Below are 144,179 nucleotides of genomic sequence, written 5' to 3'. Positions count from 1 at the left end.
ACCGAACCAGCTCCACCTACAACCAGAAGGTGTATTTGTCATTACTATAGACAGGAAGGAGAGGGAAGAATCATCCCTGCAAAATCACACACACACGCGCGCGCGCGCGCACATCAAGAATGAGATCATAAAACATAATTTCTGAACTATTAAGATATCTTTTCTTTTAAGAGCTCTCCAGAAGCCAGACACTCGATTCAAGGTAGAATACAGCATTTTCCTCTGCTTTTATCAGGGAGGAAGAGGGAGCCATAGAGGAGAACTAAGAAGTTTAAAGATTGTCCCAAAGGGATCTATTTAGACATCAAATAGCTTTTACAAAACCACACATTTTGATGAGTTAACTGTAAGTTCATCAGAAACACATGGGTTTATTTTCCTATAAAATTCACATGGACATAAAATATCTCCCCAGCCTCCCTCTTTCAGTGAAGGGTGGGCAGCGGGGAGTGGGAGGGGCACTAAAAGAAGACATGACATTTAGTCCTCCTTTACCATTTATCAGGCTTGGACATAAAAAGTCTGTGAACATGGACTTGAAAATTCAACCAAAATACCTTTTAATTTAAAAAAACAATCTCTCAAAATTAATTTATAAAACAAAAAAATCTGTGTACTTGCCAAAATGAAACATCCCCCTTAGGACCAGCTACGCTTATGGGAGTTCATGAAAGAGAAGCCATCAAGGCCATCTTCGTAGTGACACAAATGATATGATTTCCAGAAACTGAATACTGTCTATTGAAAATAACAGGCAGTTAACAGAATTTCCATCAATATTTGCCACTTCTGATTACCTATAATTCTTTCCATTAATGACAAAATGGAAGAAAATGGAAACATACATATGTTAATAATAAAATTATAGAAAACAAGCATGATGGAGTTTGTGAATTTACATTTGGGGAGTTTTTAAGATGTGGCCAGCAGCTCCTCAGGAGTTTATTCTGACAAGTTTAATTTGCATGTTTTAAAATGAGCATTGTCAAGGTTGGCAGAGCTAAATTATACCCAACTTACCCTTTCCCTAGCCCCAGGCTGTTTGTTCTCCTATATCCTAAAAATACCAAGGAAATAGTTATTAAATTTTTCTGTACATACAGAAGATTCTTCAAGAGATCCATTAAATTTGAATTGTAAATGTCTTTGTAAACTGCCTACTGGACACTTTCATCTGGATGTTCAGGGTACCAGACCTAAATTGACCTTCAAACTGTCAGCAACTCATGAGACTGCTTTCTAGAAACTATAACTTTTCTGCCATTGAGATGAAAAACCTTTGATGCTTTTTTTTTTCCTCCACATCTGATTAGCTATCAGCCTTGTTAGCTTTTCCTTCTACATTTTTCTCAGATCTGCCCTCTGTTTCCTTTTACTTGGCGACCTTCCTAATCCAGGTCTCATTACCTCACTTTAAATTAATGAAACAGCCTTTCATTTTTGTCTCCTAGCTGCAGGAAGCATCTGACACCTCACTTCCTGATCAAACTTGTTCAACAGCCAATTTAATCATATTTTATTCTTCTCTCCAATAAAAATAACACTTTAGATTTGTGGAGTGCTTCATAATCCACAAAGCATTTTCACATTAATTAATTTGTTTGATCTTCATACCAAGGCTGGAGGTTGGCAGAAAAGGTATTCACATTTCCATTTTGTAAACCAGGAAACTAAAACTTGGAGAGGGAGTGACTTGCCTGAAACTATGTGCATAGCTACTACCTGAGGCCAAGAATCTAAATCAAATCTTTTGATTCCTAGCCTGGAGCAATTTCCATTACCTTCTGTGTAGGATCAGTGCAAGTTGCCTCAATGTTGAAATTTCTGAAGTGCACTCAAGACCTTTTATAATCTAGTCTAAATTTACATTTATTACTTCATCTTTCATGACTATCCCATAGAAATCTTCTGATCCAACCACATTTATTTACCTATTGTCCGCGAACTTGCTGGGTACTTTTGACTAATACTGTGACCTTCTAATGAGAGTTTCCAGTCATTCAAAGTCTAGCATAATTTAGTTGACTTTATCCATGAATCTTTCTACAACCAACCCATTAATAACTTTTCACGTTTAAGCTGTGTCATTTTTAAATACTTAACTATATATAACCATGTCCCTTCTTAAACTGTTGCTTTTTTGTACTCTCATTTAACTTCACACATCTTTGTGTGATCTACCCATATAGATTACAATCTTCTTGATAGCAGAAGCTATGTCTACCTTTGTATCTCCTTAAGAACTTAATAAATGCAATATTAAAATGTTCAAATATTTTTAACTGAATTCATTTTGATTGAGTTTTGTTAGTAGATGGTTTTTAAATTTGGAATTTCCATTCTGGCATTAAAATAGGTCTCCATATTCAGATATCCTAACAACCCTCTCTTAAATGCTGTCAACTTGACATATTCTTTTACATTTTATTTTAAATACTATATATATTATTAATCATCATTAAATGAGGAGTTTAAAATAAAGTAACTTATTTCTTGGTCTCTTTTAGAAGCCAAATTTTCTTGTGACATTATGTTCTAATTAGGTTTAACACAGAGATAGTGTTCACTGACTCCTGTTAGAAAACCACTTGAAACAACTTCTATAGGGAAATGTGTCACTAATCAATAGTAATTATTAAATATATTATAAAGTTTTGATGGTACACCAAATGAAGAGGACATAAGCCTACATTTTTGTCTCTTTGCATATTTTTAATCATTTTAGGATAATTTTTAACACAAGCATAAAGTTCAGCATTTCAATTTACTATTCAGGATAATTTTCTTCTCCTATTGTTTAGAAATACAAATAACAAAATTTTCAAGGCTTTCTCTACTTATTAAAATGCATCTTCTGAAAAGTTAATCATATTTATCCTGCTTATTTGCACCGACTCAGTCCTTAGCACGACTCAGTCCTTAGCACCTTTTCAAAGCTCTGCCATCAATTGTCAACCTAAAATAACACTTATTTTACATAACATTCTCTCATCTACCTTCTTGTATATAGGGAGTATAGAGATATGTTTATAATAACTATAACATCCTTGTGCACTAATACTGTCATGTGTGTCATTTCTGGGTCTATTTCTACTGACTAATATTTCTCACGTTTCTTTGCATGCCTGGTAATTTTTTTTTTTCTTGCATGCCAGACATTGTGAATTTTACATTATTGGGTGGTAGAGATATTTATGTTCCTTTAATATTTTAAGGTTTTGTTCTGGGATGCAGTTATTTGAAATTCAGTTCTTTTGAGGCTTGTTTTGAAGTTATATTAGGCAGGTCCACACAGCTTGGTCTGACCTTTCCACCCTGATCTGGTGGGAACACAAACTCTTCCTAATCCTCCAGGTGCTTCGAAGATTGCTCCGCTTGTTCTTTTCCACGTTCCCCCAACCCCAGCCCGGAGTCTTGGTAGTTTCTTCATATGCATGTGGTGATCAACACTCAATTGGACACGAGAAGTGGAACCATCTCCAGCTCTCTAGAGTTCTCTTTCTGCAGTTGGCTTATCTCCAGCACTCTACTTTTGAATTCTAGCTACCTTGGCCTTCCTGAACTCTTAGCTCTTATCTTCTCAGTTCTGCTTGGCTCTGTTTGGATTCCTCTTTCCTTCATTGCAGCATGGAGATGTTTTCTAGGCAGAAACTGAGGCAACTGAGGGTCTCACCTGTGTTTCCCTTCATGCAAGGCTCACTGTCCTAAACTATGTTTCATGTCTGAAAGCCATTGTTTCACCTATTTTGTCTGCTTTCTTTAGTTGTTTAAGTTAGGAGAATAAACCCAATCTCTCATTATGACTAGAAGCAGTAGCTCGTTGGTGGCATTAATGAAAGTTAAAGATTGCTCTAGAAGTCAGAGTCCAAGTGAGTCTTTCTTCTTTGGAATATATTTTTTAAAAAAAGAAACCTAACCAATAGAGATGAAAATTTACTCTTTCTAAAATAAGCCCTTCAGAAATGGTATTTAGTTCAAAGTAGAAAAAGTAAAATATGTCATCTTCTACATATAAATTAAAAACCTTTAATTTATACATGTATGAGGAGATAATTCAACATTTAAAATGTAATTTACCTAACCTCTTTCAAAGTCACTTTAATTTCTTAAAGGTCACAAAAAACACTGCTGATGTACTATTCAAATATAAAGTATTTGTCCATTTGTGTTATTTGGTAGCAAAAATAAACAAAAAATAATGTGATTGGCTACGGAAGTCTGTTCATAGAAAAAAGAGAGAGAGAGAATGGGGAAAGAACAAGAAAGGAATGAAATAAACAGACAAACTGGCCTGAGCAAGCTGGTATATTTTTTTCTTACATGCCCCACTTTGTATTGGTAAGACCAGATAATGAGTAGCGCTTTTTCTTTGTAACAATTCATTAATCAGAGAAATGATCCTTGCTAGTGTTTAGATGTTTTACTTAATTTGGTACCTCTGGCCTGCTGCCCCACTAGTGCCAAAATTATTATTTCTCACCCAGCAGGTGATAAATAACAACTTCAGTGGTGATTAATACCATGAATCCTTCAACCTGACTAATGCAAAAAACTTGAGACCTACAGAACAAGTGGGTGATAATTGTTGTGAGAACTGTTGAAGCTCTGCTCAGCTTGTGAGGAAAGAAATCCATAGGAAATGATGCGTTTGCTAGCAGTCCAGCTGATCCTAAGAGGCTTCATTAAGCCCATCTCAGCGACATTCGCCATTTGAATACCAGGGCTGGATTTTCTCCCAAACGACACTAAGTTTTAAGTATCTTCAGAGAAAAGAAGCCACTAACTCATTTTTGCATACATTTAAATATTTATTGAATAAATGGATAAATGAATAATAAATGAGAAAATAGAATTCTTGCCCAAGTACTCAACATAGTAATATGAGTCATTTGAGAGCTGCATATGGTTATCTCTGCTTTTCAAGATGCTATCTATGGTTATCTCTTATCATTTCTCTAATAATGCAATTGTGCCCAATGTAGTTTTCCTAAAACCCATAGCAAAATTAACATTCTCTGCTGGCAAAAGGAAAACTGTTAGTAATGGCCAGTAACTAAAGCCACGTGGGGCCATCAACTTGATTATTATCATTTAGCACTGAATACCAAGGTAGTCTACTAGTCACCCTCAATTAAGCAGAGAGTAAGGGGAATATGTATTGTTTGAAAAGCTTTCCAGGATATTCCTTATCTCCAAATTGAGAAACTTCTTTAAATGAAACCATATATTTGGGCTTCCCTGGTAGCTCAGATGGTAAAGTGTCTGCCTGCAGTGCAGGAGACCTGGGTTCAATCCCCAGGTCGGGAAGATCCCCTGGAGAGGGAAATGGCAACCGACTCTAGTACTTTTGCCTGGAAAACTCCATGGATGGAGGAGCTTGGTAGGCTACAGTCCATGGGATTGCAAAGAGTCGGACACAACTGAGCAACTTCACTGGTTCACTGATATATCTTAAGTCACAAGTCGATGGATTCATAATGGTGTCGATCTGTTGAACATGGTCTAAAAATATATTTGTTTGGCGGGCATGTTGTTTTAATTTTTTTTATATTATTTAAAGGCCTTAAGTAGAAGGATACATTCTTCAGTTTGGCACAGCCCCCACTATTCCCTATTGCCTTAATATCCTGTCTCTCTTCATTCTAACTTTTGAATTGAGTTTGTGATCCCTAGCTAAATGGAGAGATATAAATAATAACCAAGAAAAAAAAAAAAAACTAAGAAAATGACTTGGATGAAAATATGTGGCTAAATATATCCATAGAGTTTTCAAGAATCACAAATTATCTAAGCATCAATTTCTTCAGTTAAGAAATATTCTATCTCTGTTGTATCTAAATAAGCAATGCCTGGCATGGTATCAAGATCTCTTGAAAACTGCACAGTATTATAAGTGATATGGAAACACAGAAGAGGGGAATGTAACCCACCCTAGATCTCAGGATAACTCTTAAGAACAGTTTTAGCCAAGATTTGAAATAAATGGAGAAAAACAGAATGAAACAAGAACGCTCTTCACTCAGTAACCAAATATCTTACAATTTTTAATAAAAAGTGAAGAAAAGTACCTGAAATTGAAATTCTAGACTATTGATTTACCACTGATTTGCTCTTTGAGAGAAAAATCTAAATAAATTAATGACAAAAAATATAAATTGAATTGGTAGTCAAAAATCTACTCCACTCCCAAGTCTAATAAACTTTAAGAATAACAATCACTATATCATGTAAGTTGCAGAGAACAGAGTGTTATCTAATTCACCGTTGTTGTTTAGTTGTTGTTGTTTAGTCACTAAGTCATGTCAAACTCTTATGACTCCATGGACTGTAGCCCACCAGGCTCCTCTGTCCATGGGACTTTCCCAGCAAGAATACTGGAGTGGGTTGTCATTTTCTTCTCCAGAGGATCCTCCTGACCCAGGGATTGAATCTGTGTCTCTTACATTGGCAGGCTGATTCTTTACCACTGAGCCACCAGGGAAGCCCCCATCTAATTCATTACTTTATATCAACTTTATCCAGGTATAATTTGCATAGGAAAAAAATAGTTTGGTGAGGTTTGACAAATGCATACAATTTACAAACAACATCATAATACAGAATTTTTTCATCCCTCCCAGAAGTTCGCTTGTGCCCCTCTGTATTCAATCAAAAAGAAAAACAAATACCCCTCAAAACCAAATTATCTCACCCCAGGTAACCATTGATCTGTTGTCACTATAAGTTAACTTCTCGTGTTCTAGAATTTCATTTATCCATACATAGAGTATATATTTTCACTTCTGGCCTCTTACCTTCAGCATAGGTAATGATACTGAGATTCATCAAGAGTGCTGCAAGTTATAGTACTTTGTCTCTTTTATTCCAAGTTGTATTCCATTGTTTGAATAAACCATAATTTTTATCTATTCATCTGTGGAGGGAATTTTGAGATTTTTTTTCAAATTCCATGCTATTATGAATTAAACTGCTGTGAACATTCACGTACAAATCTTTAAATGGACATGGTTTCATTCCTCTAGGGCATACACTTAGAAGTGGATTTGCTTAGTCATATAGTAAATGTATATTTAAGAAACTTAGTTTTCCAAAATGCTTGCACCAATTTATATTCTCATGGCAACGCACTTCAGTATTCTTGCCTGGAGAATCCCCACGAATATAGGAGCCTGGAAGGCTACACCCCATGGGTTGCAAAGAGTTGGACACGACTGAGCAACTAAGCAAAGCACGTCAGTGTATGAGAATTCCAATTATTCCACATCTATTTATTTATTTACTTATTTTTAGCCACACTGTGCAGCAAGTGGAACCCTAGTTCCCTGGCCAGGAATCAAACCCATGCCCTCCACACTGGGAGGGCAGAGTCCCAACCACCGGACCACCAGCAAAGTGCCCTATTCCACATCTTTGTCAACACTTGATAATGTAAAACTTTCCAATTTTAGCCATTTTAATAGGTGTATAGTGGTATCTCATGGATTAATTTACTTTCACCTGATAACTAATGACATTAAGCTTGTTTTATGTATTTATTAGCCGTTTATATCCTCTCTTTTGTATAATGTCTGTGTATGTATTTTGTTCACTTTTTAATCTGGGTTGTCTTTTTATTAAATTCTAAGAGTTCTCTATCTGTTTTGGATGCAAGACTTTTAATAGATACATTATTACAAAAGGTTTTCTCCATCTGTTGCAAGCCTTTTCATTTTACAAAGTCTCTTTAGAAGAGCAGAATTTTAAATGAAGTTCAATTTTTCAATATTTTCTTTTTTCATAAGTGCTTTCTCTGTCCTATCTATAAAACTGTTGCCTACCCAAGGACACAAAGACTCCTTCCTTCTAGAAGTGTTTTCTTCTAGTTTTAAACTTTTACATTTAGCTCTATAATACATTTTGGGTTAATTTTTGTGAATGATCAAAGTAATACTGGGTTGGTTTTTTTTCCATATGATATTGAGTTATTCCAGAATCATCTGTCTAAAACATCCATTCTCCCCTTTGGAAATGTCTAGGGTTTTGATTTTCTCCATTTCATCTGTTTTCTGGACTTACCTGGTAGCTCAGCTGGTAAAGAATCCACCTGCAATATAGGAGATCCTGGTTTGATTCCTGGGTCAGGAAGATCCCCTGGAGAAGGGATAGGCTACCCACTGCAGTGTTCTTGGGTTTCCCCAGTGGCTTAGATGGTAAAGAAACTGCCTTATATGTGGGAGAACTGGGTTTGACCCCTGTGTTGGGAAGATCTCCTGGAGGAGGGCATGACAGCCCATTCTAGTATTTGAACTGTCTATAGAGTTCTTTGATTTTCTGTATTTTGTCTCTGCTTTCTATGTCATTTTGGGTTTATTTTCTCTATTGTTTGCCCACTTCCTATATTATTGATTTTCACTGTTATTTCCTTCATTGTATTTATTGGGTGGGGGTTAATTGTTCTTCTTTTTTTCTGGATTCTAAAGGTAGAAGCTTAGATAACCGACTGAAAACTTTTTTCCTTTTCTAATATGAGAATGTAAACCCATAGTTTTCCCTCTACGCACTGCTTAAATTAAATGCCACAAGCGTGGGTATATTTTCATTATTCCTAAATTCAAAATATTTTCTAACATTCTTTGGATTTCTTCTTTGGCATGGATTATTTCTAAGTGCTCTGTTTAATTTCCAAGCATCAGGAGATCATCCGTGACCTAGATTTACTCAGTTACTATTTGATGAGCACCTGCCATATATGCTCAACAAGTAATTAAGTGTCTGGAGGCAACAGGACAGGAAAACAGCAGATCTCTATCCAGACTACTTAACCTAGCACAGTACCTGGCAAATTAAAGGTGTTTACTGAATGAATGAATATAGCACTTTGGGGGATACGAAAATGAAATTTAATTAGAACTTAACTCTCAAGGGTATTCAGTTCAGTTCAGTTCAGTTCAGTCGCTCAGCTGTGTCCGACTGTTTGCGACCCCATGAATTGCAGCACGCCAACTCCCGGAGTTCACTCAAACTCACGTCCATCGAGTCGGTGATGCCATCCAGCCATCTCATCCTCTGTCGTCCCCTTCTCCTCCTGCCCCCAATCCCTCCCAGCATCAAGGTCTTTTAGAATGAGTCAACTCTTCACATGAGGTGGCCAAAGTATTAGAGTTTCAGCTTCAACATCAGTCCTTCCAATGAACACTCAGGACTGATCTCCTTTAGGATGGACTGGTTGGATCTCCTTGCAGTCCACGGGACTCTCAAGTCTTCTCCAGCACCACAGGTCAAAAGCATCAATTCTTTGGCACTCAGCTTTCTTCACAGTCCAACTCGCACACTCATACATGACCACTGGAAAAACCATAGCCTTGACTGGACGGACCTTTGTTAGCAAAGTAGTATCTCTGCTTTTGAATATACTATCTAGGCTGGTCATAACTTTCCTTCCAAGGAGTAAGCGCCTTTTAATTTCATGGCTGCAATCACCATCTGCAGTGATTTTGGAGCCCAGAAAAATAAAGTCTGACACTGTTTCCACATCTATTTCCCATGAAGAGATGGGACCAGATGCCATGATCTTAGTTTTCTGAATGTTGAGCTTTAAGCAAACTTTTTCACTCTCCTCTTTCACTTTCATCAAGAGGCTTTTTAGTTCCTCTTCACTTTCTGCCATAAGGGTGGTGTCATCTGCATATCTGAGGTTATTGATATTTCTCCTGGCAATCTTGATTCCAGCTTGTGCTTCTTCCAGCCCAGCGTTTCTCATGATGTACTCTGCATAGAAGTTAAATAAGCAGGGTGACAATATACAGCCTTGACGTACTCCTTTTCCTATTTGGAACCAGTCTGTTGTTCCATGTCCAGTTCTAACTGTTGCTTCCTGATCTGCATAGAGGTTTCTCAAGAGGCAGGTCAGGTGGTCTGGTATTCCCATCTCTTTCAGAATTTTTCACAGTTTATTGTGGTCCACACAAAGGCTTTGGCAGTCAATAAAACAGAAGTAAATGTTTTTCTGGAACTCTCTTGCTTTTTCCATGATCCAGCGGATGTTGGCAATTTGATCTCTGGTTCCTCTGCCTTTTCTAAAACCAGCTTGAACATGTGGAAATTCACGGTTCACATACTGCTGAAGCCTGGCTTGTAGAATTTTGAGCATTACTTTACTAGCGTGTGAAACGAGTGCAATTGTGTGGCAGTTTGAGCATTCTTTAGTCTAGTGATAAACAATATGATTGATAACAAGGCATAAAGACTACTTGGGTATTTAAGAACTTGCCAAAATAATGCTTCCTATGCTAATGAGAAATTCAGCACTTCTAAATTCTCCAAAAGAGAACAGATAAAGGATGCCTAATCTGTTATTTTCATCCTGCTTATTTAACTTATATGCAGAGTACGTCATGAGAAACGCTGGACTAGATGAAGCACAAGCTGGAATCAAGATTGCCAGGAGAAATATCAATAACCTCAGACATGCAGATGATACTACCCTTATGGGAGAAAGTGAAGAAAAACTAAAGAGCCTCTTGATGAAAGTGAAAGAGGAGAGTGAAAAAGTTGGCTTAAAGCTCAACATTCAGAAAACTAAGATCATGGCATCCGGCCCCATCACTTCATGGCAAATAGGTGAGGAAACAGTGAAACAGTGTCAGACTTTATTTTTTTGGGCTCCAAAATCACTGCAGATGGTGACTGCAGCCATGAAATTAAAAGATGCTTACTCCTTGGAAGGAAAGTTATGACCAACCTAGACAGCATATTAAAAAGCAGAGACATTACTTTGCCAACAAAGGTCTGTCTAGTCAAGGCTATGGTTTTTCCAGTAGTCATGTATGGATGTAAGAGTTGGACTATAAAGAAAGCTGAGTGCAGAAGAATTGATGCTTCTGAACTGTGGTGTTGGAGAAGACTCTTGAGAGTCCCGTGGACTGCAAGGAGATCCAACCAGTCCATTCTAAAGGAGATCAGTCCTGGGGGTTCATTGGAAGGACTTATGTTGAAGCTGAAACTCCAATACTTTGGCCACCTGACGCGAAGAGCTGACTCATTTGAAAAGACCCTGATGCTGGGAAAAATTGAGGGCAGGAGGAGAAGGGGACAAGAGAAGGTAAGATGGTTGGATGGTATCACTGACTCAATGGATATGAGTTTGGGTAAACTCCGGGAGTTGGTGATGAACAGGGAGGCCTGGCGTGCTGCAGTTCATGGGGTTGCAAAGAGTTGGACGTGACTGAGCGACTGAACTGAACTGAATCTTACTGCTTTTAGTTAGAAAAAGCTTGTAACATCACATAGTCAAATGACTGTCAATAAATAATACCATGGATCTACCCAATATCGCTAGTGGGTTAAATTACTGTTTACACAATTTCAGGTTTATTTGCAAGAACATATCATAGATTGTTAACTAATTTTCCAGTCTATTTAAAAAATCAACTATGATAATAAACAACTAGCTAGAGAATTATCTTTCCTACTTTTTAAATAGACATTTTAAAAATTCATTAATTTACTTAATTTCATTCATTAGCTTTGTCTTTTCAAAAAGACAAAAGAGTGTCTTTCGAAACTCCATACATGATCAGTAATGAGAGTGTCATATGTTTTTCCTCATGGTACATTCTACTTCTCTTTCAGTTTCCCTGTTTGTGATAAAAATTCTCAATAATATCCTTAAGTACATATCTTATTTAGTCCAACAGAAAAAAAGTCAATTCAACTGGGAATTCAAACTAAATATGTACAACAAAAAGCTAAAAATAGCAACATCTTGTTTTTTCATTTCTTTCTGATTTTATAGGAATGAAACATTACATTGATGAAGTATATTATATTAAACTCAGTGAGCCAATGTTTCTGATTTAAAGGAAAAAAAATCACCATAAAATTAATCATTTTCCTGATCTAAGCTACACTGTAGTCTTTCATATATTAGCTTTAAAATAACTTTAGTTTTAAAACCTAGGCAATGAAAAACATGGAGCTAAACCCAAGAAACAACTTTGTACCTATGAATGGTACCTCTTTATGTATGATTAAACCAAAATGAAATAATTACATGTTCAAAATGAACAAAATGCACATGTTATGTGGAGGCAGAGAGATTTAAATATGCTCTCTCCTCCAGAGTACAATTTCAACCCAGCAGTTACTGAAAGTGCATACATTACATATTTGCATATGAAACCCACATACTGAATAATATTTAACACATCAAACTTAAGACATTGATCTGATAGTCAGCATAGATCAACATCACCTAAGATATTAGGTAATATGTTAATTTGACATACTTTGTAAAAATTTTCAAAATACCTAGTAAATAAAAGGGTTTGTTTTTTAACATAAAGCCTTTTCTATCACTCATTAATGGAGGAAATTAGGAATCAGGAAGGATAAACACTGTTTTTCAAATTAGAATCAATATTTTATCCTCTAATATAATCTCATCAAGTAGGCAGGTGAGGATAAAATGAATACTATATACCTTTTGAGTTTAAATAGAATGTGAGCAAATCAAATAAGCTGTGTTTCAGAACTTCATAAAGATTAGTAATTATGATATAAACAAATATATCTATCATTCAAGCAATAAATGTTATCAATTGGCACTAAACTTCTTCATCCTAACTAATCTTAACAAAAACCATCTGAAGCATTACAATATCTTAAAATACTTTCTAATTCATTCTGAGTAATTAAAGTTATACCTGATGCTATTTCACTATTAATTACAATCTACTGCATTTTAATTATTTGAAAGCTGAAAACATATTAAAATAATTTTAACTTACTTCTGGAAAAAAAGAAAGCGAAAGTTGCTCAGCCATGTCCAACTCTTTGCGAACCCATGGACTGTAGCCTGTCAGGCTCCTCTGTCCATGGGAGTTTCCAGGCAAGAATACTGGAGTGGGTAGCTTATCCCTCCTCCAGGGGGTCTTCCCAACTCAGGGATCGAACCTGAGGGTCTCTTGCATTGCAGGAAAAATGAAGTCAAAAGTGAATGGCAAGCTGAGGACAAAGATCCACAGTCCCTATGAACACAGTGGGTTAATTTATGCATGATACAAAGATCACATGTAAATCAATAAAGAAAAGAAACAATCCAATTGGCTACAGATAAAATCCAAGATTACAAATAACTAATAAAGATATGAAAATGTTTAATCTCACTTATATAAAGACACAAAGTCAAAAAGTTAATGAAATGTTACTTTTCACTTAGATTGGCAAATATTTAAGTGTTTCATGGTGAAACACAGTTTTGTGGGATGTAAACTGACTTAATTTAGCTATATAACCTTGAACAAATTTCTTTTCTTTTTTTTTTTTTTGTTTTTCTGGTGGAGTCTTTAGGGTTTTCTATGTAGAGGATCATGTCATCTGCAAATAGTGAGAGTTTTACTTCTTCTTTTCCAATTTGGATTCCTTTTATTTCTTTTTCTGCTCTGATTGCTGTGGCCAAAACTTCCAAAACTATGTTGAATAGTAGTGGTGAGAGTGGGCACCCTTGTCTTGTTCCTGACTTTAGAGGAAATGCTTTCAATTTTTCACCATTGAGGATAATGTTTGCTGTGGGTTTGTCATATATAGCTTTTATTATGTTGAGGTATGTTCCTTCTATTCCTGCTTTCTGGAGAGTTTTTATCATAAATGGGTGTTGAATTTTGTCAAAGGCTTTCTCTGCATCTATTGAGATAATCATATGGTTTTTGTTTTTCAATTTGTTAATGTGGTGTATTACATTGATTGATTTGCGGATATTGAAGAATCCTTGCATCCCTGGGATAAAGCCCACTTGGTCATGGTGTATGATCTTTTTAATGTGTTGTTGGATTCTGATTGCTAGAATTTTGTTTAGGATTTTTGCATCTATATTCATCAGTGATATTGGCCTGTAGTTTTTTTTTTTGTGGCATCTTTGTCAGGTTTTGGTATTAGGGTGATGGTGGCCTCATAGAATGAGTTTGGAAGTTTACCTTCCTCTGCAATTTTCTGGAAGAGTTTGAGCAGGATAGGTGTTAGCTCTTCTCTAAATTTTTGGTAGAATTCAGCTGTGAAGCCGTCTGGACCTGGGCTTTTGTTTGCTGGAAGATTTTTGATTACAGTTTCAATTTCCGTGCTTGTGATGGGTCTGTTAAGGTTTTCTATTTCTTCCTGGTCGAGTTTTGGAAAGTTGTACTTTTCTAAGAATTTGTCCATTTCTTCCTCGTTGTCCATTTTATTGGCATATAATTGTTGATAATAGTCTCTTATGATCCTTTGTATTTCTGTGTTGTCTGTTGTGATCTCTCCATTTTCGTTTCTAATTTTATTGATTTGATTTTTTTCCCTTTGTTTCTTGATGAGTCTGGCTAATGGTTTATCAATTTTATTTATCCTTTCAAAGAACCAGCTTTTGGCTTTGTTGATTTTTGCTATGGTCTCTTTTGTTTCTTTTGCATTTATTTCTGCTCTAATTTTAAAGATTTCTTTCCTTCTACTAACCCTGGGGTTCTTCATTTCTTCCTTTTCTAGTTGCTTTAGGTATAGAGTTAGGTTATTTATTTGACTTTTTCTTGTTTCTTGAGGTGTGCCTGTATTGCTATGAACTTTCCCCTTAGGACTGCTTTTACTGTGTCCCACAGGTTTTGGGTTGTTGTGTTTTCATTTTCATTCGTTTCTATGCAAATTTTGATTTCTTTTTGATTTCTTCTGTGATTTGTTGGTTATTCAGCAGGGTGTTGTTCATCCTCCATATGTTGGAATTTTTAATAGTTTTTCTCCTGTAATTGAGATCTAATCTTACTGCATTGTGGTCAGAAAAGATGCTTGGAATGATTTCTATTTTTTTGAATTTACCAAGGCTAGCTTTATGGCCCAGGATGTGATCTATCCTGGAGAAGGTTCCATGTGCGCTTGAGAAAAAGGTGAAATTCATTGTTTTGGGATGAAATGTCCTATAGATATCAATTAGGTCTAACTGGTCTATTGTATCGTTTAAAGTTTGTGTTTCCTTGTTAATTTTCTGTTTAGTTGATCTATCCATAGGTGTGAGTGGGGTATTAAAGTCTCCCACTATTATTGTGTTATTGTTAATTTCTCCTTTCATACTTGTTAGCATTTGTCTTACATACTGCGCGCTCCGTGTTGGGTGCATATATATTTATAATTGTTATATCTTCTTCTTGGATTGATCCTTTGATCATTATGTAGTGACCTTCTTTGTCTCTTTTCACAGCCTTTGTTTTAAAGTCTATTTTATCTGATATGAGTATTGCTACTCCTGCTTTCTTTTGGTCCCTATTTGCATGGAAAATCTTTTTCCAGCCCTTCACTTTCAGTCTGTATGTGTCCCCTGTTTTGAGGTGGGTCTCCTGTAGACAACATATGTAGGGGTCTTGTTTTTGTATCCATTCAGCCAGTCTTTGTCTTTTGGTTGGGGCATTCAACCCATTTACCTTTAAGGTAATTACTGATAAGTATGATCCCGTTGCCATTTACTTTATTGTTTGGGGTTCGAATTTATACACCATTTTTGTGTTTCCTGTCTAGAGAATATCCTTTAGTATTTGTTGGAGAGCTGGTTTGGTGGTGCAGAATTCTCTCAGCTTTTGCTTGTCTGAGAAGCTTTTGATTTCTCCTTCATACTTGAATGAAATCCTTGCTGGGTACAATAATCTGGGCTGTAGGTTATTTTCTTTCATCATTTTAAGTATGTCTTGCCATTCCCTCCTGGCTTGAAGAGTTTCTATTGAAAGATCAGCTGTTATCCTTATGGGAATTCCCTTGTGTGTTATTTGTTGTTTTTCCCTTGCTGCTTTTAATATTTGTTCTTTGTGTTTGATCTTTGTTAATTTGATTAATATGTGTCTTGGGGTGTTTTCGCCTTGGGTTTATCCTGTTTGGGATTCTCTGGGTTTCTTGGACTTGGGTGATTATTTCCTTCCCCAGTTTAGGAAGTTTTCAACTATTATCTCCTCAATTATTTTCTCATGGTCTTTCTTTTTGTCTTCTTCTTCTGGAACCCCTATGATTGAATGTTTGTAGCGTTTAATATTGTCCTGGAGGTCTCTGAGATTGTCCTCATTTCTTTTAATTCGTTTTTCTTTTATTCTCTCTGATTCATTTATTTCTACCATTCTATCTTCTAATTCACTAATCCTATCTTCTGCCTCTGTTATTCTACTATTTGTTGCCTCCAGAGTGTTTTTAATTTCATTTATTGCATTATTCATTATATATTGACTCTTTTTTTATTTCTTCTAGGTCCTTGTTAAACCTTTCTTGCATCTTCTCAATCCTTGTCTCCAAGCTATTTATCTGTGATTCCATTTTAATTTCAAGATTTTGGATCAATTTCACTATCATTATTCGAATTCTTTATCAGGTAGATTCCTATCTCTTCCTCTTTTGTTTGGTTTGGTGGGCATTTATCCTGTTCCTTTATCTGCTGGCTATTCCTCTGTCTCTTCATCTTGTTTAAATTGCTGAGTTTGGGGTGTCCTTTCTGTATTCTGGCAGTTTGTGGAGTTCTCTTTATTGTGGCTTTTCCTCGCTGTGTGTGGGTTTGTACAGGTGGCTTGTCAAGGTTTCCTGGTTAGGGAAGCTTGTGTCGGTGTTCTGATGGGTGGAGCTGTATTTCTTCTCTTTGTTCAGTCGCGCTGTGGGGAGGGAGGGAGGGATGCTGCAAACAAATAACACTGGCGTGCGCTCGCAGTGCCTCAGCCACACTGGGTCCGCCCCCGCTCACGGTGCGTTAGCCTCCCTGCCCACACTGCTCGGGCTCTAGGTTGTTCCGCCGGGAACAATCCGAGGCTGGCCCTGGGCTGCATGCACCTCCCAGGTCCAAGCCGCTCAGGTTCAGGCACTCGGGTAGTCCTCAGAGGCGCAGACTCACTTGGGCCTGAGTTTTGTGCTCTTCCCAGGTCCGAGTAGCTCAAGTGATGAGGTGTTTGGCGAGCGCCAATGCTGCGACTTATCGCCTCCCCGCCACTTGGTTATCTGGGTGTAAAAGTGTAAAACCGGCACACCTTCTCAGGCAGATGTTAACCGTCCAGACCCCCAAAAAGTTTTAGTTAGCAAAGAAGCCTGCTTACAGTTTTATAGATAATGTCTCTCTGGGGCTGCGATTGCCCCCTTCTGGCTCTGGCTGCCTGTCACCGGAGGGGGAAGGTCTGCAGCCGGCTTTCTCTGTTCAATTCTTTGTTCCATGCGCGGGCCTGGCGGTCTTAGGTTAGGGCTGGCTTTTCGCGTGGTAGATATCCCACAGTCTGGTTTGCTGGCCCAAATTATTTCGCTCAGATAGTGCTCAGGGTATTCAGGCCAGATTCTTATTCTAAGCCGTGCAGCCCGCGCTGCGCCTCCCTGCCCAGCCCCCGCTTGTTAATGGCACGTGCAGGCGTCTGCGCTGCTTCTCCGCTGGGGGAGTTACCGTAGGACTCGCAATCTTCGAGTTTTAATTGTTTATTTATTTTTTCTTCCTGTTATGTTGCCCTCTGTGCTTCCAAAGCTCGGCACAGATTCGGCAGTGAGAAGGTTTCCTGGTGTTTGGAAACTCCTCTCTTTTTAAGACTCCCTTCCCGGGACGGAACTCCGTCCCTCCCTCTTTTGTCTCTTTTTTTGTCTTTTATATTTTTTCCTACCTCCTTTCGAAGAGTTGGATTGCTTTTCTGGGTGCCTGATGTCCTCTGCCGGCATTCAGAAATTGTTTTGTGGAATTTACTCGACGTTTAAATGCTCTTTTGATGAATTTGTGGGGGAGAAAGTGTTCTCCCCGTCCTACTCCTCCGCCATCTTGGCTCCTCCTCCCAAATTTCTTAATTTCTCTGTAAGCCTTTAGTTTTCTCATCTCTAATATGGGGATAATATTACATCAGAGAGTTACTGTGATGAACATATTTTTAATGTCAGTAAAGAACTTAGAATAATGCCTCAAAACTGCAAGTACTGTAAGTCTTTACTCAATAAATACACTATTAAAAAATCAAAATAATTTTTTAGAGCAGTTTTAGGTTCACAGCAAAACTGAAGAGAAAGTACAAAGACTTCCCTTATACTCCCTGCCCCCACATATGCGTAGCTTCTCCCCCATTATCAACATCCCTCAACACAGTGGGGTACGATTGTTACAACTAATGAACCCACAATGACACACCGTAGTCACTCAGAGTCCACTGTTTGCAGTTCATTCTTGGTATTATATATTCTATGGGTTTGGACAAGTATACATTTTTTTAGGATAATTTGACAATGTAAACTCTTAAAACTTACCAAAAGCAAGAACAACAAATTTCCACCATTAAAAATTAACACTTCAGAAATATTTACATATTTAAAGATATATGTTCAAGAATGTTTATTACACTATAACATATACAGTAAACCAAGTCCCTTATTAATGAGGGTGATAAACACTTACTATATGCCTTGATATAATGAACATGTAACTGCTAGCCATATGTCCATAATATTCTACCCAAAAGCCCACAAACTGTCAGAATATCAGATCAGATCAGTCGCTCAGTTGTGTCTGACTCTTTGCGACCCCATGAATCGCAGCACGCCAGGCCTCCCTGTCCATCACCAGCTCCCGGAGTTCACTCAGTCTCATGTCCATAGAGTCAGTGATGCCATCCAGCCATCTCATCCTCTGTCGTCCCCTTCTCCTCCTGCCCCCAATCCCTGCCAGCATCAGAGTCTTTTCCAATGAGTCAACTCTTCGCATGAGGTGGCCAAAGTACTGGAGTTTCAGCTTTAGCATCATTCCTTCCAAAGAAATCCCAGGGCTGATCTCCTTCAGAATGGACTGGTTGGATCTCCTTGCAGTCCAAGGGACTCCCAAGAGTCTTCTCCAACACCACAGTTCAAAAGCATCAATTCTTCGGCGCTCAGCCTTCTTCACAGTCCAGCTCTTACATCCATACATGACCACAGGAAAAACCATAGCCTTGACTAGATGAACCTTGTATTTTAAAAGAATATATCTATAGCAACAGCGGAAAACAAACACACACAAAAGGGCTACTAAGGAGCACAAATTCTGAAGAATTTCTGATTAAAAAAATGATGCAGATGGCATAAAATTTATACAGAAATAATGTTTGGAGGAAACCAAAGCTCCAAGTTGAAGCAGAAAGTTATCTCAGAAAAATGGCAGGAGTCTAAGGAAACTCCAGGCATCTTAAACTCCTGGCAGGTGGCACCTTAAACAAAGTGCAGGAAGGATTTTAGGGATTCAAGAGGTTAATTAGGAAAATGAATTCAGAGCAGTTGGGCTAGTGGGGCTCTCCTTCAACTTTGGCTAAGGAGCAAGTACTCAACAGCAGTTGAGTATTTGCTCTCAGAATGATGTAGCGAGCACAGATCTGAGGTTAGAGACAGTGAGGCACACAAACAACTAATCCCAAGGAGGAGAAACAACACACTCACACTGCCACCACACTCTATTTAGAAGCACACTGTGAAAATGAAAAGAACCAGATAAAGTAAGGTAACGAGCATCCACAAAGAAATGCATAGCAATACTCAAAGACAGATAAGCAGACAACCAAGAACTGGCAAACATAGAAAGAAAACAAATTCCATGGGAGAAAGACTCCAAAATTCAACAGAAAACCATCCCAGAACAGTGCTCACAAATATTCATAGAAATAAATAATCCAGGCCCTCAAAAGACAAAATTAACATTATCCAACATCAAAAAGTTACCAGATATGCAAAGAAGCAGGGAAATACAACCTGTAATAAGGGGGAAAATCAGTTTATATGCAGCAAGATATAAAACTTTCAAGAAGTACTTAAAAGAAAATTATAAATGAATGGAGATGTTTACCATGTTTTAAGAGCAGAAATAATATGTTTAAGCTTGTCAACTCCCATCTAATTTATCTACAAAAAAGGATATTCCATTTTTATTTAACATTAATGTAAGGTGCAAGTTACCACAATCTGACAAGTAAAAAACAAAAGTTTGAAAGAAATACAACTTCCATTATCTAGGAATTATATTATCTACAGAAAACCAAAAAGGATCCTTAGAAAGACCATTAGAATAAAAACATTCAACAAGATGACTGGATAGCTTACATACAAAAATCATGAAGATTTTTTATATCAACAATTTGCATTTGGAATTATTTATAATGGCTAAAAACAGAAAGAGGGAGAGAGAACATAGAAACAAAATCAACAAAAGATTTTCAAAACCTCTATGAAGAAAACCTTACTGAAGGACATTAAAGAGATATGTGGCAGCATGACACATTCATGAATATAAAAATTGAATTTCGTGATCCTTCCCAAAATAATTCAGAGATTCAATGTAAATGCAATCAAAATTTCACTTTTTGTTTTTGATGGAATTTTAAAAATTGATTCTAAAACTTACACTGACGTGCAAAGGTCCAACTTCAATTTATGAAGGTGAAGAAGAAAATGGGGGACTTGCCTTATCACATATCAAAATTTGACATAAAATATAGTAACTAAGAGAATTTGATTTTGTTGCCAAATAGGATAGCCATACATGGACTAGACCATGTACCAAAACAACCAAGAAACAATCCTATGTGCAAACTGATAATACAGTTGGGATTGTGGACCAGTAGGAAAAAGTCAAACCAGATAATAAAATCAGTAAATGATGCTGAGAAAATTAGTTATCCATTTGAGACAAGAAAGAAATTAAACAGCCACCTCAATTAAAAAAGAATATTCCAGATACATTAAGAAATTTAGTATGAGAGGCAAAACTTGTATAGGAATATGATGGGGAGTAGTTTTATAAACTCCAGGGTGATGAATACAGTGTGGATTGGTGTTCAACATTCACGATATCACCCTTTCCTACAGAAGCTAGAAAGTTAAAACCTACATCTTCCAGACGCTTTACAAATAGGATTTTGGATATTATTTTAGAGTAAGCCAATCAGATGCATTTGTGAAAAATCTGAAAGGCAAAAGTGAGGTGAGAGGTACGATTCTACTCTTTCTCTGGTAGCATTATCATATAGGCTCTGTTTCTTTTGTAGTAGCATCAGTAGGGACTTCCCTTGTGGCTCAGCTGGTAAAGAATCCACCTGCAATTCAGGAGACCTGGGTTCGATCCCTGGGTTAGGAAGATCCCCTGGAGATGGGAATGGCTACCGACTCGAGTATTCTGGCTTGGAGAATTCCATGGACTGTATAGTCCGTGGGGTCGCAAAGAGTCTGACACGACGGAGCATCAGTAGAGGCTCTGGTATCTAGCCACTAGCTTTGTGAAGTTAAGAGGAAGGGTGTTAAGAAGCACCTGTTTTTGCTAACGCTTACTACAGCAAGCATTATCTGATTCTTGCTCAGAATGCTGCAGCAGTGACCAAAGCATTCCAATCATGGTAGCTTCTTGATCACAACAGTGAGAAATGGCTGTGGAGCCCGTGGCTTCCTGACCATAGAAGAGGCAAGAGCTTCACTGATGACCCACTTCTGTGGAGTCGTTACTGCAAGTACAGCCTAGTGTTTCTTCAGTACTCTCAGTGATCCTGTAAGCCATTTAATACCTTACAATAAATGCTCTCCCACTTGAACACTCTAAAGTGAATTCTGTTGGGATTTTTGTTTTTTAATGTTTTAGATTAATGGAGTCATCATAAATTATGCCAAAAAAGTCTACAGAACACAGAAGCCAGGTAGGCAGAGTTTAGCTGGGCTTTTGTAGAAGTTCTTCAAGCTAACCAATCCCTGAGGAACTTAACTTTTTCTTTCTTTCAGGTTGAATATAGGAGTGCTGTGCAGGTGAGATTATACTTTTCTCAACATGTCTGCTGTCAGTTTCACATTGTCTTTCTCTACAAATTTTTACAAAAAGTAAACTGAATGTGCCTAGGAATTTCACAAAGTGTTCTTTTGGTGTTACTTTGACATCTTGTTTTTAAGGTCTCCCCCTCTGTTGATGTAAGTAGGCAAGAACTTACAAGGGGAACACCAAAATAAGTTCACAGAAGTATTTTGTTTAACATCATACAATGGGTGGGTCTAGTTTTCAGTTACCTGCTCCGTGACACTGAGATATACCATAACCATACTGGTTCCCAAGACTGTGTCCACTGGATTGATTAAAATACAGAAAATAAGCCCAGCACATGGACTCAGGAGTCACTTCCCATGGAAAGGAAATAAGGCAGTATTTTGGAGTCCCATGAATGACAGGACTGTAACACTGAAGCCTGACTCATATATAATGATTGGGAAGGATGTTCTGCATAAACACAGGACAAAAAGCTCAAATCATGAAGGTAAAGATTGATCATCACTGACTATACAAAAATTAAGAACTTCTGTACATTAGAATACATCATAAAGGGAGTGAAAAGACAACAAACTAGGAGATATCTATAACATTTATAATCAAGTAGACATTAATATCAATGATACAAATAGGATTCTGATAAGTCGTAAGAGTAGCAAACAACCCAATAGAAAAAGTCTCCAAAACTCTGGCCCCCTGATGCGAAGAGCCAACTCACTGGAAAAGACCTTGATGCTGGGAACGATGGAGAGCAGAAGGGGATGACAGAGGATGAGCTAGTTGGATGGCATCACTGACTCGATGGACATGAATTTGAGCAACCTCAGAGAGATGGTGAAGGCCAGGGAAGCCTGGCATGCTGCAGTCCATGGGGTCACAAAGAGTCAGACATGACTGAGTGACTGAACAGCAAGTAATCACTTCAAAAAAAAAAGAAAATGCCCAATAAACACAGATGTAGGGGCTTCACTGCTGGCTCAGGGGCAAAGAATCCACCTGCCAATGCAGGAGACACAGTTCGTTCCCTGATCCAGGAAGATTCCACATGCCTCGGAACAACTAAGCCTGTGCACCACAACCACTGAGCCTGTGCTCTAAAGCCTGGGAGCGGCAACTACTCAGCCCACGTGCCAAAACTACTGACGTCCGTGAGCCCTAGAGCCTGCGCTCCACAAGAGAAGCCACAGAAACAAGAAGCCCACACACTGCAACTAGAGAGTAGCCTTCCCAGCCAGGAAGACCCAGAACAGCTAAGAATAGATAAACAAACATAACTGTATCAACTCATTGATGTCACCTGGAAAACACTAATTAAAAACCAATTAGCAAAAAAAACTAATAATTCCAAATGTTTGCAAAGTAGCTAAGTGTAAGAGTGTAAACTGGCACAAATATTTAGGAAGACGATTTGGAATTACCTAGAGAAGTTAAACAGACACATACCTGACAACCCAGCGATTATATGCCTAAGTATATACCCTGGAAAACTTCATACATATTTATACCAGGACATATGTACAGAATTGTTCATAAGTAGCATTTTTTATAACAGCAAATTTCTGTAACAACCAAAATGTGCACTGACAAGAGAACACAGAAAAGAAGTGCTATGTTTGCATATAAAAGAATACTATGTAAAAAAGTTGTCTTAAAGCTCAACATTCAGAAAACTAAGATCATGGCATCTGGCCCCATCACTTCATGGCAAATAGGTGGGGAAACAGTGGAAACAGTGGCTGACTTTATTTTTGGGGGCTCCAAAATCACTGCAGATTGTGACTTCAGCCAAGAAATTAAAAGATGCTTACTCCTTGGAAGGAAAGTTATGACCAACCTAGACAGCATATTCAAAAGCAGAGATATTGCTTTGTCAAAGGTCCGTCTAGTCAAGGCTATGGTTTTTCCAGTAGTCATGTATGGATGTGAGAGTTGGGACTATAAAGAAAGCTGAGTGCAGAAGAATTGATGCTTTCTAACTGTGGTGTTGGAGAAGACTCTTGAGAGTCCCTTGGACTGCAAGGAGATCCAACCAGTCTATCCTAAAGGAGATCAGTCCTGGGGGTTCATTAGAAGGACTGATGTTGAAGCTGAAACTTCAATACTTTGGCCACCTGATGCAAAGAGCTGAATCATTTGAAAAGACCCTGATGCTGGGAAAGATTGAGGGCAGGAGGAGAAGGGGACAACAGAGGATGAGATGGTTGGATGGCATCACCGACTCAATGGACATGGATTTGGGTAGACTCCAGCAGTTGGTGATGGACAGGGAGGCCTGGCGTGCTATGCTTCATGAGGTCGCAAAGAGTCGGACATGACTGAGCGACTGAACTGAACTGAACTGAACCACTGCTAGGTACAACAAAATGAGTGAAAATTTTAAATGTAATATTGTGTGAAAGAAACAAAACAGAAGATGCATAGATTGTGATTCCATTTATATAAACATCAAAAGCAAAAAATTAAATCATGGGAATGGTTAACACAAAATTCACTATAATGGCAACTTCCAGTGGTAGAAAGGGACTGGGATTAGATGAACACAGTGTGAAATAACAAAGAAATATTTTTAAGAATATGTTTCTATATTACATCTTCAAAAGCAGACTTATATGAACTTTTGTGCAACATATATTATAAAGCATATAAAAAAAAGCAGGGAGGGACAGACCTCCCTGAGTTGCTAACTGTTGAAGTGAGGTAGGTTCATAGGTACATGGGAATTCTTTTTATTTTCTCTTCATGTTTGAAATTTTTCATAATAAAGCCACTTTAAAAATTCAGCACTTTTAATTCTTAATGAGCATTTCTTACCTCAAGAATAAAAAGCAACCCAGATTCCCAGATTTCCCATTTCAGAATGTAAAGAAAAGCATTGCTCCCTATCTTGTAATAATGATAAACACCATATAAAAATTCATTCTGGTTCTTGAACCCAGCCGAAAGCTGAGGTTGCAGGGCCAACTAACCCAAATCTAAGGAGAGAAGGGACATGAGCACCAGTTTACCTGAAAAAGATACTACTGGACAATAGTAACTTAGCTAATACTTTAATGACTAAAGGCGGAGTGTGAGCTAACAAAAGACCATCAAAACCTTGGAGGCCACAAACCAAGACGAATTCACATTTATTCACAGGATTTTCTTGAAGGACCTCACAGGAAGTTCACCAAAAAAAAAAGGAAAAAGAAAACAAAAAATGGGGGACATGGCAGGAAACTTAGAAACTGTCCCTTATGGTTCCTTGGAGAGAACAGCAGCATTTATAAGAATGTATTAATTTCCTTTAATAATGCTATTATTAAAAGAAAAGAATCTTATCCAGTATAAAAAAAAACAAAGAAAAATACAGAGCCAAAAAACCTGTCATAAGAATTATACAAAAGCACACGTAAATTGGAATATTTTTAAATAATAATACAAATTACAAAATTAGTTCAGGAAAGCTATAATAAATAGTACTACAGTCAAAAGGGAGAACCCAATGTTTACGTGGGACTTGGGTTAAGGAGAACCTAGTACATTCCTTAAAAGGTATAAATCTATCATCTTAAAAAAAATTACAGTGTTCTTTAAAAAAGCCAAACAGATGCCAAGACCGCCTGGGTTTGAATTCCAATTCTACCACTTACTAACTCCATGACTTTCTTATTCTTTTTGTGTCTCCATTTCCTCTTGTGTGAACTGGGAATAACAACCTTCATGGTTTTTGTAAGGATTAAATGAGTTAAAATGTCTGGTACATAAACATAAGAGTACTACTATTCTAGACTACTTTAAGAAATGATTTTTACATCTGACTCTTATAGCATCCCTGATTTTACATAAAATATTCAAAAAACTGAAAGAAATACAGCATATAATCCTAGTGTCTAGGTATAAATAAATACTTCTGTGAAAACTATCCTCAGAAAACAAAAGTATAAAGAAAGTGTTAGTCTCTCAGTTGTGTCGGACTCTTTCTGACCACCTGGAATGTAGCCAGCAGGCCCCTCTGTTCATGGAATTCTCCAGACAAGAATACTGACGTGGGTTGCCACTTCCGACTGCAGGGGATCTTCCCAACCCAGGGATCAAATCTGGGTCTCCTGCATTGCAGGCAGACTCTTTACCATCTAAGCCTACAGGGAAGCCTCAACTTCACCACAAAAGGAATAAAACAGCAATATTAAAATATTCTATTCCAAAAGAAGTTTAAAAAAAACTTCTTAAACTTAAAAAAAGTTAAGTTCTTAAAACTATCTTTTTATCAAATGTAAATTATAGCTGCTCTGATAAAATGTTTTTAAGTTCAATAAAGTTGAGGTAAGAAAAATGCTCTTAAATCTGTTGCAGGATTTAAATGCTTTGTAATCATTTGCATTTTCTAAGTACACTGTTAAGAACGTATTTCCCATGACCAGGTTCATCATGTATCTAGTAATCTTGGGAGTATGGAACACAAATTACTGCCTTAGAAAAGACACTGCTTATTACACGTATAAAGCTCAAAGAGCAGCTTTTAGAAAGATGGAAAGTATTAATAAATACACCAGCCATATAGTTGTTTGAGCTTTATTTTTATATGCATACATGTGCCAAAAACACAAAAATTTCAAAGATATGGGGTACAACATATCAAATGAAATCATTTAAAATTATTTTAATGTACACACAAGGAACAGTATAAAGTACAGGTATATGATACATTATATAATTTGTTCTGAGGTTTTGAAAAGCAGTATTTGGGGCTTTGAATTCTGATACTATTATCTATTACATCATTCAAGAAACACATATTTCAAAAGTTTAAATTTTTTAATAATAACTAAATTAACAAATAACTCTAAGACAATCTGATAGATGAGCTGCCTTTGCCAAAATAGTGTTGTTCAATTCTTCTACAGAAAGCAAGGAGGTTGCTGTAGTTTTTCACCTTCTCAGAAAGTTCATCATTGGTCATTTGTGTAGTAAGAATGGTATACAGATGGCCGAACACCAGCGCGTCTAGTTCAGTAGGCCTAAGACAAAAGCAGAAATGAGAGCAACATGAACAGCGTTTAACTTACAAGGCAGAATATACACTATTTTTTTAAAAAACACTTTATTATATTTAAAAGAAAAAACTAACTTAAGAAATAAATCCTACCCCAACCTGATAGAATTTATTCTATTTTACTAGAGTTTCTGTTAAAAATTATGAAAACTTTTGAACCATGATTTGCTAGTTATGTGACTTGCTTTCTTAAATACTGTGTGTGTGCGTGTGTTAGTCACTCAGTTGTGTCCAACTCTTTGCGATCCCATGCACTGTAGCCCACCAGACTCCTCTGTCCATGAAATTCTCCAGGCAAGAACACTGGAGTGGGTTGCCATTCCCTTCTCCAGGAGATCTTCCCAACCCATCGATTTAACCCAGGTCTCCCATATTGTGGGAAGATTCTTTACCATCTGAGCCACCAGAGAAGTCCAAAGTCGCTCAGTCATGTTCAACTCTTTACAACTCCATAGACTACACAATCCATGGAATTCTCTAGGCCAGAATACTGGAGTGGGTGGCCTTTTCCTTCTTGAGGGGATCTTCCCAACCCAGGGATCAAATCCAGGTCTCCCACACTGCAGGGGGTCCCACAGCTGAGCCACAGGGAAACCCAAAGAATAATGGAGTGGGTAGCCTATCCCTTCTCCAGTGGATCTTCCTGACCCAGGAATCAAACTGGGGTCTCCCGCACTGCAGGCAGATTCTTTACCAACTGAGCTATCAGGGAAGCCCTTCTTAAATAGTAGTATCATTTAAATGTGTTAAAATAATACTAGTGTAAATAATCACATTCATTTTATTAAGTTATTTACTAAACATACAACAGTTCTCCAATGAGCTAGTAACTGTGACAGATGCTAAAGATATAAAAAAGTAAGAAAGCAAGTTTACTTACCCTTTTTAAAATAAATTTAGCTTTCTGAAGGATATACAAGAATGGCTTCAACAAAAATTTTTCTAGGGTTCCCCCCCCCTTTAATTAAATATTCCTAACAAAAAGATGAAATTTATCTACCTTGCTACCAATGGTCTATATATGGGATATCACAAATTTACATTATATGAAAACAATTACAGTAGACCTGTGAACAACACTGGCTGGAATTGTTGTTAAGGCCCACTTATATGCCAAGTTTTTTTTTTTCAATAAATAGATACTACATTACTACACAATCCATGGTTGGTTGAATCAGTTTGTGGATGTGGAGCCACAGACACAAAGGCCTGACTCTAAAGTTATACATGGACTTTCAACTGTAGCAGAGGGTCAGCACCTCGAACCCTCTCATTATACTGCATTAGCACAATACTGGGCTTCCCTGGTGGCTCAGACGGTAAAGAATCTGCCTGCAATGGGGAAGACATGGGTTCAATCCCTGGGTCAGGAAGATTCCCTGGAGGAGGGCGTGGCAACCCACTCCAGTATCCTTGCCTGGAGAATCCCCATGGACAGAGGAGCCTGGAGGGCTACAGTCCATGGGGTTGCACAGAGTCGAACACGACTGAGTGACTAAGCACAGCACAATATTACTAAAAGGAGAAAATACATCATTATATGCCATCAGTAATTATTGCTGTCAATCCTACAGTGGTAGTCCTAAATTATAGAGAAAACATGTTAATCCACCTGAAATGTAAAAATATGTTGCAGTAACCTGGTTTGGCAAAACAGAGCTTTTTAGTTCAGTTCAGTCGCTCAGTCATGTCTGACTTCTTTGCGACCCAATGGACTGCAACCAGGGCCAGTGGACTGCAACCCACTGGCCCTCCCTGTCCATCACCAACTCCCGGAGTTTACTCAAACTCATGTCCATTGAGTTGGTGATCCCAACCAACCATCTCATCCTCTGTCGTCTCATTCTCCTCCCACCTTTGGTCTTTTCCATCTTTCCCAGCATTAGGATCTTTTCAAATGAGTCAATTCTTCACATCAGGTGGCCAAAGTATTGGAGTTTCAGCTTCAGCATCAGTCTTCCAGTGAATATTCAGGACTGATCTTCTTTAGGATGGACTGGTTGGATCTCCTTGCAGTCCAAGGGACTCTCAAGAGTCTTCTCCAACACCACAGTTCAAAAGCATCAATTTTTCAGTGCTCAGCTTTCTTTCTAGTCTAACTCTCACATCCATACATGACTACTGAAAAAACCGTAGCTTTGACTAGACGGACCTTTGCTGGCAAAGTAACATCTCTGCTTTTTAATATGCTGTCTAGGTTGGTCATAACTTTTCTTCCAAGGAGCAAGTGTCTTTTAATATCATGGCTGCAGTTCACCATCTGCAGTGATTTTGGAGCCCCCCAAAATAAAGTCTGTCACTGTCTCCACTGTTTTCCCATCTATTTACCATGAAATGATGGGACCAGATGCCATGATCTTAGTTTTCTGAATGCTGAGTTTTAAGCCAATTTCTTCACTCTCCTCTTTCACTTTCATCAAAAGGCTCTTTAGTTCTTCGTTTTCTGCCATAAGGGTTATGTCATCTGCATATCTGAGGTTACTGATATTTCTCCCAGCAATGGGGTTCTGTCAAATCCTAATTCTGCCACTAACTTACTAGCTATGTAGCCTTGATCGCCACTCATGAACGACCTCTTGTAGTTGCATGGCTTTATATGTCTTCATGTCACTAATTCCTAAATATTTATCTCCAGCCTGAGTCTGTCCCCTGAAGTCCAGAATAATACGTTCAAATATCTCCACATGAATGTTCAATAAGGACCTCAAATCAGCTTGTCTCCTCATCTTCTCAAAATAAAAGTCTATATGCACCTATATGCACCACCTGTTCAAGCCAAAAATGTGAGCTCTGCTTGAGTTTTCTCTTATCCTCTCACATCTATTAGCAAGCCGGGTGAGACATAACCACCAAAATACATCCTGAATACCACCACTTATCTATTATTATCTCCTCCTCTGAGCCACCATCATCTCACCAAGACCACTGAACTACCTTCCTACTGTATCTCCCTGCTTCTACTTAACTGCTCTGCTACTTTTTAAAAAATATCACCAGCTCATACCACGCCAAGCATAAAACATTCCAATGAATTTCCACTCTACTTACACTAACATGCAAACTCTTTACCCAAAGCATACAAGTCTCAGATGATCTGGCTCTGGCTTACCTCTTCAGCCATACCTCCTACCATTTTCAACACACAACCATAAATGGCTCTGCTTCTTCCATCTGAACATAAACTAGCCAATTTTAGGGACTTGACCCAACTGGCTCCTCCTTGTTTTTCAGAATACAGCTTAAATGTCACATCTGAAAGTCTCCCCTGACCATGCAAACTAAAGTGGGCATATAGTCACTTACTGTGATGTGATCCGATTTTAATTCTCTATATGGCACTTAAAACTTTCTCATATTTGTTTTTAATCATCTGTCTCCTTCCAGCAGGACACTGTCTACTTGTTTCCTGTTATGTCCCCATTATCTAGAACAACGCCTGGCCCAAAGTAAGTTCTCAATAAGTATGTGTTTAATGAATCAATAAAAAGGTGAAGTACTTTTCATACCACATTATAACTATTTACTTAATGTTTCCCTCTTATACTCTAAGTTCTCTAAAAGTAACAAAGCATATATCTTTATAACCCCAGTTTTTAGTAAGGAAATCTAAGGAACTGAATGGTTATATGCTGAATCAATAACGAAACAAAAAAGAAAGCATCCAAAGCTGTATAGGATGTTTAATTTTTCAATAGTAGTTATTCACATTCTTCCAAAGCCTTCCCTCTTTTGACACATTCATGAACTATTAATCAAAGTCAAATGTGCAATTTATGGCCATGTTTAAGAAAGTAGTCAACAGGATAGTTTTAAAAAAATCACAAGTGTGCTGGGACTTGATAGCACTATGATCTAACATCACAGATTAAGAATTAATAACAAATGAACACCTGAAAAAAACCAAAGATGCAGAAGGTAGATAAATGTAGAGCTGAGGCACTCTATGAGAAGTAATACAAACACCAATCCTTCCAGATGCCTAAACATATTTCTTAAAATGTGTATCTTACCAATTTAGGATTTAGTTTTCTAATCTTAGGATTAACTACCCTCTGTTTCTTGTACTAGAGCCTAAAAGAGATGAATATATTCTGTGATGCAACTTCTAGTAGTAGGGCATCTTTTATCAATAAATGAAGGCTCTGAATGAGCTTGGGTATGAAGTATGTTTAAACCAGAGTGGTCTAGTAGTATCCCTGAAGTGGTCAAAATGTCATCTGTTGCAAATGTAATCTATATAACTCAAAAGGTGCTGAATTATATACAGGTAACAAGCATATAAAAATTGATCTGATGTTTCCTAAAGACAGCAACTTCATGACCAATCACTTTTAGAACATCTAACAGGAAGTAGGATACACTACCCTAAATCAAAACACACACATAACTTCCAATGCATATTTTTTGCAATCCTTCAGCAACTACTTACATTAGCTGACTTGACATATATAAGTTATCAATTCCCACAATACTCTTTTTAAAGAGTACACTGTGTATGTGCTGTTACTCTTCTCTATTGTTTCTATTTCTCTTTCCTTTTTATGACTATTGAAATATTGATATTGTTAAAAAAATAAACAGAGTACACTGTGGTAGTGGGACACAACTATAGAGCACTGCTATAACTCACAAAACTATATACACATAAAAGTGCCAATTCTACTTTTTGTAAATTATACCGCAAACTTGACTTTTAAAAAAAAGCAATAAACTCAGAAAAATGTTTGCAACTCCTATGAGAGATCCAGTATTTCTATTGAATTATGTAATCAAGCCAAGATTTCATGTACCTCCAGCTTTAATTACCTTTTCTATATAATATGGAGAGAAAACATAACATTACTACCCTTCTGCCCACTAAGTAGTTTGTGGATTATAATTTGGATATAAATAGCAACCCCCCTCCTAAGACCTTTAACATCTTTCATAATGTTGCCTTCTCATCTTGCATTATTATTCTTTCTACTTTTCTGTTGGTTATCCACTATTCTTTTTTTTTCCAGTTTTACTGAAAAATAATTAACATACATCACTGTATAAGTTTAAAGTTTACAGCATGATAGCTTGATTTACATATATTATAAAATTGCTATCAATAGGTTCCACTAATGAGCATCAGTTACCTACTAGTCTGTCATTTGCATATCAAAATAAAAACAGTAGCATAAAATATGAATATTTTCCTAACCTTTCCCATTAAAAAATTTTGCACTCATCCTTTTCATTTTCTTCAATTGTTATGGTTCCACATTTCTTTCTTTCTGATACCTTTCATAGTCTAGTTTCAAAAACATTAATTTTGTCTGGGTATTTCCTTATTTTTCTTTCCTGTTATACTATTACTTTGTCATTTCTTCATACTAACAGAAATAATTTACATATCCTTTCTTTATATCAATCACTGATCTTTAGGACTATCACTCAAATTTGTAAATCAAGCTTCTTGCCATTAACTTTGCTATATTTTGCCTTTGGGTATTTTGCCTGTGGGTATTTTTGAGCAATTTCTCCTTAATTTTCTTAGCTGGTGATTTCTTAATTTAAAAAACCTCAATGAAATCCTACTTCCCCCTGAAATTTTTCTTAAGGTTCCCAAGTATAATTTTTGCATTTCCAATCTGTATATGAAGGTATAATTTTCAAATTTTACCATTTACTTAATGGTTAACAGAAGTATTTTTTTCTTTTTCAAATCTAACTCTTTTTCAATTTATCATTCAATTTAATCTAGTTTTAACCAACATCTACTGAGCTTCCTCTAACATTTTATTTGGAAAACACTTAGACCTGCAAGGAGCTCCTAAATGCTTTACAGCAGTGTAACTCTTACTATCCTGATTACATTTCTAAAAACTACTTTTTTTCTACTTCTTCTTCCTCTTTATTAAAAAGGAAAAGGAAAATATCACTTTAAGAAAACTTTTAGGTTTTTATTTCAAATCCACTCACCAGGTGAAAGGGAACAAATGACTCAGTCTTTGTATAAGTGTCTTAACAGGTATCACATCAGCAAGGTTGTGTGGATACAACAGATAGCACAGATTTTGACTTTCATTTTAGAAATATGAATTTCCCTGGTGGCTCAGATGGTAAAGAATCTGCCTGCAATGCAGGAGACCCCTGCATTGCAGGGTTCAATCTCTGGGTTGGGAAGATCTCCTGGAGAAGGGCATGGCAACCCATTCCAGTTTTCTTGCCTGGAGAATCGCCATGGACAAAGGGGCCTGCCGGGCTACAGTCCATGGGGTCCAAAGAGTCGGACACGACTGAGAGACTAAGCACACAGCAACACTATGTATCATGAAGGATAAAAAGGCCAACAATCATGAGTATCTACTTTGTATTATTTCTAATTTGTTTTCAAATTCACTTTCCTTTTTCCTTTCCACCATTGAGCTTCTTTGTCTCCTTTTCCCAATTACTATTCTTGCTGCAGGGCTTCCCTGGTAGCTCCATGGTAAAGAATCCGTCTGCAATGCATGAGACGCAGGTTCAATCCCTGGGTCAGGAAGATCCCCTGGAGAAGGAAATGGCAACCCACTCCAGTATTCCTGCCTGGAGAATCCCATGAACCAGAGGAGCCTGATGGGCTACAGTCCATGGGGTCGCAAAAGAGTCAGATACAATCTAGCACTAAACAGCAACACCAAATTCTCGCAAGATCTCCCTCAACTCTCTTTCTCTTTCTTCTCAAGAGTGACTGAGTTTCTTTCATGAGGCCTCTCAACATGTCCAGTACGTAAGCTAGAAGAAAAGCTGATTCTAATTTTAGAGGGTAAGCAGAGGATTCACAGGGAAATAAATTTTAATATTATTAAACAATTGTGTAAAATTAAATTAAACCTATTCTATACTTCAAAAATAAAAATGTTTAAGTCTCATATAAGATAAAATTATTTCAAAAACCTAAATCTTAATACCAGTTACACAGTTTCTCAGTTACAAATCTTATTTTTACACCTATTCTAAACTTTGAATTTTCAATTACAAGTTTAAAAATAATTACACCCTAGTAAAGTAACGCTCAAAATTCTCCAGGCCAGGATTCAACACTACACAAACTGTGAACTTCCAGATGTTCAAGCTGGATTAATAAAATACACCCTTTTTGAGCTTTTCAGCTCCTATGAATTCCTGTATCAGAGAGAAAAGGAACTACATAATAGTAACATTTTGATACATTTCTTTTGTATTAGAGACTAAACAACTAGAATCAGTATAGCAAACATCACTAGAAATAAGAACATATAGAAGCTTCACCTACCAGGATTTCACGGTTTGAACACTATGACATTTTCTGCTTCAAAGATCAACAGACTCCAATTTTATTTGAATATCAATTGTATAGCATATACATTAATATAACTTAAATATTTCCAAGCTATCATCATTGTCATTTTTGCTACAAATATTAATATCTCTACCAAAAGATGTTTGATATAGCTACAGATGAATGCCTATAAAGATATAATAAATAATAGCAAATAAATCTTTTTAAAAATTATCAATCTAAAAGTCAAGGGATTTTTATTAAAGCTAAAAAAAGATTCGATTCCAAGCAAACCACTGAGGTTAAAATGCTTATTGAAACCCATCTTAAACTAGATCACAGGATAACTGATTCTGATATAGTAAAATAGTAACTTTAAAAAAAAAAGGAAAAATTCATTCTTTGCCAACATTAGATATTTTCCAAATTACAAAAAATTCTATCTTAATGAAACATGAAATACTCAATTCACATATATACATACATATTTTAAATCTATATCCTTCACAATCATTTCTATGCTTTACAAATATTTTCATTAAATTTTAAAAAGAGAAGTTTCTAATAATGTTTATCCATCCAACAATATTTTTTACTGTTTAGTTTTATTCACTTTTCTAGTCCTCAGGGAATTATCCTATACAGACAATGGCTACACTTCATGTTTTAATAGTACTTTGCAAGCTCAGAATTTTAAGATATCATAGTTCCATACAAAGCACCTTGATGTGTTTCTAGTAGAACCTCTATATCATTCTATAATGACAGGTTTACACGTCTGCTTTCAGGAGAAAATTCTTAATGGCTAGCACCACATTTTAGAAATCTTAGTCTCCCAGAAGCTAGTTCTGTGCCTGATACTCAAGAAATTAAATGTTTAATGAATGTAAAAATAAATTTTAATGTAACTGTTTTCATAAATATTTCTTGATAAAATAATTCCTCTATGACAAAATGATATTACATATATGATAAAATAACAATATAGAAAAGAAACTAACTAAAAAGAATAAAATCCTTACTGTTTATTGAAGAAATATGGCTGTGTTCCCAGTCTTTGAGAAAGAGCTTGACAGCACTGGTCTACATCTTCTAAGACCTAACACAAGCAACAGACCCCAAAGAAAAATATTTAAATTAGCAAGCAATAAAATGTGTCTAAAACTTCATTTGTAACATAGTTTATAATAAATTTAGGTAAAGAGACCACATAGAGAGCATAAGTAATACTTTCTATATAAGAAATAGGAAAATTTGAGAACAAATTTCCTTTCATAAGGATTATGATCAAGAAAGTTTTTATCTCAATACTCTACTCCCTATAAAAGTTTTCCTGAATCCATATAATCAAATGATTTCACATATATTAAAAAATCTGCTTCATAAAGATGACACTACTGATCTACCATGAATAAGAAGCATTTGAGTTGTTTTCCACTAGTGAAAACGTTTTATTTCCTCTGTTCCTTTCAATTACCCAATCCTCCTCATGGCCAGCGGCACAAATCAATGGTTGGCTTGCTAGGACTAGGGGGATCCTTGAAAGAGAGACATTAATAAGCTTAATGATACTCAAACTCATATTTTTATAATTTTTCTACTTCAGTAAATTTAAGACCAAAGAAAAGTGGGCATTTTAAGCACTGCATTTAACAGGGTTTTGTTTTTTTTAAAGCCCTGATGCTGCAGATCTATATTTACTGGCATAAAAAATGCCCACAGTGTTGTTGAATGGAAAAAAAATTAGGTTACAGAGTGGCAAGTATAATATGATTCCACTTTTTAAAAATGTTATTAAGAGACATCTAGAAGAATGTTCTTCACATAGTTAACAGTGGCAATTTTTACTCCCTTTTTGAAGTCTTCTGTATTACATAATTTGTCTTACAATAAGCATGTGTGATTTTTACAAAACAATACACTACTTCCTGTCAGAGAAAATAAGAACAAATGTTTTGTTAATTTTATTATGTCGGGATTTTTTTTAAGGATTATGAACTTAAAAAATTCTTTTTCTTTATGCATTAAAGTTGAGGGTTTTATCAGCTTCAACCTGAACTGACCTGGTCCAGAGTCTTGTTACCCCATCCAATAGCTTTCATCTTACGTTTGACTTCCCACTGTTTCTGATAGGCCAAAATATGATTCAGAGGCCAAGGGTAAGGAGATCCATACCTAGCATGAGTGATCTAAAGCAAAAAGATTATGTTAAAATTGCAGTCCTAAAAATATTTTCACAAATAGATGTCTAAAGGAAATATATTTTCAGAGAAACAAAAACATAGCTTGCAATCTTAAAATTAAAATTTTAAACAATTCCCTTTAAAAATATATAAACTTTTATGTACTTTGCAACCAGTTATATCAAACAACACATAGCTTCCCTAAAATGTATGTGCAAGCAAAATTAAAGTTGAGTGAAAAACTATATCACTAATGGTACAAACCACAATGTTTCATTTATGAGCAGGGACTTATGATTCTGAGCAAAAGTGTTTTTTCATTAAATTTTAATTAAGATAAATGCTGCAGAACCACTCACCTCTCCTACAGTAGCATCATCACACCACTGAAGATACAGCTAGGGAAAAAAAAACAGTCACCAAAACTTTAGAATATCAAAGAGAAAATGGATAAAGTAAGTTATTTCTTGCCAGAGTAATTTTTATAAGCCAATATCATAGAAGTCACATATGTGAGCATTTTTTCCCCCCTTGGCTAATGTTCTACACAGAATTATTAAGCTTAATGATAGTACCTAAAAAATATTTTTTATTCATAAAATATATCTCTAAATGCCATTAGAGTATTTTACGGATATTATTTAAGAAAACTTCACAAGACCAAAATAAAATGATCACTCCTGTTTACAAAAAGAAAAAACTAGAAATGAAAAAACAGGCAACTTATTCAAACATAATGACCAAATAATCTGGGTAACCATACTAGCCCTAGAGTTTACTTGACTATTTTCCTTTATTTCAGTAACTTTAAAATAAGCCATAAGAAAGATAGTCTTTTATGAGAGAAAAAGCATATTTTCAAGGTCTATTATCTTGTTATACCTCTGCAGTCAACAGCATATTGTTGACTAATTCCATGTAGGCTTTCATTTCTGCTTTCTGGACTTCATCCAGCCCATCACTAAGAGAATGGCCCTAAAGGGAATTTTAAAAATTTTAAAGAGCATCATATTAAACATACAAAAACTTCCAGTTATCTTACTACCAAGTAATAAACATCAATGTTTTACTGCAGATGCCCAAAGGATTAGTTTTCAAAATGCCCCTAAAAGATAATTATTTTATGTGAAAATTATGAAAAAATAATACTTTGCTATGACTACAAAATATTAATAAGAAGTATTTACTTGTCATTATAAAAATGTATCATTCAAGAGATAAAATTTATTATTTCACCAAAGAAGAAAACAAGGATGGTCAGTAAACTGTTTTTTTAAGACACTAAACCTTAGTAATAAAATAAATTCTAAAAGATTGACATGTGTTACTTATAAAGTAGTCAAAGATTTTTTTTAAGTGTTATTAGTAAAGGATAGGGAAATAGACACTAATTTTTAAATTCTAATACACTACAGTAATGAGTAGACTTATAAAATAGTATAAACTTTAGTTCAATCTGATGATCTGTTGTAAAATTTTTAAAATGTATACCCTGTAACACTGTAATATCACTCTTAGGAATTTATGCTAAGGAGATAATTTAACAAGTGTACAAAGGTGTATGTAAAAGAATACTTATCTTGGCACTCAATAACAGCAAAAAGTTGCCAGCAACTTAAACTGAAAACTGACGTCGCTCAGTCGTGTCTGACTCTTTGCGATGCCATGGACTGTAGCCTACCAGGCTCCTCAGTCCATGGAATTGTCCAGGCAGGAGTACTGGAGTGGGTTGCCATTGCCTTCTCCAGGGGATCTTCCCAACCCAGGGATCAAACCCTGGTCTCCTGCACTGCAGGCAGACACTTTACTGTCTGAGCCACCAACAATTTAAGTGTCCATCAATAAAGAATTAAGTAAAAAAATTCTAATACAAAAGATGCTTTTGAATTGTGGTTTGGAGAAGACTCTTGAGAGTTCCTTGGACTGGAAGGAGATCCAACCAGTCCATCCTAAAGGAAATCAGTCCTAAATAGTCACTGGAAGGACTGATGCTGAAGCTGAAACTCCAATACTTTGGCCACCTGATGCAAAGAACTGACTCACTGGAAAAGAACCTGATGTTGGGAAAGATTGAAGGCGGAAGAAAAAGGGGACGACAGAGGATGAGATGGTTGGATGGCATCACCGACTCAATGGACATAGGTTTGAGTAGACTCTGGGAGTTGGTGATGGACAGGGAAGCCTGGCGTGCTACAGTCCATGGGGTCGCAAAGAGTCAGACACGACCGAGGGACTGGACTGAACTGAATACAAAAGAACACTATACAACAATTTAAAAGGATAATACATATCTATAGTCATTAACATGGAAGAATTTCTAAACATATTGATGATCTTAAAAGGCAGGTTTCAAAATAATACTAATAGTATTACCTATATTTTTCTACATATGCAAAAAAATTCTAGATGGATGTCCCCCAAAATGTTAATAGAGGTTGTTCTTTGATAACTATTAAAATCTACACTGAATAACGGGTAAAGGAGTACATTCAACTTGTAAACATTCTATAACTCCCTTCTCAAAAGTTAACCTGATATTTTACAACAACCTAATTGTTTTCATTTGTGACCAAAATTTCTCATAAACATGAGTGAGAAAATTATCTCTCATTTTGTAAAGATCAAACGGCCTCTTTTGCCATTGATTTACATTATGAAGAAAAAAAAAAAACCTTACACTTTAGAAATATTTCTCCAGTAGTTTATTATCAGCATTTTATAAAACTAGGTTAAAATCAATGTAAATGCTACAACACTCTAAAGATGATGAATGACCTATTTAAGAGTAACTGGGATCAAATCCATTTAATATCTTTTTTATTACCTTGGCTTTAACGAATTGGACTATTGGACCAAGTTCTGATACTACTTGATTTCCTACATGAATAAAAGGTACTTTACCTGTGGAAGGGGAAAAACAATGTGAGAACAAGACCAGTAAATTAAAGTTTGTGCTAAAAAGGAAATCAACACAAAACTTGTTATGTCTTATTAATACAGTTTTGTAACATTATGACTTTTTAAAATTACAGTTAAGCATGTATATTAAATTCTAAAAATTTTCTAACATTAATTACTAATTTTAAAATGAAAGAAACAAGATTCATTTCTAGAGCTCTCACTTGCATATAATAACATAATACTCCCTTTTCAGAGCTAACACTAACAAATCACTATGCAGCAGTAAATACTAATTATTCAAATTATATGAACTAAGCCTGGACATTGTTTCATGACTGATAGATTTTTAAAACTTTAACTAGGCCTTCCCTTCAGATTACAATAAATCAACCTATATGTAAACAATATTTATAAAGACTTTTTTTTTTTACATCTACTACTTTCATATCTCAGACAACCACTGAGGTCAATTGTTTAAGCACATAATGGTGCATTAATGAATGTATCTGACTCAAAAAATATCAGGAATTAAGTGAATAACAATCTTTGAAGGTATGCTAACTTATGAATTATAACACAAAGTTTGCTCCCAACACATGTGGGAAAAAAAGAATAAATAGTATGCTTATAAAGACTGGCTTCTCCACTGTTTACAATAGCCAGGACATGGAAGCAACCTAGATGTCCATTGGCAGACGAATGGATAAGAAAGCTGTGGTACATATACACAACGGAATATTACTCAGCTATTAAAAAGAATGCATTTGAATCAGTTCTAATGAGGTGGATGAAACTGGAGCCTATTATACAGAGTGAAGTAAGTCAGAAAGAAAAACACCAATACAGTATATTAACGCATATAGGTAGAATTTAGAAAGATGGTAACGATGACCCTATATGCGAGACAGCAAGAGAGACAGAGATGTAAAGAATAGTATTTTGGACTCTGTGGGAGAAGGCAAGGGTAGGATGATTTGAGAGAATAGCATTGAAACATGTATATTACCATATGTGAAACAGATCACCAGTCCAGGTTTGATGCTTGAGACAGGATGCTCAGGGCTGGTGCACTGGGATGACCCAGAGGGATGGGATGGGGAGGGAGGTGGGAGGGGGGTTCAGGATGGGGAACACATGTATACCCATGGCTGATTCATGTTAATGTATGGCAAAAACCACTATAATATTGTAAAGTAATTAGCCTCCAATTAAAATAAATAATTTAATTTAAAGAAAAACTGACTTCTCTAAGTAAATATCACATTAAAAAGTAATATTTTAATTTTATAAATACTAATAACTGGTGAAATTATCAGAGATGACAATCTCCAAATAGTAATAAAGTCTACCTCAAATGCTAGAGGATGAAACTCTGTCAGACCTAGTTCAAATAGAGTTCACACTAACAGCGAGCTTCTTCATGGTCCTTTTCAATTGATTCACTCCTCTCAGGCTCAGACAGACTGAGGGTAATGGATGTGGTGCACTGCACCAACAAAAGCTTCATCTGCATCCATAGGATAACATTACAAAGGAAACACAGGCCTTTTGGAATACAACTCAGCAAATGAATTTAGAAGACATTTCCATTTACCAATATAAAAACACTGAATTCTGCATTCTTGTTTCCTACTGCTTTATAAATCTTGCAAAAGAGGAAAAAAAAATTTTATCTGCACAAGCATTAGATCACACTCTTTTTAACTTGGGATAAAATCTTTACAACTACTATACTGCTAGAAATAGTGCAGGTCCTCTGGGATAATATGATTACAGAATGAAAAATACTTGTGAATGAATGTCCAGACTGAAGAGTATTTTGGGGGGGTACATTTTGAGAGCAAAGTGTATTTCGCATTTCCAATATCCAGTCTGGAGTTCTTGGAAGAGTTTCTATGTACCTCATCTTACTGCACTTTTATTGCGCTTTGCAAATACTGAGCAGTTTTACAGCAGCAACCCTGCACTAAGTACACTGGTGCCATTTTCCCAACAGCATTTGCTTACTTTATGTCTCTGTATCACATTTTAGTAATTTTCACAATAATTCAAACATTTTTATTATTGTTCTATTATAAAACTTTAAAGGATGAAGAGCTGCTGCTTATAGATGAGCAAAGAAAGCAGTTTCTTGAAATGGAATATACTCTTTAGTGAAGATGTTGTGAAGACCGTTGAAATGACAATAAAGGAGTGAGAATACTACATAAACTTAGTTTATAAAGGAGCACCAGGATTTGAGAAGACTGACTCCAGCTCTGAAAGAAGCTCCACTGTGGGGTAAAATGCTATCAAACAGCACTACATGCTACAGAGAAATGGTTTGTCAAAGGAAGTCAATCAATGAGGCAAACTTCAGTGTTGCCTTACTTTGAGAAATGGACACAGCCACCCCAGCCTTTAGCAACCACCACCCTGATCAGTTAGCAGCCATCAACACGGAGGAAAGATCCTCCACCAGCAAAAAGGTTTTGACTCATGAAAGGCTCAGACAATGGTTAGCACTTTTTTTTAGCAATAAAGTATTTCTAATTGAAATATGTATATTGTTTTTCTTAGCCACAATGCTATTATACACTTAACAAACTACAGGATAATGTAGGCATTTTTAAAAAAATCTAGGTACAAATTGGACTATCACTGCAATTTTATCAATGCAGAGTATTAACAGAGGAGGAAAAAAAAAAAAAACTTACCAGATGGAGACATATATTCTGCATTTGCCCTGCAGACCACTTTGATAGGCAGATTACACATTTGCAAAAAGGCCTGTCAATCAAAAGAAATCCAATGAAAGTCTAATGAAAGTATATGCATATTAGAACACAACGTTTTATTTCTTTTCTAAACTTAAGTAAAGCTCAGGAAAAGGAAAAGAATAAATCAATTTAAAGTGAAAGATTTGTACTCTAAAACAAAAATAAAATGTCATTTCAATACTAAAAGATCAATACATATGACTCAGACTCAAATAAATGTATGAAGCTTAACGCATTTATATACTCAAATGTAAGTTATCCACATTTTACTGCATTAGTTTAGGTAAGTCAGCAATACTGTGTATTTCTTTAATTTTCTACAACAGATGACTAAAAGTCCAAACTTTGTAAGTTATTACTTAATTCCACTACTCTCTTAGGATTCTTATCTTCGTCTTAGGCAGAAACTCTCAAACTGATTTTTTTACTACTTCAAAGTTCTCTCCAATAATACTCAATATCTTAACATGTAGCTTTTATGCTCACTAATTGACTTTTTAAAGACAGAGAATTGTTTATTTTTACTTTGTTTATAGCAACAAAAATTTTATAAGGGACTTTATTTTCTTGGGCTCCAAAATCCCTGTGGATGGTGACTGCAGCCATGAATTTAAAAGATGCTTGCTCCTTGGAAGAAAAGTTATGACAAACCTAGACAGTGTATTAAAAAGCAGAGACGTGACTTTGCAGACAAAGCTCCATAGAGTCAAAGCTATGGTTTTTCCAGTAGTCACATACGGATATGAGAGCTGGATCATAAAGAAGGCTGAGCACCAAAGAATTGATGCCTTTGAACTGTGGTTCTGGAGAAGACTCTTGAGAGTCCCTTAGACTGCAAGGAGATCAAACTAGTCAATCCTAAGGGCAATCAACCCTGAATACTCATTGGAAGGACTGATGCTGAAACTGAAGCTCCAATACTTTCGTCACCTAATGCGAAGAGCCAACTCACTGGAAAAGACCCTGATGTTGGGAAAGATTGAGGGCAGGAGGAAAAGGGAGCAGCAGAGGATGAGATGGTTGGATGGCATCATCGACTCAATGGACATGAGTCTGAGCAAACTCCAGGAGACAGTGAAGGACAGGAAAGCCTGGCGTGCTGCAGTACATGAGGTCGCAAGGAGTAGGACATGATGGAGCAACTGAACAACAAAAATAGCAACAAAAATTTTATAAGCAACTTAACTGTCTAACAACAGGGAATTGGTAAATCATTTATGGTAAATGCAAACCACATAATGCTATACAATTTTTTAAATCATTAATTATATTTTCACACAAGGCTGCCTGAAATAACAACTTTATTTCCAAAGCTTCCTTACAACTGGGTGTGACCAGTGTCTAAATTCTGGCTTATGGAGCTTAAAGTCTGGGCAACTGCCTGTAAAGTGTCTTTAAAAAGAAGAGATATGACCACTCCTCTTTTTCCTTCATGCTGACTAGAATGTGAAAAGGCTGATCAGCCACAGTAGCCAAACTGAATCACACCAGAAGCTGTGTTGAAGGTGGTAGAGCAACAATAAGAGTAAAGAAGCTTAAGTCTTTGAAAATCATGCAGTCACCAAACCTGGATTACTTGTATTAAAAAAGAAAGAGAGAAAGAGAAAGAAAGAAAGAATCCTCTTTTTTAAGCCACTGCTATTTTGGGCTTTCCAAAACTAACAGCCAAACTTAATCCTACCTAATTGACCAACAATTAACTGCTTCCAGGTTTAAAGAACAACTCATCCAACCATAGACTCTCTCTGTCTATATAAGTATACATTAACAGTCCTCTAAAAACTATAACCTACGCTCCCAATTTATAACAATAATAGTGAGTTTCTTGGTTAATCCACAAGTATGGACTGCAGGCAGTGGTTCTCACGCTTCAGTGTGCATCACAATCATGCGGAAGGCTTGTTAAAACACAGACTGCTAAGGAAAGAATTAAAATAAGTATAAAGAGATCTTTCGAGAAGACTGAGAAAAAAAGGGAGAAAGGAATTAAGAAGGATCAACTCTCTTCATTACATATGTATCTGTACCCAATGATACAAAAAAGTTGAGCTCATTAAACCATATATAGCAGGAAAAAACAGTGGAAATAGGCTGAAATGACAAGAACCAGGTAATAACTGATATACAAGTAACAGAAGATAAAACGTAATGAATTAAGAGCATAGGTGGAAACATCTTTTTTGCGCCTCCAGGAAACAGGACACTTTTTCACTGTACTTGCAAGGGGTGGTCAGAATCAGCGATGATGACTATAAGCTGATAAGTGAGGATGGGAAAATGAGGGAGTGCCACATTCTGTGAAATGGGAGGAGAATCTGTCTGAGAATGAAGGACCTGGAGGAGTTTTAGGCTTCAGAAGAACAAAAAGAACTGGAAAGAACTGCTTGAAGTATCTTCTTGAAGATTATAATAAATATTCAGTTGTTACTTAGGTCATGAAAGTGAGAGTCGCTCAGTCGTGTACGACTTCTTGCAACCCCATGGACTATACAGCCCATGGAGTTCTCCAGGCCAGAATACTGGAGTGGGTAGCCTTTCCCTTCTCCAAGGGATCTCCCCAACCCAGGTATCGAACCCAGGTCTCCTGCATTGCAGGCAAATTCTTTACCAGCTGATCCACAAGGGAAGCCACAGTCATAATACTATATAAAATAGCAAATACAGTATATTTTGCTAACCTCCATGTATTATATTGGTAACTATACTAATCATTATTCCAAAAAGTTCTGTTTCACCAGAAAAAGGTTAAGCAAAACTGTAATGCTCTACAATCAAAGCCATGTTTTCAGTCTTATGAAATTTTTACTGCTTTACTAAAAAATAACTGACTTAATTTTGACCAATTTAACAATATTAACTTACCACAGACCTCAACTGATGCCAAAATTCTACTTAGCCAAAGATTAATGTTATAGCATTCACTGCAATTATTCTTCATCCCTGATTCAAAAGAAATTTTCTGAATTAATCTGAATTAATCACAAAGACATCTGAGGTCATAAACACAGTATTTTCATCTAAACATTAAAAATGCAAAACAAAACATTACCATGACTGTCTTTAAGAATATAAAAACTCTAAATCCAAACCAGACTTTGATTCAGCAGTATTTCTCCTTTCTCTTGCAGGCTAGGAGAAAAATCTCTGAGGTTTCAAAACAGTACTTTCACCTTTCACTTGCATTTTCAATCTCTTATCTCACCTCAAATACTCCAAATAAAACAAGCATGACACACCAACCTAAAACACATTTTATTTTAAATTCTGAAATAGCAATCTGCATATTTTTATTCTTATGTAAATCCAAAGAAAAATGTAGTTCCAATAATAATAAGGAAAGTCAGGATAACTCAGTCAACTCCTATTCCTCTGTTGGAAACATTATTCCAAACTAATTCAAGTGACTGACAACATAAAATAACTTAAATCAAAAAGTTAGCACATCCTATAAGAACAATGACTTATAACTGTGCTGTCTAATATGGAAGCCACTAGTCACCTGTGGCTATTTAACATAAATTTAAATTGACTAAAGTTGAAAAGTTTATTTCAGATCCCCAATTGTACTAGCCATTTCATGTGCTCAACAGCTACATGTGGCTAGTGGCTATCACACTTATTGAACAGTATAAATAACAGAACATTTCCATCATTACAGAAAGTTCTATTGGACAGCATGGGTCTATTGCAATGGCAATCAGTGCATAAAAGACATCTAAGCAAAAGAGGCTGACATCATCTGAAAGAGATTAGGCTAAATATTATAAAAACAGGCTGCATAGTATTACAGTGTCCACAAATCCTGCAAGTGATCAATCACCTTTTGATGACAGTGACACATTAAATACCATAATATTTTCAATTTCAGAAAGACCTAGTATAGGGTTTACTCATTTGCTGAGCAATCCCAATTGACAAAATGGTCAGGTAAGTTTATTACAAAGTGAAAACTAAGACTTTAGAATGAATAAATTAAATAAAACCACGGCTATTAAATGTATTAATTCTTTGAATATAAATTTACTGAGTGTCTGCACACATGACATGGTAGGAATTTTTTAACACACACACACACAATACCCAGCACCTAACTGCTGAGACCCTGAAATTTAATAAGCTTGATGTAGTTTCAACATATTGAATGAATTAATTAAATTCATAACACACAAAAAAATTCATTGAAGGGGTAGAGTGTTGGTATATTTTTTTTATTTCTGAAAAAAACTCAAAGGAAAAAGTAACACTAGATCATCGATAATCAGTTAAATATGAAGGACTGAACTTCTATATTTATCTCTTCAACCTTTCAAAAGACTCCAATGAAATAACTGAAGAAACAGAAAGCATACAAACTCAGAAAAACACGAAGAATGGAAGAGGAGACCAAAGCAGACCAGAGATGTCAACCCGTTTTTGTAAGACGAAAAGCAGACTTAGCAGGGCAGAGGAAGCTGAAACCTAAGAGCACAAAGAGGAGAAAAGCAATACATTTGCATCACAGAAACTAGGAAGACTCCAAAACTGGAGGCCAAGTACCACAGAAGGCAGAGGTGAGATAAAGCAGTAAAAACAGGAGAAGTGCATGGAAGTCATCAGCCAGCCAGCCCATCCCCAATCTGGCAAAATTCACAGGTTCATCCTCCGGAAGAACTAAACCAGAGACTCCACTCAGAATCCAAGCAAAGCAGATGGCCCTGAGTGGCGAGAAACAATGAAAATAAAGTGAAGGGAAAGTATGTACACTGAAGGTAGAGACCCACAGTGTCCCTCTCTCTCTAAGCTCCCAAACACTGGCAGCCAAATTTAGTCCTTATAGACTATCTCTCCATAGACACACACACACAGAAGTCGCTCAGTCGTGTCCGACTCTTTGCGACCCCATGGATTGTAGCCCACCAGGCTCCTCGGGCACCTGCAAATACTGATGGGTAGGTGGCCATTTAAGGTAATGGCCAAAAAAATAGTAGCTAACTGTGCAATCAGTCTACAGTGAAGCCCACATGTCAAAAATCCCCCATCAGCTTTTTAGTGCCTCACTCTTATATATAAATTGTTAGCAGAGATCAAGAGATATTTGAGAATAGCCTCAAACATACAGAGCCAAAACAAACCACAAAAAAAGGAGGGGAGAAGAAACAGAAAATGCAGAAAGCAGAAAGCAACTTCAAAAAAAATTTATAATGGTTAATATTTATTGAGTGTTTACTATGTCCCAGGTACTTACATAAAAGCTTTACTCTATGGGGTATATATATATAAAAAAAAAAAAAAATCCCTATTTTAAGATAAGAAAACAGAAGTACAGCGAGATTAAGGAATCTACTTAAGGCATATAGGTAGAAAGGAAAGGAGGGAGGGAGGGAAGAAAGAAGAAAAAAAGGAAAAGGAAAAAAGGAAACAAAGAAAAGGAGGGAAAAAGAAAAAAAGCAAAGCATACAAGGGACTGAGATGACACTGAATATCTTAACAGCAATTCCAAATGCTAGAAGATGACAAAAGGCCTTCCAAATTCTAAGGGAAAACCTTGCCAACCTAAAATTCTCCATGTGGCTAAGCTATCAATCGAGTGTGGATAGAATAAAAACAACACAAAACAAGCAAGGTCTTTTAAAAAGCCAAAATAAAAATAATAAACCAAGAAAAAATGAGCACAGAATGCAGAAAATTAGGGGATCCAACATTAAAAAAAAAAAAAGGAAAAGAGAATTCCCTGAATGATAATGAATAGCAGTCATAGGAAAACATTTCTGAAGCCTACCAAGAAAGGAACCATTCCATTTAAAGTAGAAAGGTAATATTTCCAAGAAATAAATAAATAAAAGACATGATGTGTTTGACTACTGTGAGGGAAAGTTTTACAGTTCAAAGAGTATAAGAGAGAAAATTACCCAAATGAATTAGATAAAGCAATTATTTACTCAAAGGAAAAAAAATCATATAGAAAGAATATGTCCATTGTACACCAAGCCACTCAGCTAGGATCAATATTTACATTCCAATTATAATATAAACTACTGAATATTAATTTAACCCCAAAGTTAGAGAACTATTGGGAAGATGGGACAGAGTTGTAAAAGGGAAATTAAATTTCACAGTGAAATTCAATAGATAAATTTAAATTAAAAAATGAAATAGGAACATGTCAGGGAATAGTTAACAGGAAGATTCCTACCTGCTGTTTTTCATAAATCCTCTGTTCCTTATCAGTTTCTATTACCAGAAACCAGTGGAATGGCAAGCCACTCCCAGGACTAAGGTCATAGGATGAGACAGGCTTGAATCTCCTTCAGTAAACATTCTCCTTACGACAAAACTGCTTAGTCTCGATCCTCTTTCTTGAGATATGGATTGTCTCCTGACTTTGTGACCATTATTAATCCCTTGTTCCGTTGGTAACGGTTGCTGTACATTTGGTTTTCTGATCTTTATCATTGTCAAAAGAAATTTCTTGTACAACAGCCTACATATACTCACAGAAACATCATTAAAGCACCTCTGCTCCATCAGAGCTTGGGTCCCCGTGTCTTGCTTTCTTTCTTTCTCTCTTTCTCTCTCTCTCTCTCTCTCTCTCTCCCCCCTTCCCTCCCTCCAGCTCTCTCACTTTCTTATCATTGACTCTGGACCACCAGGTTCCGATACATTAAAGGACCCCAAGAAGTGGGCCCGAACAGCAACAGATAAAAACCATTTAAAAAGGGACAGCCCTAAGAAGGCAAATAAAAAAACCTACAAAAATCTGCCCTCATTGTCATAGAGGAATGCATTGGGCCAAAGATTGTAAATCTAAATTTGATATTGAAAGAAAATCTATTCCAGGAAACTCCAAGCAGGGGACCCCCAGGTCCCCTTCAACAAAAACCAGGGGCAAATGCTATATTTTCCCTCACACCCTCAACATCCGGCAGTGCTGCCGTCGATATACCAGCCCTAAATGATTTTTTCCTTTACCCTCAAGCAGTCCCTTCTAAAATACCTTCTGGACTTTCTGGACCCCTGCCCCCACAAACCTTCGGTCTTTTACTTGGCCAATCTAGTTTGACTTCTAAAGGAATTACTGTTCACCCTGGAATAATTGATTCAAATTATAAAGAGAGATTCAAATTATGACGTCATCTCAGATTCTATGACAATTCAAAAAAGGGGACAAAATTGCTCAATTACTTCTTTTACCTTACATTTCTATTAACTCCTCTAAGTGTACGGACAGGTGGATTCGGCAGTACAGATCAAAAACAATCCTTATGGACATCATTGGTATCTGAATACACCCGACCAAATATAAATATCAACATTAATGGTAAAAGATTTTCTGGTCTCCTCAACACTGGATCTAATATTAATATAACTATTATTTCCAAACACTTATGGCCCACATCCTGGCCTATACAAAAAATCTCTTGCCAAATTGCAGGAATTTCTCAAACCAAAGTACAAGAAATTTATCAAAATGTTCAAATCTACCCATGGAAGGACCAAAAGGCCAGTCTGCAACATTAAGACCTTATGTGATAGATGCACCCCTTAATCTAATAGGAAGGGACTTACTTCTGCAATGGCAAACTCAGAAATACATTTCACATTTTTCCTAAGGGCCACTGCTCATTTAACAAACAAAGCAATTATTAAAATAATTTGGAAGAATGACAAGCCTATTTGGACAGAGCAATGGCCCCTTACAAAAGAAAAATTATAGGCTACTAAAGAACTTATAGACACACAATTAGAATTAAAACATATTGAGGAATCTTGCTCTCCTTGGAACTCTCCTATTTTTGTTATAAAAAAGAAATCTAACAAATGGCATCTCTTAACAGACCTTAGAAAAGTTAATGCATCTATGAAACCTATGGGTGCATTACAACCAGGGATCCCATCATCTACTATTCCTCAAAATTGGTACATTATTATTACTGATTTACAAGATTGCTTTTTTAATATACCTTTGCACCGTTTAGACTGGGAGAGAGTCACTTTCTCTCTCCCTTATTCTAATCATATCGGGCCTCATAAAAGATTTCAATAGACTGTGTTACTCAAGGTATGCTTAATAGTCCTACTATTTGTCAAAATTTTGTAGCCAAGGCTTTACATCCAATGTGACAGCAACGCCCTCATGCATATATCATTAATAATATACTGTAACTACAAAAAGGAGAAATGATGTTTCTGACACTGAATGGCCATGATATTCTTTAGACTCCAGAGAAAACTGACTAAAATAAAATCTTTTCTGAAATTGCAAAACTAGTTCTTCTTACACGTGCAGTAAGGAAAAGGTTAACTTCTTAAAATACTTTTTTGGAGCTCCAATTCTGCCTGGGAAACAAAAAATGCCTAAGAAAAAAACCTAAAGTTAACTCTTATCATGTCCTTGGGATACACAGCCCACTCTATCTGGGACTCCAGCCATAAACAAATTGGTGGAACTCAGAAAAAAAAAAATATATATATATATACATATATAAAAGATATTTTAAACTTCAAGCAGAAAACTATATCTGTTTATCTAAAATTATCTATGTCTCAATGTATGTCTTTGTTTTTGAATAATATGAAGTTAATGAACTCTATTTAAATTCAACTTCACGTGACCTGAAAAATATTCAATATTAAACATGTTTAAATATAAATATAATTTAAATATAATTGTTTGCTAATCTAATTAACTCATGTCTTAAATCATCAACATTACATAATACTTTTATCGTGCCTAGATTTAAGGTAAACTAAATTTGTCAACAAAAAAGTAACACTCTCTCTCTATATATATAAATATCAGATCAGATCAGTCGCTCAGTCATGTCCGACTCTTTGCGACCCCATGAATATATATATAAATATATAAAAGAGGAAAACTTAGATAAACTCTATTAAAAATAATTTGTTTTTTAAAATGTCTATCTAAAATAATCTCATAGGATTGGGGTAACTTAAATTTCTAGAATTGTACTAAACTAAATGATAAAAGTTTATTAAATAGCTAGGTCATTTCCAAATAAACTAAGATTTTAAAACATTAATTACTGAATACTAACTTCCTTCCTCTTAAAAAAGTTTTTCTTACAGAAAAACTAAAGAGATTTTAGACTATTAATAAATATATATATATTATTAAGAAATATATAATATATATAATATAATAAATATATTCACCAATCTAGAAAATGCTAATATGCAAGACACTTCATAGTTGCTAAAGAAAAGATATATGCTTTAATAAAAAGATATAAGAAATAGCAAATAAAATGATGAATACAGAAATATAAAGAAGGTTTATGACAAATGAAAGAGAATTTTATGGCAAATGGATGTAACTCATTGCCCTGAACTTTCTTCCTCTTCCTTCTTACATGTCTTGATGGATACAAATTCTTCTTTTATATGGGCCACACCTCTCCGAGGTGAAACCACACAACATGTTATAACCCACCTGTTAGCTTACTTTGCAATAATGAGAACACCTAATTCTATAACAGACAATGGCCCTGCCTATACTTCTAAGCAGTTCAGACAATTTTTACTTTCATTCTCTATTAAACAGATTACAGACATTCCTTATAATCCACAAACACAAGACATAATTAAACAAACATATTACACACTGAAACTACAAATAAAAAATTAAATGAGGGAGAATACACAGGAACACTTTTATCTTCCTTATCCAGAGCAGACTTTACTAGATTCCAACGCAATATATTCTTTAAGCCTATGACTATTGTTAATATAGCCTCATCTGTTTTAAATTTTTTAAGCTTACCACAAGGAGATATTTTCACAAAAGCAGAAAAACATTTCGAGACATTGAAGGACACCTCCCTTCCTTTGCCCATTTGGTATCAAGACGGGTTAACTAATCAATGGAAATCTAGGAAACTAATCTTACAGGGAAAGGAGTATGCCTGTATTTCTCCAGATGGATCCAACGAACTCACATGGCTTCCTCTTTGGAAGATTTAACCTAAGGGGGCCCCCAGCATGCAAACTAGAGACGAAACAACAAAAACCCCAAGAGGAAGAAATTCCAATACAAGCCATGGTGGCTTTAAGAATTTCCAAAAAACGCCGCACTCATCATCAACCTTATGATCTCCCTATTTGGGGACAGATAAAAACCCTTACTAAAGGCCTGGCGTGCTGCAATTCATGGGGTCACAAAGAGTCAGTCACGACTGAGCGACTGAACTGAACTGAACTGAATCAAGCTGAAAATCTGATTTCTCAACAGGGAATGCCTCCGAATCCTGAAAATATTTTTTTGCTATGCTTGCTTTGTTTGCTTTTGCTTCCCCCACTCAGACTCACTTGATTGATCACACTTATTGGGCTTATATACCTAACCCCTCCCCCCTTTTATTGTAGGTTATAGAATGGACAGATATAGGACCAATCATATCCACTAATGACTCAACACATATGCCCCCTCCTTGGAGCTTGGAGGGGACCTCTCATTCTGACGAAGACGACTAATTAACATTTCTCTAGGCTATGAAATCCTTCCTTTATGCATGGGCCCAACAAAATTATGTATTAATGTTAGTCGACAAACATGGGCTTTCGTCCTGCCTCCAAAAAGGAACTTCCACACATTGCTTGGACCGTTTACTGCCCTGTCCTTTTATAAAAACCATGTCAATACTACCAAAACTCTAGGGAAAGGACAAAAGTTAAAATGTAAGGGGTTTACTTATAAAAACCTTAAATATACTTCTGTTTATTGAGATGAATGTCAAGCTAAATTAGGGAAATTAATGTTTACAGCCAATTACACCATTGTTGACTGGGGACCCACGGTATGTGGGTATGTACCTGCTCAGATGATATTAACAGCACTATGTGTGACTATGCTACTCAAGTAGCATCAGTTCAGTTCAGTTCAGTTGCTCAGTCGTGTCTGACTCTTTGCGACCCCATAAATCACAGCACGCCAGGCCTCCCTGTCTATCACCAACTCCCAGAGTTCACTCAAACTCATGTCCATCGAGTCAGTGATGCCATTAAGTCATCTCATCCTCTGTCGTCCCCTTCTCCTCCTGCCCCCAATCCCTCCCAGCATCAGAGTCTTTTCCAATGAGTCAACTCTCCATATGAGGTGGCCAAAGTATTAGAGTTTCAGCTTTAGCATTATTCCTTCCAAAGAACACCCAGGACTGATCTCCTTTAGTATGGACTGGTTGGATCTCCTTGCAGTCCAAGGGACTCTTAAGAGTCTTCTCCAACACCACAATTCAAAAGCATCAATTCTTCGGCGCTCAGCTTTCTTCACAGTCCAATTCTCATATCCATACATGACCACTGGAAAAACCATAGCCTTGACTAGACGGACCTTTGCTGGCAAAGTAATGTGTTGCTTTTAATATGCTATCTAGGTTGGTCATAATTTTTCTTCCAAGGAGTAAGCATCTTTTAATTTCATGGCTGCAATCACCATCTGCAGTGATTTTGGAGCCCAAAAAAATAAATTCTGAACCTGTTTCCACTGTTTCCCCATCTATTTCCCATGAAGTGATGGGACCGGATGCCATGATCTTCATTTTCTGAATGTTGAGCTTTAAGCAAACTTTTTCACTCTCCTCTTTCACTTTCATCAAGAGGCTTTTTAGTTCCTCTTCACTTTCTGCCATAAGGGTGGTATCATCTGCATATCTGAGGTTATTAATATTTCCTCCCGGCAATCTTGATTCCAGCTTGTGCTTCCTCCAGCCCAGCATTTCTCATGATGTACTCTGCATATAAGTTAAATAAACAGGGTGACAATATACAGCCTTGACGTACTCCTTTTCCTATTTGGAACCAGTCTGTTGTTCCGTGTACGGTTCTAACTGTTGCTTCCTGACCTATATATAGGTTTCTCAAGAGGCAGGTCAAGTAGCATAGAAGGTTACTAACACTACAACGGAGCATTACCATGACAAAGGACTTCTTGGGTGGCTTGATGCTGGAATGGCCCCCCTTCGTCCTTGAATCATCCTCGATAAACACATTGGGCCTGAACAATGGGACATCTGGAAACTTGCTGCGAGCACCGAAGAACTTGGGACTTGGACTGGACATTTCACAGGGACCAATCATAGTCACAGAAACTATTTCTTTCGTTATAATCAATCATATTTCATACAAGCTTGTGTTCCCCTTCCTTTTGTTCTAGCTATAGGAAGTTTACAATTCAATAAGACTTTACGTTCTGTAACTTGTATAAATTGCAAATTATATACTCGTCTAAACTCTTCTGTTTCCTTAAGAAATGAATCCCTTTTGATTCTTTGATCTCGAAGTAGTCTGTGATTACCAATAAATCTCCAGTGGCCCTGGGAAGAAGGTCCCATGGCTGGATTTGCTTCCCAGTTACTTACTAAATTGCTCCGGCGATCTAAACGATTCATTGGATGGGTGATTTTTGGCATTCTGGGATTAATAGCTATTTGCACCACTGCTGCCGTCACTGGCGTTGCTTTACAAACCTCAATTCAAACACACAATTTTATCCAAAATTGGACTAAAGACGCTCATACTATGTGGGCCACTCAGGCTCAGATAGATGAGGATATTCAAGATGAAATACAGGAACTAAAAACAGCCATCAAATGGGTTGGAGATCAATTAACAGATTTACAAAAACAGGTGATGCTAAAATGTGATTGGAATTCTACTCTTGTTCAATTCAATAATAGTGCCTACAACTGGGAACAAATCAAATTTCATTTATAAAACATACATGATAATGCCTCATTATTACAAAAAGAAATCTTTGAAACCTCTTCTAAAAATCTGTCCTCTTCCACTAATTTGAAAACTTTAGCTGAACAACTACCTGATCAATTATCTAGGCTAGACCCACATGGATGGTTTCAAAGCATTACTCACAGCATTGGGTCTGGAACTGTAATTTTGGTGATTGTCTTGACAATTATATTTGTCGTTTACCGTTGCCTTCATGCAAAAATTGTTAAAACTAAACAAACTCAAAAGGCGAGAACCCTTTTTACAAATATTATAAATAAATAAGGGGGAATTGTCAGGGAATGTTTAACAGGTGGATTCCTATGCTGTTTCTCATAAATCCTCTGTTCCTTACCAGTTTCTGTTGCCAGAAACCAGTGGAACGGCAAGCCGCTCCCAGGACTGAGGTCGTAAGATGAGACAGGCTTGAATCTCCTTCAGTAAACATTCTCCTTATGACAAAACTGCTTAGTCTCAATCCTCTTTCTTGAGATATGGATTGTCTCCTGACCTTGTGACCATTATTAATCCCTTGTTCCGTTGGTAATGGTTGCTGTACGTTTGGTTTTCTGATCTTTATCATTGTCGAAAGAAATTTCTTGTACAACAGCCTACACATACTCACAGAAACATCGTTAAAGCACCTCTGCTCCATCAGAGCTTGGGTCCCCATGTCTTTCTTTCTTTTTCTCTCTCTCTCTCCCTCCCTCTGGCTCTCTCTTTTACTTTCTTATCATCGACTGCGGACCACCAGGTTCCGGTCCATTAAAGGACCCCAACAGGAACACAAACATCTTACTTCGAAATTATAGCAGTAAATACCCAAGGGAAAAAATACAGCTAAAAGAACTGAAAGATGTTGTCTCTGGGTATCAGGATTTGGGGTAGGGTGGGACAGTATACATTTTTTGTGTGATAGGCCTCCCATACATTGCTGGTGGGAGTATAAATGAGTCACTTTGATCTGTTTAGTAATACTGACTACTAAGCAGATGCCTACTCTATCAGCCAACAATCCCCCTTCCCAGAAATATACCAAAAAGGAGGCATAGAGCCACTAACATACAAGGATGCTCCTAGCAACTTCATCCATGCAATCAAATGACAGGAACTCAAATACCCACTAACATGAGCAGCAACTCCAAAATTTCTAATTCCAAGCTAAAAAGGATATATGTCACCAACTGCTATTACAAAAAAGGGAAAAGTAAAGATAAAAAGGTTATACATTTTTCTTAACTCTAAAATTTTTTAGAAATAGCATTCATTGGGAACTTAAATAAGAGAAATTCTAGAAACAGTCCCAGAAGATGACACCTATGATATTCGATGAAGATTTTAAACTCTATTTCTTCAGTAATTACTCCTGAATCATACCTTTTGGGAACTACAGCTCAGATACTTTATAAAAAAAATAACTCTGTGGAATAAAATATATTTCATTTACATACAATTAAAATTAAGGCCAAGAGTCTAAAGAAATAAGAACAATCTGTTACCGATCAATTTGACCCTTACAAATATCTTAAATCCTATATTCAAAAGTTGCTATTGTAGATAACAATGCAACTGCTTTGATTAGATGATAAAACTAGCAGCTTAAATGTTGGGGAAAAACCTAACACACACTGCAGATAAAAGAATGGCAACAGAGGACAGATTGGAGAAGGCAATGGCAACCCACTCTTGCCTGGAAAATCCCATGGACAGAGGAGCCTGGTAGGCTGCAGTCCATGGAGTCTCAAAGAGTCGGACTCAAAGAGTGACTTTACTTTCACTTTTCACTTTCATGCATTGGAAAAGGAAATGCAACCCACTCCAGTGTTCTTGCCTGGAGAATCCCATGGACAGGGGAGCCTGGTGGGCAGCCATCTATGGGATCGCACAGTGTTGGACATGACTGAAGCGACTTAGCAGCAGCAGCAGAGGACAGATTTGTGGTTGACAACAGGCTGGGGGCAAGGAGGGGGTATTGATTAGGAGTTTAGGATTAACAGATGTAAACTATTATATACACAATGGATAAACAATAAGGTCCTACTGTATAGCATACGGAACTATATTCAATATCCTGTGATAAACCATAATGGAAAAAGAAAAAGAATATATATATACATAACTGAATCACTCTACTGTACAATAGAAATGAACACACTGTAAATCAACTACGCCATGCCTTCGTGCTTAGTTGTGTCTGATTCTTTGCAACCCTTTGGACTGTAGCCCGTCAGGCTCCTCTGTCCGTGGGGTTTTCCAGGCAAGAATACTGGAACAGGTTGCCATTTCCTTCTCCAAGGGATCTTCCCGACCCAGGGACCGAACCTGTGTCTCCCGTGTCTCCTGTACTGCAGGAAGATTCTTTACCCACTGAGCCACTGGGGAAGCCCATAAATCAACTACACTTCAATAAAATAAATTTTTTTTAAAAAGAGCATCAGGAATATAGACGGATTCTGTAACAGCAATTCTTCAGTAACATGGTGGCAAGGCTTCTGGTAAGATAATTTAAAATACTCAGTTTATGAAATGGTGAAAAGGGCTCAACCCTGGTTGAATGGAAACATAGCCAGCCAACAACAGGCCCACACTTGTTGCTGCATCTGCACAGGGAAGATGCTCCCTCATTGAGATGCTGTCCTTATCATCATTTAAAGTAATTTGACTTGCTGCTGCTGACTCATAAGCCATACCACTCTTATAACCCAGCTACTATTAGCACACTCCCACTCCTTTGTCACTGGTTAAGTGCGGCAGCAGAACCTAATGGATCCTAACAGAGTAGAGATTTAAGAAGCAAGCTGTTTAAGTGGAAGACGAGAGTGTCTTTTAAAACAATGGAAACTTCTGCATTAGTCTTTTAAGAGTCAATACAGAACAGTAAGAGTTAACAGCAGAAGCCTCCCAGTGAGCCATCTCAGAGAAGAATCTTGATGCCTGTGTTAGTCTGAGAAAGTTTCTTTACCTCATAAGCTTCCCCATTTCTAAAAGGAAGACAATTTATTAGGCAGATTAACTGAGGTGTTGTATGTGAAACACTTTACACACCAGCTGGCACACAGTATTTTTAAATAATTATTATTAAAATTAGTAGTAATAATATTAGTAATAATAAATACTTATAGATCTATCTGTGGGGAAAAAAGACTTCTCAACCTTGGTGATTTCAAAAGAAAACTTTACCTATTAACATCTCCTTAAGAGAAAAGGGTAAATAAATAATGATTATATACTGTAACTATTTATAATCAAAATAGAAAAACTGTATACTAAGATAAAAACCTCTAAGTAGATATTAAAAGAATAAACAGAATATAACCAAAAGCCTATACAATACATACTCGATTCAACAAAGCAAAAGTAAGAATGAAGATATTTTAATACTGACATAAACTTCTACTTTACAAATAACTTTTCAAAGTCACACGCACTGATGAAACTGATAAAAGGCCTCCCCCTCCAGAACATTAGCTCCATTAGTACAAAACGACCATGCCTGTCCTGTTCACTACTTTATCCTCGGCACACCATAGATTCTCAATAAACATTTGCGTAATGAATAAGACACAGATATCCATAAAAATAAAAACATACCCAAGTTCACAGAAAATGAGTAAGCTACAACACAGATTAGCATTTCATGATTTTATAGTACCAAAGCTCACTGCATTAAAAAGATCAATGTGATTCCTATTAAAATCAGAAGTATTTAAACAAGTAATGTTTTAGAAAAACACTAACAGGAATTCAACTTTTTAAAAAATTAGCTATGCAGAAATCATCAGAAACTACAATTCAATACACACAAAAAGTTTTAAACAGAGAAACTTTGTTACCAAAAACAAGAAATGCTACTGGGAGCACATATGAGACAGATCACATAAAAGAGGACCTTCCTAATTAACACAACTCTAACCTGAATACCACTCTTGGAATATCTGACTCAAGTTTAGATATACCCATACCTGATAGCTGTAGAAAAAAATCAAGTTCAGAAAGAAAGCAACAAAAAAACACGACCATAACAGGAAAAGGTATAAACTTTCCCTGTTAGAATTAAATATAAGTAAATGTAAACTGTAGAGTCAAAATTTAAGTAAAAGAGTTATAAAGTAGTTAAAGATTCAGAAGCAACTCTTGTAACCCAAGAACCTAATAAAATACCAGTCACATAACTGGCATTCAATGAACAATCTGGGCCTAATGACAAGAAACTACTTTTTTCTAAGCTCCTATGAATGTTGTGAAGTTCCATGATTCACAGATAAAATAAATATTCCAACTGAGAAAAATAACAATAACAACAACAACAAACCCACTAAATTTAAAATTCTTGGATAAACTAAGTGGTAGATGGCAGCAATATAAAATGTATTCATTTCATTTTTTAACCTAATGATAAACTCAATACTGAATCATTTACCAATGAACAACACAATTAATTTCCTTCCCCTTCTTTAGCCCCAAAACAGAAGGAATATTTGTCTTATAAATTAAATACAAAACAATACTCTTTAATTGCACTTAAGCAAAAAATCAACATTGCTTGCCAATAAAAACATTAAAATAACTCAAAATTTTAAAGAATTGTCTTTAATAAATTTTTAAAACTTATTACACTGCTTTACACTGATTAACACTGTGGAATTTAAGAGATTGTAAACATAGTTTCTAAATGTATATAAATTTAAAATTTACAAAATTATCCAAATTCTAAATAGAGAAAATCCATTTTCAGCTCAGCTGTTACCAGTTATTCACAGACAGCAGACCTCAGGTTTTCCTCTTTAGGACAAAGCTTCTATTCATTTCGTAATTAAATTTGAAATATTTTAGGTAAGAACTCACTAAGGACTCTTCTAAATCATGCAATGCCATTTTCAGGGCACAAAATTAAAATGATTCCAAATTTTAATTCATATCTTGTTTCACCAGGACACAAAGGAAAATCTGTGACAATTGAAGGATTATTTTCCACCTTACCAAGAGACATGTTTTAAAATTAAAAACCAAGAACAAATTTTAAAATAATTCATTTTTTACATCAAACAACTGTAGACCCTATAATTGAAATAATGTATCTAAAGGTTACAAATGAAAAGTGTTAGGTATCATTCTTAAAGTGACAGATTAAGTTCCTAATCCAGTTAAAGCAATAGCCACATTTGTAGTTAACATAAATTAAGACCTTAATTATATTTGTGACTATTTTAGACAAAATAACAAATTCCTTTGTACCTGGGAATGTAATTTATAGCAAAGCCAGGTTCATTTTCCAAACCAATCTATTTCACACTGCAGAAATACTCTGGTATAATGGTATAATGTAATTCTTATTGTAGAATGTTGAAAGAGTAGATTCACTAAAAGCACAGAAGAGGTTTGAAGATAAATGAAGATGCTATTCATTCAAGGGTAATTTCATCTTAGAACTATATGAAAGATGTTTCACTCACATGGGGTAGTGTATGACCTCAAATTTAAGTGTATTTTCAGCTCAAATATAATGCTACTAGATTGATTATGTTGATACTGTGTATCTAATAATGAAGAATTCTAGCCTTTTTCTGTTTAAGAAAACAGACTGTCATTTTTTCCATCTTACTGCTATGTCTTTATTGTTCTGTTTAATAGCAACAAATTTTAAAATTCTGCTTGCTGTTTATTTCTTAAAAAGAAAAAGTCTATGGTTGTTATTCTAATTTGTAATCTCTCAGAACTACAGGACTGTAAATTTTTTGCTAAGTTAGGTAGATACTGATATTAGCAAACTATTACCCTATGTAACCATTTTACATTATTTCACTAATTACTAATAATGACAACCCTAATATCCATCTAATTCTGTTTTGAATATACTTCATTTTCACAAATTTTGTAAGATTAATTTAAATGTTTTACATATACCACACCATTTATGTGTTGAGGGATTAATACTGAGAATTTTTTTAATCTGCTAAATTCTATTTGCAATTTAAGCTCACAGTTATCTTTTTTAAAGGTCACGTTTTGTACATTTAAATCATTACAGGTGCTATAAGCATATATCACCAAAATACTTTGTAATACTTCTGAGATTAAAAAGGTAACCTAATGTAACATTCAATCTGAAGAATTTAAATCAAGGAAACATCTGCAGCCTGCATTTTGCTCACTTTAGAATACTGAAAAGGATTCACTGAATTCTCTCCACCCCTTAGCTTTCCTTCTCATCCTGAAAGGGAACACAGGAGCCTCATTTTGCAGAAAATGATTACAGTGGAAAGGATAAACATACTTTAAAAAACTAAAATTGTATCCTTTATGAAATTTTAAGAAAGTTGTATCAATTTTAAAATGTTTTACATAAAATAGCATTCTATTACTTCTCTATTAAAATAATTGCACTGGTGCATTCCTACCTGTTGTATTTATATCAGGGTTTTTTTTTAAATTTTATTTTATTTAACTTTACAATATTGTATTGGTTTTGCCTTATATCAAAATGAATCTGCCACAGGTATACATGTGTTCCCCATCCTGAACCCTCCTCTCTCCTCCCTCCCTATACCCTCCCTCTGGGTCGTCCCAGTGCACCAGCCCCAAGCATCCAGTATCGTGCATCGAACCTGGACTGGCGACTCGTTTCATATATGATATTATACATATTTCAATGCCATTCTCCCAAATCATCCCACCCAACTCCCTCTCCCACAGAGTCCAAAAGACTGTTCTATACATCAGTGTCTTTTTTGCTGTCTCGTATACAGGGTTATTGTTACCATCTTTCTAAATTCCATATATATGCGTTAGTATACTGTATTGGTGTTTTTCTTTCTGGCTTACTTCACTCTGTATAATAGGCTCCAGTTTCATCCACCTCATTAGAACTGATTCAAATGTATTCTTTTTAATGGCTGAGTAATACTCCATTGTGTATATGTACCACAACTTTCTTATCCATTCATCTGCTGAAGGACATCTAGGTTGCTTCCATGTCCTGGCTATTATAAACAGTGCTGCTATGAACATTGGGGTACACGTGTCTCTTTCCCTTCTGGTTTCCTCAGTGTGTATGCCCAGCAGTGGGATTTCTGGATCATAAGGCAGTTTTAAACTGACACCTGGAAACTGCACATAACCAGCAAACCAAAAAATGTATTAAAACAAATTGAAAATTCAAAATCATTTCCTCTAAAATTCTGCAGGTAAGCTGTCCACTGTGACCATCTGAATGATACAACAAGTTTACAGGGCTGTAATTTCTTAACCACAGTTGTTTCCCCATACAACTGACCTGCAGTCTCAAAGAAAAGAGATACTCCTCTCTTCTGCTCTTCCCCAATCACAACATCAGGATATCATTACCATTTAACCTCAAATTAATATGTCCACCTAAAAGGCATCATTTGCAAAAAAGGAAAAAGCAAGTGTCAGCTATTTATCAGCATATCTAACTAACACATTAGTGTTTGTGGTCCAGTATTAATGCAGCCTATAAAAATGCTGACTTTTTAAACGATTAAAACACATTCAACAGAAAGAATACAGTGTTTTTCTGTTGTGTTCTCTTTCATTTTTAGAGATTAAGTATTTATTCACAAAGGATAGGAAAAAATAAGAATATTAAGTAAAATAGGGACACTTCCCTTAACCTGAGCTTAAATGTTATTCTTACTGGAAGTAAGTAAAAACTGCAGAAGTAAAAAGTAAGACTACTTTTTCATGCAGCATTCTACTAATCAGTTTGAGACACTGTCTAAAAAATAAATTCAATAATTAAACTTTTACAGTATTCAGATTAAGCCATACAAAAAAGGGAAATAGTTTTATTTTTAAATTGGTTTCATATATATGAAACAAAATCCTTTCTAGAATAGAATTTTGTAATCCTATTCTTTCTAATAAACTTACTAGAAATAACATTTTATTATACATTCACAAAATATGCACAAATCCTTGAGAAACAGGCACTAATTCAGGCAACATCATCTTGTAATTATACTGCTTTCACCTCTTTCAAAACAATTTCCCATTACCTACCTTGAACTTCATAATAACCCATAATATAGGTAAGACTACCTTCCTCACATTTTAGAGATCCAAAAGCTGCAATACAGCTTTCACATCTTAATGTAATCCATAAATTGTTATATATAATTTTCTAGGAAATGTCAGAAATGATTTTTGAATTAAGTTATCTACCTATTTTTAGATAAAACTCCAAAGATCTGTATCACACACTGAACTGGTATGCAGCGAAGTGTTACAAGCATAGACTTGACCCAGACTCCCTGAGTTTGCACTCCAGCTCTGTCAAGTACTAATTATATAAGTTTGGGCCAACTGCTTAACTTTTCTGCCTCAACTTCCTAATCTGTAAAATGATAATAATAATGCTACTTACCTCATATGGTGGCTGCATGTGAGGATTATCTATGATACCTAAAGTATATATAATAAGACCTGGCACATGGAGTAAGTACAGTATAAATTTTAGCTATAGTTATTATTGTTGTTCTATTAGTATTATCTGCAGAAGGGGGATTTTAACAGCACTGACTTCATACGGTTATTATAAGGATTAAGTGAGTTCCTAAGAATTAAATGCTCAGCACAGTGATTAGCATGCAGCAGGCACTCAGCCAATGCTGCTGGCGTCTCTTTACCTCCACAATTTATGGACTCTATGACCTTGGCCAGACTTTTCCTGCGCTTCAGTTTCCACATATTTAAAAATGAGCTTCATAACAAGTACCATACACTTGGGTCATGGTAATGATTGAATAAGATGTCTCTCAGAAAAGCTCTTTAAAAAGAGTGCCTTAAACAACAAAAGCATTCAATACTTAATTCTAAAACAGGCCTTATTTAGTAAATACTATTAAAATAATATTTTGTTTGATCAAAGCAATCTACACTAACAACTTTTAGGCATACAATGGAAGAATGATTAGAAAAATTATTAATGTTCTTATAGATTTAAATACATCCAAAAATAATTCTTAGACCTAACATTTGCTTTAATCACTTTAGGTATTACAAAGCCTGCAAGCTTTCATTCCTGCTGCTGACACTGATAATGTGTACTTCTGTCAAAGAACCAGGGAAGAAGGAAATAACCAATATTCACCGTATGTTTATAATATGCCAGGTGCTCTTCTAAGTGCTTTAATGTTTATGCACATTTCATATATTTTTTAACACATTCAATCTTCATGACATCCAGTAGGACAGCTTCTATTATACCTGCATTTTAAAGATGAGGAAACTTAAAACAAACAGTAATGTCTGAGGTATCCGAGATTATTTGAGGAACAGAGATTATTTACTCATTTCACTTGTGGAATCTGCTATAAAAGATGAGATACTGAATTCGTAAAGACATAAATTTCTTGAAGAAAAATCAAATAAAGTATTTTCTGCAGAAAACTTTGAAGTTCATATATATTTGCTTATACAGTATTTCTAGACATGTGCTGTCCAATATGAGAGCTGTCAGCTACATATGGCTATCGAGTACTTGAAATGTGGCTGGCACAAACTGAGATGTGTAAAACACACATCAGATTTTGAACTTAACATAAAAAAAAGGAAAAACATCCGTTAATAAATTTTATATTATGTTAAAATGATAATATTTGACAATATTAAATAAAATATATTTATTAAAATTGATTTCACATTTCTTTTTACTTCTTTTAGTGTGGCTACTAGAAAATTTTAAACTATTATACATATGTGAGTGGGCTTCCCTGGTGGCTTAGTGGTAAACAATCCACTTGTAATGCAGGAGACCACTTGCAACACAGGAGAAGCTGGTTCAATCCCTGGGTCGGGAAGATCCCCTGGAGAAGGAAATAGCAACCCACTCCAATATTCTTGCCTGTCCATTCTTGCATGGACAGAGAAGCCTAGTGGGCTACAGTCCATGGGGTCAGAAGAGTCAGACATGACTTAGTGACTAAACAACGGCCACCACCTTACATTTATGTGGGCAACATTATATATATTATGTATCTATCGGGCAGTTGGTTTAGGGGATAAAAGGATAGTAACAGAGAATTGTTATCAAAGTTCTTTTCCAATCAATACAAGCTTCAAAGTGGAAGTAATACTATGAAATGGAAGATTTCTCTCCCTAATGTTTGTGTATGTATAACACTGTTCGCACTGCCATATATGTGTATGTGTACACACACATACACACACATAGTACTGCTTGTGAGAACCAGAGGGACACACTATTCTAATACTTCATAATATTCAACATACAAGATTATTTTATGACTAGGCAAACACTTCAGGTAATAACAATACTCTGTGGATGAAAGAAGGAAAGCAAATCTAAGACAAAAATAACAGCCATAGGGGAAAATTTTTTTAATTTTGTTTTAAACTGAAATCATAAAGAGGTTTCTTTAATCAAAAAAACAAACAAACAAAAAAAAAACTCTAACCATTTAGTTCCGGAACATAATAAATGCAAAGCCTATGTGGTATGTAAAATTTAAATTTCCTGATGGCTTAGGTGGCTAACTACTGAAGTATCTAATGCTTAATATCTGGTATTTTCTAGGAAATATCCAGCTTATGGATACCTGTCACACTGTTAGATCAATTTTATACATTTAACTGATTCTTCCAAATGAATACTTATCCACTATATAGAAGAAAATTACTCCATAAAGTTTACATCAGATATCTGGAAAAGTCACATTTATAGTCATGGCTACTATCAGCTGTCAAGTCAAAGAATATTGAAGAAAACCAAGAATTTTTAATATATGCTGGTTAATTCATCATCTAAGTGACATGTGTAGGATAACAAAAAATTAAAATATTTATGCAAAATTCTGCATTTTAAAAGATTCTTATTTTCTGGTCTTAGCTTTAATTGCAACTATGATTTGAGATGAATGTTGAGAAAATAAATCAATAAGAACCATAAAAACAGAATTACTAAAGAAGGTACACACTGAGATTTCTTTTTTCTTTCCTTCTCCAGGTTATTTAAAATGTTAAATTTTTTTAACGGTAATATACCGATATCTTGGTTTATGCCAAAAACTAGTTAAGCCATCTATTCTAGGGTTTCTTAACACTGACACCATTTACATTTAGGGTGGGATAATTCTTTCTGGGGCGGGACTGTCTCGTGCACTGTTTCACAGAATCCCTGGCATCTACCCAACAGATGCCAAAAACAGCCTCCCCAACAGCTGTGACCATCAGAAATGTCTAAACACTGTCAGATGTTCTCTGGGGGTCTGAAACCCTCCCTCAGCTAAGAACCACTGGTCTACTCTTACCCAAAATAACATTCCTACTGGTGAAAATTACTGTAGTACTTCCTAAACTAATATTCTTCAGTTTTAGAGGCTCTTCATACAGGATACCCAGAGAGCTTCAGCTGGGAGATCAATAAACCTCCTCACACCATATGCAGAATTGCCTAGGTATGTCTATATCTGTGTGTGTTGCAATGTTTTCTGGAAAAATATCCCATAGCTTCATGAGACTGAAAGAATTATCCCCAAAATGGCAACTAAAACAGGGTTAAGAATTAGTGCTTCAACTAAAATATTCACTGTGCCCTGAAGCTATCTTCTCAAAAATATAAAGACTGAAGACATTATTTCATACTTAACAAATAATTTACTTGTGTTATCAGTTATCAAGCAAGACTGCTTCTACCCCACTTGTAAACCATTCATTCAACAAGTATTTACTGAGCACACTTCATATGCTAGGCACTACATTATTAGTATTTGAAAACTAAACAAACTCCAACTTCCTTATGCCCCCTGCCAAAAAGGAAGTATAAAGTACTTATTTATTAAATATAACCAACCGAGAATTTCTGCTTCTCAAAGATTAACACAAGAAAATACACTAGTTATAGTACTAGTGCCTAAAGATAAACGTAAGTAAATAAAATTTATATTCTTGGTAAAAATATACAAACCTTCTAAAAGAAGTAAAAAAACTTGAAACTTAAAAATACTCATACTCATACAAATATTGTTCAAACACATTTCCTTCTATCTTTTCCTTCTTTCTCCAACTTAAAAGTAAAATGTACTGAATGACATACTATGGCTGTGTAACAGTCATAGTTATTATGCCCAGAAGATACCTAGTTGTGTTGAAAACACAAGATGCCCAAGTGCCTAGCATCATGCCTAAAATGCAACAAAAGCAGTCCCTCTTTCTTTTCTTTCTGTCCTCCAGAAGCTCACAATCTCATTTCCAACAAATGGCATGTCTTAAATTTCTAAGTTATCTTTTAGGTGCTACTCATTAAAATACTCTTTGTGATTCAAACTATGCAAGCTAACCAAACAAAGAGCAGCTAAATATGCAAAATGTTTCAATATTTGTAATTCCATAATCTACATAAACATTTCTCTTTTCTTTAAAAGCAAACAATCCCCAAGTATCCTATTCTTCCTATAGTGCAGTTTAAAGTTTACAGGGCCACAAATCTTTTGGATTACACAACCATGATATAAAACTCCAAGAGCTATTATATTCAATAAGTGGTCTGGGGATAATAGGCACTAATGTAATCAATAAATATATAAGGCGTCGCTGAAGAAAAATATGTCTGCTTCGTAACCACCAAATGGATTAAGGCTAGAATGAGTACAATGAGGACACTTAAATACGTAGTGAATAAATCTTTACAAGTAAGTTAGAAAATAGGTTTGTGCCTATAAATGAAGAAATCAACCCAAATAATCAATACTAGCATATTTAACCAAAAGCAAAAAGTAAAAAAAATACTGCACTATTTACATATTTACCTGCACAGCAAGAGAAGCTGCATTGTCAGAAAGCAAAATTTGCTCCCCTGTAGAAATACAATGAAAGGTCTGAGTCAAAAGCGTAACTACTAAACAAGTAAAATACACGTATAAATGTTTTTTATTTTAAAAAACTATTCCTATTTCTAAAAAGAAAGCGCAATCATCAAGTTCTATATCAATGTTACAAGATTATAATTTGGATTAAAGTATTTTATGTAAATAACAACGAAGACTATTTCCTCTAAATCTATTTGATCACTTATTGTATTTTATCAGCAATATGTATGTAAAACTGCTCACTTAAAAATGAAAGGTTTCTTCAAGTTTTTAAGAAATAATCCCTTTCATTAAGTAAAATAGCATCTCTGTTCAAACCTCTCTAGTTAAAAGCATTCAAACTCGTATAAAACCAGCTTACAGTTAATATTGCACAGTGTGTCTAGATCTGTCACACAAAAGAAAGATGACAAGTTCACTGCAATAAAAATTCCATGCTTAGAAGACGAGGGCTGCTGCCTATTAGTCTTCATTACTTTGCAGTCTTCTGACAACTGTAGCAGGCTGCTGAGCCCCAAATGGGGTCCATAATGTGATCTGATGATATATGAAGAGCTGCTAAAGGGAGGCTGAACCATCCTAGCCTATACATTTTAACAGTTCCTTTTTACTGAGAGCCCACTTTACCACAGGACTTCAAAAATCTGCTGTGTCAGCTATTGGCGCAGTAAATCTGCCAACTACTCCTGCAACCACATCATACTACCCTGCCTGCAGCAGCCACTATAATGAGTCAATAATAAACTAAGCGCCTTACAGACCATGAAGAGTTGGTTTACACTGGCACATACAAGTTTAGGTAAAATCTCCTAGACAAATTATATAAGGGAATTCCTTCTTTATGTTTCATGTTCTTTTTGCATTAAATTGCATTATCAATGGGTGTTTTTTGTAATAAATATATTTTGATATGTTTGATATGTATTTGATATATCTGGGATTCCCAGGTGGTTCAGTGGTAAAGAATCCACCTGTCAATGCAGAAGTCACAGGAGATGCAGGTCTGATTCCTGAATTGAGAAGATCCCCTAAAGGAGGAAATTAGCAACCCACTCCAGTATTCTTGCCTGGAGAATCCCATGGACAGAGGAGCCTCAGGCTACAGTCCGTGGGGTCACAAAGAGTCAGACATGACTGAACACACATATTTTGATATGAAGCCATTTTTAATGGGGAATAAGCACCTACCTTTCAGTTGCTGATATAATGTAGCATTTTCAGGCCAAGGTTCTGCAGCTGTGGAAACAGGTACACAGGGAAAAAATATATCAATAACCAACCAAATTAATAAACACATACATTTGCCTAGAGCATTTAATGTCAAGCATAAACTGCCAAGGATTAAATTACCAAGGATACCTTAAATATGGCAACCAGTCACATTACTGTAGATTCTATGAGAATCTATATAAGCAGGTTAGATAATTTCATTTAAATGAATGTTTGGTGGCAGTTTAATTTTTTATGGGGAGGAAATGGAAGACATTTTGCCCAATCAAAAGTGAAAATTAAAAAAATTAAACTGCTTATATGCTACTATTCTTTAGTCTTCTTCAAACACAGACATATCCAAAATTACATTCATACATATAAAAAGACACTGAATTTCAGCTCACTATCAAAAAGAAAAATAGTGAAACAGTATTTATATTTTACTGTAAACTTTTAACTAAGTAAATTTTCAGAAGACACTTTATGAAAGAATCAAATCTATGCATATCAGGCTGTGCATCTTTCTTTATAACCTGGTAGTATTTAAACAGGGGAATCCTGTTGTCTACGTTTAATTGCCTTGAACCCAACAACATCATCTCACAAAAACAGAGAATACGATGAAGCAGTACCTATCAAAACAATGTGAAATAAAGCTGGTGAAGCTCATTTTAGGCCTAATAGGCTTGACCTTGACTCTTAACCTCTCATCTAGCAAAGACTCCAGCAACAAAGAGTATTAGCAACCTACCAGTGCTTGGAAAAAGCCCTAGATTTGAATTTGTCTAATCAACTGCATATAAGAAGCAATGCCTCCACAGACAGAATATTCAGGATATTATTTGCTGAATTCTTTGTAAAATCCATAAAACATCAAAATCACCAATTCTAACACACTAACTATATTTGCTGTCAGCAAGAAAGTCAGTCAAATATATGAAATTTGATTAACTTTTCTTATGGTGTTTAAACTAATGCAGTCTCTGTGACACAGCAACAAATTATTTTTTAATATATACTTCCAGCTGGTTTTTTAAAAAAGAAATTTATACACATGAAGCATTTTTTCTTTTAAGAATGATCATTTAAGATGTAGTCACTTAGTCTTAGGAGGGGATAGGAGGTAGACACCTTAATTTGCTTTTACTTCTACTTTAGAATGAAAAGAAAAAGTTGTAGTAATTATTATACACTGTAAAATTTGGTTTGGTCTGTGCTACACAAAATTATACTTAGGGACACCATGAAATCACCAAGCAAATAATTAATAGTTTTGTACAGTTATCTACAATATTACAGACCTTCCTCAACTTACCGTGAGTTATAAACTGTAACTTGAAAATGCATTTAAGATACCGCACCTACCAAACATTATAGCCTAGCCTAGCCTACCTTAATGGAGAAGGCAATGGCACCCCACTCCAGTACTCTTGCCTGGAAAATCCCATGGATGGAGGAGCCTGGTAGGCTGCAGTCCATGGGGTCGCTAGGAGTAGGACACTTTTCACTTTCATGCATTGGAGAAGGAAATGGCAACCCACTCCAGTGTTCTTGCCTAGAGAATCCCAGGGATGGGGAGCCTGGTGGGCTGCCGTCTATGGGAGTCGGACACGACTGAAGTGACTTAGCAGCAGCAGCCTACCTTAAATGTGCTCAGAACACTTACATTAGCTTACAGATGGGCGAAATCACCTAACACAAAGCCTGTTTTATAATAAAGTATTGATAATATCTCATGTCATTTATGGAATACTGTACTGAAAGTGACAACAGAAAGATTTTATAGGTATAAAATTATTTTAAGTGTCCCAGTTGTTCACCCTTGAGATTTCAGGCTGACTGGGAACTCCAGCTCCTTGTAGCTGCCCAGCATCAAGATAAGAGTATCTCACTACACATCACTAGCCCAGGCAAAGATCAAAATTCACAATTTGAAGTACAGTTTCTTTGGAGACTGTTAAGTTGGAGACTGTCTGTATACATATATATAAAAGCTACCAAACTTCAACTCACATACCAAAAAGGCAGCGCAATTAAATACTTACTACGTTACTGTAAACCTTTTAACAAAGTAAAATTTCAATTAAGAATCCAATTTACCAGTGTTAACAGTTTTAAAAATAAAAGGTAGGGAAACAAAAACAAGCTGACATCTGCAAACTACTCAAAAATAACCTTTTAGGATAAACTGTATGGTCAGCATACCTACACCATACATTCATATGAGAACAATACTGTGAGGTTCATTTGTGAGGTGAATGAATGTGAATGAATGAATGAATGAATCATCAAAGATTCAATTATATGCATTTATTAATCTTATTAAAGCAATAAAGCAAAGGAATAAAATTTACAAAAGTTCCAAAGACACTGAAATTAAGTTCCTTGAGGGCAAAAATGTGTCGCATTGTGTATGCCACACTGTGCCAAGCTTTGCATACAGTTGGTGTTCATTAATCATGCACGGAAAGAAAACGGATACTAAGCTTATCACTCAATTCCCTAAACATTCTGGCTAATCAAAGTTTTACTGATCAATATGTTAAAGTACTGCTGCTGCTGCTAAGTCACTTCAGTCGTGCTCGACTCTGTATGACCCCACAGACAGCAGCCCACCAGGCTCCCCCGTCCCTGGGATTCTCCAGGCAAGAATACTGGAGTGGGTTGCCATTTCCCTCTCCAATGCATGAAAGTGAAAAGTGAAAGTGAAGTCGCTCAGTTGTGTCAGACCCTTAGCGACCCCATGGATTGCAGCCCACCAGGCTCCACCGTCCATGGGATTTTCCAGGCAAGAGTACTGGAGTGGGTTGCCATTGCCTTCTCCGGTTAAGGTACTAGGGTGCTCTAATTAAATATTCTGATAATTTTAATTTTTGATTAGCTATTTTGTGTACATACGAGACCATGGATTACAAATTTTCAAAACACAGTAACATACATTTAGCATTAAATATATGCTGAATGTAAGTGAAGTGTTCTTTAATAAATCAGAAGCTAAAGCCACTACTCTGCAATACCAGAGGTCTCATAAGAACAGGAACTTACATGTTTAGCTAAATGAAATTTTAACTAAAAATTTTTAGCTAAAAATTCATTTATCATCACTGGCCCCACTCCCATTCTCCTGATCTAATACAACCAGCATATTTAAAAGAAATCTTGTAACATATTCAGTTCAGTCGCTCAGTTGTGTTCGACTCTTTGCAACCCCATGAATCGCAGCACACCAGGCCTCCCTGTCCATCACCGACTCCCGGACTTCACCCAAACTCTTGTGCATTGATTTGGTGATGCCATCCAGCCATCTCATCCTCTGTCGTCCCCTTCTCCTCCTGCCCCCAATCACTCCCAGCATCATGGTCTTTTCCAATGAGTCAACTCTTCGCATGAGGTGGCCAAAGTATTTACTCAACCACAAATAAGAATAAAGGAGTTGAACTGGGCTTCCCTGGTGGCTCAGGGGTAAAGAATCTGCCTGCCAATGCAGGACACATGGGTTTGATTCCTGGTTCGGGAAGATTCCACATGCCACGGAGCAACTAAGCTTATATGCCACAACTCCTCAGCCCGGGAACCACAACTACTGAAGCCAACGTGCTACAGATGCAGAGTTAATGCTCCACAAAAAGAGAAGCCACCGCAGTGAGAAACCCGTGCACCACAACAAAGGGTAGCCCCCGCTCACAGCAAGCAGAGGAAAGCCCACGCGGCAACGAAGACCCAGCAAACCCAAAGATAAAGGAAGGAAGAAAAAAATTATGTTTTTGAAGTTGTCATTAAGAACCTAAAGCTGAAAATGGGGTTGGCAGAGTATATTTTCCTTTATCTAATTTCTGCTCTAACTCAGAAACTATTACTGAAAATAAATTCTCAGAAAGTAACTCTGCCAAAACATTTGATGTTGTCTTCACAAACAGAAAAAAGAAACAAGAGAAAGTGAAGTTGCTCAGTCGTGTCTGACTCTTTGCAACCCGGCGGACTGTAGCCTACCAGGCTCCTCGGTCCACGGGATTCTCCCGGCAAGAATACTGGAGTGGGTCACAAACAGAACATTTCATTTAAAAAGGGAAGGCAAGCTGATATAAACCTATATAACCATGCTATTTCAACAGCTTGGAATTCCAGTACGCCCACAGACCAGAAGGCAAGAAATGGCAGAGTATGCAGGGAATGATCTCACCCATGAGAAGTTCAGAAAATATAAACATCATTGATTTAAGTGCATCACCTATGTGAATCTGCTCACATTTTAAGCATGACATGGGAGAAGAAACGACTGGTGTGTTATTCAATAGAGAGACAACAGCGAAAATCCTAAATTGTGTGGCATGGCATTGGATCTACAAATCAACCATGTAGCTATCTTTCTAGGAAATAAGCCTTCATAATAAGTAAGTCTAGGAATCATAAACATTATACACACATAACGAAGTACAAAGCCTATTTCTTGGTTTGGGTAATATTATATAAAGCCTTTTCATTAAGAATGCCCATTATGTGAAAGACAAAGTCCAAAAATACGATTATTCCCCACTCCTCTTTCCAAAGGTCAGGCAAGTCAATACCCACCCTTGCCCTTGATCATGTATAAAAGAGAGGGAGATGAAAAATTCAAAATCATAGTGCTGATAAAAGCCTTAAATATCTCAGCATTTAAAATCAAAAATCTTTTTAAAACAATATTAAAACATTTTCATCTCTTACTAGTTTTACCTCAGTCAACCTAAAATGTTTTAGACCACACTAATCCAACAGAGAATAAAATTTCACAACTCATCCTACTTTCAAGTTCTACCACCAAAAGCTCTCCCTGATGTGAAGAGCCTTTTTAGACTTGCCTTAAGGAAGGACCAGCCTTAGAATATAGAAGGTGAGACTAAAAGTTTCTGGAAAGGAGACTGATTAAAAAATGGGGACTGAGAGAGAACATTGTCCAAGGCTGTCAGGATACAAGATACTGGTATAATTACCATATCAAAAGTAGACTTTATGCTTAATACACCTCAACGGTTCTGTGGCTTCTGGAATAAAGATCAACTGGACCTTACACATCACTCTCTCTACCTCTCAGGCCTCATCATTCTTTTCCAACCACTCTGTACATCAGCCACACTAGCCTTCACCCAGTTTCTGAATGCATCATGTTTCTTCCTGCATCGGAAATTCATTTAAGCTGTTTCCTTTGTTGTTGTTGTCATTCAGTTGCTCAGTCGTGTCCAACTCTTTGCGACCCCATGGACTGCAGCACGCCAGGCTTCCCTGTCCTTCACCATCTCCTGGAGTTTGCCAAGTTCATGTTCATTGCATCAGTGATGCTGTCCAGCCATCTCATCCTCCGACACCCCCTACTCTTTCTGCCCTCAATCTTTCCCAGCATCAGGGACTTTTCCAATGAGTCGTCTGTTCACACCAGATGACCAAAATATTGGAGCTTCAGCTTCAGCATCAGTCCTTCTAGTGAATATTCAAGGTTGATCTCCCTTAAGATTGACTGGTTTGATCTCCTTGCTGTCCACAGGACTTTCAGGAGTCTTCTCCAGCACCACAGTTCAAGAGCTTTTTTTATGGTCCAGCCCTCACAACCACACATGACCACTAGAAAGACCATAGCCTCGACTATGTGAACCTTTGTCGGCAGAGTAATGTCTCTGCTTTTCAACACACTGTCTAGGTTTGTAATGGCTTTCCTGCCAAGAAGTAATCATCTTCTAACTTCATGGCTGCAGTCACCATCCACAGTGATTTTGGAGCCCAAGAAGAGGAAATCTGTCACTACTTCCACCTTTTCCCTTTCTATTTGCCATGCAGTAATGGGGCCAGGTGCCATGACCTTAGTTTTTTTTTAATATTTAGTCTTTAGCCAGCTCTTTCACTCTCCTCCTTCACCCTCATCAAGAGGCTCTTTCTGCCATTAGAGTGTTTCCCTTACCCTGGAGCAATCTTCCCCTCCCACTGTGTCCTTACATCTCAGCAAAAACATCACTTCCTTACACTGGTCCAGCTTCATGGACATACAACCTGAGCAGCTGCACAGGGCTCGTACTTGAAGGGTTCTACTCTCAGTTTATCAGTCTACTATGGCAGTCCTAGAATTCTTTTAAACAAGGGGGCTCCACATTTTTATCTAGCACTGGGCCCTACAAATTATGTAGCTGGTCCTGTCCTCAGGGAAGACTTCAGTGACCTCTAGAATAATTCAAACCCTCTCTTTTCCAAGCTTAAATAGCATGTACACTCCTTTGTACCACTTACCATATGTTGACAATCCCTGTCAACATTTTCACAGGGATTTGAGGACTATTTGTTTATCTCCCCCACTAGAATGTAAGCCCCATGAATTCAGTGTTCAGTTCTGATTTTTGCTTACCACTTCATTCCTAGAGGGCTTTCCTGGTGGCTCATAGGTTAAAGCGTCTGCCTGCAATGTGGGAGACTCGGGTTCGATCCCTGGGTCGGGAAGATCCCCTGGAGAAGGAAATGGCAACCCACTCCAGTATTCTTGCCTGGGAAATCACATGGATGGAGGAGCCTGATGGCCTACAATCCATGGGGTAGCAAAGAGTTGGACACGACTGAGCAACTTCACTTTCACTTTCATTCCTAGAACCCAGTGCCAAATAGGCAATCAGTAAATGTTAGTTGAATAAATGTTTGTTTTTACTATTACTGCTATCATTATTGTTAATGATTCTGTACTGTTTAGGCTAAAAATGCAGCAGAAAAGACAAGAAAACTATACAAAATGGCCAAAAAAGGTAAATTTTTATCCCTGGTGGCTCAGATGGTAAAGAATCTACCTGCAATGCAAGAGATCCAGATTTGATCCCTGGGTCGGAAAGATCCTCTAGAGAAGGAGGTCGCAAAGAGTCAGATATGACTGAGAGACTAACACACACTTTGGGGTTCTCTGGATAAAGTGAAAGTGTAAGTCGCTCTTATCTGACCCTACGATTGTAGACTGTAGACTATAGTTCTACAGTCCCCCATGGACTGTAGTTCACCAGGCTTCTCCGTCCATGGAATTCTTCAGGTAAGAATACTGGGATGGGTTGCCATTTCCTTCTCTAGGAGATCTTCCTGACCTGGGTCTCCTGTATTGCAGGCAGATTCTTTACCAACTGAGCCCCCAAGGAAGCCCCAGAGAACTCCAACTCTACAGCCAATAACACAACTATAAAAATATTAAACGGCTCCCTGATATAGCTGGCAGAATCTAATCCTGTAAACTTACCCTAAAACTGGAAATCTGTTTCTGTTTTATATCAAATACATAATGTCCATTGGATATTACTGTTGCAATACTCCTAAGACCATCACCGATGCCCTCAACCATCTGACAAGTCATCTCACTATTCCCCTGTCCATATTCTTTAACTCTAACCTAGGAATTACCACTTTTTAAAATCTCTCATCCCCATCAATAAAATACTTGAGTAGCAGACCCAAATAGATTTGGAAATCATATGGCTGGTATTCCTAACCTAGTGAATCATGCACATTATAAAACACACTAAAAAAGAAAACAGTTGAAAAAAGTTGAAACCTAAATTCCAATATTTCTTTTCCATACTTGAAAGGATTATCTAGTACAAAACCCCTGTATATACACCTAACCCCACTTTAGAAAACATGGTTCAAATTAAATAACTACTTATTTGAAGTTTCATCAGGGAACTCAGCCATTCACATATCCTTGATCAAAGACAAGTCCTCTTCTATTCTACTGAAATCATCTCTTTGACCACAAAAAAAGCTTGGAAAGAACACACTCAAATTAATGTGGGGTGGGGGGGATACCTGACTACCCAACCATCTAATAATAGGACCCTTGCATTCTACCAGAGTATTTAAAATTTCCCCCATACACTTTATACTTTCTCACCTCAGAGACTTTGCTTAAACTGTTACCCTCTACCCAGAATATTTCTTCCCACTGCATGCCCAAATCCTACACCTTTTTCAAGACCAAGCTTAAAATGCTACCTCCATCAAGAAGGCTTCTGTAACTAAACAAATCTAATTTCTCCTTTATCTATACTGCTCATAGCAGTTTGCACTTGTCTTATATCATATATTGCTTTCTACTCTATTCTATTATTATGTCAATATCTTATCTTCCTTTCTAGGCAGTAAGTTCCTAGAATGTGAAAATTCCCATGATCCTGAGAGTATTTATTAAAGACTCAGCTTCTCAACTGCCCCAAACTGAATACAATATTAATAACAATATATACAATATATGGAAAAACATGAAATTCAAATTAAGCAATATTTAAATTATTTTGGTCTAAGTATCATTTAAAAACTAATCTTTATCACATGAGTTCCAAAGTAAAATTACCCACCTTTCAGAAATTAATTCTTTTACAATCAGAAACTACTATCTCATTTTCATATCAAAGAAATAACTTACACTAAGACATTCTTAGTGACCTATATTAATTCATTTTTAAACATTACAATGATGTCCCATTCCCTAGCAAAAGATCCATGAAAATGTTTATCATTTTTATAAAGAAGAAATATACTATTTTATAGGCATAAATTTAAAACATCTAGAAATAAAGCAAATATTGGAGCACCTCAGCACTTCCTATTCCAATAACACTATTAGAAGTCTTTTAACCCCTTTGTCCTTTACTGTCTTTCCAATTTTATCTAGGTAAAATTATCTTGAGAATTTTACACTAATGTCTCTTTCACTAGGAGCAAAGCTGATTCCTCTTAAAGTTGCAACCTTTAGTGAGATACAGGGCTTTTTTATGGAAATAAATTTCAAAGCTTTTCATAGATAGTTTCTATCTCCTATAAGTATTTAGGTTGGAGGAGAAGCAAGTTTAGAAAGAGAGAGAATACACACTCTTGGACTTGTGAAAACCTTAACATAAAATAAATAACGTCTAAACAAACAAATTTATGCTAGAAATGCATACACGGTAAAATAATTCTCATAGCCCCCCAAAATACACATTTGATTCCCATTCTCTTTAAGGTACCTACTACTTTTAAGTTTTATCAACCCCCGGGTGGCTCAGAGGTTAAAGCATCTGCCTGGAATGATGGAGACCCAGGTTCGATCCCTGAGTCAGGAAGATCCCCTGGAAAAGGAAATGGCAACCCACTCCAGTACTCTTGCCTGGAGAATCCCATGGAGGGAGGAGCCTGGTAGGCTACAGTCCATGGGGTTGCAAAGAGTCAGACATGACTGAGCAACTTCACAACAAAAACACCAACATTCTTTACTATTAATCCATTACAACTTTTAGAGAAATGACTACTGCCAACAAATTAACATGTATACACCTAAGATTCTTAAATACTCCATTTTACCTGCAGTATTCTCTCAAGTATCAAGTTGGGTGATAAGTATTTCTGGTGCCAGATGGTCTGTCTATTCCACTCAATTCAGGGTATTCCACTCATTTCACAGCATGAAAGTGCTATGACCTAATAAACAAGTCTAGTTCCAAAGTCCACCTCTTGATGATCTAATCTAAAAGGACAAGAAAAGGGCAGTGAAAAGAGATGCCCTGTTGTTGATTTTTTTTTTAAGTTCTGCATTCTTAATGTACAACATGACTCCTCTGGCATATGAATATAGGTGAAGACATAATTTGTAGAATAATAGGCACTAATAATACATGCTGCTTCAGTACTGTCATATTTCCAATCCATCAAATTGATTAATGCTATAATAACTCTACACAAACCTATCAGTGCACTAATGAAGTCAAACCCAGTTTATCCTTAGGCAACTACACTCCAAAAGCCCATAGATGTCATCTCTTTAGCTTCCAAAGACTATTTAGACAGTGTAATACAAAAGGAGTAAGAAACACACGTAACCTGTCTCTAAATTTGGATGTCTTTCTGCCAAAGGTGTAAATGCAAATACTACTAATATAACAAAATGCTCAAAGAACATCTGGCAGCTCTTAAACACGGACAAGTTGCTGCAAAACACACAGAGAAAAGGAAATATATTTACTAGTTTGACATAAATACTATACTGATGATCTCAGTGATATCAACATAGCCACTAAGTTCAAAACCTGGTAAGTTTTAGGAAGTTATGATATGAAGCCTTCATTTAAAACAGATTTTCAAGATATTTAGACTTAAAATATAATGACATGTAACCTTATCAAAACTAGAATTTTAAGAACTATTAAACCTGCAATTCAATTTTCAAATTATAGTACAATTCAAAGATAACACTATATCCCAGATAATAGTGATCATGAAATGATTAAATGACAATGTCCCTGAGGCACTGTCTCTTAGGGGATGTTTAATGATACTACAGAGGATGTGTAAGCAGGAAGTGACTCTTCACCTAACAGGAGTTTAAAACCATTCTCCAATCACCTCAACAGTCAGAGATCAATGTTCAACATGTGGGACAGTGGTCCATGTATTTTACAACTCAGGGAATAGAGCCAATACTTGATAATAATTATTAGTGGAGTACAACCTTTAAAAATGTGAATCACTATGTTGTACACCTGTAACTTATACAGTATTGCACATCAGCTATATTTCAATTTTTAAGAAAATTTAAAAAGAATGGAGAGGTGCAATGTCATGCTGTCATTTCCATAAACCTAAAGTACTGACAGGCAGTATTCTGTAACACAGTGGTAAGGTTACTCTCTTAGTCCAGTTGGGCTACTATAACAAATACCATAGACTGAGTGGCTTACAAACAACAGAAATTTACTTCTCACAGTTCTGGAAGCTCAAAGTCCAAAATCAGGGTGCAGGCACGGTTGGGTTCAGGTAAAAGACTTCTTCCAGGTCACTGACTACTGACTTCCTGCCAGGTCCTCATATGGTGGAAGGGGCAAGGGAGCTCTCTGGGATCTCTTTTATAATGGCACTAATTCCTAATCACCTCCCAATGGCCCCATATTCTAATAACATCAACTTGGGGATTAGGATTTCAACACATGAGTAAGGGGAAGGGGGACACATTCATAGGAGCCACTTAAAAAATAAACTGCAAGGAAGTACAGACAAAAAATTAAAGACTACCTTAGATTGAAATAAGGGCCCTGAAGCAAGAAGCAGACATTCTAAGACAGACTGGAGAAGTGTAAGATAAATACAGAGGGACTGCAGCTGCTGCTAAGTCGCTTCAGTACTGTCCGACTCTTCGAGACCCCATAGACAGCAGCCCACCAGGCTCCCCCGTCCCTGGGATTCTCCAGGCAAGAACACTGGAGTGGGTTGCCATTTCCTTCTCCAATGCATGAAAGTGAAAAGTGAAAGGGAAGTCGCTCAGTCGTGTCCGACTCTTAGTGACCCCATGGACTGCAGCCTACCAGGCTCCTCCATCCATGGGATTTTCCAGGCAAGAGTACTGGAGTGGGGTGCCACTGCCTTCTCCAACAAAGGGACTGCCAAACTCTAAAAGAAGATCCACACTAGAACCATTTCCTTGGCTTGATCCATCAGTCCTTAAGGAGAAAAAACTTGTTGACTGACATCAAAATTCACTGAATATTCTTTATTGCTTGTTGTATATATGTAGTAAACTGTATGTAGTTTTCATTTTAGAAAGTAAATTTAGCTACATTCTACAAATCTGTTTTATCAGTCATTCAACATATATTCACAGAACACACACACATATTTTATATATATACTTATATATAAAAAAAATATACCTCCCCAAATATAATGTACCAGGCACCAGTCTAAGAACTTAAGGATAAAATTATAAAGAAAACCAAGTACCTGCCTTTAAGGTACTTAGACTTCAGTGGTACCATATGGCCCATCTCCATATTTTTTATAATACTCGAGCCCATCTGAAGATAACAATAAGGATTACCTGATACGGCTCAGTGATAAAGAATATACCTGCTAATGCAGGAGTTGCAGTAGACATGGGTTCGATCCCTGGGTTGGAAAGATTCCAACCTGAAGGAGGAAATGGCAACCCACTCCAGTATTCTTGCCAGGATAATCCCATGGACAGAGGAGCCTGGCAGGCTACAGTCCATGGGGTCACAGAGTAGAACACAACTGAGCAACTGAGCATGCATGCACACATGATACACTCATAACAAGTCTTAACTCTATCAACATGTTACAGACAACTAAGAACTACATACCACAGTGCACAATCTACAGAATGCCAAAGGAATGCCAATTTACTGAGCCCACAGCAGATAAATCATCAGTCTCACCAACCCATCATCAATATCTCCAACCACCTACTCATTTGTAACAAAGTGGTAAACAAAAGACTAAAAACACTCAAAGTGAGGATATATGACTGAGTGATGCATTAGATAAATGGGTTCTAATACCCTGACATTCAGGAAGCAGAGGAAGAAAAGCAAAACTGATTAAAAATTCAGGAAAACTAGTAAGGGGCAGAACTTCCTCCTTACAACCAAAATGGGGGCCCAAATGAAACTAGAGAACAATAAAAATCTCCTTCTGGTCAAAATCTACCTAGAAAGAGAACAAGACGGCAGAGGAGTAGGTGGACGTGGAGCACATCTCTCTCCACGGATACATCAGGAATATATCTTCAGACACTGAAGTGCATGCAGAACGCTGGCTGAGAGTGGACAGGAGTACCTGACCAGTGGAAAAGAATATATGAAACCATGCAAAACTCGGTAGGATGAAGGAACTAGGGGGAAAAACAGGTTAGAAGGACTAAACAGGGGTCCAATCCCCACATCGGGGCAATTGTCTAAGTCAGAGGAGAAACATTTGAGGCTGAGAGTGAAACAGCTGATCCGTGGTAGCCTAAATGGAATGAGAATCAGACAGTCCTTGCTGCAGCCACACATACCCCGGACAGGGACGCAAGTCCTCTAGAAAGCGCAGCAGCTGGGAGCTGGAGTTTAGCAACTGTGGAGCAATCCCAGGGTGAGGGCTGCTGTTGGCTGCGAAGAGACGGGATCGAGGGGATATGAGGGAGGAGATTATGGTGGGAAATGCCTGTGGAGGAAAGCCAGGCAGCCATGGGAGCAAGGCAATACTGCTGAGTCATGTGTAGGGGTTAAGCCATCACCATAGCCTCTCTCACCCCACACACCAGCATCAGCACCTGAACAATAGAGAGGCTGGCCCATCAAATGCCTGACGCACTGAACTACAGGGTAGGACCCCACCCAGGGTGCCCCTTTAAGTGACTGACCCACAGATCTACAGAGTAGGACTCCAACCAGGGGGGCCCTTCTATGTGCCCAATGCACCAAACAACAGAGAAGGACCCCAGGCAAGGGAGCCCTCTCAGTGCCTGAACAGGCAGAGCTACATAGAAAGACTGGCCAAAGAGGCCTTCTGATTGCCAACTCCAAGAGGCTCAAAAAAACTCTGATAGGGCCATAACTCCTGCAGCGGAGGCAGTCTGTGTCCCTGCACACTTGGCATCACCAGAGTCCCCACAAGCCAAGCAGCTGCGCCACCTTCACACTCAACTCTCACTGGGGCAGAGCTGCCACAGGCAAGAAAAGTCTTGCATCTATGCCCACAGGGTTGCTTCGGTAGTGTCCGACTCTGCAACCCTGTAGACTGTGGCCTGCCAGGCTTCTCTGTCAGGGAGCGGGGTTCTCCAGACAAGAATACTGGAACATATGGGTCAATACTGCATACCCTTCTAGAGCACTGTATTTCCTTCTGCTCTAGCCGCCAACTCCCCTGAGTACGTGGTGCCGTCAGAACCCCTGCAACCCAAGCAGCTGCACCACCTCAACTGGCCCTCACAGAGGCAAACCCAAGTCCTCCAGGGCAGCCTCAGGAGCAAATCCCAGTGGACAACCCACATGCAGAGGTGGAAATAAAACTACAATTGAAACCCAGGGGCAGTGTAGCTAAGGAAGAAGAACCAAAACCTTCCCACCAGCTGTACAAGCTGCAGATTAAATCCACACAATCAACTAGGCAGACTCTATGTCTATGGAATATATAAAAGGTCATTGAGAGCTCCCACAAAAGAGAACACACTAGTTCTGACAGCTGTGGACACTGGAGGCAAGAAAACACAGGAGTAGGACCAGATTAGAATCTGAGCTGCCCCCACAGCAGGTCCAGAGATCAGCACAGTGTTGAAGGGCATCCTAGGGAGGTGAGGGGGACTGTGACTCCCAGCGAGGGAAAGGACTCTGACAGCAGTGACTCAAGAAAAACATTTACTGTTCTTAACGCAAGAGTTTTGATTTGTTCTCTATAGATTCTTTTGGATTTTTTTCCTTTTTTTCACCCGCTTTGTTGTAGTTGTCAATTTTATTGGCATTATGAAATCTAATTAAGCTTTTGTGCTTTTTTGCTTTTTTATGTCACATTTTTTTATAGTTGTTATAAACCTTTGCCTCTCTGTTGAGCTTTTGCATTTCTGCAGAGTTTTCCTTTTTTCTCTTTTTTTAAATTTAATTCTTAAAACCTATTATGTTTTCTACATTTATTCCTTTGTTTGCTTTTCCTACGGTCCTTTTCCCCTTGCAGTTAATCCTTAATGTGTATAAATCTTCTTTATCTATCTATATTTAACTTTGCATATCTATTCTTTCTTTCCTTTCTTTCCTCAACATATTTGTTAGTTTTATTTTCATTGCTTTATTCCCCGATTGGCACCTTGCTTTAGTTTTGTTTTCCAGTTTGTGCTTTAGTTTTGTTTTGGTAGATAAAATTTTTGGTTTCCTTTGTTCGCCAGGTCAATCTACTGAACTTTATTTTTGCTGGACTGTTTGCATTTTGCTTATGGGTGCATATGTATACGCATATATTCAGTCACACCTTTTACTGTTGTTATAAACCTTTGCCTCTAAGCTGGGCTTTTGCAGTTCTGTGGAGCTTTCCTTTTTTTCCCTTTTTTCTTTCTTTGTTCATTTTCTATTTTCTTTTTATAATTTTAATTTTTAATATTTTTAAACCTATTGTAATTTTTCTACTTTTATCCCTTTGTTTACCTTTCCTACTGTTCTTTTCCCCTTGCAGTTAATCTTTAATGCATATAAACCTCCTTCATCTACCTCTATTTAACTTTGCATATCTATTCTTTCTTTTCTTTCTTTCCTCTCAACATATTTGTTAGTTTTATTTTCATTGCATTATTCCCCAATTGGCACCTTGCTTTAGTTTTGTTTTCCAGTTTTTGCTTTAGTTAGTTTTGTTTGGGAGATATAATTTTTGGTTTTCTTTGTTTGCTGGGTCAATCTGTTGTACTTTATTTTTCTTGGACTGTTTTGATTTTGCTTATGGGTGTATATGTATATGTGTATATTCAGTCACAATTTTTATTGATGTTATAAACCTCTGCCTCTACATTGGGCTTTTACAGTTCTGTGGAGTTTTCCTTTTTTTCTTTTCCTTTTTTTTCTTCTTCTTTTTTTTCTTTCTTTTCTTTTTATAATTTTAATTTTTAATTTTTTAAATATTTTAATTTTTAATTTTTTTACATTTATTCCCTTCTTTGCCTTTCCTACTGTTCTTTTCTCCTAGCAGTTAATCTTTAATGTATATAAACCTTCTTCATCTACCTCTATTTAACTTGGCATATCTATTCTTTCTTAGAAAACTTCAACCTTCCAAGACTCAACCAAGTTCAGTTCAGTTCAGTCACTCAGTCGTATCCGACTCTTTGCAACCCCATGAACCGCAGCATGCCTCCCTGTCCATCACCAACACAGGCCTCCCTGTCCATCACTAACTCCCGGAATCCACCCAAACCCATGTCCATTGAGTCAGTGACATCATCCAACCATCTCACCCTCTGTCATCCCCTTCTCCTCCTGCCCTCAATCTTTCCCAGCATCAGGGTCTTTTCAAATGAGTCAGCTCTTCGCATCAGGTGGCCCACGTATTGGAGTTTTAGCTTCAACATCAGTCCCTCCAATGAACACCCAGGACTGAACTCCTTTAGGATGGACTGGTTGGATCTCCTTGCAGTCCAAGGGATTCTCAAGAGCCTTCTCCAATACCACAGTTCAAATGCTTCAATTCTTCTGCGCTCACCTTTCCCAAGAAGAAATAGAAGTTATGAACACTCCAATTACAAGCACTGAAATTGAAGCTGTGATCAAAAATCTCCCAAAAAACAAAAGCCCAGGACCAGATGGCTTCACAGGAGAATTCTATCAAACATTTAAAGAGCTAATGCCTATCCTTCTAAAACTCTTTTTCAAAATTACAGAGGAAGGAACACTTCCAAACTCATTGTACGAGGCCAGTGTCACCCTCATACCAAAACCACACAAAAACAACACCAAAAAAGAAAACTACAGGACAATATCACTGATGAACATAGATGCAAAAATCCTCAACAAAATTTTAGCAAACAGAATTCAGCAACACATCAAAAAGCTCATACACCATGATCAAGTTGGGTGTATATCAGGGATGCAAGGATTCTTCAATATACGCAAATCAATCAATGTGATACACCATATTAACAAATTGAAAGACAAACATGTCTTTCAATTTGTTAATTTGATAATCTCAATAGATGCAGAAAAAGCCGTTGACAAAATTCAGCACCCATTTATGATTAAAACTCTTTAAAAAAATGGGCATAGAAGGAACCTCTCAACATAGTAAAGGCCATATATGATAAGCCTACAGCAAACATTATTCTCAATGGTGAAAAACTGAAAGCATTTCCCCTAAGATCAGGAACTAGACAAGGGTATCTGCTTTTGCCACTATTATTCAACATAGTTCTGGAAGTCCTAGCTACAGCAATCAGAGAAGAAAAAGAAATAAAAGGAATCCAGATCAGAAAAGAAGTAAAGGTCTCACTGTTTGCAGATGACATGATACTGTACATAGAAAACCTTAAAGATAGTATCAGAAAATACTAGAGCTAATCAGTGAATTTAGCAAGGTTGCAGGATACAAAATCAACACACAGAAATCACTTGCATTTCTATACACTAACAATGAAAAATCAGAAAGAGAAATTAAGGAATCAATCCCATCCACCACTGCAACAAAAAGAATTAAATACCTAGGAATAAACTTACCTAAGGAGACAAAAGAACTGTACACAGAAAATTATAACATACTAATGAAAGAAATCAAAGATGACATAAACAGATGGAGAGATATTCCATGTTCCTGGGTAGGAAGAAGCAATACTGTGAAAATGACTATATTGCCAAATGCAATCAACAGATTCAATGTGATCCGTATCAAATTACCAATGGCATTTTTCACAGAACTAGAAAAAAATTTCACAATTCCTATGGAAACACAAAAGACTCCAAATAGCCAAAGAAGTCTTGAGAAAGAAGAATAGAGAAGGAGGAATCAACCTTCCTGACTTCAGATTATACTACAAAGCTACAGTCATCATGAGAGTATGGCACTAGCATAGAAACAGAAATATAGGCCAATAGAACAAGATAGAAAGCCCAGAAATAAACCCATGCACTTATGGGTACCTTATTTTTGACAAAGGAGACAAGAATATGCAGTGGGGCAAAGACAGCCTCTTCAATAAATGGTGCTGGGAAAACTGGACAGCTACATGTAAAAGAATGAAAGTAGATCACTTCCTAACACCATACACAAAGATAAACTCAGAATGGATTAAAGACCTAAATGTAAGACCAGAAACTTTGAAACTCTTAGAGGAAAACATAGGCAGAACACTTGATGACATAAATTAAAGCAAGATCCTCTACGACCCACCTCCTAGAGTAATGGAAATAAAAACAAAAGTATAAAAGTAAAGTATAAGTATAAAAGCATAAACAAGCAGGACTTGATTAAACTTAAAAGCTTTTGCACAGCAAAGGAAACTATAAGCAAGGTGAAAAGACAACCCTCAGAATGGGAGAAAATAATAGCAAATGAAACAACTGACAAAGGATTAATTTCTAAAATATACAAGCAGTCATACAACTCAAAGCCAGAAAAATCAAACAACCCAATCAAAAAGTGGGGGAAAGACCTAACAGACATTTCTCCAAAGAAGACATCCAGATGGCTAACAAACACATGAAAAGATGCTCAATATCACTCATTGTTAGAGAAATGCAAATCAAAACTACGATGAGATATCACCTTATACCGGTCAGAATGGCCATCATCAAAAAGTCTACAAACAATAATTGCTGGAGAGGGTGTGGAGAAAAGGGAACACTCTTGCACTGCTGGTGGGAATATAAATTGATACAGCCACTATGGAAGACGGTATGGAGATTCCTCAAAAAACTAAGAATAAAACCACCGTATGACCCAGCAATCTCACTCCTAGGCATATACACTGAGGGAACCAAAATTGAAAAAGACACATGTATCCCATTGTTCACTGCAGCTCTATTTACAAAAGCTAGAACATGGAAGCAACCTAGACGTTCATCACCAGATAAATGGATAAAGAAGTACGGTACATATACACAATGGAATGTTACTCAGCCATAAAACGAAATGCATTTGAGTCAGTTCTAATGAGGTGGATGAACCTGGAATCTATTATACAGAGTGAAATGAGTCAGAAAGAGAAAGATAAATATCGTATTCTAACACATATATACAGGATCTAGAAGAATGGTACTCAAGAACTTATTTACAGGGCAGCAATAGAGAAACAGACATAGAGAACAGACTTATGGACATGGGGGCAGAGGAGGAGAGGGTGAGATGGATGGAAAGAGTAACACGGAAACTTATATTACCGTGTGTAAAATAGATAGCCAACGGAACTTGCTGTATGGCTCAGGAAACTCAAACAGGGGCTCTGTATCAACCTAGTGGGGTGGGATGGGGAGGAAGATGGGAGGGAGGTTCAAAAGGGAGGGGATATATGTATACCTATGGCTGATTCATGCTGAGGTTTGACAGAAAACAACAAAATTCTGTAAAGCAATTATCGTTCAATAAAAAAATAAATTAAAAAAAATTAGACTTCTTCTTTCGCAGATGATGATGGTGGTGGTGGTGGCGGTGATGGCGACAGCAGTTAAGATTCCTCAAGAATTTTACAGCTAATATCTAGCATATATTTTAAAATGCTTACAAGTCAGTAATAAAGATGACAACTCAGTCTTTTCAATGAGCATAGGATATGAATAGATATTTCTCCATGAATGGCCAACAAGCACATGAAAAAATCCTCAATATCATGAGTCACTAGGGAGACACAATTCAAAACCACATGGAGATGCCACTTCAGAGCCACTAAAATGACTATAATTAACAAGACAGACAGTAACAAATATTTAAAGGCTATGGAGCATTTGGAATTCTCACACAGTGCTGGGGGGGATATAAAATGTTTAGTGGTTTCTGAAAATTACCATTATGACTCAGAATTCCACTCTTAGGATTTCACCCATGTGAAATGGGAAAACATATGCACATACAGATTTGTACAAGAAAGTTCACAGCAGCATTATTCATAATAATCAAATGGTGGAAGCCACCTCAATGACCATCAGCTGATGAGTAAACAAAATGTGGTATACCCATACCACAGAACACTATTTGGCAATAAAAAAGAATCAAGTAGAATACCTGATGGATGCAACATAGATGAATTTCAAAAGCATTATTCCCAGTGAAAAAAGCCATGCTAAAGAATACACACTGTATGATTCCATTTATACAAGATATTCAGAAGAGGCAAATCTACAGACAAAGTAGGTTAGTGGTAGACTAGGCGGGCCTGGGAAGAGAAATGATTGTATATAGGCAAGAAATTTCTTTTGGGGGTGAAGAAAATGTTTGTCCTACAACTGGATTATGGTAATAATCACATCTCTATAAATATACTAAATTTTTTTTAATTTTACATTTATAAAGGTATATAAATTATAGATCATAAATAGATCTTAAAACACTTCTTGCATTTATTGTGCACTTAAGTGCTTGACATAGAAACCATTTCACAACTTTATGAGGTGCGTGTGTGCTAAGTCGCTTCCATCGTGTCTGACTCTTCGTGACACTATGGACTATAGCCCACCAGGCTCCTCTATCCATGGGTTTCTCCAGGCAAGAATACTGGAGTGGGTTGCTGTGCTCTCCTCCAGGGGATCTTCCTGACCCAAGGACTGAACCCATGTCTCTTATGTTTCCTGCATTGGCAGGCAAGTTCTTCAGCACTGGCGCCACCTGGGAAGCCCTTGATGAGGTAGACACTACTATTATCCCTATTTTACTGTAAGAAAACTAAGGCACATCCACAAATAATTTGCCGAAGTCAGTGCTAATCAGTAACAAGGGCTAGGGTTTGTCAGGTAGTGGCTCCCGCGTCAATGAACACACAACTGTATTAGCTAACCTCTTACAGAACCCACAAATCAACATACCTGGGTAATAATTATTATAACTAATTACAATTAAAGCAATTATAATCATTCTACAACAATGGTTCTCAACCCTTAATATACAAGAATCCCCTAAAAAACTTCATAAAAATGTATTTCCATCAAACCCTAAACTCAGAGATTCTGATACTATAGAAATGAAGGCCAAGAATCCAAACTTGCCACAGGCATGCCCAGTAAATCTGATGAAGATGGTCTGTGACCACCAAAAAAAAAAAAAAAGACTGTCCAGAGGGCATGGAATACACCTGAAATAAGAGTAAGTTCTTTTCACCCCTTTCATTCACTTGCCTCATTAAAGACTGGCAGTAAGGATCTGTGTAGATTAATTTTATTCAAGAAGATTTTTGCCCATCTTATTCTACTTAAGTATTTGTGGATATGGCTTAAAGCCATGTTTTAAAACATGCTTTAGTTAACATGTTGCAACTTTACAGTGTTCCAGAATAAGCTTTTAAGATTAATGAACTGAGGCCGCACTTGTTCTGGAAACAGAAAGTGGTTAAATGATAGTTTTTCCATTAGATGTAATCAATAAGGAAAGTAAAATTAAGTTAGTAGTTATGAGATTTGAATGTGAGCCATTTGAACCTATCTATTTGAAACTAGAGATCAATTTCAAAAAGTTACTCAAGGATCAATTTCATAAAACAGACAAATTTCTGGAGGTTAACAAGGGTGAAGAAAACAAATTCATAGCATCATCAAGCCAATAACCCAGACTACAGTGAATACAAGCTAAAACTGAAAACGTTCCATTCTTATTCAGTAAGGATTCATATGTCATCCTCTCAAAGGGTTATGTTTAGACTCTGTCTCATTATAAAAATGATCCATCATTTTTCATTAATTTCCAATAAAAAGCTGGCCAACTCCAAGTGACTATGAATAGATATGAAACTTGTAGCTAGGGCTCAAAATGTGAATTTTGTTTTTAAAAATGGTAATCTGGAATTCATAAAAGAGGACACACTGACACCACGTCTGAGCTTTTCTCAGAAACAAAGATGAATATGTGATCAATAGCAGAGCTATACAAAAACAGCTGGTTTAGATTAAAAGCACAATATCTGGCCAAAAAACTGAGAAAAGACAGTCCCACACAAATATCAGACCTCAACACTGCTAACAATGTTAACCTCCAAGATGTAATGGTTTTCTAAATCTAATCCTAGTAAATGTAAAATGAATGTCCCTTCAACTAAGAAGCAATCCTCCCCACCACTGTAAACTCATTACAATCATTGTAATAATAGAATCTGTTATTTTAAGTATCTACTATGTTCTAATACTAGACATAGATTAACTCTCTATCAAGCTAGGTAACCAGAGAACTCTCTATTTCTCCTGCCTCACTCCTCTCTGGTAGCCATGAGACAAATGATTTCCTACAGAGGATTTGATCTGTTATATCTCCAGAAATCCTAGCAGAACTGCAAGATTCCCCAAGAACAACAACAAAAACAAAAAGACAAAATAAACAGGAAATAAGATAATACAGCCTAAACATCACAGAATCCCTTCATGAACAAGGAATGCAGGGAAAGAAAATGCTCAGAGAGGCAGAAAAAAATATATTAAAGCCTTTAACTGAACTACCACAGGTTATTAAACTTGCAAAATGTACCAAAGTGAAAGTGAAGTCGCTCAGTCGTGTCCGACTCTTTGCGACCCCATGGAATGTAGCCCACCAGGCTCCTCCATCCACGGGATTCTCCAGGCAAGAACACTGGAGTGGGTTGCCATTGCCTTCTCCAATGCATGAAAGTGAAAAGTGAAAGTGAATCGCTCAGTCGTGTCCAACTCCTAGCGACCCCATGGACTGCAGCCTACCAGGCTCCTCCATCCATGGGATTTTCCAGGCAAGAGTACTGGAGTGGGGTGCCATTGCCTTCTCCGAAAATGTACCAAGGACTATGATAAATAGACAAAGATTAATATAAAACTGCCACTGTTCTCTAGGATCTAATTTTGTTGAGTAGGTGGGGGCACAGAACAGGGGGAGTGAGAAGAGGTGACTGAGATACACATAAGCATTTACAATACAATAAACAATACGGGGGAGTCGGGGGAAACACAGGCCTCGAAGTGAGACATGGCTGGGTTCCCCTCCCAATTCTACAACTTATCGCCTAAGTGACCTAGGCCAAGTTGTGTAATCTTTCTTGCCTCATTTACTTCATCTGTAAAAAGAGGAAAATGACCCACCTTTAAGGCTGTTGGAAGAATAAAACTAGATAAACTATGTAAATGCCATATACAATCTCTAAGCTCACAGAATGTATTCAGTAACATTAATATAAGCATCAGACCAGAGGTTTGTATAAAGCACTATAGGAATCTTCTCGAAGAAATAACCTGCTTGAGGAAGATAGGAAAGAATTCACAAGAGGAGATGAAATCTGAACTGAGTAAAAACACAAATAATAATAATCACAAGTGCGCCAGACAGAGGGTGAGGGTGCAGGGAGAGGAGTTCAGATGTTCACTAAATATCTAACACCCCTAACTCGGTTTGAGAGAAGACAGGTAAAAGACTCAGTAAAGACTTCCTAAATTAGCATCTGTATTATAGGATATACCACTTTGTATTCAAATTATCAGTTTTGGTGGATGTGTCCCACACAAGGATGTTAAGTTCATCAAAAGCAACAACTGTTCCCCAGTTTTGTACCCCAGCACCTAGCAGGGCACACAGCACAAACTAGATACTCAGCCTAAAAATATATTATATGGAAAATACAAGCAGGTCTTTTGCTATCTAAAGCCTAAAAGATAATTGACAGCAAAAAATGGCTGTAAGTCTGGAAATAAAACCATCTAACCAAATTAACATCTCAGGTTAAGTCATGAAGTAACTTCTTGGCTTATAAAAGTTCTTAGAGATAAAAATATATAATCAGCACAAAAACAGAGCTAAGTGTATAAGCATAATGAAATGCTTTTTATGGTTTCTATTTTGCTAAAGCAGTTACAGTTAATGGGAATTGCCATGACAAAATGATTGTTTTTATGAAAAGAACCTTCTTTATTACTAACCAATCAAATTTCATTTTTATTACTGATGTAGAAAAGTTCAAAACCATGATTCATTTATAAAGCGTACAAAAATAAGAAAAGTATTCAAGAATAGAGTACAGGATCATTTACAAAGCAATAAAAAATTAAACATGCATTTCTCTTACTGCCAAAGCAGATACTTCTACACATAAATGTCTGTAGCTAGATTTGCTGAATATAACTTCTGTCTTTGAACAAAAAATGAGAAGCCTGAATTTAATATCTCATCTCCAGTTGACATCTTCAGTCCATCTGATAACTGCTTATCAAGAAATATCAAAAACGTTTGAAAAATGTTAAGTTTGATGATGTGTTCTTTCAATTTTCACTCAAATATGAAAGGCTTGAGCTAACATTAATAACTCAGAAGTTCTCACAGAAGAGAGACTGACAAATTGTATGGGGCACCAAAATCTCTTAAGCTAAAAATGAAAAGTCAAGTAATTTCAGAGTACAGATTGTTAATAAAGCATACAACAGTAGCAAAATTCATGTTATGCTTAATATAGACTATTACAAGGTCAAAAACAAGTCTCTCATGTGATCTTCACAGCATACCAAAGTTTTCTAAAATGAAACAAATTATTGGCTCTAAGAATTTGGTTTCCAACCTATTCATGAATACAAACATGTAAAAGAAAATAGATCACACTGATGTCAATAAATTGTGTTTTGCCTCTAATGTGAAGTATAACCTATTCTGTCTTTGTTTTTGCATCTGCCCCTTCAATATCTACTTCACAGGTGCCAAGGTGATAAGCACTACAGTTAGAGACTATTTCTACAATGAACACAAATGAAAAAAGATTCTCTGCAATGTTATGGCCGATTCAGTAACTTCTTATTAATCCTTCAGTGCCTTCCTCAATACTGGAAAATCCTCAGAATGCAGTTTACAAATAACTAACAAACCTTTATTTTCAATAACAAAGAAATTTAACGTATTTTTTCAAATATCTGTTGCAATGATTATTAGATATTCGATATACAGATGTAAGAGCCCTGACTATCATTTCTTTATTCTCAATAAACTTTGTGACCAACAGCATCACTTCTATTATACAAAGGACTTTTAACCCATAGTTTCCACTTCACTGAGCCTCTAGAATCCTCCTGAAATGCTCTAAGTCCAGATTTCCCAGTATTCATGTGAAAGAAAGATGGAATAAAAAAGTTTATTACTGATATCAAAACAAAATTTGTAAACATGTCTGTACTTATTACACTTAACTTCATGTTTACATAAGGATGTCATTGGAACTGTAAAACTACTTTCCAAGATGATACCATAAAGTAATGTTACTGCTAGAAGGAAATTATTAACACATTTAAATAATCAAACACCTGCATACCCACAATGAGATAAATGAAATATCCCAAGTCTTCTTTTTCATCCTTTACGTACTTTACAGAGCTTCTAAATAAAGAACAGAACAGACATTGCCCTGATTTCAAAAGATTATTAACTGTGCTATGATGAAATTGACTAATATGCTTAAAATATATCAACACATTAGTGAAGTACTAGTCACTAACTCAGAAAAGATGGTATAGTTAATAAAAATAAAGACACTTGGGATATTTTGGTGTCCAAAATATTAAGAGGATATTACAATGGTAACATCTTCAAAGGCACCAGGAAAACAAAGGAATAACAGAAACTACCATGTACTAAACATACCATGTAGCGCCCTAAGTGAGGTGCTTACCATACTTTATAAAATATACTGTCACCCTTTCACAAATACCGAAACTGGCCTATTAAGGTCTGCCCAAGATTATTAAACAAAAGGCTTAGAACTCAGTTCTATCTTACTCCAGTGCCCTTGTTTTTATACAAGTTTCAATTTCCTTATCCATAAAACAAAAACAACACCTAAAAGGATCAAATTGTTAGTATCAGCAGCTATGTATTATCTAGCACAGTAGGTCAAAAATGGACACTTATCATCAACCAGATACATAACAACTAATTTTTTAAGGCTAAAACTTTTCAGCAAAACCTCATAAATAAACCACTACTGAAAAAGCCTCAGAGTATCTACACCTATGACCTATACTGAAGATTCAATTATATAATGAAGATAAATATGGCTGAAACTTATCAAAGGTATAATCTTGAAACAAATATCAGAATAATTCATTATAGGAGTAACTTTAATAAATGTAATAACTGTTTACAGATGTTTTATATTATTGAAATAAATTATGTATTCTATCCAAAAGTAATTTTAAAAGTTTTACCAAACTTGTATTTTTACACAAGAGGACAGAGGCAAAGTCCAGTGAGAGAGAAAAACTGATAGGTAAATGAGCCAAAAATAACATTCAGTTCAGTTCAGTTCAGTCGCTCAGTTGTGTCTGACTCTTTGCAACCCCTTGAATCGCAGCACACCAGGCCTTCCTGTCCATCACCAACTCCCGGAGTTCACCCAAACTCATGTCCATCCAGTCAGTGATGCCATCCAGCCATCTCATCCTCTGTTGTCCCCTTCTCCTCCTGCCCCCAATCCCTCCCAGCATCAGAGTCTTTTCCAATGAGTCAACTCTTCGCATGAGGTGGCCAAAGTATTGGAGTTTTAGCTTTAGCATCAGTCCTTCCACAGAACACCCAGGACTGACCTCCTTTAGAATGGACTGGTTGGATCTCCTTGCAGTCCAAGGGACTCTCAAGAGTCTTCTCCAACACCACAGAAAATAACATAAATGAACACTTATTGAGCACTTACTATGTGCCAGACACAATGCCAAACATTTTCTATTTTTTATCTAATCCTTAAATAATCTACAATTGTCTTTACCAATTTGCAAATAAGAAACCTGAAGCTTAAAAAGGCAAGTGACTTGCCTAAGGTCACACTTTTAGCAAGTAGCTGAATAAGAACCCAGGTCTGACTCTCACTTCCAAGTCCACAAGGAGAAAGCAAGGAGAAGGAAGTGATCAACACTGTAGAAGATTCCTGCAGTTTAAATTCAGTATCTCTCTAGCTTTTTCCATGTATCTGATGACAGTGTGGAACCCTAAAAGCTGGAGCAGAGATAGGTACATAGGTCTCTCCTGGTACAGAGATAGGCTAATGAGTCAGCCCTTTCCTGTCACAGTATTCCATCCCTTTGACTACTACAGTGACCACACCAAATGTGGTCACACAACCCAAATGCGAATACTGAATCATTCCCCAGGATATGTTCATACCCAACTATCTGTAAAAACTAATTTTTTAACCTGAAACTCAAGTAATGTGTTGAAAATCTTGCCAGTTTAAAAAAAAACCAAGTGAAAATTTAAAATACACAGGCTGTTATAAAAGATTCTGAAAACCATTCAATATCCAGACTATTTATCCTCCTTTTACAGTTCTTAATCTAGCACGTCCTTATCTAGAGATTCAAACTTTAGTTCAAAAATCGTAAGTTACCATTCCTTTAAACATCACTAAGTTAAAAGAAAAATTCAAAATTCTCTCCTTAAAAAAATTATCCAAATAAACTATTCAGTTAGATACACAAATATGTATTTGCCAAGTACCATTTATATCAGCAAATTCATATACACCTGTGATAGCTCTGAAGTCCATTAAACTGGTGAGACTACCTTTGCCAGAATACCCTTTCTGCTGTGTCTTACTAGGGTGAGCTACAAGGGACATCCTCCAGCAGGTGTTGGGAACACAGAGGGAAGACAGCCACTTTGTAGCAAATACCTCCCAGTTATTCAAATACTACTCTAGGCAAGCTGGGAAGGAATTTTGCTGACATAATTAAAGCAAGCCCGAATGAGCTGACTTTATGTTAATCAAAACAGAGATTATCCTGGGTGGGCCTAACTTACTAACAAACAAAGCTCAGGCTCTGCAAGCAGCTGCACCTGCTCTCTTCTCCTGGAGCCCCTTCAGGGCTATCTACATTGTGGCCTTAGCATCTGGTTGGCCAACCTCCACAAGAACATATGCCTGTGTGTGTGTCTATGTGTCTGTCTGTCTGTGTGTGTTTGTATGTGTGTCTCCCTATCCACAGGGATCCCTATCCATTACCAGGCCTCCCTGTCCATCATCAACTCCCAGAGTTTACCCAAACTCATGTCCATTGAGTCGGTGATGCCATCCAACCATCTCATCCTCGGTCATCCCCTTCTCTTCCTGTCTTCAATCTTTCCCAGCATCAGGGTCTTTTCCAATGAGTCAGCTCTTCGCATCAGGTGGCCAAAGGATTGGAGTTTCAGCTTCAGAATCAGTCCTTCCAATGAATATTCGGGACTGATTTCCTTTCGGATGGACTGGTTGGATCTCCTTGCAGTCCAAGGGACTCTCAAGAGTCTTCTCCAACGTTAAAAGCATCAATTCTTTGGCGCTCAGCTTTCTTTATAGTCCAACTCTCACATCCATACATGACTACTGGAAAAACCACAGCCTTGACTAGACGGACCTTTGTTGGCAAAGTAATGTCTCTGCTTTTTAATATGCTGTCTAGGTTGGTCATAACTTTCTTTTCAAGGAATAAGTGTCTTTTAATTTCATGGCTGCAATCACCATCTGCAGTGATTCTGGAGCCCCCAAAAATAAAGTCTGACACTGTTTCCACTGTTTCCCCAACCATTTGCTATGGAATGATGGGACCAGATGCCATGATCTTAGTTTTCTGAATGTTGAGCTTTAAGCCAACTTTTTCACTCTCCTCTTTCACCTGCATCAAGAGGCTCTTTAGTTCTTCACTTTCTGCCATAAGGCTGGTGTCATCTGTTTACCTGAGGTTATTGATATTTCTCCCAGCAATCTAGATTCCAGCTTGTGCTTCCTCCAGCCCAGTGTTTCTCACGATGTACTCTGCATAGAAGTTAAATAAGCAGGGTGACAATATACAACCTTGACATACTCCTTTTCCTATTTGGAACCAGTCTGCCATTCCATGTCCAGTTCTAACTGTTGCTTCCTGACCTGCATACAGGTTTCTCAAGGGGCAGGTCAGGTGGTCTGGTATTCCTATCTCTTTCAGAATTTTCCACAGTTTATTGTGATCCACAAAAAGGCTTTGGCATAGTCAATAAAGCAGAAATAGAAGTTTTTCTGGAACTCTCTTGCTTTTTTGATGATCCAGCAGATGTTGGCAACTTGGATCTCTGGTTCCTCTGCCTGTTCTAAAACCAGCTTGAACATCTAGAAGTTCACAGTTCATGTGAACTATTGTTGAAGATTGGCTTGGAGAATTTTGAGCATTACTTTACTAGCATGTGAGATGAGTGCAAACGTGCAGTAGTATGAGCATTCTTTGGCATTGCCTTTCTTTGGGACTGGAATGAAAACTGACATTTTCCAGTCCTGTGGCCACTGCTGAGTTTTCCAAATTTGCTGGCATATTGAGTGCAGCACCTTCACAGCATCATCTTTCAGGATCTGAAATAGCTCAACTGGAATTCCACCACCTCCACTAGCTTTTTTGTAGTGATGCTTCCTAAGGGCCACTTGACTTCGCATTCCAGGATGTCTGGCTCTAGGTGAGTGATCACACCTTTGTGATTATCTGGGTCATGAAGATCTTTTTTGTATAGTTCTTCTGTGTAATCTTGCCACTTCTTCTTAATGTCTTCTGCTTCTGTTAGGTCCATACCATTTCTGTACTTTATTGAGCCCATCTTTGCATGAAATATTCCCTTGATATCTCTGATTTTCTTGAAGAGATCTCTAGTCTTTCCCATTCTATTGCTTTCCTCTATTTCTTTGCACTGATCACTGAGGAAGCCTTTCTTATCTCTCCTTGCTATTCTTTTAAACTCTGCATTCAAATGGGTATATCTTTCCTTTTCTCCTTTGCTTTTCACTTCTCTTTTCACAGCTATTTGTGAAAATTTGGCCTTGGAGTACAGAATGAAGCAGAGCAAAGGCTAATAGAGTTCTGCCAAGAGAACGCACTGGTCATAGGAAACACCCTCTTCCAACAACACAAGAGAAGACTCTACACATGGACATCACCAGATGGCCAACACTTTAATCAGACTGATTATATTCTTTGCAGCCAAAGATGTAGCAGATCTATAAAGTCAGCAAAAACAAGACTGGGAGCTGACTATGGCTCAGATCATGAACTCCTTATTGCCAAATTCAGACTTAAATTGAAGAAAGTAGGGAAAACCACTAGACCATTCAGGTATGACCTAAATCAAATCCCTTACGATTATACAGTGTGAGAAATAGATTTAAGGGACTAGATCTGATAGGCAAGAGTGCCTGATGAACTATGGATGGAGGTTCGTGACATTGTACGGGAGGCAGGGATCAAGACCACCCCTAAGAAAAAGAAATGCAAAAAAGCAAAATGGCTGTCTGAGGAGGTCTTACAAATAGCTGTGACAAGAAGCAGAATACTGTAAATAGTTGCTGAATAGTCACACTTACTAGTGAAATACAAGGTTTCATATAAATTATGTTAGCCATCATTTTTTTTTTGCTGTTGCCAAAATATAATCTTCCAAATTTTTATAATTACAACCATTTAAATTTAAAAGTAAAATATTCTCACTCCACCAACACACTATCCTTATTACTCTGAAATTACTAGTTAAAATTGAGTATTCTCCTACATTTTTTTTTTGCTTACATATACCTATTTACACAGAATTCATTTATTTAAATAGTTCATACTGGGAGGAGGAGCCAAGATGGCGGAGGAGTAGGACAGGGAGAACACTTTCTCCCCCACAAATTCATCAAAAGAGCATTTAAACGTCGAGTAAATTCCACAAAACAACTTCTGAATGCCCGGTAGAGGACATCAGGCACCCAGAAAAGCAATCCAACTCTTCGAAAGGAGGTAGGAAAAAATATAAAAGACAAAAAAAGAGACAAAAGAGGGAGGGATGGAGCTCCGTCCCGGGAAGGGAGTCTTAAAAAGAGAGGAGTTTCCAAACACCAGGAAACCTTCTCACTGCCGAATCTGTGCCGAGCTTTGGAAGCACAGAGGGCAACATAACAGGAAGAAAAAATAAATAAACAATTAAAACTCGAAGATTGCGAGTCCTACGGTAACTCCCCCAGCGGAGAAGCAGCGCAGACGCCTGCACGCGCCATTAACAAGCGGGGGCTGGGCAGGGAGGCGCAGCGCGGGCTGCATCGCTTAGAGTAAGAATCTGGCCTGAATACCCCTGAGCACTATCTGAGCGAAATAATTTGGGCTAACAAACCAGACTGTGGGATATCTACCACACGAAAAGCCAGCCCCAACCTAAGACACCGCCAGGCCCGCACATGGAACAAAGAATTGAACAGAGATAGCCGGCTGCAGACCTTCCCCCTCCGGTGACAGGCAGCCAGAGCCGGAAGGGGGCAATCGCAGCCCCAGAGAGACATTATCTATAAAACTGTAAGCAGGCTTCTTTGCTAACTAAAACTTCTTGGGGGTCTGGACGGTTAACATCTGCCTAAGAAGGTGCGCCGGTTTTGCGCCCAGATAACCGAGTGGCGGGGAGGCGATAAGTCGCAGCATTGGCGCTCGCCAAACACCTCATCACTTGAGCTGCTCGGACCTGGGAAGAGCACAATACTCAGGCCCAACTGAGTCTGTGCCTCTGAGGACTACCCGAGTGCCTGAACCTGAGCGGCTTGGACCTGGGAGGTACATGCAACCCAGGGCCAGCCTCGGATTGTTCCCGGCGGAACAACCTAGAGCCCGAGCAGTGTGGGCAGGGAGGCTACACGCGCAGTGACCGGGGGCAGACCCAGTGTGGCTGAGGCACTGCGAGCGCACGCCAGTGTTATTTGCTTGCAGCATCCCTCCCTCCCTCCCCACAGCGCGACTGAACAAAGAGAAGAAATACAGTTCCACCCATCAGAACACTGACACAAGCTTCCCTAACCAGGAAACCTTGACAAGCCACCTGTACAAACCCACACACAGCGAGGAATAGCCACAATAAAGAGAACTCCACAAACTGCCAGAATACAGAAAGGACACCCCAAACTCAGCAATTTAAACAAGATGAAGAGACAGAAGAATAGCCAGCAGATAAAGGAACAGGATAAATGCCCACCAAACCAAACAAAAAGAGGAAGAGATAGGGAATCTACCTGATAAAGAATTTCGAATAATGATAGTGAAATTGATCCAAAATCTTGAAATTAAAATGGAATCACAGATAAATAGCTTGGAGACAAGGATTGAGAAGATGCAAGAAAGGTTTAACAAGGACCTAGAAGAAATAAAAAGAGTCAATATACAATGAATAATGCAATAAATGAAATTAAAAACACTCTGGAGGCAACAAATAGTAGAATAACAGAGGCAGAAGATAGGATTAGTGAATTAGAAGATAGAATGGTAGAAATAAATGAATCAGAGAGAATAAAAGAAAAGCGAATTAAAAGAAATGAGGACAATCTCAGAGACCTCCAGGACAATATTAAACGCTACAACATTGAATCATAGGGGTTCCAGAAGAAGAAGACAAAAAGAAAGACCATGAGAAAATACTTGAGGAGATAATAGTTGAAAACTTCCCTAAACTGGGGAAGGAAATAATCACCCAAGTCCAAGAAACCCAGAGAATCCCAAACAGGATAAACCCAAAGAGAAACACTCCAAGACACATATTAATCAAATTAACAAAGATCAAACACAAAGAACAAATATTAAAAGCAGCAAGGGAAAAACAACAAATAACACACAAGGGAATTCCCATAAGGATAACAGCTGATCTTTCAATAGAAACTCTTCAAGCCAGGAGGGAATGGCAAGACATACTTAAAATGATGAAAGAAAATAACCTACAGCCCAGATTATTGTACCCAGCAAGGATTTCATTCAAGTATGAAGGAGAAATCAAAAGCTTCTCAGACAAGCAAAAGCTGAGAGAATTCTGCACCACCAAACCAGCTCTACAACAAATACTAAAGGATATTCTCTAGACAGGAAACACAAAAATGATGTATAAATTCAAACCCCAAACAATAAAGTAAATGGCAATGAGATCATACTTATCAGTAATTACCTTAAATGTAAATGGGTTGAATGCCCCAACCAAAAGACAAAGACTGGCTGAATGGATACAAAAACAAGACCCCTACATATGTTGTCTACAGGAGACCCACCTCAAAACAGGGGACACATACAGATTGAAAGTGAAGGGCTGGAAAAAGATTTTCCATGCAAATAGGGACCAAAAGAAAGCAGGAGTAGCAATACTCATATCAGATAAAATAGACTTTAAAACAAAGGCTGTGAAAAGAGACAAAGAAGGTCACTACATAATGATCAAAGGATCAATCCAAGAAGAAGATATAACAATTATAAATATATATGCACCCAACACGGGAGCACCGCAGTATGTAAGACAAATGCTAACAAGTATGAAAGGAGAAATTAACAATAACACAATAATAGTGGGAGACTTTAATACCCCACTCACACCTATGGATAGATCAACTAAACAGAAAATTAACAAGGAAACACAAACTTTAAACGATACAATAGACCAGTTAGACCTAATTGATATCTATAGGACATTTCATCCCAAAACAATGAATTTCACCTTTTTCTCAAGCGCACATGGAACCTTTTCCAGAACAGATCACAGCCTGGGCCATAAAGCTAGCCTTGGTAAATTCAAAAAAATAGAAATCATTCCAAGCATCTTTTCTGACCACAATGCAGTAAGATTAGATCTCAATTACAGGAGAAAAACTATTAAAAATTCCAACATATGGAGGCTGAACAACACGCTGCTGAATAACCAACAAATCACAGAAGAAATCAAAAAAGAAATCAAAATTTACATAGAAACGAATGAAAATGAAAACACAACAACCCAAAACCTGTGGGACACAGTAAAAGCAGTCCTAAGGGGAAAGTTCATAGCAATACAGGCACACCTCAAGAAACAAGAAAAAGTCAAATAAATAACCTAACTCTACACCTAAAGCAACTAGAAAAGGAAGAAATGAAGAACCCCAGGGTTAGTAGAAGGAAAGAAATCTTTAAAAATTAGAGCAGAAATAAATGCAAAAGAAACAAAAGAGACCATAGCAAAAATCAACAAAGCCAAAAGCTGGTTCTTTGAAAGGATAAATAAAATTGACAAACCATTAGCCAGACTCATCAAGAAACAAAGGAGAAAAATCAAATCAATAAAATTAGAAATGACAGTGGAGAGATTACAACAGACAACATAGAAATACAAAGGATCATAAGAGACTATTATCAACAATTATATGCCAATAAAATGGACAATGAGGAAGAAATGGACAAATTCTTAGAAAAGTACAACTTTCCAAAACTCGACCAGGAAGAAATAGAAAACCTTAACAGACCCATCACAAGCACGGAAATTGAAACTATAATCAAAAATCTTCCAGCAAACAAAAGCCCAGGTCCAGACGGCTTCACAGCTGAATTCTACCAAAAATTTAGAGAAGAGCTAACACCTATCCTGCTCAAACTCTTCCAGAAAATTGCAGAGGAAGGTAAACTTCCAAACTCATTCTATGAGGCCACCATCACCCTAATACCAAAACCTGACAAAGATGCCACAAAAAAAGAAAACTATAGGCCAATATCACTGATGAACATAGATGCAAAAATCCTAAACAAAATTCTAGCAAACAGAATCCAACAACACATTAAAAGATCATACACCATGACCAAGTGGGCTTTATCCCAGGGATGCAAGGATTCTTCAATATCCATAAATCAATCAATGTAATACACCACATTAACAAATTGAAAAACAAAAACCATATGATTATCTCAATAGATGCAGAGAAAGCCTTTGACAAAATTCAACACCCATTTATGATAAAAACTCTCCAGAAAGCAGGAATAGAAGGAACATACCTCAACATAATAAAAGCTATATATGACAAACCCACAGCAAACATTATCCTCAATGGTGAAAAATTGAAAGCATCTCCTCTAAAGTCAGGAACAAGACAAGGGTGCCCACTTTCACCATTACTATTCAACATAGTTTTGGAAGTTTTGGCCACAGCAATCAGAGCAGAAAAAGAAATAAAAGGAATCAAATTGGAAAAGAAGAAGTAAAACTCTCACTATTTGCAGATGACATGATCCTCTACATAGAAAACCCTAAAGACTCCACCAGAAAATTACTAGAACTAATCAATGATTATAGTAAAGTTGCAGGATATAAAATCAACACACAGAAATCCCTTGCATTCCTATACACTAATAATGAGAAAACAGAAAGAGAAATTAAGGAAACAATTCCATTCACCATTGCAACGAAAAGAATAAAATACTTAGGAATATATCTACCTAAAGAAACTAAAGACCTATATATAGAAAACTATAAAACACTGGTGAAAGAAATCAAAGAGGACACTAATAGATGGAGAAATATACCATGTTCATGGATTGGAAGAATCAATATAGTGAAAATGAGTATACTACCCAAAGCAATTTATACATTCAATGCAATCCCTATCAAGCTACCAACAGTATTCTTCACAGAGCTAGAACAAATAATTTCACAATTTGTATGGAAATACAAAAAACCTCGAATAGCCAAAGCGATCTTGAGAAAGAAAAAATGGAACTGGAGGAATCAACCTACCTGACTTCAGGCTCTACTACAAAGCCACAGTTATCAAGACAGTATGGTACTGGCACAAAGACAGAAATATAGATCAATGGAACAAAATAGAAAGCCCAGAGATAAATCCACACATATGGACACCTTATCTTTGACAAAGGAGGCAAGAATATACAGCAGATTAAAGACAATCTCTTTAACAAGTGGTGCTGGGAAATCTGGTCAACCACTTGTAAAAAGAATGAAACTAGAACACTTTCTAACACCATATACAAAAATAAACTCAAAATGGATTAAAGATCTCAACATAAGACCAGAAACTATAAAACTCCTAGAGGAGAACATAGGCAAAACACTCTCTGACATACATCACAGCAGGATCCTCTATGACCCACCTCCCAGAATATTGGAAATAAAAGCAAAAATAAATAAATGGGACCTAATTAAACTTAAAAGCTTCTGCACATCAAAGGAAACTATTAGCAAGGTGAAAAGACAGCCTTCAGAATGGGGAGAAAATAATAGCAAATGAAGCAACCGACAAACAACTAATCTCAAAAATATACAAGCAACTCCTACAGCTCAACTCCAGAAAAATAAATGACCCAATCAAAAAATGGGCCAAAGATCTAAATAGACATTTCTCCAAAGAAGACATACAGATGGCTAACAAACACTTGAAAAGATGCTCAACATCACTCTTTATCAGAGAAATGCAAATCAAAACCACTATGAGGTACCATTTCACACCAGTCAGAATGGCTGCGATCCAAAAGTCTACAAATAATAAATGCTGGAGAGGATGTGGAGAAAAGGGAACCCTCTTACACTGTTGGTGGGAATGCAAACTAGTACAGCCACTATGGAGAACAGTGTGGAGATTCCTTAAAAAACTGGAAATAGAACTGCCTTATGATCCAGCAATCCCACTGCTGGGCATACACACTGAGGAAACCAGAAGGGAAAGAGACACGTGTACCCCAATGTTCATCGCAGCACTGTTTATAATAGCCAGGACATGGAAGCAACCTAGATGTCCATCAGCAGATGAATGGATAAGAAAGCTGTGGTACATATACACAATGGAGTACTACTCAGCCATTAAAAAGAATACATTTGAATCAGTTCTAATGAGGTGGATGAAACTGGAGCCTGTTATACAGAGTGAAGTAAGCCAGAAGGAAAAACATAAATACAGTATACTAACGCATATATATGGAATTTAGAAAGATGGTAACGATAACCCTGTATACGAGACAGCAAAAGAGACACTGATGTATAGAACAGTCTTATGGACTCTGTGGGAGAGGGTGGGAAGATTTGGGAGAATGGCATTGAAACATGTGAAATGACATGTATGAAACGAGATGCCAGTCCAGGTTCAGTGCACGATGCTGGATGCTTGGGGCTGGTGCGCTGGGAAGGCCCAGGGGATGGTATGGGGGGAGGGGGAGGGAGGAGGGTTCAGGATGGGGAGCATGTGTATATCTGAAATTAAAAATTAAAAAAAAAAACCAAAAAAAAAAAAAATAGTTCATACTATATATATATATACACTATATATATAGTTCATACTCTATATATATAGTTTCATACTACATATATATATGTATAGTTTTAAACTTGTTTTTATTAATATTTAAGATAATCAGAGTCTTCAGCCAATATGCTTAACAGCTATGTTGCTATTGTTGTTTAGTCACTAAGTCGTGTCTGACTCTTTCGCAACCCCACGGACTGCAGCCCATCAGGTTCCTCTGTCCATGGGATTTCCAAGTCAAGAATACTGGAGTGGGTTGCCATTTCCTTCTCCAGGGGATTTTCCCAACCCAGGGATTGAATCCATGTCTCCAGCATTGGCAGGTAGATTCTTTACCAATGAGCCACCAGGAAAGCTTAACAGCTATACTTCTATATTTTTAGTATCTGTAATAATGCGGCATGCTATAACTATACCCTCCCAGGTGGCACAGTGATAAAGACTCTGCCTGCCAATTCAGGGGACACAAGAGATGTGGGTTAGATCCCTGGATGAGGGAATTCCCCTGGAGTAGGAAATGGCAACCCACTCCAGTATTCCTGCCTGGAAAAGCTCACGAACAGAGGAGTCTGGCAGGCTATGAGGTCACAAAGAGTCAGACACAACTGACCACGCATGCTGTAACTTAACATATATTTAAGATGTCTCTGGGTTTTTGCTATTACAGATAATACTACAATTACTACAGTTGTATATTTCTTTAAATACTGGCCCTTATATTTCTATCAGATAAATCCCATAAAGAATTTCTGAGTCAATTCAGTTCAGTTCAGTCGCTCAGTCGTGTCCGACTCTTTGCAACCCCATGAATCGCAGCACACCAGGCCTCCCTGTCTATCACAAACTTCCGGAGTTCACTCAGACTCACATCCATCGAGTCGGTGATGCCATCCAGCCATCTCATCTTCTGTCGTCCCCTTCTCCTCCTGCCCCCAATCCCTCCCAGCATCAGGGTCTTTTCCAGTGAGTCAACTCTTCACATGAGGTAGCCAAAGTATTGGAGTTTCAGCTTTAGCATCAGTCTTTCCAATAAACATCCAGGACTGATCTCCTTTAGAATGGACTGGTTGGATCTCCTTGCAGTCCAATGGACTCTCAAAAGTCTTCTCCAACACCACAGTTCAAAAGCATCAATTCTTCAGCGCTCAGCTTTCTTCACAGTCCAACTCTCACATCCATACATGACTATTGGAAAAACCATAGCCTTGACTAGACGGACCTTTGTTGGCAAAGTAATGTCTCTCCTTTTTAATATGCTATCTAGGTTGGTCATAACTTTCCTTCCAAGGAGTAAGCGTCTTTTAATTTCATGGTTGCAATCACCATCTGCAGTAGCATTTAAATAACTATTGCTATGTTAAGTTCCCCAAAAGCAGCTGTTTCTTACAGACTCCCCAATACTTTGAGGGCAACTGTTTTCCCCATGCCAGTGTCAGTACTAAAAATTATAGTATTCATTTCTGCCCATCTGACTGGGTGGAAATTAGTGATGGAGGGCATCTTTTCATATATTCACTGCTGATTTGCATTTCCCCTTTAGTTAACTGCCTGTTCTTATTCTTTATCTTTGATTCTGTTGGTCTGCCTTTTTCTTATTAATTTGTAGAAACTTACGTGCCTCATCATACGAAGCTTTTAAAATGTATCTGCAAAAATTCTATTAATTTTTTCTTCCATGCACTCTGAACTCTGTCTTGCTTAGGCATCCTACACTATATCACCTATATTTTTCCTAATTATTTTATTACAATTTGGTTTCTGTTCTTATTTTACACTTAAATTTTTAATCCATCTAGAATTTATTCTTGCAGTGTCATAACGTAGGAGCTGTCCCAACACGACTTATTAAATTATCCATCTATAAATGCCTCCTCCTAGAGTGATCACCCCAAATAGCTAAGATGGCAGACTGATCAAATTCATAGAAACTCCTAAATTTCAGGAACTGAAGCAAAGTTCCAAACTGATTAAAAGATATTCATTTTTTCCTTAAGAAATCACACATTAGGGTACATGTACACTGTATACCAATATCAGCATACACTGTGAAATATTTTAATATAGCAATCTACATTCATGATCTAACTTTTTAAAAAACATGAACAGTAAAAACAAATAATCATTGCTTGAAATCTCAAGATTATTCATTGATTCAGGTCACGAATACTTATTGAGCACCAACTGACAGGTCCTCAAGATACTAGAAACAATGTAAGTATCATTCCTGCCTTCAAGAAGCTTGCAATCTAGTGGGGGCTTCCCTCACTTTTAGAAGACAATATCTTTGAGTGAGAAAAAGAAAAGAGAAATGAATTTTAACACAAATGTAATGAAAAACATTTGGCAAATTCCATGACATTCAATACTTTTCATTTCAAAAATACTACCTTATTGCAAATGTACCTAAGTATCCTGGTATCTGAATATTTACCGTACTCAATGAAAATACTTCTAGGACGTTTAAGACTAACTCCATTTAAAGATTAACCCATCAACCTATACCTACAATAGTCTCTCACTTTCTGAACAATATTTAATATCTTTCACTACAGTAAATAAGAACCTCGATAACAGAAATATATTCAATAACAGAAAATTTCAAAATATATTGTAAATCTATTTACAACAGTCATGTTCAGTCCGTCGAGTCAAAGGTGTTTCAAAAAATTCATGCAGCCTTAAAACTGGGTCAGTGAATGCTGGAGACCTAGCAAATGGCAATATTGTGCTGCTCATTGGCCTCTCAAATGACAATGGCGACTCATTAGTGACAAGCACCTTAAACTTCAGGTCCCACACCGAGGCTGCCCCAACACTTAACTCTGAAGCTCTCGGATATGGCCACGCCTCCCACCTTAATTCCAGCCCACAGCGTTCTCCACTTATCCCAACACAGACCCAATGGGTAGCTGGACAAAGCACTGCCCAGGAAAAACGGATGGGATTCCCACTCCTCCAGGCTGACCTTAGCCAAGTTTCTCCCCCTGTTTTCTCATCCAGGAGATAGTAGTCAGTGCCCGCCTCTATCCCGAAGCTTGGGTTCAGCGTCTAATGCTGCAAGGCTGGAGGAAAGCTGCAGTGCTTAAAGCCGCACTGCTCCCTATGACTACCCCAGGCCGGCCCGCGCCTCCGTCCGGGTCCGCGGCCACACACGCTACCTGCGATCTGGGAGACTAAGGCTTCCGCAACTAGAGACATGTCGGCTGGGCGGCCCTGCGCCCGCAGTTCCTGCTCCCCGAGATCCTCAGCGAACTCCCGCGCAACCCGGCGGCTCCTGGCACCTAACAGGCCTGGCTCCGGCAGAGGCTTGGACTCCCAAAGCCCACCCCTGCGGCGACGGCGGCGGCAGCACCACCGGCTCAGACTCCAAGGTTACCGCCAGGCCTGGCCAGGAACTTCCGGCGCAGCTGACAACGGCGCGCGAGCGCTTCCGCTGGCCCCGCCTCCGCCTTCTTTGGCATTTCCTGTCCCCGGGCTCCCGGCCACTGGGGGCCACCCCAGAAAGGGAGAGGGAGAAGAGAAGGGTATTTGATTCCCGACTCTGGCGTACAGGGTGGGCGGGTGTACCCCAGAAGTTTTCAGTTTCCTTTCCAAGCGAAATTTTTGTAAGCAAATACGTTTGTTTTGTTTTGTTTTATTTTTTTGTTAAAGTGATTTCAAACAAGAGGCAGTTGTTTGCCCATGATTCTATGTGCTCAGTCACTTAGTTGTGTCCGACTCTTTGCAACCCCATTAGCTGTAGCCCGCCAGGCTCCTTTATCCATGGGATTTTCCAGACAAGATGACTGGAGTGGGTTGCCATTTCCTTTAAATTTTATGTTTATACAATTTTTAAAGGTTAAACTCCATTTACATTACAAAATATTGGCTATATCCCCTGTGTTGTGCTTATCCCCTGTAGTGTATCTTACATCAGTAGTTTCTATCTCCCACACTCCCACTCCTGTATTGCCCCTTCCTCCTCCTCATTTGTAACCATTAATTTGTTCTCTGTATCTGTGAGTCTTTTTTTTGTTACATTCACTACTGGGTTGTATTTTTTAGATTTCACGTATTAGTGATATGATAAAGGCAAGTAGCATTCCTAAGCATCCACTGAATACCAGACTTAAAATATATATACAGTATTCTATTTCATTTCATCCTCTATAAACAACCCGGTGAGATCTTATTGCCCTTTTACAGGTAAAGAAACAGGCTGAGGAATGTTAAACTGCCTGCCCAGGGAGTCCGCTCAAGCCCAGATTTCAAATCCACATTAATTTCCTTTATTCAGCTACTGTTGATTGGTCCATGGACAGACATTAATGTTTAATTATTTCTTTACTCAACCATGTTTGCCAGAGAGAACGTAGCTGGAGCAAATAAGAAAGTGAAAGTCACTCAGTCCTGTTGGACTCTTTGCGACCCGTTGGACTATACAGTCCATGGAATTCTTCTCCAGCCCAGAATGCTAGAGTGGATAGCCATTCTCTTTTCCAAGGGATCTTCCCAACCCAGGGATCAAACCCAGGCCTTCAGCATTGCAGGCGAATTCTTTACTAGCTCTCCACCAGGGAAGCCTGAGGCTTAAAAACGTAAGTGGTTTGCCCAAGGTAACAATATATAGGTACACCGTATGTATACACATACAAAGGGATATTATTCAGCCATAGAAAATAATGAAATAATGCCATTGCAACAACATAGATGGACCTTGGGGGCATGATCCTAACTTAAATAGGTCACAGAAAGACAAATACCATATGATCTCACTTATACATGAAACCTAAAAAAAAAAAAAACCACACACACAAGAAGAAATGAAAGCTTATAGTTACAGAGAACAGATTGGTGGGTGACAGAGGCAAGGTGTAAGAAATGGGTGAAAGAAATAAAAAGGTACAAACTTCTCTAGTTATAAAATAAGTCAACAGTATATAATGCACAGCACAGCAACTATAGGTAATAATGTGTTGCATATTTAAAAGTTGCTAAGAGAATAAACTTTGCCAACAAAGGTCCATCTGGTCAAGGCTATGGTTTTTCCAGTGGTCATGTATGGATGTGAGAGTTGGACTGTGAAGAAAGCTGAGTGCCGAAGAATTGATGATTTTGAACTGTGGTGTTGGAGAAGACTCTTGAGAGTCCCTTGGACTGCAAGGAGATCCCAGTCCATTCTCAAGGAGATCAGCCCTGGGTGTTCTTTGGAAGGAATGATGCTAAAGCTGAAACTCCAGTACTTTGGCCACCTCATGCAAAGAGTTGACTCATTGGAAAAGACTCTGTTGCTGGGAAGGATTAGGGGCAGGAAGAAAAAGGGATGACAGAGGGTGAGATGGCTGGATGACATCACCGACTTAATGGACGGGAGTCTGAGTGAACTCCGGGAGCTGGTGATGGACAGGGAGGCCTGGCGTGCTGCGATTCATGGGGTCGCAAAGAGTCAGACACAACTGAGCGACTGAACTGAACTGAAGAGAATAAATCCTACAAGTTTACATCACAAGAAACACTTCTGTAACTACGTAGAATGACAAATGTTAACTAGATGTATTGTGGTGATCATTTCACAATACATACAAATTTTGAATCTTTATGCTGTACATCTGAAACTAATATAATGTTGTATGTCAATCATAGAGCTTCCCTCGTAGCTAGGACAGTAAAGAATCTGCCTGCAATGCAGGAGACCAGGGTTTGCCCCTTGGGTTGGGAAGATCCCATGGAGAAAGGAATGGCAACCCACTCCAGTATTCTTACCTGGAGAATCCCATGGACAGAGGAGCCTGGTGGGCTCCATGGGGTTGCAAAGAGTCAGACACAAATGATCAACTAACACTACTACTACTATGTCAATCATACCTCAATTTTAAAAAATCACATTTAATTTAAAAGTCAGATAGCTTACTAAGTTTCTGCAAAGAAACATGATGTTCTGAGAATTACTGTCCATGACATTTAGAAAGCAATGTCTTCTTTCTTTATGCTTCCATAGCTCTATTACAGTTTTTGGTCCATAGTTCTGTTTCTTTAACTAGTATATTAGTTTCACAACGTATAACCATAAATCGGGTGGCTAAAAACAATAGAAATTTATTCTCTCAAATATGTGGAGGCTAGAAGTCTGAAATCAGTGTCATCAGAACCATGCTTTCTCTCCAAGCTGCCGAGAAGAATTCTTCCCTGCTTCTTTGTAGCTTTTAGGGGCTGTCAGCTATCCTTGGCCTTCTCTGGCTTGTAGACACATCACTCAAATCACCACCCCCCATCATCATATGCATTTTTGCTGTGTGTCTCAGTTCAGTTCAGTAACACAGTCATGTCCGACTCTGCAACCCCATGGACTGCAGCACACCAGGCTTCCCCGTCCATCACCAACTCCCAAAGCTTGCTCAAACTCATGTCCAATGAGTCAGTGATGCCATGAAACCATCTCATCCTCTGTCATCCCCTTCTCCTTCTGCCTTCAGTATTTCCCAGCATCAGGGTCTTTTCAAATTAGTCAGTTCTTCGCATCAGGTGGCCAAAGGATTGGGGTTTCAGCTTCAGCATCAGCCCTTCCAATGAATATTTAGGACTGATTTCCTTTAGGATGGACTGGTTGGATCTCCTTGCAGTCCAAGGGACTCTCAAGAGTCTTCTCCAACGTTAAAAGCATCAATTCTTTGGCGCTCAGCTTTCTTTATAGTCCAACTCTCAGATCCATACATGACTACTGGAAAAACCATAGCTTTGACTAGACGGAATTTATTGGCAAAGGAATGTCTCTGCTTTTTAATATGCTGTCTAGGTTTGTCATAGCTTTTCTTCCAAGGAGAAAGAGTCTTAATTTCATGGCTGCAGTCCCTATCTGCAGTGATTTTGGAGCCCAATAAAATAAAGTGTGTCACTGTTTCCATTGTTTCCCCATCTATTTGTCATGAAGTGGTGGGACTGGATGCCACCCAATTTATGGTTATATGTTATGGTTATATGTTTTTTGAATGTTGAGTTTTAAGCCAGCTTTCTCACTCTCCTCTTTCACTTTCATCAATAGGCAAGAGGCTGTGTGTCTATGTGGGCATATTTCCCTCTTCTTATAAGGGCACCAGTCATTGGATTAGGGCCCACCTCATTTAAGATGACCTCATCTTAATTTGATTTCATCTGCAAAGACCGTATTTCCAAATAAGATCACAGGTATCAGAGATCAGAAATTTACCTATCTTATTGTGGGAGAGAAGGGACACAATTTTACTCACTACAGTAGATAATTTTTTTAAGGATAAAGCAACATTTGTGGGCTTTCCCCATGGCTCAATGGTTAAGAATCCACCTGCAATGTAGGAGATGTAGGAGATGTGGGTTCAATCCCTAGGTCAGGAAGATCCCCTGGAGGAGGGCATGAGAACCCACTCTGGTATCCTTGCCTGAAGAATCCCATGGACAGAGGAGCCTGGTGACTTACAGTCCATAGAGTCACAAAGAATAGGACATGACTGAAGCGACTGACATGACTGAAGTGACTGACAGAGAAGGCAATGGCACCCCACTCCAGTACTCTTACCTGGAAAATCCCATGGATGGAGGAGCCTGGTGGGCTGCAGTCCATGGGGTCACTAAGAGTCAGACACGACTGAGCGACTTCACTTTCACTTTTCACTTTCATACATTGGAGGAGGAAATGGCAACCCGCTCCAGTGTTCTTGCCTGGAGAATCCCAGGGACGGGGAGCCTGGTGGGCTGCCATCTATGGGGTCGCACAGAGTCGGACACGACTGAAGCGACTTAACAGTAGCAGGAACAACTGAGCACACACATACACACACATCAATATCACCCTCTGCAACCAGGAAACTTGCTAAACTAAATTTCAACTTACCAAAAACTCACATGGACATAAACATAGCAGTGTTTAAGAAGCAGCAGCATCTTGCTGGCTGAGATTCAGAATTGCCAAGAAGTAGAGATAATAGGTTTATCTCTTGGGCTTCCTGCATAGCTCAGTCACTAAAGCATCTGCCCGCAATGCGAAAGACCTGGGTTCAATTCCCGGGTTGGGAAGATCCCTTGGAAAAGGAAATGGCAACCCACTCCAGTATTCTTGCCTGGAGAATCCCATGGGCAGAGGAGCCTGGCGGGCTACAGTTTGTGGGATCATAAGAGTTGGACACGACTTAGCGCTATCTTTTTCTTTCTTTCTTTCTTTCTCTTGTGCTGAGGGAATTAACACTGATAATAAAGTGTATGCTATTCCCAGTTTCCTCCTCCTCATCCCATGAGTGACACTGACCAAGAGAAATGAACTGTTCCAGGTACTTAAGTGTCAATTGAAAGAAAATCTTTCGGTTCCTGTCTGTTCTCTGTACAGCAGAGAATTATATATAACTTTTAAAAGTGAAGAATATCCATCATCTATTCAAGTTCTATTACCAGGTTTAGTTTGTCACCTTTAAAGCTGAAGATAGAATGTTTTGACTGCTTTTTGACACAATGATTTTTTTTTTAAAGATTTCTCCATATTATAGACCTTGTTTAGGAACCTGAACCAAAGTCCTGAGAAAGCACTAAGAATTTGGACGGGCAAAAATGAATCACAAGGCATAAGTGAGCCCCAAGATGAAAGAGTATGGTGAGAGCCAGGGACTGGGCATGCGTATAAGAGAAACAGAAGTATTAGAGGAAGGAGAATTCGCCCTTGAAATTTCAGTTAGGTGTCTATGGCTAGATACATGGTACATGGATTAGCTGGGCTAGCTAAAAGGCTTTGGGTTGGGACTGACACCAATCTTGTAGCAAGCTTTTGGGGAGAAAAAAAAAAAGATCTGCTGGGGGAAACTGTCTATACTCAACTCTTTCTTCACTGTAGCCAGAGAAACTGAATCATTGGTGCCATATGGATTCACTTTTTCTCCCTGACTGATGGTTCTTTGCTTCCCACACAGGCTAATTTGGGCTGGAAAGAATCTATAATGTGGGAGGTCTTTATTACTGAAAATTAAATCCAATAAAATGCAGATGTCCTGACAATGCCCACAAACAAGTTGTCTTTGTAATAAATAGCCAACTGGATAAAATATACTTATGCATCTGTATTAGAACACTGGCAGATTTAAAACTGAAGATCTGTTTAAGATCACCATGATTAAGAAAAATACAAGAAAACAAGCCACTGGAATTTTTAAGAATGAGGTTTAAAAAAAGTGCTAAGGAATTCATATGTTACTAAAAGTTTAATCACGTAATTGTTTAAAATAAAATATTAATGCATGACACTAACAGCCTTATTGTTTGCTCTAATAAAATCACTTTTCTTGAAAAACTGTTCTGTCATGTAATTTTCATGTCTCTAATCCGAATTTTATATTATCATGTTAAATAAAAAATACATGGTAATCGTAGTGAATATATGCTTTATTAAGATTAAAGTACTAAAGCACTTTATCCTCATTTTTATGTACTAGAATGTTAATAGGAGAAGGCAATGGCATCCCACTCCAGTACTCTTGCCTGGAGAATCCCATGGACGGGGGAGCCTGGTGGGCTGCAGTCTATGGAGTCGCACAGAGTCGGACACGGCTGAGCGACTTTACTTTCACTTTTCACTTTCATGCATTGGAGAAGCAAATGGCAACCCACTCCAGTATTCTTGCCTGGAGAATCCCAGGCATGGGGGAGCCTGGTGGGCTGCCGTCTGTGGGGTCGCACAGAGTAAGACACGACTGATGCAACTTAGCAGCAGCAGCAGAATGTTAATATTTTAAATATAAACATTTTCTTTTATCAAAAATGCCTGTAAGAAAAAATGGGGGGCTGAGATTTCTTCAAAATTATACTATTTACAATGATTTCATAAATTCAGGCCTTTTTTATCAAGTTAGTTCCCCCCAATCCCATCAACAGAATTAACTATGATTAATCAATCAACTTTAATACAGTTAAAAAAAACCACTAAGGTACCCATGTTATGCCCCAGAGCTTTTCTATTCATCTGTTAACAAATCCATTCTTTAAAAACAATGGAACTGTAGACCACTATAAGCAATCTGATATATTACAAAGACATTTTTTAAAGGGTACAGAAATGTGACAGCCGTTGGTTCTTATCGTTCTCAATCCCTCTTTCCCCCACTTTATTTCCTAAGAAATCATGACCAATCCAGTACTATTAAATTCTTAACTTTTTCTCACTTTCTGATCCCACCCTTTTACATTTTAAGTTAGCACACCCTCACATGAACTGCAGGTCTATAAAACTACACTTCGGGAAATAACTCCATTATTAACTCTAATGGGCCTGGATTCTACAAACATTAACTGATTATCAAAAGAAATTAAAACGTTTAATTTCCAAAAAATTCTGCAGAATATGTACGTTTCTTCACTTTCACGTGCTCAGTCTCGTTGGACTCTTTTGGACCCAACAGACCATAGCCCGCCAGGCTCCTCTGTCCATGGGACTTCACATTCAAGAATACTGGAGTTGGTTGCCATTTCCTCTTCCATAGTATCTTCCCAACCCAGGAATCGAACTGTTGTCTCGTTTCCTGCATCGGCAGGCAGATTCTTTACCACTGAGCCACCTGGGAAGCCCCTACCTCACTTTCATAGCTTTTTGTTATTATTGGGAGCTGAGTCTTTTCATCGTATCTACTGAAAGTACTCTTATGGTGGATAAATGTCTTACCTATGGTTACAGAAACTGAGTTAGGACTTTTCTGGTTCTGAGTTATATAAACACAATTAAACCTAACATAAGAAAGATAAAATATTTTGCTTCATAGTGGCCAAAAAATGCAAGGGTAATTCCGATAACTGAATGAAGAGCTATAGGAGCCAGGAACTTAGTGTTTCAGCTTTCTGTCTCACCACCTCTCATCTATGTTCAGCTTAATTTTTTTAATTGAAGACACACCTCACAGATGGCAGGAAAAATAGCTGCCAGCAGCACTAACATGACATCTTCCTGGTTTGGCAGCTCCAACTTCCATATGCTAATTCCAGGAAAGAATGATAATTGTTTGTATGTTCTCTGATAGATCAGTCGGTGAAGAATCTGCTTGGAATGCTGGAGACCCCGGTTTGATTCCTGGGTTGAGAAGGTCTGCTGAAGAAGGGATAGGCTACCCACTCCAGTATTCTTGGGCTTCCCTGGTGGCTCAGCTGGTAAAGAATTTGCCTGCAGTGCGGAAGACCTGGACTTGATCCCTGGGTTGAGAAGATCCCCTGGAAAAGGGAAAGGCTACCCACTCCAGTATTCTGGCCTGGAGAATCTCATGGACTCTATAGTCCATGGGGTCGCAAAGAGGCGGACACGACTGAGTGACTTTCACTTGCACTTTCTTTCTCATCTCTGGATTAAATGTTCTGTCCGGGTGAATGGGTTCAATGATCAATCAGGCCAGGGAGAAATGGGACCTGTTACAAGAAGGCAAAATGGAAGAAAAGATGCCAGGAGCCAAAATCAGAGTACCACAGCCTACAGTAAGACCCAAGAGTCCTATGCTGCGGCTGCCACTGCTAGTGTTAAAACTAGAAAAGTCATTTAAGCTCTTTGGTAATTTTTATTTCTGCAAAGGGGATAATAAAATGTAATGATGCCTTAACTACAGCCTCTGAGGTGAGGGAAGGGGAGAGAAATTCAGATGATTGTGTTAACTAAAAGGAAGAGCTGAGGAAACTGTCAACAATTTATGTTTATTATTTATATAATTTATCATGACATTATTATATTTACGTGAAAGTAGTGATTACTTTCACGTAAATGTAATAAGCTAACTCAATCCTAAATTACTGTAACCATAAACTTCACTCGCTTGCTCTCGAAGTCGCCTCAGTCCTGTCCAACTCTGTGAGCTTCTATGGACTGTAGCCTGCCAGGCTCCTCTGTCCATGGGATTCTCCAGGCAAGAATACTCAAGTGGGTTGCATTTCCTTCTCTAGGGGATCTTCCCCACGCAGGGATCGAACTCAGTTCTCCCACATTGCAGGCAGATTTACATTCTGAGCCACCAGGGAAGCCCCTTATTGTGAATCCCATTGTGTAAAAATATGTACCAAAAAAAAAAACTGGCTGGGATTTCTTAAATGTAATAAAGCTGTCGTAACAAAGGGATGGTATTTTGATTTTTTTTCTATACTTTTAGCCACTTTTACCACTTAGAAAAATAAGTACTTTTATCACACTGAGTAGAACTTTTTTAAAGGTGGCTAATATGGCAAGCCCTCTGACCTGTCTACATCCAGGCCTCACATGGCATAGGTCTCCGGAGCCTTAATTATACTGTTGAGAACCTTCCTTGAACCAGCCCCTTTTTCCATAGCAGAGACTCACTCCTGTGGTAATGAGAGAAGAATACATGCAGACAGAATAATGTCCAAAATACATTAGGGAGGAGCCAAGATGGCGGAGGAGTAGGACGGGGAGAACACTTTCTCCCCCACAAATTCATCAAAAGAGCATTTAAACGTCGAGTAAATTCCACAAAACAACTTCTGAATGCCGGCAGAGGACATCAGGCACCCAGAAAAGCAATCCAACTCTTCGAAAGGAGCGCGACTGAACAAAGAGAAGAAACACATCTCCACCCATCAGAACACCGACACAAGCTTCCCTAACCAGGAAACCTTGACAAGCCACCTGTACAAACTCACACACAGCGAGGAAAAGCCACAATAAAGAGAACTCCACAAACTGCCAGAATACAGAAAGGACACCCCAAACTCAGCAATTTAAACAAGATGAAGAGACAGAGGAATAGCCAGCAGATAAAGGAACAGGATAAATGCCCACCAAACCAAACAAAAGAGGAAGAGATAGGGAATCTACCTGATAAAGAATTCCGAATAATGATAGTGAAATTGATCCAAAATCTTGAAATTAAAATGGAATCACAGATAAATAGCTTGGAGACAAGGATTGAGAAGATGCAAAATACATTATTGTTTGGTTGTGTGTCCTTGGTCAATGCTGTATACACCTGGGCAAGACATATCTCAATGTGTGACTCCTGTTGTCAAATACTGATTTATATGTTGAACAGAGAAAAACTAGCAAACTTTGTAGACCAATTATAGACACTCTTGCTTTTGATGATGGTTTGGCATTGATTTTAAACTTTACCTGAGTTATCACATTTTACCTTATAATTCTTAAGCAAAGCTGAAGAGTTGACGATGTTGGTTAAGGAGACTGAAGCCAGTGTGTCTACAACACATGTGTCACCAACAACTGGTAAAGAGAGGGGCCTAAGACAGCAGACAATTTAAAAGGACCCCTGAACAGTTGGAGACACTTTGGAAAAAAGGTTCCCACGGTGGAAAAATAGGTCACCTCTGACACACATTTGGCATCTATAAGATTATGTCAATCAACACGGCCACCACTATTCTCCTTTGCCTTTTTGTCAAATCAGAATCTCTGTTACAGAGTGAGATTTAGTCACTCATTCATGAGATTTAGCCACTCATCAGGTAATTATTGGACCTTATTTTGTAATGTTAGGCCCTAAACAAGATCACAGAGATACCATGGTGAACAAGATTCAGAGTCTGCTCTGAATTACAGCCTAATTGAGATGGACCCAGCTGAGACAATGGACAAACAAACAAGCCATTTCAACACAGTGTAATAAGCATTATGAGTGACCAAACCCATTCAAAGTTATAGGCAAGAAATGTTACCTAAGAAATGTTTTATGTCGCTGTGTTGCCATAGCTACCACAACTCTTCAGGGTAAGTGAAATGAGGCCCTTACCAGGATATCGAATGTCTTTCTGAAATTAGATGTCTGAAAAAAAATAACTACCCAGGCTGGTATAAAGTGCACCTTCAGTAATCTTAAAGCTTATCGAATAGCTTTTGCAGGGGTAATGAACAATCTTTATTTTGGCATATGCTTGAACTTCACAGTCCTAGGGGCACAACGTGCTTCTCTTCATAGGAATTCATTATATTTTTCCTTTCTAGATAAAGTGAAAACATTTCAAAATTAAAAGCAACCATGTTAAACTGTTGGTCAGTTCAAATTTCAGCAGAAAACATTTGATATCTTACCAGCTTCCCCTTTTTAAAAACAGTATTCCAGAAATAAAACACAGGAACTCAAAAGGAACAAAAAAACTGATATTGGAAAGCAGCACTTCTCCCCAATCATGGCAGTGTTTCCCATTTTCTCTCTGCAAAGTTTTTTTTGAATATTTCTCTCTTTGGCACTGAGCCCAGTCGTTCACATGAACCCACATGAACTTTGCTGAGATCTTCTATTTAGTTTTGTCCGTACTTTTTGCCATGCCTTCCTTCAGGGGATATTCTTGACCCAGGGACTGAACCCGCATCTCTTATGTCTCCTGCACTTGCAGGCGGGTTCAGGCGGGTTCGTTACCACTAGCACCATCTGGGACTCTATTCATTTCTATTGTTAATTTAGTTCTAATGTTAATATCTTATGGTAAAAGATAATTTTGTATTTTATGTACATGCAAAATTATATTTGCAAATGTTATATATTTGCAAAATGTATGTGCATTTGTAAATGTAAAATAAATCATAAAATTACTGAAACCAAGAAATTAACACGGTGATGTAATACCATTAGCTAATCTACAGATCTATACTAATTTCTCCAATTTTCCTACTAACCTCCTTTTTCTGGTCCAGGATCTCACCCGCATTTAGTTGTCATATCTCTAGTCTCCTCCAGTGTGTGCCAGCTTCTCTGGTTTCTTTGTCTTCCATGACATTGACACTTCTGAAAAATACTCACCAGTTATCTTGTAGAATGTCTCTCAATTTGAGTTTCTCTGATATTTCCATGATAAACTGAGGTTATGTGTTTTTGGCAAGAATTGCCCAGAACTGATGCTGTGTCTTTTTCAGTACATCATATCAGGGGTACACATCAATACATCTTATTACTAGTCATCTTCAGTTTGATCACTTGGTTAAGATACTATCTGTGAGTTTTCTCCACTATACAGTTACATTTTTTGCAATTAATAAGTACATTGTGGAAGATACTTTGAGACTCTACAAAATTCTGTCTCTATTTTTGATATCTATTGATTGTTCTTGCCTGCAACGATTATTACTTTGATCTTTGCCTAGTAATGATTTTCTGGTTTTATTTTCCCTCCCACATTTGTAAATAGTATCCTACTTCAGGAAAGAGCTGTGGTAAGTCAGAAAGAGAAAGATAAATATCGTATTCTAACACATATATACGGGATCTAGGAAAATGGGATTGAAGAATTTACTTACAGGGCAGCAGTGGAGAAACAGACATAGATTTGTGGACATGCGGAGCAGGGAGGAGGGGGTGAGATGCAAGGAGAGAGTAACATGGAAATTTACGTGACCTTACGTAAAATAGATAGCCAATGGGAACTTGCTGTATGGCTAAGAAACTCAAACAGGGACTCTGTATCAACCTAAAGGGGTGGGATGGGGAGGGAGATGGGAGGGAGGTTCAAAAGGGAGGGAATATATGTATACCTATGGCTGATTCAGGTTGAGGTTTGACAGAAAACAACAGAATTCTGTAAAGCAATTATCCTTCAATTAAAAAATTTTTTTTTAAGAAAGTAAGGAATAAACATTTTCATTTTCTGGAAAAAAAAAAGAAAGCTGTGCTTTCTCTCCTTTTACTTACTCAATTTTTCATCTTTATCAGTATAGATTTGTGAATATTAATTTTATTCTAAAATTCAAGCTATCGTTGTTTGTTTTGTCGCTCAAATTTCCCCAGATTTGGCTATTGGTAAATCTTTCAAGTTGATTCCTGTGTCTTTTTTCAAAATGCCTCTATCAATTTTTTCCCTTGTGACTTAGCTGGTAAAGAATCCACCTACAACGTGGGAGATCTAGGTTCAATCCCTGGGTTGGGAAGATCCCCTAGAGAAGGGAAAGGCTACCCACTCCAGTATTCTGGCCTGGAGAATTCCCTGACTGTATAGTCCATGGGGTTGCATAGAGTCGGACACAACTGAGTGACTTTCACTTTCACTTACTATCAATTTTTGAACATTTCCTTATTTTCAAGAGCTAGATGTCCCAGGCTCATTTTGCGTTTTTCCTGCTCCAGTCATAGAATCAATAATTTCCCAAGAAATCCTGATCCCTTTTAGTGGAGTGGTAATTAGAAACCAGCATCTGGTTGCTACGTATGCCCAATACTACCGAGCCATTATTGCTTTCAGACCCATTCGGTGGACAGAGGTAGGAAATAAATACGTGTATAGTAATACTGCTGCTGCTGCTGCTGCCAAGTCGCTTCAGTCATGTCCAACTCTGTGCGACCCCATAGACGTCAGCCCACCAGGCTCCCCCGTCCCTGGGATTCTCCAGGCAAGAACACTGGAGTGGGTTGCCATTTCCTTCTCCAATGCATGAAAGTGAAAAGTGAAAGTGAAGTCGCTCAGTCATGTCTGACTCTTAGCGACCCCATGGACTATAGTCTACCAGGCTCCTCCACCCATGGGATTTTCCAGGCACACACCTATATTTATTTCAAAAACTATTCATTTTTTATTATATATATATATATAGAGAGAGAGAGAGAGAGAGAGACTATATATATAGTCTATGTGCTATGTTCTTAGTCACTCAGTCATGTCTGACTCTTTGCTACCCCATGGACTGTAGCCTGCCAGGCTCCTCTGTCCATGGGATTCTCCAGACAAGAATACTGGAATGGTTTCCATGCCCTCCTCCAGCAGATCTTCCCAACCCAGGGATAGAGCCCAGGTCTCTTGCATTGCAGGTGGACTCTACCGTCTGAGTCACCAGGGAAGCCCATATACAATCTATATATATATATATATAGTCAAAGCTATGGTTTTTCCAGTGGTCATGTATGGATGTGAGAGTTGGACTGTGAAGAAAGCTGAGTGCTGAAGAATTGATGCTTTTGAACTGTGGTGTTGGAGAAGACTCTTGAGAGTCCCTTGGACTGCAAGGAGATCCAACCAGTCCATCCTAAAGGTCAGTCCTGAATATACATTGGAAGGACTGATGCTGAAGCTGAAGCTCCAATGCTTTGGCCACCTGATGTGAAGAACTGACTCATTAGAAAACACTCTGATTCTGAGAAAGATTGAAGGCAGGAAGAGAAGGGGATGACAAAGGATGAGATGGTTGGATGGCATCACCAACTCAATGGACATGAGTTTGAGCATGGAGATGGTGACAGACAGGGAAGCCCAGCATGCTGCAGTCTATAGGGTCCTACTCTTTGGAGTAGGACATGACTGAGCGACAGAGTAACAAACAGCAAATATATATATTCTACCCTTAAAACAAAAGGGTTAGTGATTTAGCCCGCAAAGTCAAGTTTATTAAGGAATAGCAGAGGAATTGCATTCAGGACATGCAAACCATGGAGAACCATAGGCAAGTCTAGAGAACACAGTAGAGGCCATCTTCTTTTACAGTGCAAAGGAGGAGGTTAGGAGGGGTTGTCTGCCACACAGGTTTATTGGAGGAGAGCAGAAGTTCAGGGTGGTGGTAGCTTCTTCTTGGCTGGGGGTGGTGGTTTCTCATTGGCTAGCCTGTTGCTAGGAAAAGAGAAAAATCTTTCCACCTTCTGCTGAGGTGTAAAGCAAGCTTCTTGTTGGCATCTTGCAAGGAATGGCAAATGATAGTGTATGAGAGCTCCCTCACAACCATTTAAAATAAGGTTTCCTTTATTTTCACAATGCATATGTATATATATATTAAATATATATATATTATATATATATAAAACCATGAGTTCATACGGATACCTTCAAGTTTAATCCAAATTTCATTTTAGCCTATCACCCTTTCCTTATTTGTTTGGCCAAGCCCCACAGCATGTGGGCTCTTAGCTCTCCAACCAGGGATCAAATCCACACTCCCTGCACTGGAAGTGCAGAGTCTTAACCACCAGACCACCAGGAAGGTTCCTCCAACCCCCACCCCATTCCCCACTGTCCTTATTTATAACATCCTTATCTGACATGGAGAAGTCTGGCTCTCATTATCTGCAATATATTTTCTTGTTTGTTCAATCATAGTGTATATATCCCTGGAGAAGAGCATGGCAACCCACTCCAGTATTCTTGCCTGGAGACTTCCATGGACAGACAAGCCTGGCTGGCTACAGTCCATGGGGTCTCAAACAGTCGGACACGACTAGCAACTACCATACACACAGACACAGTGCACGTATAAAGTGCTTTCCGAATTGCAAACCATATCCCCATGGGAAATAAATTCACTAAGTTGAGTACAACATTTCTGTGCAGGACTTTTGGCTTAAGCATTATAGTTTATAGCCAAAAAACTATTTTTCCAAGATTAATTAGGTTAGTTCTTTTCTTCATTTAATACACTTAGTTTCACTTATTGCTCTTCATGTTCTATTTGAGGTTATCCCCAAGTCTTGGCTTATTTCAATTATTTGTTTTGGGAAGGGACGAGCTTGTGAAGCATTACCATGGTTATAAGAGTCACAGAAATATAAAAGGATGTCACAGAGAAATGTCAGCTCCTCTCATTCATAGTACACATTGTCTCTATTCACTTTCATCCACTCCTTGTATCTCATTATTTCTGATTTATCCTTCCTATATTTCTTTTGTACAAGTTAGCAGATAAATGTTTATTTTCTTAAAATCTCCTTCCTTTTTACACCAAGTAGTTCATCTTCATCAATGTCTTTCTTTTCTCATAAACTTGGAATGTTACCCTGTACATTCTTTCATGTTTATTTTTCCACATGAACTTTAGTATCAACTTATATTGCTTCATAAAAAAAAGCTTGTTGGTATTTTTATTGGAATTGCATTAAATCTATAAACTGATTTAAGGAGAGCTGACATCTTTATAATGTTGAGTCATCCTATCCAGAAACAGAGAATGTCTTTCCATTTGTTCAAGTCTACATTTTTGGCTTTCAGGTGTGTTTTAAATTTTTCACATCTAGGTTATGCACATTTCTTATTATGTTTATTCCTGAGTATTTAATCTTGTTTATTGCTATTAAAAATGGGATTTTCTCTAAATTTATAGTCTGTAACTGGTTATTATTTGTGTATATACATAGAAAGGGACTTGTATTACAGGAAGAGAAGTGGGGAAACATGTTGAATTTTAGGTGGTAGAACAATATTCAAGGGAAATATTCTGGAGGCATTTTGAGGTACAGGACTAAGGCTAAGAGAAATAATTATGGACTGATTTTTTAATCTATATGTGCTTGATGATTGTAATATAAAGAAATGTTTATAATGTAATATATATATAATGTAATATAAATGTAATGTGTTTATTATATAAAATGTAAATATAAATATATATATAATATAATAATAATTACATAATAAATATAAAATAATTACCTAATAAATATAAAATGTAAATATAAATAAATATAAAATAATTACATAATAATATAAAATGTAAATATAGATATTAAATGTAATACAAATATAAAGTGTGATATGTAATGTTTATAATGTAATATAAATGTAATATAAGGAATTTACAGAGGAAATGTAATAAAAGAGGAAGAGAGTTATTTAAAAGGAAAGGGTCAGGGAGAAGAAGAAGAAGAAAAAGAACTGAGAGCTGAAGCCTGAACCGTGAAGAATATCCAGGCTTAGGACACAGAGTGGAGATAGGAGGAACATCAGAATAAGGGAAGTCACAGAGGCCAAGAAAGAACAGTTCAGTTCAGTTCAGTTCAGTCACTCAGTCGTGTCCGACTCTCTGCGACCCCATGAATCGCAGCACGCCAGGCCTCCCTGTCCATCACCAACTCCCGGAGTTCACTCAGACTCATGTCCATAGAGTCAGTGATGCCATCCAGCCATCTCATCCTCTGTCGTCCCCTTCATCTCCTGCCCCCAATCCCTCCCAGCATCAGAGTCTTTTCCAATGAGTCAACTCTTCGCATGAGGTGGCCAAAGTACTGGAGTTTCAGCTTTAGCATCATTCCTTCCAAAGAAATCCCAGGGCTTATCTCCTTCAGAATGGACTGGTTGGATCTCCTTGCAGTCCAAGGGACTCTCAAGAGTCTTCTCCAACACCACAGTTCAAAAGCATCAGTTCTTCGGCGCTCAGCCTTCTTCACAGTCCAACTCTCACATCCATACATGACCACTGGAAAAACCATAGCCTTGACTAGACGGACCTTTGTTGGCAAAGTAAGAAAGAACAGTCCAGAGTAAAAGTGGGCCTCTCTGCAAAAGCTGTAAAGTCAATGAGACCTAAGCAAATGCCATTAGATGCAGGTAATTCTAATCTTTTCCAAAGCTGAGTTCCTAGCATTCTAGTTCCTTCAGATCAGATCAGATCAGATCAGTCGCTCAGTCGTGTCCGATTCTTTGCGACCCCATGAATCGCAGCACGCCAGGCCTCCCTGTCCATCACCAACTCCCGGAGTTCACTCAGACTCACGTCCATAGAGTCAGTGATGCTACATCCAGCCATCTCATCCTCTGTTGTCTCCTTCTCCTCTTGCCCCCAATCCCTCCCAGCATTAGAGTCTTTTCCAATGAGTCAAATCTTCCCATGAGGCGGCCAAAGTATTGGAGTTTCAGCTTTAGCATCATTCCTTCCAAAGAAATCCCAGGACTGATCTCCTTCAGAATGGACTGGTTGGATCTCCTTGCAGTCCAAGGGACTCTCAAGAGTCTTCTCCAACACCACAGTTCAAAAGCATCAATTCTTCGGCGCTCAGCCTTCTTCACAGTCCGACTCTCACATCCATACATGACCACAGGAAAAACCATAGCCTTGACCAGATGAACCTTTGTTGGCAAAGTAATGTCTCTGCTTTTGAATATGCTATCTAGGTTGGTCATAACTTTCCTTCCAAGGAGTAAGTGTCTTTTAATTTCATGGCTGCAGTCACCATCTGCAGTGATTTTGGAGCCCATAAAAATAAAGTCTGACACTGTTTCCACTGTTTCCCCATCTATTTCCCATGAAATGATGGGACCGGATGCCATGATCTTCGTTTTCTGAATGTTGAGCTTTAAGCAAACTTTTTCACTCTCCACTTTCACTTTTATCAAGAGGCTTTTTCGTTCCTCTTCACTTTCTGCCATAAGGGTGGTGTCATCTGCATATCTGAGGTTATTGATATTTCTCCCAGCAATCTTGATTCCAGCTTGTGTTTCTCCTGATGTACTCTGCATAGAAGTTAAATAAACAAGGTGACAATACATAGCCTTGACATACTCCTTTTCCTATTTGGAACCAGTCTGTTGTTCCATGTCCAGTTCTAACTGTTGCTTCCTGACCTGCATACAAATTTCTCAAGAGGCAGATCAGGTGGTCTGATATTCCCATCTCTTTCAGAATTTTTCACAGTTTATTGTGGTCCACACAGTCAAAGGCTTTGGCATAGTCAATAAAGCAGAAATAGATGTTTTTCTGGAACTCTCTTGCTTTTTCCATGATTCAGCGGATGTTGGCAATTTGATCTCTGGTTCCTCTGCCTTTTCTAAAACCAGATTGAACATCAGGAAGTTCACGGTTCACATATTGCTGAAGCCTGGCTTGGAGAATTTTGAGCATTACTTTACTAGTGTGTGAGATGAGTGCAATTGTGCGGTAGTTTGAACCTTCTTTGGCATTGCCTTTCTTTGGGATTGGAATGAAAACTGACCTTTTCCAGTCCTGTGGCCACTGCTGAGTTTTCCAAATTTATTGGCATATTGAGTGCAGCGCTTTCACAGCATCATCTTTCAGGATTTGGAATAGCTCAACTGGAATTCTATCACCTCCACTAGCTTTGTTCATAGTGATGCTTTCTAAGGCCCACTTGACTTCACATTCCAGGATGTCTGGCTCTAGGTCAGTGATCACACCATTGTGATTATCTGGGTCGTGAAGATCTTTTTTGTACAGTTCTTCTGTGTATTCTTGCCATCTCTTCTTAATATCTTCTGCTTCTGTTAGGTCCATACTATTTCTGTCCTTTATTGAGCCCATCTTTGCATGAAATGTTCCTTTGGTATCTCTGATTTTCTTGAAGAGATCTCTAGTCTTTCCCATTCTGTTGTTTTCCTCTATTTCTTTGCATTGATTCCTTCAGAATAGGTATTATTCAAAAAACATTATGGAGATCAAAAAGTTTTGAAAAACATTGGATTAATCAAAATCAAATAAGACTTCTCAGAGCTGTTAGCATGCTGCCATGGATTATGAATTCCCACAAGAGACAGCAGTATGCAGATTTCTACACTTTTTTTTTCTAACCAACTAAAGGTTAATGAAGTTATAGTAATAGTGGAAGCCAGATAACAAAGAGCTAGATGGGTTTGCCATAAATCTATTCATTGAGAAGTAGCATTCAACAGAACTTATACTATGTGCAAAAAGAAATATTTTGCATAATGTTTTGTATCAAATTAACCTAATCATGCCTTAAAACATTTTTTTCCAAAAAAGATTCTCAGGACAAGATGTATCTTGGAATACACTTTGGAAATTTTAGACCACGCCATAAATCAGTTTTCTTCAGCCTCCTCTCTGCCTTCAAAGTCAAAAACAGAATCTAGGAATTTTATTTTTATTTTACAGGAAACAGAACTTTCCTACCCTGGAATATTGCCACAGAGTACTCGCGGTGTTGACACACCGCAGCCCCAGCTGAACAGCGTGCTGCGAATTACTCTGAAGCAGGCACCTGAGAGCTGGGGGGAACAGGAGGGTGCTTTGAGGAAGAGAGGGGCTCTGTGAGGGCAGAGAGAACACCAAGCCAATGGAATCAAAAGGCCCAAGAATATTTGGAAACTCACATGCAATCTGGTAGCACAGTTCCCAAGAGGTTTGATGCCAGAGAGCCAGAAAGACTGGTTCTCAGAAGCAGATCCTCAATGCTGGGAGTCTGGCTTTTTCCAGAAGGGAGCAGCTCCTGACACAGCCTGTCCAGATAGAGCCAACCAACATGGTAGGCAGTTAGGGTGGGCACAGGGCTTACTGGAATTTCCCTTGCAAACAAAATATTCTAAATTCACTCATTTAAAATGTTATTTTAAATTTTCTAAAACAAAAAAATCACTCCTCAAAAGATACTTTATCATCAAAGGAAAAAACATTTCTCTAGTAAACACCAAAAAAGAAGTTCTAGTGACAGTGGAAGCCAGATAAAAAAGAGTTGGATGAATTTATGATAAATCTGTTCATGAAGATGTTCCTTGTTGCTTAGTCACTAAGCCGTGTCTCCATGGACTGTAGCCCTCTAACCACGGGATTTCCTGTAGCCTGTAGCCAGGCTCTGTCCATGGGCTTTCCCAGGCAAGAATACTAGAATTCACTTAAATAGAGACTATATTGTCTGCAAAAGGAATATTTGTATATTTTTTTAGTAAATTAAAGAGGAAGACAATTGCTTTATTACCCAATGCTAATGTAAGAATCTTCATTTTTTAAGTCCTAAGGACATTGGATAAGTGGGTATATAAATACAATCAGATGTATTCATGCCTGTCTCATGGACTTTCATTCAGTTTTAGGTCTTAAATTTGCTTAAGTTCTCATCAAGTCTTAACCAAGCCTGGCAGCATATTGGAAACCTCATTCCCATAAGTATGTGGGCTCTGGAATTAGTCTTGTTGATTGAAGTCTGGTAGCCTGGACACCAGTAGTCCAAATCCTGAATGTGTCGTGTCTTCCCTACCCCCTGTCTTGTTTGTGCACATCTAACCTGCATTACAGGACTTCTTTTCCAGTTTGTTTTGTAGCTCATTCCTCTCCTAGGATATACATCTACCCTAAACTCAAGCCCTCTTGACTGGGGTCTTGACAATCACCCTAGTGTCAGCGGGTTGACATGCTTAATCCTCCACTGCTCACTCTAATTCCTTAGGCACCACCATCACCACCACCACTATTCCTGTGCTCTACCTGATGGCTGGGGTCTGGCTCCCAGCTGGATAGAAATCCCACAACCACTATTTATTATTCGACTAAAATTAGCCCTACTTCATGGAGATCCCTACCACTAAGCCTCAGCCAAAATGTCTCGCATTTTAAATATCAACATTAAATAAATAGGATGGAACCTCATACCAGGACTTATGAAACAGACTCTTAACTGATTTTACCATTTCCAGTGTCCCTCAATTGCAAATCATGCCACAGATAATCACCAGATTAATCCTCCTAAAAAGCTGCTCTTGTAGAGACATGCTTCTTATCTCTCATACTTCCTTACACAACTTAGATATTTACTCACTAACCACCCTGTACTCCTTGTTAATTCTTGCTTTGTTCATAATTTTATTCTCATCTAGAATGTCCTTCTTCCTTCTCTATTCCTTTCCAACCCCTGCCCATTTTTAAAGTTTCTGTTTAAACCTTTCATCTTGAAAAGTTCTCTCACCTACCCCTTGGAAATATCTTGCCCTTTTGAGCATTCCATTAGAGTTTAGCAGCTGAAATACTCACTTATTGTCACATATAATAAAGAGAATCCCCAATTTACAAATAAGTTTGGAAAAGGTATCTTTATAAAGTGGTTGCTTAACAGTGTATTTTGAGTGGGTCTACTTTGTTGGTCATTGTTTAATAAAATTGAACATTTAGGTAACTTTTGGTAATGGGAAGGCAAAAATTAGATACTCCATTACTGCACTACTTTGGCCACCTCATGCGAAGAGTTGACTCATTGGAAAAGACTCTGATGCTGGGAGGGATTGGGGGCAGGAGGAGAAGGGGACGACAGAGGATGAGATGGCTGGATGGCATCACTGACTCGATGGACATGAGTCTGAGTGAACTCCGGGAGTTGGTGATGGACAGGGAGGCCTGGCATGCTGCAATTCATTGGGTCGCAAAGAGTTGGACACGACTGAGCAATTGATCTGATCTGATCTGATCTGATGCAGTTCAAAAAATGCTCAGTAATATTTGGTTGATTTTTGCATTATTGTGATTTAATTAAATACTAAAAAATAATAAAGTGGCTCTGAATACCATCTCCCTCAGAAGTCAGATTATAAATGATAGTTAGATTGCTTTTTACATTCTATTTTATAGTGGAGTATAGTTGATGAACAATGTTCTGTTAGTTTCAGGGTAGAGCAAAGTGATTCAGTTATACATATATATGTATCTATTGTTTTTCAAATTCTATTCCCATTTCGGTTGTTACATAATATTGAGCAGAGTTCCCTGTGCTTTACAAAGGACCTTGTTGTTTATGCATTTTAGATACAGCAGTGTATACATGTCCATCCCAAACTCCCTAGCTATTCCTCCCCTCCTCAACCCACCTTCCACCTCCTCCAGTAACCATAAGTTTGTTCACTAAGTCTGTGAATCTGTTTCTGTTTTGTAAATAAGTTCATTTGTATCTGGTTAGATTCTGAAGCTAGCTCACAGAAATCTAAGGCCTTTAAGGAAACTGAACTCAAGTGCTCAGTACCAGTTCAAAAATCTGTGCGTCGAAATGTTATGCTGTTCAGAAAAAGCAATAGTATAAATATTAACTCCTCCCCTTTGACAAAGCAATAATTTCTGCTCTTGGGCAACTTTCTACTTAATTTAACAAACATTTATTAGACAATTACTAAGTGACAAGTACTGTAGAAACACAGTAATTAAGACAAACATATCCTTTGGCCTCATAATGGATACTTTCCCTACCCCCTTTCTGTATGCTGTACTCCTTCATCTCATCAACCATTCTTCCACAGGCCCAAATTTCAGACCTAGTGACTGGGTTATTGGAAGCAGTGCCATTCACCGAGGTGGGACTTGCCAGTGAAAAGATGAGTTTGGATATATTTGGTTTGGAGTTTTTTGGTGTTTGTTTTTTTATGATAGCATCGAAACTTGCTTCTGTCACCAGTCCCATCCACAACTGGGTGTTATTTTTGCTTCTGTGTTTTGCTTAGAAGAAATGGAGTAGCCATAATAGTCAACAAAAGAATCCGATATGCAGTACTTGGATGCAGTCTCAAAAATGACAGAATGATCTCTGTTCATTTCCAAGTCAAACCATTCAACATCATGATTATCCAAGTCTCTGCCCCGACTAGCAATGCTGAAGAAGCTGAAGCTGAACGGTTCTATGAAGACCTACAAGACCTTCTAGAACTAACACCCAAAAAAGATGTCCTTTTCATTATAGGGGACTGGAATGCAAAAGTAGGAAGTCAAGAAACACCTGGGGTAACAGGCAAATTTGGCCTTGGAGTACAGAATGAAGCAGGGCAAAGTCTAATAGAGTTCTGCCAAGAGAATGCACTGGTCATAGCAAACACCCTCTTCCAACAACACAAGAGAAGACTCTACACATGGACATCACCAGATGATCAACACCGAAAGCAGATTGATTATGTTTTTTGCAGCCAAAGATGGAGAAGCTCTATACAGTCAGCAAAAAGAAGACTTGGGGCTAACTGTGGCTCAGATCATCAACTCTTTATTGCCAGATTCAGACTGAAATTGAAGAAAGTGGGGAACACCACTAGACCATTTAGGTATGACCTAAATCAAATCCCTTATGATTATACAGTGGAAGTGAGAAATAGATTTAAGAGACTAGATCTGATACACAGGGTGCCTGATGAACTGTGGACAAAGGTTTGTGACATTGTACAGGAGAGAGGGATCAAGACCATCTCCAGGAAAAAGAAATGCAAAAAAGCAACATGGCTGTCTCAGGAGGCCTTACAAATAGCTGTGAAAAGAAGAGAAGCAAAAAGCAAAGGAGAAAAGGAAATATATACCCATCTGAATGCAGAGTTCCAAAGAATAGCAAGGAGAGATAAGAAAGCCTTCCTCAGTGATCAATGCAAAGAAATAGAGGAAAACAACAGAATGGGAAAGACTAGAGATCTCTTCAAGAAAATTAGAGATACCAAGGGAATATTTCATGCAAAGGTGGGCTCAATAAAGGACAAAAATGGTATGGACCTAACAGAAGCAGAAGATATTAAGAAGAAGTGGCAAGAATACACAGAAGAACTGTACAAAAAAGATCTTCACAACCCAGATAATCACAATGGTGTGATCACTCACCTAAGCCAGACATCCCAGAATGTGAAGTCAAGTGGCACTTAGGAAGCATCACTATGAACAAAGCTAGTGGAGGTGATGGAATTCCAGTTGAGCTATTTCAAATCCTAAAAGGTGATGCTGTGAAAGTGCTGCACTCAATATGCCAATAAATTTGGAAAACTCAGCAGTGGCCACAGGACTGGAAAAGGTCAGTTTTCATTCCAATCCCAAAGAAAGGCAATGCCAAAGAATGCTCCAACTACCATACAATTGCACTCATCTCACATGCTAGTAAAGTAATACTCAAAATTCTCCAAGCCAGGCTTCAGCAATACGTGAACCGTGAACTTCCAGCTGTTCAAGCTGGTTTTAGAACAGGCAGAGGAACCAGAGATCAAATTGCCAACATCCATTGAATCATCGAAAAAGCAAGGGAGTTCCAGAAAAACATCTGTTTCTGCTTTATTGACTATGCCAAAGCCTTTGACTGTGTGGATCACAATAAACTGTGAAAAATTCTGAAAGAGATGAGAATACCAGACCACCTGACCTGCCTCTTGAGAAATCTGTATGCAGGCCAGGAAGCAACAGTTAGAACTGGACACGGAACAACAGACTGGTTCCAAATAGGAAAAGGAGTATGTCAAGGCTGTATATTGTCACCCTGTTTATTTGACTTATATGCAGAGTACATCATGAGAAACGCTGGACTGGAAGAAGCACAAGCTGGAATCAAGATTGCAGGGAGAAATATCAATAACCTCAGATATGCAGATGACACCACCCTTATGGCAGAAAGTGAAGAGGAACGAAAAAGCCTCTTGATGAAAGTGAAAGAGGAGAGTGGAAAAGTTGGCTTAAAGCTCAACATTCAGAAAATGAAGATCATGGCATCCGGTCCCATCACTTCATGGGAAATAGATGGGGAAAGAGTGGAAACAGTGTCAGACTTTATTTTGGGGGGCTCCAAAATCACTGCAGATGGTGACTGCAGCCATGAAATTAAAAGACACTTACTCCTTGGAAGGAAAGTTATGACCAACCTAGATAGCATATTCAAAAGTAGAGACATTACTTTGCCAACAAAGGTCCATCTAGTCAAGGCTGTGGTTTTTCCTGTGGTCATGTATGGATGTGAGAGTTGGACTGTGAAGAAGGCTGAGCGCCAAAGAATTGATGCTTTTGAACTGTGGTGTTGGAGAAGACTCTTGAGAGTCCCTTGGACTGCAAGGAGATCCAACCAGTCCATTCTGAAGGAGATCAGTCCTGGGTGTTCTTTGGAAGGAATGATGCTAAAGCTGAAACTCCAGTACTTTGGCCACCTCATGCGAAGAGCTGACTCATTGGAAAAGACTCTGATGCTGGGAGGGATTAAGGGCAGGAGGAAAAGGAGACGACAGAGGATGAGATGGCTGGGTGGCATCACCGACTCAATGGACATGGGTTTGAGTGGACTCCGGGAGTTGGTGACAGACAGGGAGGCCTGGTGTGCTGCGATTGATGGGGTCGCAAAGAGTCAGACACAACTGAGCAACTGAACTGAACTGAACTTTTTATGATAGCAGTGGCCATGGAATTGGTTTCTGTTTTTGTTATATGTTGTTTAGAAGAGAGATGATACACTGAGGAAAGAGGATTATGTATACTATAGGAGATTAAAATTTGGCATGCTTGCAAGATATCACGTAAAGATCTGCAAAGTGAAAAAAAAATAAAGGGCATGCTGTTTCAGAGCTTATGTGGATAAGAAGTGTCTTGGAATTTCCTGGCAGTCCAGTGGTTAGGGCTCTGCTCTTGCACTTTCACTGCTAATGGCCCAGGGTTCAATCCCTGGTCATGGAACTAAGACAAGCCACAAAATGAGGCCAAAAAAAAAAGAAATAACAAAGTGACTTGGGTCACAGCTAGAGGTTTAGTCTGATCAGTGTAGTAAGATAATCATTCTCAACATGGGCATGATTAAGATCATTTTTCTAAGTACAGTTGGCTTGAAGGTTTTTTTTTTTAAAGGTTTTTTTTTTTTTTTTAAGTGCTAAATGCGCTGTATGGTCTTGGATTTTATTTTGCTTTTTCCTTGAGGGCATTTTATAACAGCCACTAGTCTTCTCCATTAGGGCCAGAAACTGTCCAATCCAGCTTTACACCCCATGAAGACTTGCACACTATATGGATTCAATAAGTATTTGTCAGTTGTTCCACTGTGTCCATGTTAGATTCTGAGACACATCAATAATTTCCCTAGGGTTAATAAAAGTAATTGTGAACAGTTGGATAGTCTGCTATACTACAGACTGGCTAAATATAGCAATAATAGCTACCACATTTGCTAAAATAACAGCTAAGCTGCTATACACAATTTGGGATTAAAAACTCATTAAATAATAACACAATTCTTTCCAGTAAAACTGGCCTATACATTATTCCAAGACAGGCATTAAATATCCCTGCTTCCATATTCCCAATTACTCTCTTTATCCCACCTAGAAAGATCTTATCACTCCTTTCCACAGGTCCACCCTCTTCTGCTTTGTTAACCTCTCTCCAGTCCCATCTATGAAGGCCTTCCTCAACACTCTGGCCCTGGAGCATCATTCCCAACCAGTACACATTATTCTATTCCCAAATTTCTATCCGTGTAACCTCTCTTCCCAACCAGGCTGAAGAGGAATCTTTCAAAAGTTTTAGTATCCTCCTAGCCTTGCCCAATATGGTAAAATAATAGGCACCCCATAACACATTGTTGTTGAAGATGATTGAAGGATAAGCACCAAATAAGTCATAGGCCCATGGACTGCTAGAGTTGGAAGGAAACTGAAAACCCCATGATCCTAGCCTAACATCTAACAGATACTGTGCCTTAGTCCTCAGATTGACTGCATAAGTGAATTAGAGGTTCCCAACTAGGACTCCTCTGACAACTGCTGAAATGAGATACTCTGATGATGAAGCAGGGCAGAAAAATTGGTCTAACTTAACTTTCTTATTTTTAAAATAGAGAAACATAGTTCCAAAGAGTTGACATTATTTTTCCGAGGTCGCACAACCAGCTCGTGTTAGAATGTAGAAACTTCATTTCCAGATCTGTACCTTGAAAGCTTTTGCCTAACGCCAAAGTACTTAGAGAATGGTACATTAGCTGTGTTATTTTTATAAAGAATATACCTACTTGACAACTTTCCCCTTCCGCTTTCTATAATGATATTTTGAGTTCAAAATCTATTGAATAATTGAACGAGATAGTGACTGGATAAAAATTGTCCTTTGGGTTAACCAAAATAATTTTGCACTTAAAAAAATGTCCTTTATGGTTATTACCACTGAGTTTCAACTCCAAATGGAGTTAAGTAGGAGAAAGCTTCCAGAATGAAACTGCTGCTACTATTTTATCCTTGCTACCAACTCCAACAAGGACAAGGGACCTTACAAATTACTAAACTCTCCAAAATACTTCTATAATATAGGTACAACTTTTTGATGTTGTAAATCACCATGCTTTATTTTGTTTTGAACATCTTAGATAAAATTTGTCTTAAAATACAGGAAGCTTTAAAAATAGAGTATACTATAATATGGTCAGTACCTCAGCAAGAGAACTTATTAAGTAAATGAACATATTTGGTTTCCACTGCTTCCTTTCAAAGCAGGGTAATAGGAATAATTGGTGCCAAAATAAAAAACTATTCATTTCATATCAATAATATTAAGAATTTGCTTATAACTTTGATAAGAAAAAATATCATTTAATAGAGAAATTTGTTTTCTTACTTTTTCCCTTCCCCCACCTTTTAAACTACCAATAAAAAAAGAAATATGAATTTTACTTTTCAGACAATTTATTCAGTCTTGCTCTTGTTATATCTCTGGGGACTAGATTTACATTTCGAAAAAACACCACAATGCACAAATGTGCATACCCTGCTCAGCCAACATATCATAGATACTGTATAATAACATCTGGGAATATTAAACTTTGCCTTTACTGGCAACCCAATTGGCATCTTTAATTTACAATGCAGATGTTTTATACTGATGTGTTTTGGAAATATTTGAAGTATTCTCAAGACAGTATTCTGAGGTTTCTGCAGTGGTCCACTTTAGTCTTTTGAAGTTCTCTATACAATAGGATACATACATAGCTTTTCCAAAACATGCTTTGGTGGGAAAAAGAAAAAAAATGTTCAAGTTTTCATTATACAAGGCCTCCCTGAGTGGCCTGTACCTAATTCCTTTCGGGCACTGTTGTTTTGGCAGTTCATGAGCTTTATGACACCCGTCTGATAAAACTGTTCCTGTTCCAGACTGCTTTGTGGAATCCAAATCATTTTAATGCCTTGTATTTATGAAACACTTATATTTCTAAAGTACAGATATAAAATTTTAATTTTACCTCTGAGCACATCGTGTTTTGGCTGTGCATTATCCAGGAGGGGTGCCCAGTGAGAGCAATTACTGCCTCTGTGTGCAGAGAGAGCTGAGAAATCCCATGTAAGAGTGTGAGTCTGTCCACAGCCCTCCCTCTGGGCAGTGCTCTTTCATTCATGGCCTCGGCCACTTCTCCTGGAACTCGCTCTGGTTCAGAGAACTGGCTTCTCAACTTAAGCGCAGTCTGGCTTCTGTCTAAAAGAAGTTGCCTTAACTGTCTATTGCTAGACAGTTAAGGACCCCCTCCCAGGGGTCCACTATTGTGTCATGTGCTTAAAACCTGGACTTCAGAGCATTTTAAAAGCAGAATTGACATCTCGCCTATTGCAGTGTGATGGGGCTAACAGGCAGGAAGCACATACGCTTTGGAGACACATTTGCTTAGATATAATCCCCAGCTCCATTGCTCACTAGCTACGTGACTGGATGAGAATTCTACTCTGGCCAGCAACAAGGACCTACAACATAGCACAGGGAAGAACTATATTCAATATCGTGTGATAACCTATAATGGGAAAGAATCTGAAAAGGAATATATAAATAAAACCAAAGGCTTCCCTGGTGGCTCAGATGATAAAGAATCCGCCTGCAATGCAGGAGTTTGGGGTTCAATCCCCAGGTCACAAGGTCCCCTGGACACGGGAATGGCTACCTACTCCAGTGTTCTTCCTAGCATAATTCCATGGAAAGAGAAGCCTGGAGGGCTATAGTCCTGGGGGTCGCAAAGAGTCGGACATGACTGAGCAACTAAGCACATACATATAACCAAATCACCTTGCTGTACACCTGAAACTAACCCAACATTATAAACCAACCAAAAAGAAAAAAAAAAAAAGAGCTAAAGAAACACTCTTTCACTTTTCCTTCTTTGATAATGGAGATAGCTATACTTCCCTGATGAGGCTGAGTGAGGATTAAATAAGAAAAACTGAATAGAACCCTTTCCACAGCATCAGATCCCTATTAGGCTATGCCATGGACATTGTGAACTCACTTGAAACAGCAAGTGTTAAAATGCACACAGCTCCAATTTTGTATTGTGGTAAAAAATAAAAAACATAAAATGTACCATTTTAACCATTTTTAAGTGTTCAATTCAGTGGCGTGAATTACATTTACATTGTTGTTCAACCACCATCACCACCATCAATCTCCAGAATTTTTTCATCTTCCCCAACCCAAACTCTCTTCCCATGAAACTCTAACTCCCCTACCTCATCTCCTCCTTCAGCCCTTGGCAATCACCATTCTTTATGTCTGTGTGAATTTGGCTACCCTAGGTATCTCATATAAGTGGAATCAATCATACAGCATTTGTCGTTTTTCTTCCATTCTCATAGCTTAGCTACAATTTAGGACTTCATTATTGATTTCTTGGTCTTGGTATTAAACTATTAAGTTACCATGGCCACATGTACATTATATTTAAGGTGTTAGGATCGAACCCAATGTACCTATATGTATATGTATCCCTACTATTCTTCTGATAGGATATTAGAGTACTTAATGATGATGGTTGGAGTAGGAAATGGCAACCCAGTCCAGTTTCTTGCCTGGAGATTTCCACGGACAGAGGAGCCTGGCGGCTCCTCCTACGTCGCAGAGTCGGACACGACTGAGTGACTAACTCAATGATGATGGTGATGGTGATGACATAACCTCCCAGTTGTCTCCCATATCTTCTCTTTTGAGCCTTCTGGAACAGTAATTCTGCCATCAGCAAATTCCTCTCATCCTCAGGCTCCTCACAAAACCTGACTCATCTCTTGTCTGGGGAGAATCCCAGAACTTGCTGTGCCCCAGCAACCATTTGCAGCCTCTGGAGTGGGGGCTGCTCATTTTCCATCCCCATAGTCAATGGGCACAGAGGCTTTACATTCTCCTAGTATTTCTGTTTTGAAAAATAATACTCCTTCAGTATCATGTTTGTGACTGGCTTTAATGCCCAAAATGTTCTATCTTACATTCATTGTATTTGCATTGCTTGCCTAACTCAAAGTAGTCACACTGATCTATGAGGTTAAGTCGCCTTTTGATATGATACTCATAAATAGTTGTAGATGTTTTACTATAAAGAAAACCTAAGGAAAATTGTTTTTTTTTAAGTGAACCAGAACAAATCACTCTATTAAAAAGTAATCCATGAGAATAGTTGTAGCCAGATCAGACTGCTAACAAGAGTGTTTGTAACTATTGATTTGCTGGCTAAAAATGTTCCAGGAAATCATAGTAAGCTCAAAACATATACATAGGAGCATTTTTTAAATTTCCAAATAATTATGTATGCGACAGTAATGATCAAATTATGGGTGGCTTTGGGAAAGTTACATGAAGCTCAAATGTTAGAATTGAGTTTGGAAAATAAATTTGGTTTTCATTTAAAAAAAGTATTATTTTTCAATCTTTATGCAAAAACTCTTCACATTTGGATAAACTGAGATAATTAATAAAACTCACTGAGGCATTAGATATAATGTGTGAGAAAAAGAGAAATGCCAGTAGCGATGCCAAAGTTTTAGCTTTGGGCAAATGGAGCTGCTATTAATTAAAATAGAGAGGACTAAAAAAGCATGTGGCGGCAGAAGGAAATATCTGGAGCCGTGTTTGGACATTTTAAGTTTGGGATGCTTGGATGCTCACTAGACACCCAATGAGAGATGATAAATAGGTGATTTGGAGTCCAGGGGAGAGGTTCCTGGAACCTAAGATTCATCAGCCTATAGATGGTATTTAAAATCATGAAGTTGAATAAGATCATATAAAGAATAAGTAGAGACAGGAAAAGGGAGAAGTCCAAAGATTGGGTATTCAAACACTACCAAAGGAAACTGAAATGGAAAGGTCAGAAAAGTCAGAGGAAAAACAAGCTAGAATGGTTTCCTGGAAGACTGCAAAAAGTGTTCCAAGGAACGGAATCATCAGCTGTCAAATGATGCTAATTGGTCAAGGAAGGTGAGGACTGAGAAATGACTACTGGTTTGGAAATGTGAATGCCATTGGTGATGTTAAAAAAAAGGAGCAGTTTTCACACAGTGCTGGGGTGAAAATATGCCTAAAGTGGGTCCAAGAGAGAATTAGGGGAAAAAATTGGAGATGGTTGATATAAATATCTAATTCAAGGAGTTTTGCAAGAAAGGGACAGAGAGGTCAGTGTGTAGCTGGACAGGAAGGGAGAGCCAAGGGAGGTTTTCTAAATGGCAGCAATAATAGTGTGATTGTATGCTGAAGGGAATGATGTATAGTGAGAGGGAGGCACAACCATGATGCAGAAGAGAGGGACAGAGTTGCCAGAGCAACGTCCTTGAATTGAGAAAGCATGACTTCAGGTATGGGTGAAAAGATTGGCCTTTCCTAGGAACATGGCAGTTCATCCTCAGTAACATGAGAAAGCACAGTGCATATGGACACAGATACAGGTAGATAACCAGATGTGGTGGTGAGAGTTTGGAAATTCCCTTTTGATTCCTTCAAGTGTACTCGTAAATAAAAGTCATCAGTTGAGAGTTTAAAAAGGCAAGGAGGTGCAGGCAGTTTGAGGAGAGAAGGTACAAAATAATCTAGACATTTACAGTGAAAGTGAAGTCGCTCAGTCATGTCTGACTCTTTGCGACCCCATGGACTGTAGCCTATTAGGCTGCTCTGTCCATGGGATTTTCCAGGACGTTGCCATAGTAGCACTACTCAAAGTATAGTAAGAGACCAGTGCTTTCCTGCAAATTCTCTGTTACCTGTTCATGAAAGGATATGTACAGAAATTAATAGTGAGGATTTAGAATCTTTTCTAGCAATTTGACAGAGTAATTTTTATATTTAAATTTAATAATAAAATTTTGGACTTGCATTTTACATGGTTTTGTTTTAATTTTTCTTGCAACTGATTTTAGTTACACTTTATAAAGTCATGTCCAACTCTTTGTGACCCCATGGACTGTTACCTACCAGGCTCTTCTGTCCATGAAATTCTCCAGGCCAGAATACTGGAGTAGTATCCATTGCCTTCTCCAGGGAATCATCCCAACCCAGGTCTCCCCCATTGCAGGTGGGTTCTTTACCATTTAAACCACCAGGGAAGCCTATATTTTATAAAAGTAACATTCTAAGATAAATTTTGAATTATAAGAAACTGGCCCTTCACCACAGTTTGAATAACCTTTGTTTAAAATATGGGAGAGACTGAGTAAGCAGTATAACTACTAAGAAGCATGAAGCATCCACTTGATGTTAGTAATCATGAATTTAAAATTTAAAATACATACAAAATAGCTTCTTCTATCTCATCTCTTTCAACAGTAGAGATAAGCTTTTATTGGCTGGAGAGTTGGATTTAAGCGGAGTTTTGGTTTCTCCAGCTGAGTACAATAAAGAGAGAAAGGAAAAGAGAACTGGGGTATAGCAAGGGATCAATTATAGAGTGACTATTTAGTCTGTCAAAACTCAACAAATGTAAACTTGAGATTTGGGCATTCCCTTATATGTAGATTTCACATCAAAAGAAGAAAACTGCAAACAAATGTTGAACTCAACTTAATGATATGCAAGCAGAAGAACTTAGAAAGTAGGGACATCTAATTTACTTTGAAATGCACGTTTAAAAGGATAAATTGAGAGATGAATAGAGAAATGACTAAGTGGATAAATATGGATAAAACTTAATGGTAGAATTCAAGTGAAAGAGATATGGCTGGTCACTGTAAAATTCTCCCCTTTTTACTATTTGCTTTACACTTTTCACTATAAATGTTGGGAAAATATGCCTTGAATTTTTTGTGATCATTTTCTCTTTCTAGCCAGATTATTGGTTCCCAAAGGAGAGAGGAAATTACATAAAGTTTAGTGGGCCCATGATTTTTTTTTCCACAGATGGAGAAACTGAGTCCTAAAGATGCTAATGACGTCATCAAAATCAGATGGCAAGTTAGAGGTATATCTGACTTCTACTTAGTTTCTTTCCAGTACATCCATAACTCATCCCAAGAGGACCCATGAAAGGGCTTCTGGAAAGCCCATGTTCTTGTTGTTGTTCAGTCACTAAGTCATGTCCAACTCTTTGTGACCCCAGCTCTTTGTGAACTGCAGCATGCCAGGCTTCTCTGTCCATCACTATCTCCCTGAGTTTGTTCAAACTTGTGTCCATTAAGTCAGTGATGCCATCCAACCATCTCATACTCTGTTGCCCTTCATCCTCTGTCACCCCCTTCTCCTCTTGCCCTCAATTTTTCCAGCATCAGGGTCTCTTCCAATGAGTCAGCTCTTCACATCAGGTGGCCAAAGTACCAGAGCTTCAGCTTCAGCATCAGTCCTTCCAATGAATATTCAAGGTTGATTTCCTTTAGGATTGACTGGTTTGATCTCCTTGCTATCCAAGAGTCGCTCAAGAGTCTTCTCCAGCACCACAGTTCAAAAGTGTCAGTTCTTCAGCCTTCAACTTTCTTTACGGTCTAACTCACACATCTGTACATAACTACTGAAAAAACCATAGCTTTGATTAGATGGACCTTTGTTGGCAAAGTGATGTCTCTGCTTTTTAATACTCTGTCTAGGTTTGTTATAGCTATTCTTCCAAGGAGCAAGGGTCTTTTAATTTCATGGCTGCAGTCACCATGTGCATTGATTTTGGAGCCCAAGAAAATGAAATCTGACACTGTTTCCACATTTTCCCCATCTATTTGCCATGAAGGGACAAGACTGGATGCCATGATCTTCGTTTTTTGAATGTTGAGTTTTAAGCCAGCTTTTTCACTCTCCTTTTTCATCTGCATCAAGAGGCTCCTTAGTTCCTCTTCACTTTCTGGAAAGCCCATAAAGCCCCCAAAACAATGTAAAATTTGAAGTGTATATTCAGATGTGCAATTTCCTGAGGAGAAAATTAGTAGCTTTCAAATGATCCTTAAGAGAGAGTACTGTCTCTTTAAAAAGTTACGAGGACAAATTTCATCTGCCTTCCTCGGAAAAACTGAACACAGTGTTAAATCATTCAAGAAATATTTTTAAACCAATAGTGTATTATTGATGATCAGTGTTAAAACTGATACTATTTTAAACTGGTGATAATGATATTCAAGAAGGCTTTTTGTAGTTCCCAGATTGCAAGTATGCTTATAATGTAAGACACTCAAGCTTTTTATTGTTTTAAATTAGTGTTGAGCTTGTCCCTTAGAGACCCACATGAGGCTGACTAAGCTCTGAAAAAAGAATTGCTTTTCTTTTTCTTTTCTACTTACCTGGCATTCACAGATCACTGTGTTGTTTAGCAAAATCCATCCAAAGATTTCAGTTCTTAATTTCCAGCAAAATACTTGATTATGTAACATCCTTCAAGTTCTGGCTGTAAGTTATCTTGTCTTTGTATGTGGGGTGAGTATGGGATTGCCTGTCAACATATAATTGGATTTGTGTGCTCTCATCTCTCCCATGAATTAGAGGAAAACCATCTTCCTGAGCTTTAGGATTTTTTTTTTTTTTTTTATTTTTTGCCTATGAATTAATACTTCCTGAAGTAAGATACAATGTCTTGTCACTATTAAGTGAATTATTACTTTTAAAATAGTTTGAAGAATGTGAAACAACAAATAAGATATTACATTTGGTCAAACCACTGGGGGGAAAGATATAGATATAAATATAGAGACAGAGATATAGTTTGTAAGAAACCCAAGAAATTGTAAATTATCGACAAAATGAGTGATTTGGCAGAGCTGCTTCTATTTTGTGGGGGGATGGGGGGAATATTCCTCATCTCACATAAGTGACTATCCTCTACCTGTGCCTGTTTGCCATTCCACTATTTTTCTTATTTGTCAACTCAGTCCATGCCTATCTTGATCTCCTAAAGGCCACACTTGTTAAGTAAATATCACAAAAGCTTATAAATGCTAACTACGACAGATTTCTCCTGAGTCTCCCAAGGATAAATTGAATAGATAGGCCAGCATAGCTAAAACTGTAAATCTGCTTGGGCTGTCAAAAGAAAGAGAAGAATTGTGCAGGAAGTAAAAGAGTCAATGAGACAAATTAAAGGAAATAAAGAATTCTAGTGTGGCGTGAACTGACAAGCTCACGAATAAAATGATAAAGACCTTTAATCATGTCGGAAAGTCTATAAAACTATGTAAGTACAAGAACTAGAAAACATTAATAATAAACCTTATCCTGTTACATAAAAGACAAAATGAAACTGCCAAAACTTGAGAAAGGTCAACTCTATCAGATAGTATATCTGTATTGAATGCTCATATTGAAAACTAATCGGAAGCCTGATGAAGAATTTGCTAAGAAAGACTGATCTTTTTACTGAGTCAGGTCGTATCAAACACAGGAAGCTCTTGGACCGTCCCACTGGGCTTAAACTGTCCCACTGGAGGCCATCCTATGTCAGACAGCTGGTTGACCAACTGGTGCGAGAACCCTAGATGGGCCCAGAAAAATCAGCCAGCCAAAGCCCAGCTGCGATCAATAGACTCGCCCAGCCAACCCCTGACTCAGTCCCCCTGGAAAATACCCTTTGTGGGGTGGGAGCAAGGGCAGAGTGGGGAGATGTACTGCAGTGCACTTTGCTGACAGCCCCTCAACTGCCAATCAAGGCTAACCTCACACAGAGACAACCGGGCCTTGTACACCTTCTGAGGGGATGCAGCAGTCAGTACACAACATTACCTATAAAGTAGTCTTCCCCAACAGTGGGAGCTGCTCTAACCAAGCATCCAGATCTATCAGTTT

The 144,179-nt window shown here is 37.7% G+C and overlaps 1 protein-coding gene across 2 annotated transcripts; it reads right to left on the bottom strand.

The window, feature by feature from the left end:
• Nucleotides 1-26,279: 26,279 nt before the first annotated feature.
• On the bottom strand, nt 26,280-108,501 carry MTX2 (metaxin 2). 2 transcript variants are annotated; one of them, XM_070358854.1, is made up of 11 exons: nt 108,256-108,501; nt 77,995-78,157; nt 68,641-68,688; nt 67,393-67,439; nt 41,825-41,897; nt 39,052-39,128; nt 37,110-37,202; nt 36,587-36,625; nt 36,108-36,233; nt 35,067-35,143; nt 26,280-26,739 (listed from the first exon to the last, which is right to left on the bottom strand). In XM_070358854.1, exons 5-11 carry the CDS (start codon nt 41,883-41,885, stop codon nt 26,565-26,567), a joined length of 648 nt encoding a protein of 215 aa, XP_070214955.1. In that variant the 5' UTR covers nt 41,886-41,897; nt 67,393-67,439; nt 68,641-68,688; nt 77,995-78,157; nt 108,256-108,501; the 3' UTR covers nt 26,280-26,564. The 2 variants fall into 2 exon arrangements, with proteins under 2 accessions (XP_070214955.1, XP_070214954.1); XM_070358853.1 differs by lacking the exon at nt 77,995-78,157.
• Between the last annotated feature and the right edge of the window lie 35,678 nt (nt 108,502-144,179).

The sequence above is a fragment of the Bos mutus genome, chromosome 2 (assembly GCF_027580195.1).
Source record: "Bos mutus isolate GX-2022 chromosome 2, NWIPB_WYAK_1.1, whole genome shotgun sequence".
Lineage (NCBI taxonomy): Eukaryota > Metazoa > Chordata > Mammalia > Artiodactyla > Bovidae > Bos > Bos mutus.
Note: the sequence above shows the minus strand (reverse complement) of the source record. Positions and strands in the feature narration are given on the sequence as shown.

Bases quoted from the DNA above. Each gene is read 5' to 3' on its own strand.
- MTX2 (XM_070358853.1), bottom strand. From the start codon at position 108,295: ATGTCTCTAGTTGCGGAAGCCTTAGTCTCCCAGATCGCAG. The intron at 67,440-68,640 runs GTAGGTGCTTAT...GTATTTCTACAG, and splicing joins ATTATATCAGCAACTGAAAG to GGGAGCAAATTTTGCTTTCT. The intron at 36,626-37,109 runs GTATAACAAGAT...TTTTTTCCCTAG, and splicing joins ATATGCTGTTGACTGCAGAG to CTGTATCTTCAGTGGTGTGA.